Raw genomic sequence first — 144,179 nt, forward strand, 5'->3', positions numbered from 1 at the left:
TCTTTTTCCTTCTTTTTGTGTGTCTAAATTAATTTTTACATATTGAATTTACATATACAAAACAAATTACCAATATGACTAATTTGAAGGGAAGTTATAGAAAAACTTATTCTTTTAATTTTTTCAACGATTAAATTTAGTTCTTTGACTTGTTCAGTTCAGTTCACTTCAGTCACTCAGTCGTGTCAGACTCTTGGCAACCCCATGAATTGCAGCATGCCAGGGAGCACTGTCCATCACCATCTCCTGCATTCACTCAATCTCACATCCATAGAGTCAGAGATGCCATCCAGCCATCTCATCCTCTGTCGCCCCCTATTCTTCATGCCCCCAGTTCCCCCCAGCATCAGAGTCTTTTCCAACAAGTCAACACTTCGCATGAGGTGGCCAAAGTACTGGACTTTCAACTTTAGCATCATTCCTTCCAAAGAAAACCCAGGGCTGATCTCCTTTAGAATGGACTAGTTGGATCTCCTTGCAGTTCAAGAGACTCTCAAGAGTCTTCTCCAACACCACAGTTCAAAAGCATCAATTCTTCAGCGCTCAGCTTTCTTCACAGTCCAACTCTCGCATCCATACATGACCACTGGAAAAATCACAGCCTTGACGAAATGGACCTTTGTTGGCAAAGTAATATCTCTGCTTTTGAATATGCTATCTAGGTTGGTCATAACTTTCCTTCGAAGGAGTAAGCATCTTTTAATTTCATGGCTGCAGTCACCATCTGCGGTGATTTTGAGGCCCAAAAAGATAAAGTCTGGCACAGTTTCCATTGTTTCCCCATCTATTTCCCATGAAGAGATAAGACCAGATGCCACAATCTTCATTTCCTGAATGTTGAGCTTTAAGACAACTTTTTCACTCTCCTCTTTCACTTTCATCAAGAGGCTCCTTAGTTCCTCTTCACTTTCTGCCATAAGAGTGGTGTCATCCACATATCTGAGGTTATTGATATTTCTCCCAGCAATCCTGATTCTAGCTTGTGCTTCTTCCAGTCTAGTGTTTCTCGTGATGTACTCTGCATATAAGTTAAATAATCAGGGTGACAATATACAGTCTTGACATACTCCTTTTCCTATTTGGAACCAGTCTGTTGTTCCATGTCCAGTTCTAACTGTTGCTTCCTGACCTGCATATAGGTTTCTCAAGAGGCAGGTTCATGTATTGCTGAAGCCTAGCTTGGAGAATTTTGAGTATTACTTTACTAGCATGTGAGATGAGTGCAATTGTGCGGTAGTTTGAGCATTCTTTGGCATTTCCTTCCTTTGAGATTGGAATGAAAACGGACGTTTTCCAGTCCTGTGACCACTGCTGAGTTTTCCAAATTTGCTGGCATATTGAGTGCAGCACTTTCACAGCATCATCTTTCAGGATTTGAAACAGCTCCACTGGAATTCCATCACCTCCACTAGCTTTGTTCGTAGTGATGCTTTCTAAGGTCCACTTGACTTCACATTCCAGGATGTCTGGCTCTAGGTGAGGGATCACACCATCATGATTATCTGGGTCGTGAAGATCTTTTCTGTACAGTTCTTCTGTGTATTCTTGCCATCTCTTAATATCTTCTGCTTCTGTTAGGTCCATACCATTTCTGTCCTTTATCAAGCCCATCTTTGCATGAAATGTTCCCTTGACATCTCTAATTTTCTTGAAGAGATCTCTAGTCTTTCCCATTCTGTTCTTTTCCTCTATTTCTTTGCATTGATCACTGAGGAAGACTTTCTTATCTCTTCTTGCTATTCTTTGGAACTCTGCATTCAGATGCTTATATCTTTCCTTTTCTCCTTGGCTTTTCGCCTCTCTTCTTTTCACAGCTATTTGTAAGGCCTCCCCAGACAACCATTTTGGTTTTTTGCATTTCTTTTCCATGAGGATGGTCTTGATCCCTGTCTCCTGTACAATGTCATGAACCTTATTCCATAGTTCATCAAGCACTGTATCTATCAGATCTGGTCCCTTAAATCTATTTCTCACTTCCACTGTATAACCATAAGGGATTTGATTTAGGTCATACCTGAATGGTCTAGTGGTTTTCCATACTTTCTTCAATTTAAGTCTGAATTAGGCAATAAGAAGCTCATGATCTGAGCCATAGTCAGCTCCTGGCCTTGTTTTTGTTGACTGTATAGAGCTTCTCCATCTTTGGCTGCAGAGAATATAATCAATCTGATTTCGATGTTGACCATCTGGTGATGTCCATGTGTAGAATCTTCTCTTGTGTTGTGCTATGACCAGCGTGTTTTCTTGGAAAAATTCTTTTAGCCCTTGCCTTGCTTCATTCCGTATTCCACGGCCAAATTTGCCTGTTACTCCAGGTGTTTCTTGACTTCCTACTTTTGCATTCAAGTCCCCTATAATGAAAAGGCATCTTTTTGGGGGTGTTAGTTCTAAATGGTCTTGTAGGTCTTCATAAAACCGTTTAACTTCAGCTTCTTCAGCGTTATTGGTTGGGGCACAGACTTGGATTACTGTGATATTGAGTGTTTTGCCTTGGAAACAGAGATCATTCTGTCATTTTTGAGATTACATCCAAGTACTGCATTTCGGACTCTTTTGTTGACCATGATGGCTATTCCATTTCTTCTGAGGGATTCCTGCCTGCAGTAGTAGATATAATGGTCATCTGAGTTAAATTCACCCATTCCAGTCCATTTTAGTTTGCTGAGTCCTAAAATATCGATGTTCACTCTTGCCATCTCCTGTTTGATCACTTCCAATTTGCCTTGATTCATGGACCTGACATTCCAGGTTCCTATGCAATATTGCTCTTTACAGCATTGGATCTTGCTTCTGTCACCAGTCACATTCACAGGTGGGTATTGTTTTTGCTTTGGCTCCATCCCTTCATTATTTTTGAAGTTATTTCTCCACTGATCTCCAATAGCATATTGGGCACCTACTGACCTGGGGAGTTCCTCTTTCAGTATCCTATCATTTTGCCTTTTGATACTGTTCATGGGGTTTTCAAAGCAAGAATATTGAAGTGGTTTGTCATTCCCTTCTCCAGTGGACCACATTCTGTCAGCACTCTCCACCATGACCTGCCTGTCTTGGGTGGCCCCACAGGGCATGGCTTAGTTTCATTGAGTTAGACAAGGCTGTGGTCCAAGTGTGATTAGATTGACTAGTTTTCTGTGAGTATGGTTTCAGTGTGTCTGCCCTCTGATGCCCTTTTGCAACACCTACCGTCTTACTTGGGTTTCTCTGACCTTGGACGTGGGGTATCTCTTCACGGTTGCTCCAGCAAAGTGCAGCCGCTGCTCCTTAGCTTGAAGGTGGAATAGCTTTTGACTTGTTAATCATACCCAATCTGAATGTAATTAAATTAACCTACTAACCCTTGGACTGCAACGAGACCCAACCAGTCTATTCTAAAGGAGATCAACCCTGGGTGTTCTTTGGAAGGAATAATGCTAAAGCTGAAACTCCAGTACTTTGGCCACCTCATGTGAAGAGTTGACTCATTGAGAAAGACTCTGATGCTGGGAGGGATTGGAGGCAGGCAGAAAAGAGGATGACAGAGCATGAGATGGCTGGATGGCATCACCGACTCGATGGACGTGAGTTTGAGTGAACTCTGGGAGATGGTAATGGACAGGGCTGCCTGGCGTGCTGCAATTCATGGGGTCGCAAAGGGTCAGACACAACTTAGTGACTGAACTGAACTCTGACAATTAATATAAGTTTTATTCTTAGCTTTGAATTGTTTAAAAACAGCTGCATAATAAATTCTGAACTTTTTTAGACATATAATTAACCTCATTATTCGAAATATCATTGTTTGCCTACATATGTATTTACAAATACTCTTTCTCCAATTCAGAAATAAGAGTGTCCCTTGAACAATCCCTGGTGGCTCATTTGGTAAAGCATCTGACAACAATGCGGGAGACCAGGGTTCAATTCCTGGGTTGGGAAGGTCTCCTGGAGAAGAAAATGGCAACTCACTCCAGTATTCTTGCCTGGAGAATCCCATGGACAGAGGAACCTGGTAGTCTACAATCCATGGGGTCGCAAAGAGTCAGACACGACTGAGTAACTTCACTTTCTTTCACTTGAACAATCTACTTAAAGTGTTATAGGAAATAAAATCCTTGCACTTTTAACTTTTGTCTAATCCTCTTGAGAAGGTAAAATAAGTCCTGCCAGAATTGTTCAAGAAAACTCATTTAATGACTATTAGGATCAAAGGATTTTGTCTTCTTTCAAGGAAGTAGCCTTATGATTAATGGATGAAAACTAACTTGAGGAAGCTTCTGGCTCTGTGTGCAAGGAGGAAGAACAACAATCAAAAGACAGCTCCATTTCAAAACAGGTGAGGGACTTGAATAGACATGTCTCCAAAGATGATCAATAAACACATAAAGAGATGCTCACTTCATTAGGCATTAGTGGAATGCAAATCAAAACCACTCTGAGGTACCACTTTATACCTACTACAATGGCTATATACATTTTTAATAAAAAATGACAAGTGTTGGTAGAAAAATAACAGTTGTTGATGAAAATACTGAAATCCCAGTACATTGCTGGGGGGGGGGGGTGTATTTTAAATGGTCCAATTGCTGTGGGAAACAATTTGATCATTTCTTAAAAAGTTAAGCATCATGGCAATTTTTTTTGACTTGTCTCCTGGAGTAATATAAATAAAAACAAAAAATGATCAAATGTGACCTAATTAAACATAAAAGCTTTTGCACAGCAAAAGACACCATAAACTGAGTGACAGCTTATAGAATGGAAAAAAAAAAAATCTGCAAATAATGTAACAGATAAGGGATTCATTTTCAAAATATGCAAATAGTCCTTGTAACTAAATAAATAAATTAATTAAAAATGGGTAGAAGATATAAACAGACATTTCACCAAAGAAGATACAGATGGCCAACAGACACATGAAAAATATTCAACATTGATAATTCTTAGAGTAATGCAAAACAAAACTGCAATGAGATATCACTTCACATTAGTCATAATGGCCATCAACAAAATGTCTTTAAATAATAAATGCTGGAGAGGATGTGGATAAAAAGGAATCCTTCTACGCTGTTGGTGGGAAAGGAAATTGGTGCAGTCATTATATAGAACAGCAAGAAGTTTTCCTAAAAAGACATTAAAAATGCAGCTACTCTCTGATCCTCCCATCCTACTTCTGGTCATATATCACAAAAAAATTATAATTTGAAAAGATACATGCACCCCAATGTTAATGTAGTACTATTTACAATAGCCAAGACCTGGAGGCAACCTAAATGTTCATCAACAGATGAAAGGATGAAGAAGATGTGATGATATATGCATACAAGGAAATATTACTCAGCCATAAAAAAAGAATGAAATAATGCCATTTGCAACAACATGGATGGACCTAGAGATTGCCATATGTGAAGTATGTCAAAAAAAAAGATAAATATCATATGATATTGCTAGTAAATTAAATCTTAAAAAAGATACAGATGAACTTATTTACAAAACAGAAATAAACCCACAGACATAGAAAACAAACTTATGGTTACCAAAGGGGAAAGAGGTGGGGGAGGGGTAAATTAGGGGGAGTTTGGGATTAATATATACAGATGACTATATATATAAGTAGATGACCAACAAGGATACACTGTATAGCACGGGGGACTATAGTCAATAATTTATAATAACCTTTAAGGGAAAAATATTTAGATGTAGATAGATATCATAAGATGTGGATTCAATCCCTGGCTTGGGAAGATTCCCTGGAGGAGGGCACAGCAACCTGCCCCAGTATTCTTGCCTGGAGAAACCCATGAACAGAGAAACCTGGCAGGCTACAGTCCATAGAGTCGCAGAGTCCTACATTTAGCATGCTCACACAGATACATATAGATAGATACAGGGCTTCTCTGGTAACTCAGATGGGAAAGAATGCAATGCAAGAGACCTGGGAACAGTTCCTGGTTTAGGAAGATCTTCTGAAAGATGAAATGGCAACCCACTTTAGTATTTTTGCCTGGAGAATTCCACAGATAGAGGAAACCCATGAACAGAGAAACCTTGCAGGCTACAGTCCACAGGATCACAAAGAATCAGAGAGAACTGAGCAACTCACACACACACACACACACACACACACACACATACACACATGCACCTTAAGTGAACAATGCAAAGAAATAGAGGGAAACAATAGAATGGGAAAGACTAGGGATCTCTTCAGGAAAATTAGAGATACCAAGGTAATATTTAATGCATAGATGAGCATAATAAAGGACAGAAATGGTATGGACATAACAAAAGCAGAAGAGGTGGCAAGAATACACAGAAGAACTATACAAAAAAGGTTTTAATGACTTGAATAAGCACAATGATGTGATCACTCACCTAGAGCCAGACATCCTGCAGTGTGAAATCAAGTGGGCCTTAGGAAGCATTGCTAGTGAAGGTGATGGAATTCCAGCTGAGCTATTTAAAAATACTAAAAATAATGTTGTTAGTATACTGTACTGGTGTTTTTCTTTCTGGCTTACTTCACTATGTACAATTGGCTCCAGTTTCATCCACCTCATTAGAACTGATTCAAATGTATTCTTTCTAATGGTTGAGTAATATTCCATTGTGTATATATACCACAGCTTTCTTATCTATTCATCTACTGATGGACATCTAGGTTGCTTCCATATCCTGGCTATTATAAACAGTGCTGGAACCAATACAATATTGTAAAGTAAAAATAATAATAATAAAAATAATAAATAAACAAATGATGAATGGTTTAAAAATAAAATAAAAATGATGTTGTTAAAGCATTGCACTCAATATGTCAACAAATTTGGAAAACTCAGCAGTGGCCACAGGACTAGAAAAGGGCAGTTTTCATTCCAATCTCAAAGAGGGACAATGCCAAAGAATGTTCAAACTACCAGAAAATTGCTCTCATTTCACGTGCTAGTCTGATAATGGACAAAATCCTCCAAGCTAGGCTTCAACAGTATGCAACCAAAAACTTCCAGATGTACAAGTTGAATTTAGAAAAGCAGAAGAACCAGAGATTAAACAGCCAACAACCATTGGATCATAGAAAAAGCAAGGAAATTCCATGAAAACATCTATTTCTACTTCATTGACTATACTAAAGACTTTGACTAAGTAGATCAAAACAAAACGTGGAAAATTCTTCAAGAGATGGGAATATCAGACTATCTTACCTGCCTCCTGAAAAACCTGTATGCAGGTCAAGAAGCAACAGTTAGAACTGGACATGGGAAAATGGATTGGTTCAAAATTGGGAAAGGAGTATGTCAAGGTCTTGTCACCCTGCTTATCGAACTTCTATGCAGACTACATCATGCAAAATGCCAGGCTGGAGAAGCACAAGCTCTAATCAAGATTGCTGGGAGAAATATCAGTAAACTTAGATATGCAGATGACACCACCCAAATGGCAGAACTTGAAAAGGAACTCTTTAGAGTCTCTTGATGAAGGTGAAAGAGGAAAGTGAAAAAGCTGATTTAAACTCAACATTGAAAAAACTAAGGTTATGGCATCACATCCAGTTCCATCTCTTCATGGCAAATAGATGAGGGAAAACATGGAAACAGTGACAGACTTTATTTTCTTGGGCTCCAAAATCACTGTGGACAGGAACTGCAGTCATGAAATTAAAAGACACTTACTCCTTGGAAGGAAAGCTATGACAACCCTAGACAGCATATTAAGAAGCAAAGACATTACTTTGCAGACAAAGGTCTGTATAGTCAAAGCTATGGTTTTTCCAGTAATCATGTATGGATGGATGTGAGAGTTGGATGGTAAAGAAGGCTGAGCACTGAAGAAGTGATACTTTCAAACTGTGGTGTTGGAGAAGATTCTTGAAAGTCCCCTTGGACAGCAAGGACATCAAACAAGTCAATCCTAAAGGAAGTCACTCCTGAATATTCATTGGAAAGACTGATGCTGAAGCTGAAGCTCTGATACTTTGGCCACCTGATACAAAGAGCCAATTCATTGAAAAAGATCCTGATGCTGGGAAAGACCAAGGGCAGGAGAAGGGGGTGACAGAGGATGAGCTGGGTGGGTGGCATTAGCAATTCAATGGACCTGAGTTTGAGCAAACTCTGGGAGATAGTGAAAGACAGGGAAGCCTTGGCTTGGTGCAATCCATGGAGTCACAAAGAGGCAGAGACAATTGAGCAACAGAACAACAACAAAAGCATGTAAAACTGAAGCACTCTGATATTACTTTAAAGCAGAGTTTTCCAAGATGGGGAGTGTTGATAATTTGGGGCTGAATCCTTTGTTGCCACGTTTACTGTAAGCATTTTTGCAGCATTGTTGAGCTCTCCCCACTAAATTTCAGTAGCATCCTCCTACTCATGCAGTAATAAAGGTGTGTCCAGACATTGCTAAGGGGATAGATGAGGTGGTGGAGCAAAAACCTCCACCTGAGAACCACTGCCTTGAGATAATGATGTTCAACAGTACATCATGCTTGTTGAACAGTATGATGTTCAACAAGTACCTGGCTCAATAAAATCTTCAAAGAAAAAAAAGGAATGGATTTTGTACAAATGGTAGCAGAGCTGTCAAACAATTTTAAAAAGGCCTTATGACATAATGAGCTCTCCTTCAATGGAGTATTTATAACTCGAGGTTCATTCTTCACAAAACCTTTAAAAAGGGTCTTCCTTTGAGCGGAAGAATGGACTATGCATCACAAGTCCTTCCCACTACTAAGATTTCTTATTTCTAAATATGGTTTATGCTGTTCCATGTTGGAATATACAAGTATAGCACTGTTAACTGGTTGTGAGAAATTCATCTTTGTAAAGTTTATCAAATTATTCTATTCTGCGGGTAAAAAGTGCGTGGAACTGCATTGTATTTGGATGTTTTGCAAAAAGATCATGAAAAGAGAAGGAGGAATAGATACATATCTTGTCCTAAGTGCTAGAAAGAAAAATAAATTGATCCTTATAATTCTACATTAAAGTATTCATTTGGAATTAAACCTTTAACATTTGTGTATTTTAATATTCCCCCCTTTTTATTTTACCATGCCTCACAGCTCGTAGGGTCTTAATCCCCATCCAGGGATTGAACTTGTGCCCCAGTAGTGAAAGTGCCAGGTTCTAACCACTAAATCACCAGGGAATTCCCTAATATTCCTATTATATCTAGTGCTTTTTTCTTTGAAAACCATCACTTCAAGAGACTCTAGGCTCTGGCTCTTATACAGACAAGATGAAAAACATTTCTCAATTCAGAAAAAGCTTTTGGGTAGAAAGAACACTTAAGGATTCTTTAGCAAGAATGGGAAGGCTTTCTCATTGTGGACACTTTGTTCTTCCCTTTACATTTCACAGTGTAGTGTAGCTGTGCTTCCATGCTCACATAATGCTTGGGATCCTAGGCAATCTTTGAAGATAAGAATGGGTTTTCTCCATTTTTCTAAAACACCACTATCGAGATCTTTCTTTATCATAAAGAACATATGATTTTAAAATTTGTAGTATTATTCCTAAGATTTGCACATGACTCACGATTAAAGAAAGCCACCCTGGCTTGGTTTGATGAACAAAATGTCTGCCATTTATAAAAACCTTTCAATATCAATGTTTATTTTGTCATAGATAGTAATTATAATCTCTCTCCCTAAGAGGTAATATAAAATTTAAAGGTGATGTTTCTATACTTCAAAATTTCAAAAGAAAAACAGGAATGAAAATTGCTCAATAATTTTCTGGCATCTTTTCTAATCACTACTATAACTATATTCACCCCTTGAAGCCATTATTGTTAGTTAAATAATGAGTATAATCACCTTTGCACTTTACAGAAGTCTGTTAGAATGTTTTTATTACTCTTTTTGAATTACAATAAATGTAGATACTAGAGTTATATGTTTCCAACAGACTTATGTTATCAATGCTGCTGCTGCTGCTAAGTCACTTCAGTCATGTCCAACTCTGTGCAACCCCATAGATGGCAGCCCACCAGACTCCTCTGTCCATGGGATTCTCTAGGCAAGAATATTGGAGTGGGTTGCCATTTCCTTCTCCAGATCATATCAATGTTTCTTGTCAAATTAGACTGTACTATGAAAATGTTAAGAAGGATATACACTATTGCTCTCTGCTCTATCTCTTTCATAGCCACTTCACAGAGCTGAGATATTTGCTAAATCAAGCCACTTAAATTATTTGTATATCTTAATAAAGTTTTCACTGATAATGCAACATATTTACATTCTAATCTCATTCATATCTGAATTTCATTTTAACATGAACACTGATAATATTCCAATCCTTGCCTCTTGCTTTTAATATTGTTTCATTAAAATAAAAAGCTTTCTGCTCTATATTTGCTTATTGTGGCTGCTGTGACCAAAACTTGAGGGTTTGAGACAACAGGAATGCATCCTTTCACAGTTCTAGAGGCCAGAAATACTAAATCAAGGTGACACATGTACCCCAGTGTTCATTGCAGCACTGTTTACAATAGCCAGGACATGGAAGCAACCTAAATGTCTATTGGCAGACAAATTCATAAGAAAGCTGTGGTACATATATACAATGGAATATTACTCAGCTATTAAAAAGAATGCATTGAATCAGTTCTAATGAGGTGGATGAAACTGGAGCCTATTATACAGAGTGAAGTAAACACCAATGCAGTATATACAGAAAGAAAAATACCAATACAATTTATTAACACATATATATGGAATTTAGGAAGATGGTAACAATGACCCTATATGTGAGACAGCAAAAGAGACACAGATGTAAAGAACAGACTTTTTGACTCTATGAGAAAAGGAGAGGGTGGGATGATTTGAGAGAATAGCATTGAAACATGTATATTACCATATGTGAAATAGATTGTCAGTCCAGGTTCAATGCATGTGACAGGGTGCTCAGGGCTGGTGCACTGGGATGACTCTGAGGGATGGGGGATGAGAGGTGGGAAGGGCTTCAGGACAGGGGAACACATGTACATCCATGGCTGATTCATATGAATATATGGCAAAACCCACCACAATATTGTAAAGTAATTAGCCTCCAATTAAATAAATTAATTTAAAAAATAAAAATAAAAAAGAAGGTAAATAAATAAATAAAGTTGTCAGGAAAATGACCCTCCCTCCAGAGGCTTGAGGAAAATGTGTTTTTCACCTCTAATAGATTTTGGTCTCTGCCAGGTGGTGTTTCTTGATACCACTCTAATCTCTGCTTCCATCTTCAAAATCCAACTCTGTCACTTAGGGACAATTTGAACTTGAATAAATTACATAACCCTTCAGTTTTCTTCATCTCTAAATGGGAAATGTATCCCTACTTAACTCATGGGGTGAATGTTGCTTAATATTTTAAAGTAGTTAGAATAATACTGGGTCCATAATAAATGCAACATAGAATTTTATTACAACAAATTAATTCCATTATATTTCATTATAAAAAGTCATTGCTTATAACAATGCATACTCTATGAAGATTTCTATCTTTTGAAATGATGCATTCCAGTCTGTACTGATTAGGTAAGTGTTCTTGCAATAGTTAGGAGACAGGACAAAGCAACAGAAAGGCACCAGATGTTGGATTAAGGATCAAAAAGATGAGCAAAAATGCTAAAGATGAGAATAATGATATTTCACCTTTTTGTTTGTTTCTATAAGCAAAAAAGCTAGTCATTTTTTGAATTTCTGACTTTCATTTTGCCTCATGAGTCTGGTAATAAAGAGGTCCCAGCTTGTGTTCTGTGAGTGAGATCTTCCTGCCATTACTTGCTAACTCAGTTTGAATGACTCCTGAAGACGTAACACAAATCTGTCAGCCCCATTAGCACTAACCTACACTCCTGATCTTGTGCCTTGGCTCTGATCCCTCTGGTTTCAATGAAAATTGTCCTCTCGGAGAAGGGCAATATTTCTGCTCCCTACCCTCTGTGACAACATTCAGAGGACAACTGCTTTATTGTTCTCTATCTTCCCACCACCTTACAGTTTCTTATGTAATAAGCATCTATTCATTTGTCTATTGAAATGAACATATCCATTTGAAGCTGTATTTAAGATAATCTGGCTAAATACTAATGTCTTTTATGCTTTATTTTCCTAGACAATTTTTCTCTTCTCTTCTTCAATATTATTACCTGATTTTAACCTCCAATTAAAATAAATAAATTTATATTTAAAAAATAAATAAATAAAATTTAAAAATAAAATAAAATAAAAGCTGCCTTAATCACTTTTGGATTAAGATTATGTAATAAAATTAATAGAGTATAGGCTTAAAACTTATAAAATTTCATTGTCATCTTGGACCTCTTAGACTTGCAATAATTTTGTTTTCTCTTTGAATTAAGTAATACAAAACTTTGAAATCAACTCTAACTATCAGTGATTTTTCTCTCCAAGTTGGATGAGGTGGACTTTGGTTCTATTTGGAGTATTTCATATATCAGCTTCTGGAAATTTTCCAAATGGTTTAGTGTAATTGTTTTCTTTTTTTTATTTTTTATTTTTACTTTATTTTACTTTACAATACTGTATTAGTTTTGCCATACATTGACATGAATCCACCATGGGTGTACATGCGATCCCAAACATGAACCCCCTCCCACCTCCCTCCCCACAACATCCCTCTGGGTCATCCCCGTGCACCATCCCCAAGCATGCTGTATCCGGCATCGAACATAGACTGGTGATTTGATTCTTACATGATAGTATACATGTTTCAATGCCATTCTCCCAAATCATCCCACCCTCTCCCTCTCCCTCTGAGTCCAAAAGTCCGTTATACACATCTGTGTCTTTTTTCCTGTCTTGCATACAGGGTCATCATTGCCATCTTTCTAAATTCCATATATATGTGTTAGTATACTGTATTGGTGTTTTTCTTTCTGGCTTACTTCACTCCGTATAATTGGCTCCAGTTTCACCCATCTCATCAGAAATGATTCAAATGTATTCTTTTTAATGGCTGAGTAATACTCCATTGTGTATATGTACCACAGCTTTCTTATCCATTCATCTGCTGATGGACATCTAGGTTGTTTCCATGTCCTGGCTATTATAAACAGTGCTGCAATGAAGATTGGGGTACATGTGTCTCTTTAAATTCTGGTTTCCTCGGTGTGTGAAGCAACTCCAAAACTCTTCTGTCTCTCTTGTAAGGGTGGGAAAAGAACATTTTTCATCATCCTGATCACTTATCTTAGTAAATCTCCTCAATCTTTAGATTAGAAGTGCTCTCATTGAAGCTATTAATAAGAAATAGATTCAACATAAAGGAAGGAATACTCATTCTTTTAACTACTGAGCCTAGAATACAGACATTCATTAGTTCCATTTATTTTCATATTGATTGAATTTCTAAAATTTTACTTGTCTGATTGTCTCCAAATTGAAAGTTTGCTTGGGATAAGAATTCATTTGACTTTTCCTCTTTTCCTGTCAGAAATTTTAAAGATGGGAAGCCATATGTGGCATAGGTGTATAATAAGGACAATAATAGAGGAAAGTGGCATACATAAGATCTTAGAAGTCATAAAGAAAACCCTATAAATAAGAATGAGAAATGGGTATAATTTCCCAGAAAAAAAAATGAAATGAGCTAAGAAAAGGGACATATATGGGATGCTAGCTGGTAAAGAAATATGAAATGAAAGTTACTGATCTGAGACTCAGCTCACTGGAAGCATAGTACAGCATTTTTACAATTAGAGTGATGAGAATATTACAACTTTGGCTAAGAGAGCACATCTGAAATTTAAACCACTTGCATCTCTATTAATAATACTTTCACTTCATAATTTTCAATAAAAGGCAAATTTTTTCATGAATTAACTGGATTAAACATAAAGAGTAAAATATTTTAACATTAAAATATGTTTTTCAAACCTCAGTTAAACTATGCTTCTGAGAAAGTCACATGTTACAAATAATACTAACCATATGGAAACTGCAGTATTTAAAATATAGAAAAACTACAAACTTATTAACATAGCAAAGAATCACCATCACTCTAACACTTCTAAAAACATGGGGACACACGTGGTATTTTCCTGAGGAAATGTGTCTTTAGCTTCATTCATAACCACACACACATATCATCAGAATTGCCATTTTTTCAAAATTGATAATCTATTTTTCAACAAATTGAGTTTGTTCTTATGTTATTTCAACTTGAGAAATTTTGAGTTCAGTCGCACAGTTGTGTCCAACTTTTTGTAACCCCATGGACTGTAGCACGCCAGGCTTCCCTGTCCATCACCAACTCCTGGAGTTTCTTCAGACTCACGTACATTATGACGGTGATGCTATCCAACCATCTCATCCTCTGTCGTCCTCTTCTCCTCCTGCCTTCAATATTTCCCAGCAGCCGGGTATTTTCCAAGGAGTCAGTTCTTTGCATCAGGTGGCCAAACTATTGGAGTTTCAGATTTAGCATCAGTCCTTCCAATGAATACTCAGAACTGATTTCCTTTAGGATTGACTGGTTGGATCTCTTTGCAGTCCAAGGGACTTTCAAGAGTGTTCTCCAACACCACAGTTCAAAAGCATCAATTCCAGAACTATTCAACATAGTTCTGGAAGTTTTGGCCACAGCAATCAGAGCAGAAAAAGAAATAAAAGGAATCCAAATTGGAAAAGAAGAAGTAAAACTCTCACTGTTTGCAGATGACATGATCCTCTACATGGAAAACCCTAAAGACTCCACCAGAAAATTACTAGAGCTAATCAATTAATATAGTAAAGTTGCAGGATATAAAATCAACACACAGAAATCCCTTGCATTCCTATACACGAATAATGAGAAAGTAGAAAAAGAAATTAAGGAAACAATTCCATTCACCATTGCAACGAAAAGAATAAAATACTTAGGAATATATCTACCTAAAGAAACTAAAGACCTATATATAGAAAACTATAAAACACTGATGAAAGAAATCAAAGAGGACACTAATAGATGGAGAAATATACCATGTTCATGGATTGGAAGAATCAATATAGTGAAAATGAGTATACTACCCAAAGCAATTTACAAATTCAATGCAATCCCTATCAAGCTACCAGCCACATTTTTCACAGAGCTAGAACAAATAATTTCAAGATTTGTATGGAAATACAAAAAACCTCGAATAGCCAAAGCAATCTTGAGAAAGAAGAATGGAACTGGAGGAATCAACTTGCCTGACTTCAGGCTCTACTACAAAGCCACAGTCATCAAGACAGTATGGTACTGGCACAAAGACAGACATATAGATCAATGGAACAAAATAGAAAGCCCAGAGATAAATCCACACACCTATGGACACCTTATCTTTGACAAAGGAGGCAAGAATATACAATGGAGTAAAGACAATCTCTTTAACAAGTGGTGCTGGGAAAACTGGTCAACCACTTGTAAAAGAATGAAACTAGATCACTTTCTAACACTGCACACAAAAATAAACTCAAAATGGATTAAAGATCTAAATGTAAGATCAGAAACTATAAAACTCCTAGAGGAGAACATAGGCAAAACACTCTCAGACATAAGTCACAGCAGGATCCTCTATGATCCACCTCCCAGAATGCTGGAAATAAAAGCAAAAATAAACAAATGGGATCTAATTAAAATTAAAAGCTTCTGCACAACAAAGGAAAATATAAGCAAGGTGAAAAGACAGCCTTCTGAATGGGAGAAAATAATAGCAAATGAAGCAACTGACAAACAACTAATCTCAAAAATATACAAGCAACTTATGCAGCTCAATTCCAGAAAAATAAACGACCCAATCAAAAAATGGGCCAAAGAACTAAATAGACATTTCTCCAAAGAAGACATACGGATGGCTAACAAACACATGAAAAGATGCTCAACTTCACTCATTATTAGAGAAATGCAAATCAAAACCACAATGAGGTACCACTTCACACCAGTCAGAATGTCTGCGATCCAAAAATCTGCAAGCAATAAATGCTGGAGAGGGTGTGGAGAAAAGGGAACCCTCCTACACTGTTGGTGGGAATGCAAACTAGTACAGCCACTCTGGAGAACAGTGTGGAGACTCCTTAAAAAATTGCAAATAGAACTACCTTATGACCCAGCAATCCCACTTCTGGGCATACACACTGAGGAAACCAGAATTGAAAGAGACACATGTACCCCAATGTTCATTGCAGCACTGTTTATAATAGCCAGGACATGGAAACAACCTAGATGTCCATCAGCAGATGAATGGATAAGAAAGCTGTGGTACATATACACAATGGAGTATTACTCAGCCGTTAAAAAGAATTCATTTGAATCAGTTCTGATGAGATGGATGAAACTGGAGCCGATTATACAGAGTGAAGTAAGCCAGAAAGAAAAACACCAATACAGTATACTAACACATATATATGGAATTTAGGAAGATGGCAATGACGACCCTGTATGCAAGACAGGGAAAGAGACACAGATGTGTATAACGGACTTTTGGACTCAGAGGGAGAGGGAGAGGGTGGGATGATTTGGGAGAATGACATTCTAACATGTATACTATCATGTGAATTGAATCGCCAGTCTATGTCTGACGCAGGATGCAGCATGCTTGGGGCTGGTGCATGGGGATGACCCAGAAAGATGTTCTGGGGAGGGAGGTGGGAGGGGGGTTCATGTTTGGGAATGCATGTAAGAATTAAAGATTTTAAAATTTAAAAAAAAAAAAACTAAAAAAAAATAATAATAATAGTAAATATGAAAAATGAGGGTAAAAGCAAATAATACCCAGTATTTGTATAATGAATATTGCAGGTTTTAGGTATAATATTTTTAGAACTCACATTCATCATCAGTGTAAGTTGATCCAACCTAGTCAATTCAGTTTAGTTCAGATGCTCAGTCATGTCCGACTCTTTGCGACCCTATGGCCTGCAGCATGCCAGGCTTCCCTGTCCATCACCAACTCCAGGAATTTACACAAACTTATCTCTGTTGAGTCGGTGATGCAATCCAACCATCTCATCCTATGTTGTCCCCTTCTCCTCCCATCTTCAATCTTTCCCAGCATCAGGATCTTTTCAAATGGGTCAGTTCTTCACACCAGGTGGCAAAAGTATAGGAGTTTCAGCTTCAACATCAGGCCTTCCAACAAATATTCACAACTGATTTCCTTAGGATGGACTGGTTGGATTTCCTTGCAGTCCAAGGGACTCTCAAGAGTCTTCTCCAACACCACAGTTCAAAAGCATCAATTCTTCAGAGCTCAGCTTTCTTTAGTCCAACTCTCATATCCATACATGATTACTGGAAAAACCTTATGAAAAACCATAGCTTTGACTAGATGGACCTTTGTTGACAAAGTAATGTCTCTGCTTTTTAATATGCTGTCTAGGTTGGTCATAACTTTTCTCCCAAGGAGCAAGTGTCTTTTAATTTCATGGCTGCAGTCACCACCTGCAGATATTTTGGAGCCCCCCAAAAAAATAAAGTCTTCCATTGTTTCCATTATTTTCCCTTCTATTTGCCATGAAGGGATGGGACCGAATACCATGATCTTAGTTTTCTAAATGTTGAGTTTTAAGCCAACTTTTTCACTCTCCTTTTCCACTTTCATCAAGAGGCTGTTTAGTACTTTGCTTCCTTCCTTAAGGGTGGTGTCATCTACATATCTGAGGTTATTGATATTTCTCTCAGCAATCTTGATTCTAGCTTGTGCTTCATCCAGCCCAGCATTTTTCATGAAGTACTGCGCATATAACTTAAATAAGCAGGGTGACAATATACAGCCTTGAGGTACTCCTTTCTCAAATTGGAACCAGTCTGCTGTTCCATGTCCAGTTCTAACTATTGCTTCCTGACCTCTGACCTGCATACAAATTTCTCAAGAGGCAGGTCAGATTGTCAGGTATAGCCATCTCTTTCAGAATTTTCCACAGTTTGTTGTGATCCACACAGTTAAAGGGTTTGGCATAGTCAATAAAGCATAAGTAGATGTTTTTCTGGAATTTTCTTGCTTTTTTGATAATCCAATGGATGTTGGCAATTTGATTTCCTCTGCCTTTTCTAAATTCAGCTTGAACATGTGGAAGTTAACTGTTCACGTACTGTTGAAGCCTGGCTTGGAGAATTTTGAGCTATACTTTGCTAGCATGTGAGATGAGTGCAATTGGGTATCATTGGAAGGACTCATGCTAAAGCTGAAACTCCAATACTTTGTCCACCTCGTGCGAAGAGTTGACTCATTGGAAAAGACTCTGATGCTGGGAGGGATTAGGGGCAGGCGGAAAAGGGGATGACAGAGGATGAGACAGCTGGATGGCATCATCGATTCGATGGACATGAGTTTGAGTGAACTCCAGGAGTTGGTGATGGACAGGGAGCCTGGTGTGCTGTGATTCGTGGGGTCGCAGAGTCAGACAGGACTGAGCGACTGAACAGAACTGAACTTGAGCATTCTTTGGCATTCTTTCCAACCTAGAGCTATAAGCTAATAGATTATGAATAAAACAGATTTTCTACAGAAATTTCAAATGAAATATCAACAGTGAAGCTTAGGCTTACAACTTTCAAGTTGTCCTTGTTCTGAATATATGCTTACCCCACTAAGAAATATTCAAGAAAGTCAGCATTGTGCTGCTGCTGTTAAGTCACTTCAGTCGTGTCCAACTCTTTGCGACCCCATAGATGGCAGCCCATCAGGCTTCCCCATCCCTGGGATTCTCCAGGCAAGAAAACTGGAGTGGGTTGCCATTTCCTTCTCCATTGCATGAAAGTGAAAAGTGAAAGTCAAGTCACTCAGTCATGTCTGACTGTTCACGACCCCATGGACTGCAGCCTACCAGGCTCCTCCATCCATGGGATTTTCCAGGCAAGAGTACTGGAGTGGGGTGCCATTGCCTTCTCCATCATTGTGCTGCTGCTGCTAAGTCACTTCAGTCGTGTCCGACTCTGTGTGACCCCATAGATGGCAGCCCACCAGGCTCCCCCGTCCCTGGGATTCTCCAGGCAAGAACACTGGAGTAGGTTGCCATTTCCTTCTCCAATGCATGAAAGTGAAAAGTGAAAATGAAGTCGCTCAGTCATGTCCGACTGTTCACGACCCCATGGACTGCAGCCTACCAGGCTCCCCCGTCCATGGGATTTTCCAGGCAAGAGTACTGAAGTGGGATGCCATTGCCTTCTCCATCCGTCATTGTGCTAGTAAGTTTTTAAGAATATGCTCTCCGAAGAAAAATGATAAGATAGGCGGTTGATTTGATTTGTAGCATCTGTCAATTTCCCAGGCATAATAAATATTCTCACCATAGCCAATTTCAAGCTACCAGCATGAACTCACTGATGTGGAGTTGAGAAACTGCACAAATGCAGCACTCATTAACCACTGCAAGCCGCTCCAGTAAACCACTGAAGCTTCTTATTATGTTCAGATAGGTTAAAGACAGATGTTGGGTTAAAAAATATTGCAACATTTCTGGATGCAAATTTTAATTTGTATAGTTGTAATGGTCATTGTATGAATGCTTTTACTAAGTAAAGAAAGTAAGGGGATTCTGGCCATTTTCCCTTTTGAGGAATTACATGGAAAGCATAAAATCTGTAGAATACACAGTGAGTTCCATTGCACATGACTTTGATAATGTGGTCAGAAGTACAACCACAATCCTTATGGTATCCCTGATATTTCATGACAGCTGGCTGCACAGGTCTTTGATGACTTCTCTGGTTAATCAAGGGTGTTAATGAAGCTCCAGCTTCAGTGGTACTCAGGCATCCTCACAGATCTTTTCTTTAGTATCAGTGCTTCACAGACTAATGGCTTGGTTTTCCTTGCAATTTACTAGTAAATGTATGTGCACTCTCTCAATCAAAGAAAAGGCTAAGAAAAACAGCTAAAACCAATGAATATGGCAATCATCCAGAGACAGAAAGTCCTCATGACAGTCGTGCAGTGTCCCTTTACAACTTGCTTGTGTGGCCAAGCTGGCCAACTCCCATCTAAAGAAAAAAGGATGCTTTGGGATACTTTGGTGTGTTTACACTGCTTTTATTTGGCTTTTATTTACACTATGACTTTTGTGCCTGATCTTTCTTTACAGTTTTAACATATAGGTTTGCTGTGTCTCACTGACAATCTCAAGATGTATGGGTGTGTTGATAGGGCTCTATGAAACCATAGTGCTCTTCAGCAAAATTTTCTTAAATTTGCTCACATAGCCATGACAATAGCATTAGATACAGGAACCAGTAAGGAAAGCTGTATGTTTCTGGACACTTTCATCCATATTACCTGATGTGCAATATTTTAAATATATTTTTCCATGTTTTCCTGTTGCAAGCAAGGAGTTAAAGCAATCACGCTATCAATTAGATACTATCATTTGGGGACAAAAATGCCTTTCAGTGCCTCCATCTCTGGTGTATACCTTTACTGCCATCTGCTGATATGAGTTTTTCAATTCAGCTATTCTTCAGAGCTAAATGCCACAATTCATCTAAGATTTTTGATTGAACACAGACGTCAGAGCTGCTAGCAATCAAAGTTAACCTCTCCTAGTTCTGAGTCTCACCTAAGTTTTCTTAATGAAAATTCCAAGTTGAGGCTCAGTGTGTATTCTATCCATTCTCTTTAGAGCAATAATGCAGTTGGTAAACATTAAGACTGGCATTACATAGGCATGCTTTGCAATGAATTAGAGCAGCAATAATTTTTGTAAATGAGCAACAGTTTATTACATCACTTCTTTTCCTCTTCTTTTTGTATGAAGTAGTATCAACAAATGACATGAAATACAAAAGTCGACATAAATGTTTCAGAATAAGAGCCTAAGGGCCCAGATTTGTGATTCTTGGGATGCATCACTTGTGAATGTGATTCTAAAACCTTCCATTTAGCATTGCCAAATTTGCAAGCTTCATAGGGATGGACATGTTTATATTGAATGCCCTTCTATATGTGCTATCATAAATGTGAAATTATTGACCTTAGTTTCATCTTTGAAAATGTTAATTGAAGATTCTGTTAACTTGTATTTTGTAAATTATAATATTGTATTACTACAAGAGCTTTTTTTTAGCACAGTGCCAAGATCTCTCAAATGAATATGCCTTTTTCTCTAATTCCATTTTGGTTTAAAGCACATTTAAAATGTAGTTTTCACATTAATAAAAGTTGTCCATTTGAAAAATTGTCAAAATATAATCAAAATATTTTTAAAAGTCAAATGTTACTAATTTTTAGATTCATTTAACTGCTATCTATACTGCAAATTATCCATATAGAGAATCTGATTTAACATTAATTTTCAAGTCTAGGTCAGGTAAATAAAGAGATGAACTTGCTGGCAAACTTAATTCATGTCCAAAATTTAAAATCCACAAGTTAACAGCATTGTTGGTTAATAGCCAAACCCAGCAATAAGAGAAAGGAAGGTTTATATTTTATACCTATAAAAGCACTCAGTATTATAATCAATTTTGCAATATTCCTTAGAAAGGGTTAGTCCTGTTCAGTTCAGTTTTTTGCTATTATAATATCATGGCTTTAAAACTCTGTAGCTATGGCAATTATGCATGCATAATATTCTATGAGCATGTAATACAGTACTACAGCAGCCATTTAAAGAATTTAATTCCATTGTTATTAATGCCAGTGATTCATACCTTTCAGATTTGGGAAATCAAACATGCTTACCTTAAAGGAAAAATTAATCATACATTCTACTTGTCTCTAGAGGGAAAAAAACTATTTTACCTATGTGCTTATGAAATATGCCACTGAAAATAATTATGAGATAGATGTACTGAAATATCTTTAGCAGAAAACAGCCAAGAGATGGAAAAAGCCAAAGAAATATATATAAAGTTAATTCTAAATGGCTTGCTTAATTTTTCTTAACTCTTCCTCTCACAAATTAAAAATAATTTTGTATTTACATGGTGCTCCTAAGACAAGGACTTAGTTTGATCTTTGCTGTTGTGTGTGTGTGTGTGTGTGTGTGTTTCTTTTTATTTAAAAAAATGATCTCCTTAGTCACATGGACTCTAACTTCATGTTTTGATGCACCTCCTTACTGTGATATACACATCATCAGTGAAAAAAATATTTAAAAATAGGCTACTGAAAATACAAAAGCAAGTTCATAAATAGGATAAATATCTTCCCAAATGAGAAATGGACAAACATACAGATTTGAATGCTTCAGGCCTACCAAGATATAGAGCCAGAAAGAGGGCATCTCAGTTTCTCTATGACAAAGGGAAATAAGAGACTCACTCAAGAAAACATGTGACGCCACCACACAGCACAGCCAGTCAATCAGAAATGGTCCAACACCCAAACCAGCATGCCTACAGTAGTCAGCACACCACAACAGAAGGACCAATGCATCGCTTATAGGGTTACCTCTATAACTGTTGTGACCAGAGAGGAGTGTGGTGCTGGAGCCCATAGGATATCTCCTACATAGAACCAGTTCTCCCAAATTGGCAAATGTAACCATTCTACCTAACACATAGAAATAAACACAGAGAATTAGGCAAAATGAGGAAAGAGAGAAATATCCTCCAAAGACAAAACTTCAGAAAAAGAACTAAAACAGTGGAGATAGGAAATCTACCTGATAAATGAAATAATCATAAAGACACTCACCAAACTCCAGAGAGGATTGGATAAACACAATGAGAATTTCAACAGACAGAAAATACAAAAAACAACCAAGCAGAGCTAAAGAATATAATAACTGATATAATTACAGTAAAAGGGATCAACAGTAGATTAGATTATACAAAGGAACAACTAAGCAACCTGGAAGACAGAATAGTCAAAATCACATAAGCTGAACAGAAAAAAAAAAAAAAGGGATATTTAAAAATAAAAATGGTTAAGCATACTAACATTAAGATAACATTAAGCATACAAACATTTGAATTAACTGGTACAGAAGGAGAAGACAGGAAGAACCGAGGTGACATTAAGCATACTAACATTTGCATTAAGTGGTACCAGAAGAGAGGAAGAAACAGACAAAGAAATATTTGAAGAAATGATAGTTGAAATTTTCCCTAATCTGGGAAAAGAAATAGACCATCCAAATCTGGAGAACACAGAGTCTCAAAGAAGATGAACTCATAGATATCCACATTAAGACACAATATAATTAAAATGGCAAAACATTAAATATAAAAGGAATTTTAAAAAATAGAGAAAAATAACCAGTTATGTATAAAGAAGCACCAATATCCAATTATCTCATTCTCTATCAGCTGACTTTTCAGCAAAACTTTGCAGACCAGAAGACAGTGGCATCATATATTCAAAGAGATGAAAAAAAAGAAGAAAAAAAAAGTAAACATAGAACCAAGAATACTCTGTCAAGGTTTTAGTCACTAAATTCAAATTTGGAAGAGAGATAAGTTTTCTAGGCAAGCAAAAGTTAAAACAGTTAAGCATCACTAAGACACTCAATGTATGCAAGACAGGGAAAGAGACACAGATGTGTATAACGGACTTTTGGACTCAGAGGGAGAGGGAGAGGGTGGGATGATTTGGGAGAATGACATTCTAACATGTATACTATCATGTGAATTGAATCGCCAGTCTATGTCTGACGCAGGATGCAGCATGCTTGGGGCTGGTGCATGGGGATGACCCATAAAGATGTTATGGGGAGGGCGGTGGGAGGGGGGTTCATGTTTGGGAATGCATGTAAGAATTAAAGATTTTAAAATTTTAAAAAAAAAAAAATAGCCAAGATATAAAAGCAACCTAAGTGCCCATCTATAGATGAATGGGTAAAGGAGATGTGCTGTACCACATCTAATATTTATATATATGGCTGAATAATATTCATAATAAACATATATATAAATAAAAAAATAAATAAAAAATAAAAATAATAAAAATAAAAAAAAGAACTATTAAAGGGAAGTTATCTAAGTAAAAAGAAAAAATAATGACTAGAAATATCAAAATAAAGAAAAAATATATTTGATAAAGCAAACATACAGTAAAGATAGTGGCTCCCCCACATATAAAACCAGAGGGAGGTTGAAAGACAAATTAGTAAAATAATCTATGTCCAAAATAAATAATAAGAAATACACAAAATAAAAAGATGTAAAATACAAAGTGAAAAATATTACATGTTCTGGGGGAGTAAAAATTAAGAATGGTTAGAATGCATTCAAACTTAAAAATTATCAAGTTTTAAAAAATCACATATATATAAACTGTTATATATGAAATTCATGGTAACCACAAACCCAAGACCTATATAGATAAAACACCAAAATAAATAAATAACAGAGAAGAGAATCCGAAGTCCAAAGATAGTCATCTAATCACAAGGAAAGAGAGTAAAAGAAATAAGGACCAGAAAAATACTACAAAAACAACCCCAAAATAATGAACAAAATGGCTATTAGTAAATATCTGTCGAAAATTACTTTTGATGTATATGTAATAAAGTTTCAATAAAAGACATACAGTGGTATGATAATCAAGAAATCAATTACATAATTGATCTCATAATAATAAAGGAATCTTTCAACAGGATTATATAACAAATATGCACCAATAAATGTTGTCTTTGTTGTGACTAAGTCATGTCCCACTCGGTGACCCCATGGACTATAGCACACCAGGCTTCCTTGTCCTTCAGTATCTCTCAGAGTTTGCTCAAACTCATGTCCATTGAGTCAGTGATGCTATCCAATCATCTCATCCTCTGCCAATCCTTTTTCATCCTGCCCTGAACCTTTCTCAGCATCAAGGTCTTTTCCAGTGAGTCATCTTGTCACATCAGGTGGCCAAAGTACTGGAGCTTTAGCTTCAGAACCAGTCCTTCTAATGCATAGTCAGGGTTGTTTTCCATTAGGATTGATTGGTTTGATCTCCTCGCAGTGCAAGGGACTCTCCAGCACCATAATTCAAATGCATGAATTCTTTGGCATTCAACCTTCTTTATGATCCAACTCTCACATCTATATGTGACTATTGGAAAACCTATACCTTTGACTATATGGACCTTTGTCAGCAAAGTGATGTCTCTGCTTTTTAATACTCTGTCTGGGTTTATCATAGCTTTCCTTTCAATGAGCAAGCATCTATTAGTTTCATGGCTACAGTCACTGTCCACAGTGATTTTGGAGCCCAACGTAATAAAATTTGTCACTATTTCTACTTTTTCCCCATCTATTTGCATGAAGTGATAGGACCAGATGCCATGATCTTAGTTTTTTGAGTGTAGAGTTTTAAACCAGCTTTTAAACTCTCCCCATTCCCCTCCTTAAGAGTCTCTTTAATGTCTTCCATTAAAGTGGCATATCTGAGGTTGTTGATATTTCACCCAGAAATCTAGATTCCAACGTGTGATTCACCCAGGCTGGTATTTTGCATAATGTAACTACATAGAATTTAAATAAGCAAGGTGACAATATACAGTCTTGGTGTATTCCTTTTCCAATTTTGAGCCAGTCTATTATTCCATGTCCAGTTTTAACTGATGCTTCTTGACCTGCATACAGGTTTGGTCTGGTTTTCTCATCTCTGTAAAAATTTTCCACAGATTTTTGGGATCCACACAGTCAAAGGCTTTCTCATAGTCAATGAAACAGAAGTAGATGTTTTTCTGGAATTCTGTTGCTTTCTTTATGATCCAACATATGTTGGCAATTTGATTTCTGTCTCTTCTGTCTGTTCTCGATCTAGCTTGTACATCTGGAAGTTTTCGATACAACTTTTACATCTCAGAAACTCTGCTGAAGCCAACTTGAAAGACTTTGATCATATTCTTGCTAGCATGTGCAACTGTATGATATTCTGAACATTCTTTGGTATTACCCTTCTTTGATACTGGAATGAAAACTGAACTTTTCCAGTCTTGTGGCCACTGATGAGTTTTCCAAATTTGCTGACATATTGATACTGCAGCACCTTGATAGCATCCTTTTAGAATTTTAAATAACTCAGCTGGAATTCCATCACCTATACTAGCTTTGTTTGTGTTGATGTTTCCTAAAGCCCACTTAACTTCACCTTCCAGGATGAAAGTGAGTGTTCACTTTAGGTAAGAAACAACATCATCATGGTTATCTGGGCCATTAAGACTTTTTTTGTATAATTCTAATGTGTATTCTTGCCACCTGTTCTCAGTCTCTTCTGCTTGTTATGTCTTTTATCATTTCTATCCTTTATCATGTGCATCCTTGTATGAAATGTTTCCTTGATATCTCCAATTTTTCTTGAAAAGATATGTAGTCTTTCCCATTCTATTGTTTTATTCTATTTCATTTCATTGTTTACTTAATAAGGCTTTCTAATCTCTCCTTGCTATTCTTTGGAACTCTGCATTCAGTTGGGTGTAACTTTCCCTTTCTCACTTTCTATTTCTCTTCTTATCTCAGCTATTTTTAAAGCCTCTTCAGACAACCACTTTGCCTTCTTACATTTTTCCCCTTCTTTGGGATGGTTTTGGTCACCGTTTCCTGTACTGTGTTAAAAATCTCCATCCATAGTTCTTCAAGCACTCTATCTACCAGATCTAATTCCTTGAATCTATTTTCACCTCCACTGTATAATCATAAAAGATTTGATTTAGGCCATATCTGAATGGCCTAGTGGTTTCCCCTACTGTCTTCAATTTAAGCCTGAATTTTGCAATAAGAAGCTCATGATCTGAGTCACAGTCAGATCCAGGTTTTGTATTTGTTGACTTTATAGAGCTTCTCCATCTTTGATTGCAAGTATAATCAATGCGATTTAGGTATTGACCATTTGGTGGTGTCCATGTGTAGAGCTGTCTCCTGTGTTGATGAAACAGTGTGTTTGCTATGACCAGTGTGTTTTGTTTTGTTTTGTTTTGTTTTTTTACAAAACTGTTAGCATTTTCCTGGCTTCATTTTGTACTCCAGGGTCAAATTTGCCTGTTACTCCAAGTATCTCTTGATATCCTACTTTTACATTCCAATTTCCTATAATGAAAAGGACATCTTTGGAGGGGGGTGATTAGTTCTAGAAGGTTTTGTAGGTTTTCACAGAACCATTCAACTTCAGTTTCTTCGCTATTAGTGGTTGGAGTATAGACTTGGATTACTGCGATGTTGAATGATTGTCTTTGGAAATAAACCAAGATCATTGTTGTTTTTGAGACTGTACCCAAGTACTGCATGTTGGACTCTTTTGTAGACTATGAGAGCTACTCCCTTTCTTCTAAGGGACTATTGCCTACAGTAGTAGATACAATGGTCATCTGAATTAAATTCACTCATTTCCATCCATTTTTAGATCACTGATTCCTAAGATATTGATGTTCATTCTTGCCTTCTCTTGCTTGATCATGTCCAGTTTTCCTTGACTCATGGACCTAACATTCCAGGTTTTATGCAATATTGTTTATAGCATTGGACTTTACTTTCACTACCAGACACATCCACAACTGGGCATCATTTCTGCTTTGGCCACCTTCTTCAGTCCTTCTGGTACTATTCTCCACTTTTCCCGAGTAGTTATATTGGACAGCTTCAACCAGGGGAGCTCATCTTCTAGTGTCATACCTTTTTGCCTTATCATACTGTTCATGGGGTTCTTTACTGTAGTATCTTGCCAGTCCCTCCTCCTGTGTACTACATTTTGTCATAACCCAGCCATCTTAGTTGGCCCTGCACAGCATGCTTCATAGCTTCAGTGAGTTATGAAAGCCGCTTCACCATGACAAGGCTGTAATCCATGAAGGAGATGCACCAACACAGGATGACATAAATACCTAAAACGATATTAACTAACATGAAGAGGGAATTTAATAATAATACAATAAGGGTAGGGAAATTTAACACCCACTTACATCAATGAACAACTTATCAGACAAAACATCAATAAGGAAATGCTAGCCATAAATGACTCATTTAATCAGATTATATTCACAGGTAAAAATAAAACATACAGTCCAAAATCAGAAAAACTCATTTTTTTCCAGTGCATATGAAACATTCTCCAAAATAGATCATATGCTAGGCAAAAAAAACAAGTCTCAGCAAATTTTAAAAATTCAAATCATAGCAAATGTCTTTCCCAAACACAATTTATTGAGGCTAGAAAATAGCTCTTAAAAAAACAAAAGCACAAACATTTAGAGGCTAAACAATATGTTAGCAATAACCAATAAGAAGAAGATATAAAAAATATCTAAGAAAGTTAAAAAGAAAACATGGTAATAAAAAATCTATGAATTTTCTAAATGGAATGTATAAACATAAAGCAACAAAATCTACCACAGAAAATAAGGAAAATTTCAAATAAACAACCTAACCTTAAAACTAGTAGAAAAGAGAAAAGGAAACGCAATCCCAAGTTAGTAGAAGAAAGATCAGAGCAAAAAATTTTTAAGGGATCAATATAAGCAACACCTGGCTCCTTGAAAAGATAAACAAAACTGATAAATGTTTAGCCAGATTCATAGAAAAATAAAGAGAAGGCTCAAATAAACAAAATCATAAATGTAAAAGAAGTTACAAATGATACAACAGAAATGTAAAGAATCATTAAGAGATTACCATCAACAATTATATGCCAATAATGTGGATTTTTTAATGGGTATTAAAAGATGCAATGCCAAGCTGGATGAAGCACAAGCAGGAATTAAGATTGCTGGGAGAAATATCAACAGGTCAGGAAGCAACAGTTAGAACTGGACATGGAACCAAATTGGTTCCAAATTGGGAAAGGACTACATCAAGGCTGTATATTGCCACCCTGCTTATTTAAGTTATATGCAGAGTACATCTTGAGAAATGCTGGGCTGGATGAAGTACAAGCTAGAATCAAGATTGCTGAGAGAAATATCAATAACCTCAGATATGCAGATGACACCACCCTTATGGAAGAAAGCAAAGAAGAACTAAAAAGCCTCTTGATGAAAGTGAAAGAGGAGAGTGAAAAAGTTGGCTTAAAGCTCAACATTCAGAAAACTAAGATCATGGTATCCAGTCCTATCAGTTCATGGCAAATAGACAGGAAAACAATGGAAACAGTGAGAGACTTTTTTTTTGGGGGGGTGGGGGTTTCCAAAGTCACTGCAGGTGGTGACTGCAGCCATGTAATTAAAAGACACTTGCTCCTTGAAAGAAAAGCTATGACCAACCTAGACAACATATTAAAAAACAGAGACATTACTTTATCAACAAAGGTCCATCTACTCAAAGCCATGGTTTTCCAGTAGTTATGTATGGATGTGAGTTATGCATGGATGTATGGATGGACTATAAAGAAAGCTGAGGGTTGAAGAATTGATGCTTTTGAACTGTGGTGTTGGAGAAGACTCTTGAGAGTCCCTTGGACTGCAAGGAGAGTCAACTTGTCAATCTGAAAGGAAATCAGTCCTGAATATTCATTGGAACGACTGATGCTAAAGCTGAAACTCCAATACTTTTGCCATCTAATGTGAAGAACTGGCTCATTGGAAAAGACCCTGGTGCTGGGAAAGATTGAAGGTGGGAGGAGAAGGGGATGACAGAGGATTAGATGGTTGGATGGCATCACCAACTCAATGGACATGAGTTTAAGTAAACTCCGGGAGTTGGTGATGGACAGAGAAGCCCAGCATGCTGAAGTCCATGGGGTCACAAAGAGTTGAACAAGACTGAGCAACTGAACTGACTGACTGAAGAGATACAAACCTTCAATTACAGAATAATTCAGGAACAAAGAAGTAAACAACTTAAGAAATATGGTCAATAATATTGTAATAACTTTGTATGGGGAGAGATAGTCATCTCTTTTGTAAAAGATGTATTTAACAATAAGATAGGTAGGTTCACTAGAAGAAACACATAGAATCTAGAAAAATGGAAAAATGTCAATACAGCATCAAACTTTTGACTGTCTTATATAAAACTGAATTTATCTTTTAAGAGATGAAATTCTAAAATATTGTGTGTTCAATGTCCAAATTTTAGAAAACACAAATAAGCAAAAGGAACAAATTCTTATTCCATTCTAATATCATTCTTATTCCCAGCATACAGAGGTAGCCATGACATCATCGACAGTAGTTCTTATATCTCCATGAATATCTTCAAAAAAAGTAATATATCATCCAAATCGTCTTTATCTCTTTTTTCTATTTTACATAAATATCTTTCTATGCCATCAATTATTATTCTACAACTTCTATTGAAAAGCTGAATAGTATTCTATTATATAAAAGTTTTGATTTGTAATTAAAATCCTCTCATCATTGTTTACATTTTTGGACTCCTTCCCTTGGTTTTGGATACCCTGATGTTCAAGTTTGAGGAGAAACTTCTAAAAATTTAAAAATAAGTTGTATTTTCCAAATCAGACTGTTTTTATCAAATTGTTTAGCAAGCATACATTAAGACAGTAAGTCTAAAGAATAAAAAAGCTAAAGATACTAAAAAAATAGTCTGTTGTATCAATTTTTAATTTTTAAAATAATGTAACCCAAGTGTTTGATTTTGAACTCCACTATAAGCAATATTAGTAAAATTAGATGAACATTTCAACTTTGTGTAATTTATTTTCATAAAAATCTCTTTAAAGATCCCTGTCTAGTCAGCAAATAATTGCTTTAACTTTGAATTTTAATATTCTCACTGAATGATTTATGTACATTAAATAATGTAATTCTCACCAAGCATTTATGAGCTAAGAATGATTATTTCCCTTCTGTATATTATCACACCTCAGATAAGAAAGGCTAAGTGATTTGCCTAAACTCACTCAGCCAGTCAATGGATTATCTCAAAATATTATCCTTGAGTCTTTAATTCATTAGACTCAAACGGCCTCAGCAACACTTGAGAGGTATAACAGATATGCACTTATATTTTTCCTCAAACGATATATGTAGCACAATGTCTAATTTGTTTACAGAGCACTTTCGTTTTGGTTCTTATGACACAGTCTATCTGTAAGCAAATATGAGACATTATAAAAATGAACCTGGTAAGAATCCACATGTGGGAAAATCTCTGGTTGACCTAGAGGATCAGTTTCCAAAACAGTACATAAAGGAAGCAGACAACAGAATCGGCCACTTGGTGGAAGGGTCAGGGGAAGAAAGGCAGAAGGTTACAGAAAGCATGCAGTGAAGAGTAGCTTTCTTCTGTAGAACTTCAATTCAGAGTGAGCTTTTAACATGCTCTACTTGAAGTAACAGGAGATCTTATTAGTTCTCACTAAGGATTTACGCATTCCCAAGAGCTGTTCTCCCATTTCTAATACAGGCCCACATTAGCTATGATGCTAAACGTGTGCCTTGTGTGCCTTGTGTGTCCCTACAATATAAAGTTCAAGCAAATGGAATTCTAGAGGGTATTCCTAGAACATAAGGATTTTGATGTGTGATTGATCTAATCCTGTTTTGCCAAGAACCTCCCTGGTTTTAGCTCTGAAAATTCCCATGAGCTGAAATACCTCTCATTTCTGAGCAATCTAGGGTAGTTGGTTAAAATTAATGTTAAAAACTAGATGTGTTCACTGTTCAAAATTTAGAAAATACAAATAAGCAAAAATGTACATTAAAATTTATTTTAATTTTAATTAAAATTTTCAGCCTACAGAGATAACCACTGTTAATATTTTGAATGTATTTTTACTACCTCTATGGAATAGACTTCATAACAGTGCAAGTTTCTGTTATTACATAGGGCAAATGACAGAGTACTATCACTTGTCTTTTAAAATTTTGCTTTAAAATTATGCCAAGTACTTCAGTATATATACTTTTTTCTCTGGATTGCATCATTCTATAAACTCTGATAAATTTTCAATTGGTTATTGAAATTTTCAGTTGTGTAAATTTTCGAATGTGCCCTCAGTACTTCAAAGTGTTTAAGTTACTAAATATTAATAATATTTCTTTAGAAAACAGATTCATTATAAAAGCTCTCAACAGAACATCAGAATGTTCGGCTCTGATACTTTACAGCTGAATATAATTAAATATAAATATTTAATAATATAAATATAAATAAATAAATATATATAAATATAATTAAATATATTTGATACTACCTGTCACTATAAAAGTTTTATTAAATTGAGCAATTAGTTTTCCTCTAACACTTTTCATCTAATATGTTTTATTTTAAGAAACAGTCCAATAGTGGGGAAAGATTAACAAGATACAAAACAGTACATAAACATATTTTTATAGCCTATGATAGTGCTTGCATTATGCTGTCCTACAAGTTCCTTCTCTGATTTTCAGATTTACAGTGGCCAGGAATTTTTTCTTAGAAATGTTGAATGACACTAAATTGAAAGAAGAGAGACTGTCTTCCCCTCCAGAGACAAGACAACTTGCTGAATTCTTTTAATTTTAATGATGTGGTTGGGTACATGTTTCTTAGTGTGGCTTTATGCAATACATTTAAGATAAAGAATTTTTCTGGTTCATTTGATCATTATAGAGAGTTAACTTATATAATTAGAGCTCCAAAGTGCTAATTTTGGTTAGCACTAAAGCTGGCAATATGTAGTTCCCTAATGAATTGGACTGCTCTCCATCCAGGTGTCCTTCCGCAAAAAAACCTCTTGCTTTGTCAGCACATGTGTCTCCTCAGACAATTCATTTCCAAGTGTTAGGCAAGAGCCCAGTTTCGGGCCCTGGAAGGGGTCCGCTTTCCTGCAACAAATGGCGACTCTGGCGGGGACTCTTCTTCGCTGAGACTGACATCCTGACCACTCAGGATACTCAAGGGCCAGCTTGCCTGCCAATGGACCAGACCCAGCGGCCTCAACAGGGACCCTTTTGTCCCTGGTCTCCTCCTGACGTGGACAACTGGCCAGAGTGCCCTGACTGGTAAGACTTTATTGACCTCTCTCCCTTTCCCTCTCTCTTTCCTCTCCTTAACCCGTCCTATCCTTCCTTGTTTTTCTAGTCCCCCAGTCCTGGATGCAGGAATCTGGTCGAAGGGTCCTCAGCCTGAGCTGAAGATTGGAGACTGATCACCTCCTCTTGGCAGAGAACTCGAATTCTGGTTCTGGTCTGGTCTGATTTCTGGTAGGGCCAAGTTCCAGTCCTCTCTTCTCTCGAGGCCCAGGGAAAAGTCCCATAACGCCTGGGTATCTGTAGGTGGCAGGAGATGTCTGTAAGGCTACCCCTTTTGCCCCCTCTCCCCCTCCCCCTTCTTCTTTCAACCAGGCTTCCTTTCTTCCCTTGAAATCTTTGATGTTAGTACTTGGATCTGAAGTTCTGTGTCTGTATAGGAGGTTTTCTGAGAGACTGTATTCTTGTATTTAAGGGCTTCCCTGGTGGTGCAGAGGTTAAAGCTTCTGCCTGCAATGTGGGAGACCTGGGTTTGATCCCTGGGTCAGAAAGATCCCCTGGGGAAGGAAATGGTAACCCACTCCAGTACTCTTGCCTGGAAAATCCCATGGACAGAGGAGCTTGGTGGGCTACAGTCCACAGGTTGCAAAGAGTCAGACACGACTGAGCGACTTCACTTTCACTTAATGAATTGGAAATTTCCTTTTATTTCATTTTTCCTTCTCAGTCTCCTGTTGAGTGCTTACAGGCATCCAAAAAAAAAACCACATTGAAATACTGTAATGTGCTTATGCAAATGCATATTTGCATAAGCATATTGAAAGTGAAAGGGAGAGTTTTTCAGTCATGTCTGACTCTTTGCCACCCTATGGACTATAGAGTCCATGGAATTCTCCAGGCCAGAATACTGGAATGGATAGTCTTTCCCTTGTCCAGAGGATCTTCCCAACAAAGGGATCAAATCCAGGACTCCCCAATGCAGGCTGATTCTTTACCAGCTGAGCCACCAGAGAAACCCAAGAATACTGGAGTGTGTAGCCTATCCCTTCTCCAGAGGATCTTCCCCACCCAGAAAATGAACCCAGGTCTCCTGCATTGCAGGAGGATTCTTTACCAGCTGAGCTACCAGGGAATCCATATTATATTTTCCAAATTATGGTCATATATATATATGTTATATATAACATATATATATATTAGCTCATATATATATATAGGGTCATGTATATATTAGCTCATCTGTCTTCATAAGAACACTCCAAAGAATGATTATTTTTTTATGAAGGTAAGGAAACAATATCATATGTCCAAACTTTCACGGTCAAAAGGGAAGAGACTTGATCCCAAGTTTTCTGATTCCCAACTCTTGCCTTCCCTTATAACATACTTCACTGTTCCTCATTTTCTGCTGCAGCAGATTCAGAACTGTAGAGTGGATTGTCAAGATAGGTATAAAATTGGTTTTCGTGTTTTAAAAAGAGATGCTAGAGCCCAAGATAGCCAATTATTTAGAATTGTGACATGGAATAATCAAACAGTGGAAAATATATAAAACACACATCGTTTTGTGAAAAAGCCAATGTAAAGCAGCCAATGTGATTTTAATATTTATTAATTTCTTACAGCCATCCACTTTTTATGTTGGGAGTTCCATATTTTCTTACAAATGACATACAATATGCTATAGCATAAACATTAATGAATTGAACCTGGGTCTCCTGGATTACAGATTGTTTACTGTCTGAGCCACCGGGGAAGCAAACTTTAGTGAGTTACATCTTTAATTCATAGAATTCAACGTGTTCAATAAATGTCAATTGTTGTTGAAAATGATGAAAATATGTATGACAAATAAGTTTCCTCACACTTTAGGTTGACTGAATGCCCATCCCCACATAGGGGTTACAATTTATTATTTAAACCAAAAAGAACTTGAATAGTTTTAGGATATTAAATAGGCTCCCCTGGTGGCTCAATGGTAAAGAATTCTGCAATCAGGAGATGCAGCTTAGATCTCTGGGTCAGAAAGATCCCCTGGAGGAGGACATGACAACCCACTCTAATACTCTTGCCTGGAGAATCCTTTCATGGGTGGAGAAGTCTGGAGGGCTATGGTCCATAGGGTTTCAAAGAGTCAGACATGACTGAAGTGACTTCGCGTACAGGGTGGTAAAGAGAGATGCACTTAGGCTCTCTAAAGCTGTTTTCAACACTGCCTCTTCATGTTCATCCCAGTTCAAGAGTGTGAAGGGATCACTTCCTCCTTCCAAGGTAAGTTATATACAAACCTCATCACCTGTGGACTTCTCATAAACCAGAAACCAGTCCAGGCAACTCCCCCATTGTTGCTGTGAGTTACACATCTTGCTACTCCTTTTTCTCTGTGATTTTGGTAAGAGGATGGTGGAAATTTAGGGGGTAAGTAAGCTAAAGTCACTTAAATTTGAATCATATACTTTGGCAAAAATAATTAAAAACAGGTTCTATCCCCTCCCCTGCTTATCAGTAATCTAGTAGAGAATATTATGTATATATAACTTATTATGTACAAAATGGTACTTTTCAGAACAGAAACCTATAACAAAGCCAATCAAAACCAAGAGAATTAAATCTCAAAATTATGCTAAAGATGAGATTTTTTTTAAAATGCACGTTAACTTGAAGAGAACTTTGTTTCGTTTTTGGGGTTTTTTTTTTTTTTTTTTTGGTAATTTTGAAAGTAAAAAGTAAAACTGTCATTAATACTATTACCAATGATAGTTACCACATAGAGGACTATGTCCCAGGTACAGTTCTAAGAATCTTTTCTATTTTAATTCATTTAATCCATGCCAAACAAACAAACAAAAATTCTATGAAGTAAACTACTTTCTTCAAGTAAAGAGGAGGAAAGTTGAGGCAAAGAAAGGATTAGTTTCTTGTCCAAGGACACATAGCTATTCTATGATTCAGATCCAGACATTTACATTAAAGAATCCGTGCTTTTAATCAACACTTATCCTCCTCACAACCTTTTAAATGGTGTTTTTCTCTAAATTATTCGATTGCAACTGTTTAACTGTTTTACATAATGCATACTTATTGTGTGCTGTTATTTTCTTCTTCTGGTGATAAAAAAACACATAAGATCTATCTTCCTAAATTTTGAAGCATACTATAAAACTTTGTTATCTGTCAGCACATTGTTGTACCGAAGATTTTAAAGTTTTTGCATCTTGCACAATTGAAACTTGATACCCATTGAACAGCAATTCCCCATTTCCTTCTCCAAGCAGCACATGATAACCACCATTCTCCTTTCTTCTTCTAAGAATGTTATTACTCTAGATACCTCATACAAGTGGAATTATGCTGTGCTTGTCCTTCTGAGACTCAGCATAATGTCCTCAAGTTTCTTGTTTGTTGTAACATTTGATAAGATTTCCTTCATTGATAGGGCTAAATAATATACACTGCATGTACATATTGTGTTTTCTTTATCCATTTATCCATTGATCAGCATTAAGATTGTTTCCACCTCTTTGCTATTATAAATAATACACAACAAATATGAAAGTATACATATTTTCCAAGCTCTAGTTTTCAGTTCTTTTGGATAAATCTGAAAATGGAATTGCTGGATCATATGAAAGTTTAATTTTTGAGGAACATTGTCCATGGCAGCTGCATTATATTACAGTCCCACCAACAGTGTACAAAGATTGCAATTTCTTCACAGCCTTGTCAACACCTCTTACCTTCTGATTTCTTTTCTTTTTTTTTCTTTTTTTTTTTTTTTTTTTTTGGTAATGACCATCCTAAAAAATGTGAGGTGGCATTACGTTATTCCCTACTGGCATGGTGCAGTTCATGGGGTCACAGAGCCAAACACTACTGAAAGACCGACCTTAACTGATGATTAGTAATATTGAATATCTTTTCATGCACCTTTTCATTTCAGTTCTGTTCAGTCACTCAACGGCGTCTGACTCTATGTGACTCTATGGACTACAGCATGCCAGGCTTCCCAGTCTATCACCAACTCCCAGAGCTTGCTCAAATTCATGTCCATTGAGTCAGTGATGCCATCCAAAAATCTCATCCTCTGCCCTTCTCTTCTTGCCTTCAATCTTTCCCAGCATCAGAGGCTTTTCCAAAGAGTCGGTTCTTCGCATCAGATGGCCAAAGTATTGGAGCTTCAGCTTCAGCATCAGACCTTCTCATGAATATTCAAGATTGGTTTCCTTTAGAATTGACTGGTTGGATCTCCTTGAAGTCCAAGAAACTCTCAAGAATCTTCTCCAACACCACAGTTCAAAAGGATCAATTCTTCAGCACTCAGCTTTCTTTATAGTCCAAATATAACATCTATGCATGACTACTAGAAAAAACATATCTTTGACTAAACAGACCTTTTTTGGCAAAGTAATGTCTCTGCTTTTTAATATGTCGTCTAGTTTGGTCATACCTTTCCTTCCAAGGAGCAAGCATCTTTTAATTTCATGGCTGCAGTCACCATCTGCAGTGATTTTGGAGCCGAAAAAAAAATTAAGTCTGTCACTATTTCTATTGTTTCCCCAGCTATTTGCCATGAAGTGATGGGACTAAATACCAAGATGTTAGTTTTCTGAATGTTGAGTTTTAAGCCAAATTTTTCACTCTCCTTTTTCACTTTCATCAAAAGTCTCTTTAGTTCTTCTTCCATTTCTGCCGTAAGGGTGGTGTCATCTGCATATTTGAGGTTATTGATACTCCTCCCATCAATCTTGATTCCAGCTTGTGCTTCATCCAGCCTGGCATTTCTCATGATGTACTCTGCATATAAGTTAAATAAGCAAGTGACAATATAAGCCTTGATGTATTTATTTCACAATTTGGAACCAGTCTGTTGTTTCATATCCAATTCTACCTGTTGCATCTTGACCTGCATACAGATATTTCATATACCTTTTCAGTTCAGTTCAACTGCTCAGTCATGTCCAACTCCTCATGACCCCATGGACCACAGCACACCAGACCTCCCTGTCCATCACCAAATCCCAGAGTTTATTCAAACTCATCTCCACTGACTCTGTGATGCCATCCAACCATCTCATCCTCTGTCATCCCCTTCTCCTCCAGCCCTCAATCTTTCCCAGCATCAGAGTCTTTTCAAATGAGCCAGCTCTTAGCATCATGTGGCCAAAATATTGGAGTTTCAGGTTCAACATCAGTCCTTCCAATGAACACACAGGACTGATCTCCTTTAGGATGGACTGGTTAACACCACAGTTCAAAAGCTTCAATTCTTCAGCTCTCACATCCATACATGACCACTGGAAACACCATAGCCTTGACTAGATGGATCTTTGTTGGCAAAGTAATGTTTCTGCTTTTTAATACACTGTCTAAGTGGGTCATAACTTTTCTCCCAAGGAGTAAGCATCTTTTAATTTCATGGCTGCAATCACCATATGCAGTGATTTTGGAGCCCTCAGAAAATAGTCTGCCACTATTTCCACTGTTTCCCCACCTATTTGCCATGAAGTGATAGGATCAGATGCCATGATCTTCGTTTTCTGAATGTTGAGTTTTAAGCCAACTTTTTCACTCTCCTCTTTCATTTTCATCAAGAGGCTCTTTAGTTCTTATTTTCTTTCTGCCATAAGGGTGGTACCATCTGCATATCTGAGGTTATTGATATTTCTCCTGGCAATCTTGATTCCAGCTTGTGCTTCCTCCAGCCCAGCGTTTCTCATGATGTACTCTGCATATAAGTTAAATAAGCAGGGTGATGATATGCAGCCTTGATGTACTCCTTTTCCTATTTGGAACCAGTCTGTTGTTCCATGTCCAGTTCTAGCTGTTACTTCCTGACCTGCATATAAGTTTCTCAAGAGGTAGGTCAGGTGGTCTAGTATTCCCATCTCTTTCAGAATTTTCCACAGTTTATTGTGATCCACACAATCAAAGGCTCTGACATGGTCAATAAAGCAGAAATAAATGTTTTTTTCTGGAACTGTCCTGCTTTTTTGATGATCCAGTGGATGTTGGCAATTTGTTTTCTTGTTCCTCTGCCTTTTATAAAACCAGCTTGAACATCTTAAAGTTCACTGTTCACATACTGCTAAAGCCTGTCTTGGAGAATTTTGAGCATTACTTCACTAGAGTGTGAGATGAGTGCAACTTTGTGGTAGCTTAAACATTCTTTGGCATTGTCTTTCTTTGGTATTGGAATGAAAACTGACCTTTTCCAGTCCTCTGGCCACTGCTGAGTTTTCCAAATTTGCTGGCATATTGAGTGCAGCCCTTTCACAGCATCATCTTTCAGGATTTGAAATAGCTCAACTGGAATTCCATCACCTCCACTAGCTTTGTTCATAGTGATGCTTCCTAAGGCCCACTTGACTTCGTACACTTTTTACATATGCCATTTATACATCTTCTTTGGAGAAAAGTCTGTTCAAGTTCTTTTCCTGTTTTGTTGAGTCTTTTTATCATGAAATAAGGTTAAATTTTGTCAAGCGGTTTTTCTTCATTTGCTGAGATAATCACGTGATTTTTATCCCTGTTAGCGGTGTATCACATTGGTTGACTTTTGTATATTTAACTATTCTTTCATCACAGGGATAAATTTCACTTGGTCTTACATATGATTCTTTTAATGGGCTCTTGAAATTGATTTGCTCATGTTTTATTTAAGATTTGCATATATATACATCAAGCCTATGAGTTTGTAGTTTTATTTGTAGTGTCATTTTCTATCTTTGGTATTGATATAATGCTACCCTTATAGAATGAGTTAGAAAGTGTTCATTCCTCTTCAGTTTTTTGGAAAAAATTGAAAAATATCAATATTAATTCTCAATATTAATTCTTCTTTAAGTATTTTGTGGAATTCACCAGTGAAGCCATCTAGTATTGGGGTTCTTTGTTGGGATGTTGCATTTCTTAATTCTTTTTCATATTATTTTCCCATTTAACTTATTACAGAATATTGAGCAGAGTTCCCTGTGAGCCGGAAGCCAGCACGGGAGATCCCACCCATGACAAAGGTCATGAGGAAGAGGCCTGACAGGCAAAGGTGAGTCAGGTCTCAAGGGGTCCTCTGCCCAAGCATCTACCCCAAAACCAAAATCTGTCTGTTTACTGTCTGCTATACTACCCTCTTCTGACATTAACAGGGGCTATCCCCGACCACCTTTCTCTGGAAAAAGTTAACTTAGAGCTCCAGTTAATAGTCTCCTGCGTGTAAAAAGAGTGTCTCAGCTCAAACCTCTCTGATGACTCTCTAACTTGCCTGACAGTTTTCCCCAGACTTTTACAACTACACGTGTGATTGTTTACAGCCTCTCAACCAAGAGAGGCACAGGAAGCTTAAAACATCTTAAAGATATAGAACCTTTTAAAGAGCTAAGAATTATATTGGTGAAGGGCTTCATTGCTGAGTTAATGATTGCCACCAGGCCTCCATATCCTTTATCTTTTAGGCACCTGGGAGGCTATTAATCAATGTAATTGGGAGGTAGAAATAGGAATATAGTAGTTTTGATGTTAGAAATACTAGACTTTTGAGTTAATGAATTTTCTCTTTGTTATAAATCACTGTACTCCTCTTTCTTTGTTATAAATTGTTGTATCCTTGCTATGTAAGAATGTAACTTTATTTAGTGCATTCTGAGAGTGGCACCAGACTTTGGAAAGAACAACACTTTTAGGGCAAATAAGTTTTCTGGTTGACGAACCCTTATCAGAAAAGGGCCATAAAATGCTAAATAGGCCTCCTGGCCAGAAGATGATGTAAATCACCTAAGACCTGTGTATATAGATAAGTATGCAGAGAGAAAGCTTGGTCTCAATAAGGGTCAGGGCTGCTGATCCTGCATGACTTTGTATTTTCCATCATTCTCTATGTACAGCTTAAGGTATATAAGCTCCCTGGAAAAAATAAAGTTTTGGGCCTCACCTCATCATTGCTTGGCTTCCCCATGTCTTTCTTTGTTTCTTCCTCTATCTTCTTTTCAGGCTGATCCCCTGGAGTGCAGGGGCTCGCTGCGTTCACTTTTCTGCCCAGGCTTCTAAGACCCACGCAAGAGGGAACCCAAGGCGGGGCACCCTCCGCTATTCAAGTGGGTGCCTGTGGCCTACGTGAACAGTGTAAGTCCCTTGTCTTGGGACTTTATTGGCTTTCTGAGTAAACTAAGGAATATCGGCCTCTTTCTCTCCTCTATTTTCTTAACTGCAACATTCTTTCTTTATCTCTCTATATATTTTTAAATAAATCCTTATCTGCTTCTATACCTCTAAATAAATAAATCTCTCATTGCCAAGGCCATCCATGCTTTGGATACCCTGGATCCAACTGGGGCTGGTCCCCGGTACCTGTGCTATACTGTAGGCCCTTATTGGTTATCTAATTTATATATAGCAATGTGTACATGTCAATCCCAAACTCCCAGTCTCTTCCTCCCTTTTCCTCTTTCCCCTAGTAGCCATGAGTTCATTCTCTAAGTCTGTGAATCTGTTTCTAAGTCTGTTTTGCAGATAAATTCATTTGTATCTTCTTTTGGATTCCACATATAAGTGATACCATGTGATATTTATCTTTCTCTGTCTGACTTACATCACTTAATATGATCTCCAAGTCCATTCATGTTGCTTCAAGTGAAACTATTTTATTCTATTTAATGGCTGTTTAATATACCATTGTACATATGCACAACATGATATTTATCAGTTCCTCTGCTAACGGATATATAGGTTGCTTCCATGTTTTTGCTATTGTAAATAGTGCTGCAGTGAACATTGAGGTGCATATACAATTTTTCTCCTGATGTATGCTTAAAAATGGAATTTCTGGATCAAATGGTAGCTTTATTTTTAGTTTTTTTAAGGAATCTCCATACTGTTCTCAATAGTGGCTGTGTCAATTTATATTCCTGCCAAGAGTGTAGGAGGGTGCCCTTTTCCCTACACCTTTTCCAGCATTTATGTTTGCAGATTCTTTTTATAATGGCCATTCTGACTAGTGTGAAGAAATATTTATTGAAGTTTTGATTTATGTTTCTCTAATACTTAGCTGAGAAATAAGCATGCAGGCTGAGCCGGACCATGCAGAAGCACACTGGTTGAGATGGACCGCACAGAAGTGTGGCTGAGAGGAGCTACCCCTCGTCCAAGGTCAGGGGTGGTGACTGAGAGTGCCAGGCTGCATCTGAGCAAGGGAGGCTGAGAAGAGCTACCCCACGCCCAAGGTCAGGGGCAGAGGCAGAGAGGAGCTACCCCATGTCCAAGGTCAAGGTTGGTGGCTAGACGAGCTACCGCATGCCCGAAGTCAGGGCAGGTCCAGAAGGAGATACCACACACCCAAGGTCAGGGGAGGCAGCCAAGAGGAGCAACCCCACATCCAAGGACCGGTGGCTGTATGGGCAAAGGAGGACCAAAAGGAGCTACCCCACATTCAAGGTCAGGAGGGGCAGCAGTGAGGAGATACCCCCTCATCCAAGGTAAGGAGCAGCGGCTGTGCTTTGATGGAGCACCTGTGAAGAGACACCCCACATCTAAGATAAGAGAAACCCAAGACAGTAGGTGTTGCAAGGAGGCATCAGAGGGCAGACACGCTGAAACCATAATCACAGAAAACAAGCCAATCTGATCACAAGGACCACAGTCTTGTCTAACTCAATGAAACTAAGCCATTCCCTGTGGGGCCACCCAAGACAGGAGGGTCATGTTGGAGAGGTCTGACAGAATGTGGTTCACTGCAGAAAGGAATGGCAAACCACTTCAGTTTTCTTGCCTTGAGAATACCATGAACAGTATGAAAAGGCAAAATGAGAGGATACAGAAAGGGTAACTCCCCAGGTTGGTAGGTGCCCCATAGACTAATGGAGATCAGTGGAGAAATAACTCCAGGAAGAATGAAGGGATGGAGCCAAAGCGAAAACAATACCCACCTGTGGATGTGACTGCTGATAGGAGCAAGGGCCAATGCTGTAAAGAGAATATCGCATTGGAACCTGGGATGTTAGGTCCATGAAACAAGGCAAATTGGAAGTCGTCAAACAAGAGATGGCAAGAATGAATGTCAACATTCTAAGAATCAGTGAACTAAATTGGACTGGAATGGGTGAATTTAACTCAGATGTCCATTATCTCTACTACTGTGGGCAGCAATCCTTTAGAAGAAATGGAGTAGCCATCATGGTCAACAAGAGTCCGAAATAAAGTACTTGTGGGCAATCTCAAAAATGACAGAATGATCTCTGTTCATTTCCAAGGCAAACCATTCAATATCACAGTAATCCAAGTCTATGCCCCAACCAATAACACTGAAGAAGCTGAAGTTAAGACCTTTTAGAACTAACACCCAAAAAAGATGACCTTTTCATTGTAGGGGACTAGAATGCAAAAGTAGGAAGTCAAGAAACACCTGGAGTAACAGGCAAATTTGGCCTTGGAATGTGGAATGAAGCAGGCCAAAGACTAATAGAGTTTTGCCAAGAGAACACACTGGTCAAGCACACACCCTCTTCCAACAACACAAGAGAAGACTATACATAGACATCACCAGATGGTCAACAATGAAATCAGATTCATTATATTCTTTGCAGCCAAAGATGAAGAAGCTCTATACAGTCAACAAAAACAAGACCAGGAGCTGACTATGGCTCAGATCATGAACTCCTTATTGCCAAATTCAGACTTCAATTGAAGAAAGTAAGGAAAACCACTAGACCATTCAGGTATGACCTAAATCAAATCCCTTATGATTATACAGTGGAAGTGAGAACCAGATTTAAGGGACTAGATCAGTTAGACAGAGTGCCTGATGAAGTATGGAATGAGGTTCGTGACATTGTACAGGAGACAGGGATCAAGAACATCCCCATGGGAAAGAAAGGCAAAAAAGCAAAATGGCTGTCTGAGGAGGCCTTACAAATAGCTGTGAAAAGAAGAGAGGTGAAAAGCAAATGAGAAAAGGAGAGATATAAGCATTTGAAAGCAGAGTTCCAAAGAATAACAAGGAGAGATAAGAAAGACTTCCTCAGTGATCAATGCAAAGAAATAGAGGAAAAGAACAGAATGGGAAAGACTAGAGATCTCTTCAAGAAAATTAGAGATACCAAGGGAACATTTCATGCAAAGATGGGCTTAATAAAGGACAGAAATGGTATGGACCTAAGAGAAGCAGAAGATATTAAGAAGAGGTGGCAAGAATACACAGAAGAACCTGTACAAAAAAGAGCTTCATGACCCAGATAATCACGACAGTGTGATCACTCACCTAGCCAGACATCCTGGAATGTGAAGTCAAGTGGGCCTTAGCAAGCTCACTACGAACAAAGCTATTGGAGGCGATGGAATTACAGTGGAGCTATTTCAAATCCTGAAAGATGATGCTGTGAAAGTGCTGCACTCAATATGCCAGCAAATTTAGAAAACTCAGCAGTGGCCACAGGACTGGAAAAGGGCAGTTTTCATCCAATCCCAAAGAAAGGCAATGCCAAAGAATGCTCAAACTACCGCACAATTGCACTCATCTCACACGCTAGTAAAGTAATGATCAAAATTATGTAAGACAGGCTTCAGCAGTACATGAACTATAAACTTCCAGATATTCAACCTGGTTTTAGAAAAGGCAGAAAAACCAGAGATCAACTTACCAACATTCACTGGATCATGGAAAAGCAAGAGAGTTCGAGAAAAAAATATCTATTTCTGCTTTATTGACTATGCCAAAGCCTTTGACTGTGTAGACCACAATAAACTGTGGAAAATTCTTAAAGAGATGGAAATACCCAACCACCTGACCTGCCTCTTGAGAAACCTATATGCAGACCAGGAAGCAACAGTTAGAACTGGACATGGAACAACAGACTGGTTCCAAATAGGAAAAGGAGTATATCAAGGCTGTATATTGTCACCCTGCTTATTTAACTTCTATGCAGAGTACATCATAAGAAATGCTGGGCTGGAAGAAGCACAAGCTGGAATCAAGATTGCTGGAAGAAATATCAATAACCTCAGATATGCAGATGACATCACCCTTATGGCAGAAAGTGAAGAGGAACTAAAGAGCCTCTTGATGAAAGTGAAAGAGGAGAGTAAAATGTTGACTTAAAGCTCAACATTCAGAAAACTAAGATCACGGCATCTAGTCACATCACTTCATGGGAAATAAATGGGGAAACAGTGGAAACAGTGTCAGACTTTATTTTTCTGTGCTCCAAAGTCACTGCAGATGCTGATTGCAGCCATGAAATTAAAAGATGCTTACTTCTTGGGAGGAAAGTTATGACCAACCTAGACTAGCATATTGAAAAGCAGAGATATTTCTTTGCCAACAAAGGTCTGTCTAGTAAAGGCAATGGTTTTTCCAGTGGTCATATATAGGTGTGAGAGTAGTCTGTGAAGAAAGCTGAGCACCGAAGAATTGATGCTTTTGAACTGTGGTGTTGGAGGAGACTCTTGAGAGTCACTTGGACTGCAGGGAGATCCAACCAGTCCATTCTAAAGGAAATCAGTCCTGGGTGTTCATTAGAAGGCCTGATGCTGAAGCTGAAACTCCAATACTTTGGCCACCTCATACGAAGAGTTGACTTATTGGAAAAGACCCTGATGCTGGGAGGGATTGGGGTCAGGAGGAGAAGGGGACGACAGAGGTTGTGATGGCTGGATGGCATCACGGACTCGATGGACATGAGTTTGAGTGAACTCCGGGAGTTTGTAATTAACAGGGAGGCCTGGCGTGCTGTGATTCATGGGGTCTCAGAGAGTCAGACACGACTGCGCAACTGAACTGAACTGAACTGAATAATTAGCAATGTTGAATACCTTTTCCTTTGCCTCTTGGCCATCTAAGAGGAATGGAGGAATGTTTTTGGAGTAATGTCTTCTTTGGAGGAATGTCTGTTTATGTCTTCTGTCCAGTTTTTAATTGGATTGTTTGTTTTTTACATTGAGCTGTTTGTAAATTTTGGAAACTAAACATTTATGTGTCAAATAATTTACAAATATTTTCTCTCATTGTTTGGATTGTCATTTCATTTTGTGTATGGTTTCCAATACTGTGGAAAGCTTTTGAGTTAAATTAGTTCCCATTTGCTTATTTTTGTTTATGCTTAATTACTCTTGTTGTTGTTGTTCAGTCACTCAGTCATGTGAGACTCTTGTCAAACCCATGGTCTGCAGGACTCCAGGCATCTCTGTCCTTTATCATCTCCTGAAGCCTGCTCAAACTCATATACATTGAGTCAGTGATGCCACCCAATCATCTCATTCTATCGTCCCCTTCTCCTGCCTTCAATCTGTCCCAGCATCAGAGTCTTTTTTAGTGAATCAATCTACACATCAGGTGGCCAAAGTACTGGAGTTTCATCTTCAGCATCAGTCCTTCCAATGAATATTCAGTACTGATTTCCATTAGGAATGACTATTTGATCTCCTTGTAGTCCAAGGGGTCTCAAGAGTCTTCTCCAACACCACAGTTCAAAAATGTTAATTCTTCACTGCTAAGCCTTCTTTATGGTCCAAGCCTCACATCCATACATGACTACTAGGAAAACATGACTTTGACTATATGGCCCTTTGTTGGCAAAGTAATATCTCTTCATTTTAATACACTGTCTAGGTTTGTCATAGCTCTGCCTCAGAGGAGCAAGCGCCTTTTAATTTCATGGCTGCAGTCACCATCTGCAGTGATTTCTGGAGCCCAAGAAAATAAAGTCTGTCACTGTTTCCATTATTTTCCCATCTGTTTGCCATGAAGTGATGGGACTGGATGCCATGTTCTTTGTTTCTTGAATGCTGAGTTTAAAGCCAGCCAGCTTATTCACTCTGCTCTTTCACATTCATCAAGAGATACTCTAGTTCTTTGCTTTCTGCCATAAGGGTGGTGTCATCTACATACACATGGTTATTGATATTTCTCCCAGCAGTCTTTTCCAGACATGTGGCCACAGGACTGGAAAAGGTCAGTTTTCATTCCCTTCTCAAAGAAAGGCAATACCAAAAAATGTTCAAACTACAGCACAATTGCACTCATCTCACACTCTAGCAAAGTAATGCTCAAAATTCTCCCAGGCAGGCTTCAACAGTATGTGAACTGTGAACTTTCAGGTGTTCAAGCTGGTTTTAGAAAAGGTAGAGGAACCAGAGATGAAATTGCCAACATCTGGTGGAACATTGAAGAAGCAAGAGAGTTCCAGAAAAACATCTACTTCTGCTTTATTGACTACACCAAAGCCTTTGACTCTGTGGATCACCACAAATTGTGGAAAATTCTGAAAGAGATGGGAATACCGGACCATTTGACCTATCTGTAGGCAGGTCAAGAAGCAACAGTCAGAACCAGACATGGAACAATAGACTGGTTCCAAACTGGGAAAGGAGTATATCAAGGCTGTATATTGTCACCCTGCTTTTTTAGCTTAGATGCAGAATACATCACGAGAAATGCTGGGCTGTAGGAAGCACAAGCTGGAATCAAGATTGCCAAGAGAAATATCAATAACCTCAGATATGCAGATGGCACCACCCTTATGACAGAATGTGAAGAACTAAAGACCCTCTTGATGAAAGTGAAAGAGCAGAGTGAAAAAGTTGGCTTAAATCTCAACATTCAGAAAATGAAGATCATGGCATCCGATCCCATCACTTCCTGGCAAATAGATGGAGAAACAATGGAAACAGAGACAGACTTTATTTTCTTTGGCCCCAAAATCACTGCAGATGGTGACTGCAGCCATGAAATTAAAAGATGCTTGCTCCTTGGAAAGAAAGCTATGTCCAACCTGGACAGATTTTGCCAACAAAGGTCTATCTAGTCAAAGCTATGGTCCTTCCAATAGTCTAGTCATGTATGGATGTGATAATTGGACTATAAAGTGCTGAAGAATGATGCTTTTGAACTGTGGTGTTGGAGAAGACTCTTGAAAGTCCCTTGGATTTCAAGGAGATACAACCCATCTATCCTAAAGGAAATCAGTCCTGAATATTCACTGGAAGAACTGATGCTGAAGCTGAAACTTCAATACTTTGGCCACCTGATGTGAAGAACCAACTCACTGGAAAAGACCCTGATGCTGGGAAAGATTGAAGGCAAGAGGAGACTGGGATGCCACAGGATGAGATGGTTGGATAGCATCACTGACATGATGGATATGAGTTTGAGTAGGCTCTGAGAGTTGGTGATAGACAAGGAGACCTGGCATACTGCAGTCCATGGGGTCGCAAACAGTTGGACATGATTGAGTGGCTGAACTGAACTGAACCCAACACTCTTGATTCCAGCTTGCGCTTCATCCAGCCTAGCATTTTACATGATGTAAACTCCATATAAGTTAAATAAGCAACGTGACAATGTATAGCTTTGATGTACTTCTTTTCCAATTTGGGACCAGTCTGTTGTTTCATGTCTCATTCTAACTGTTGCTTCTTGATCTGCATACAAATTTCACAGGAGACAAGTTAGGTGGTATGGTATTCCCAGTTCTTTAGAATTTAAACAAATAAAATGGGGTATGAAACCCCCCAAAAAATGAAAAAAATAAAATGATTTTCTGTTAAAAAAAAAGAATTTTCCATGGTCTGCTCGGATCCACACAGTCAAAGGCTATGGCTTAGTCAGTGAAGCAGAAATAGATTTCTTTTTTGGTTCTGGAATTCTCTTGCTTTTTCTATGAACCAGTGGATGTTGGCAATTTGATCTCTGTTTCCTCTGCCTTTTCTAAATCCAGCTTGAACATCTGGAAGTTTTTGGTTCATATACTGTTGAAGCCTAGCTTGGAGGATTTTGAGCATTACTTTTCTAGCATGTGAAATGAGTGCAATTGTGCAGTATCTTAAACATTCTTTGGCATTGCCCTTCTTTGTTACTGAGAAAAACTGAGAGCTGTGGTGTGCTGAAATGCCTTTTTGAAGGAGGTCGCCATTCCCCCACCATTACTCTAGGAGTGGATCAAAAACTATCTTGCTGTGATTTATGACAAACAGTGTTCTGCCTACATTTCCTCTAAGAGTTTTACACTATCCAGTTTTAGATTTACATCTTTAATCTATTTTGAGTTTATTTTCGTGTGTGGTATTAAAGAATTTTCCAATTTCATTTTTTTACAGGTAGTCGCCAATTTTTCCCAGCACCATTTATTGAAGACTGTCTTTCCTCCATTGTATAATCTTGCCTCCTTTGTTGTAGATTAATTGGCCATATATGTATGGGTTCAGTTGTGGGCTTTATATCCTGTTCCATTGATCTGTTTTTCTGTTTTTGTGCCAGCATCATACTATTTTGATGACTGTAGCTTTGTAGTATAGTTTGAAGTTAATACACAGAAATCTGTTACATTTCTATGCACTGATAACAAAAAGATCAGAAAGAGAAGTTAAAGAAATAATCTCATTTACCATCATATCAAAAAGAAGAAAATGTTTAGGAATAAATCTACTTAAGGGCTTCCTGCAGGTGGCTGTGACCGGCACACTAAGCAAGGGCGGCTGTGACCAGCGCACTAAGCGCAGCCAAGAGGAATTACCCCACGTCCGAGGTCAAGGACAGCGGCCGAGAGGAGCTACCCCACATCTGAGGAGCGGTGGCTGCGGAGGCGCAGGAGGGCCTAGAGGAGCTATCCCACGTTGAAGGTCAGGAAGGGTGGTAGTGAGGAGATACCCTTCATCTAAGGTAAGGAACAGCAGCTGCGCTTTGCTGGAGCAGCCCTGAAGAGATATCCCACACCCAAGGTAAGAGAAGCCCAAGTAAGATGGTAGGCATTGCAAGAGGGCATCAGAGGGCAGACACACTGAAACCATACTCACAGAAGACTAGTCAGTCTAATCACACTAGGACCATAGCCTTGTCTAAATCAATGAAACTAAGCCATGCCCACAGGGCAACCCAGGATGGGTGGGTCATGGTGGAGAGATCTGACAGAATGTGGTCCATTGGAGAAGGGAATGGCAAACCACTTCAGTATTCTTGCCTTGAGAACCCCATGAAGAGTATAAAAAGGCAAAATAATAGGATACTGAAAGAGGAACTCCCCAGATCAGTAGGTGCCCAACACGCTACTGGAGATAAGTGGAGAAATAACTCCCCTTCACAGAATGAAGGGATAGAGACAAAGCAAAAACAATACCCACCTGTGGATGTGACTGGTGATAGAAGCAAGGTCCAATGCTGTAAAGAGCAATATTGCATAGGAACCTGGAATGTCAGGTCCATGAATCAAGGCAAATTGGAAGTGGTCAAACAGGAGATGGCAAGAGTGAACATTGACATTCTAGGAATCAGCAAACTAAAATGGACTGGAATGGGTGAATTTAACTCAGATGACCATTATATCTACTACTGTGGGCAGGAATCCCTCAGAAGAAATGGAGTAGCCATCATGGTAAAAAAAAGTGTCCAAAATGCAGTACTTGGAGGCATTTTCAAAAACTACAGAATGATCTCTGTTCATTTCCAAGGCAAACCATTCAATATCCAAGTCTATGCCCCAACCAGTAACGCTGAAGAAGCTGAAGTTGAATGGTTCTATGAAGACCTGCAAGACCTTTTAGAACTAACACCCCAAAAAGATGACCTTTTCATTATAAGGGATTTGAATGCAAAAGTAGGAAGTCAAGAAACACCTGGAGTAACAGGCAAATTTGGCCTTGGAATGTGGAATGAAGCAGGGCAAAGACTAATAGAGTTTTGCCAAGAAAATGCACTGGTAATAGCAAACACCCTCTTCCAACAACACAAGAGAAGACTCTACACATGGACATCACCAGATGGTTAACATCAAAATCAGTTAGATTATATTCTTTGCAGCCAAAGATGAAGAAGCTCTATACAGTCAACAGAAACAAGACCAGGAGCTGACTGTGGCTCAGATCATGAACTCCTTATTACCAAATTCAGACTTAAATTGAAGAAAGTAGGGGAAACCGTTAGACCATTCAGGTATGACTTAAATAAAATCCCTTATGATTATACAGTGGAGGTGAGATTTAAGGGCCTAGATCTGATGGATAGAGTGCCTGATGAAGTATGGAATGAGGTTTGTGACACTGTACAGGAGACAGGGATCAAGACCATCCCCATGGAAAAGAAAGGCAAAAAAGCAAAATGGCTGTCTGAGGAGGCCTTACAAATAGCTGTGAAAAGAAGAGAGGTGAAAAGCAAAGGAGAAAAGGAAAGATATAAGCATCTGAATGCAGAGTTCCAAAGAATAGCAAGAGATGAGAAAGCCTTCTTCAGCGATCAATGCAAAGAAATAGAGGAAGAAAACAGAATGGGAAAGACTAGAGATCTCTTCAAGAAAATTAGAGATACCAAGGGAACATTTCATGCAAAAATGGGCTCAACAAAGGACAGAAATACTATGGACCTAACAGAAGCAGAAGATATTAAGAAGAGGTGGCAAGAATACACAGAAGAACTGTACAAAAATATCTTCATGATCCAGATAATCATGATGGTGTGATCACTCACCTAGAGTCAGACATCCTGGAATGTAAAGTCAAGTGGGCCGTAGAAAGCATCACTATGAACAAAGCTAGTGGAGGTGATGGAATTCCAGTTGAGCTGTTTCAAATCCTGAAAGATGATGCTGTGAAAGTGCTGCACTCAATATGCGAGCAAATTTGGAAAACTCAGCAGTGGCCACAGGACTGGAAAAGGTCCGTTTTCATTCCAATCCCAAAGAAAGGTAATGCCAAAGAATGCTCAAACTACCGCACAATTGCGCTCATCTCACATGCTAGTAAAGTAATGCTCAAAATTCTCCAAGCTAGGCTTCAGCAATACATGAACCATGAACTTCCTGATGTTGAAACTGGTTTTTAAAAAAGCAGAGGAACAAGAGATCAAATTGAAAACATCTGCTGGATCATGGAAAAAGCAAGAGAGTTCCAGAAAAACATCTATTTCTGCTTTATTGACTCTGCCAAAGCCTTTGACTGTGTGGATCACAATAAACTGTGGAAAATTCTGAAACAGATGGGAATACCAGACCACCTGATCTGCCTCTTGAGAAATCTGTATGCAGGTCAGGAAGCAACAGTTAGAACTGGACATGGAACAACAGACTGGTTCCAAATAAGAAAAGGAGTACGTCAAGGCTGTATATTGTCACCCTGCTTATTTAACTTCTTGCAAATGACATCAGGAGAAACACTGGACTGGAAGAAACACAAGCTGGAATCAAGATTGCCGGGAGAAATATCAATAACCTCAGATATGCAGATGACACCAACCTTATGTCAGAAATTGAAGAGGAACTAAAAAGCCTCTTGATGAAAGTGGAAGAGGAGAGTAAAAAAGTTGGCTTAAAGCTCAACATTCAGAAAATGAAGATCTTGGCATCTAGTCCCTTCACTTCATGGGAAATAGATGGGGAAACAGTGGAAACAGTGTCAGACTTTGTTTTTCTGTGCTCCAAAGTCACTGCAGATGGTGATTGCAGCCATGAAATTAAAAGACACTTGCTCCTTGGAAGAAAAGTTATGACCAACCTAGATGGCATATTCAAAAGCAGAGACATTACTTTGCCTACTAAGGTCCATCTAGTCAAGGCTATGGTTTTTCCAGTAGTCATGTATGGATGTGAGAGTTGGACTGTGAAGAAGGCTGAGTGCCGAAGAATTGATGCTTTTGAACTGTGGTGTTGGAGAAAACTCTTGAGAGTCCCTTGGACTGCAAGGAGATCCAACCAGTCCATTCTGAAGGAGATCAGCCCTGGGATTTCTTTGGAAGGAATGATGCTGAAGCTGAAACTCGAGTACTTTAGCCACCTCATGCAAAGAGTTGACTCATTGGAAAAGACTGTGATGCTGGGAGGGATTGGGGGCAGGAGGAGAAGGGGACAACAGAGGATGAGATGGCTGGACAGCATCACTGACTCGATCGACGTGAGTCTGAGTGAACTCCTGGAGTTGGTGATGGACAGGGAGGCCTGGTGTGCTGCGATTCATGGGGTCTCAAAGAGTCGGACTCGACTGAGCGATTGAACTGAACTGAAGGGGTTCCCAGTTGGCACTAATGGTAAAAGAATCTGCCTGCTAACACAGAAGACACAAAAGACATGTCTTTGATCTCTAGGTTGGGAAGATGGCCTGGAATAGGAAATGGCAACCAACTGAAGTAGTCTTGCCTGGAAAATTCCATGAACAGAGGAGCCTTGCAGGTTGCAGTCCATGGGGTCACAGAGTCAGACACGACTGAACATGCACACACACACAAACTGACTTAAGGCAACAAAAGACCTGTACTCCAAAAACTACAAGGCAATGATGAAGAAAATCAAAGATACCACAAACAGATGGAAAGTATACCATGTTCATTGATTAGAAAAATCAATACTGTGAACATGACTATAATATTGAAGGCAATCTATAGATCCATGCAATCTCTATCCGATTATCATGGCATTTTTCAAAGATCTAGAACAAATAAGTCTTAAAATTTGCATTGAAACAAACAAACAAAAAGACCTAATGCTGGGAGGTTTTTATTACTGATTTATTCTTCTCTCCTGATCTATTCATATTTTTATATTCATGAGTCAGTCTTGGTAGGTTGTATGTTTCTAAGAATTTATCCACTTTTCTTTGGTTATCCAATTTGTTGGTTTATAATTGGTCATAACAATTATAATAGTTCAGTTCAGTCACTCTGTTATGTCTGACTCTTTCCGACCCCTTGACTGCAGCATATCAGGCTTCCCTGTCCATCAACAACTCCTGGAGCTTGCGCAAACTCATGTCCATCAAGTTGGTGATGCCATTCAACCATTTTATCCTCTGTTGTACCCTTTTCCTCCTGCCTTCACTCTTTCCCAACATCATGGTCTTTTGCAATGAGTCAGTTCTTCACATCAGGTGGCCATATAATTGGTCACAGTCATCACTATATATATATATATATATATATATATATGTATATATATATATATATATTTAATTTCTGTGGCACCAGTTGTAGTGTCTCTTTTACTTCTGATTTTATTTGAGTATTCTCTCTTTTTTTTAATTTGTGTAGCTGAAGGTTTGTTACTTTTGTTGAGCTTCTCAGAAAACTTGCTCAGTTTTGTTGGTTTTTTCTATTCCTTTTTCTATTCATTTGTTTATTTCTGCTCTAATCTGTATAATTTACTTCTGTTTTCTAATTTTGAACTTAGTTTGTTCTTCTTTTAGTTCTATGTAATGTAAAGTTTTGTTGATTTTAGATCTTTCTTCCTTTTTAATGAAAGGGTTTGTTGCTATAAATTTCCTTCACTATCGCTTTTCCTCCATCCCATAAGTTTTAATATGTTGTGTTTTCATTTATCCCAAGATATTTTCCGAATTCTCCTTTGATTTCTTCTTTGATCCATTGTTTAATAACACTTTATTTAATTTGCACATATTTATGGATATTCCATTTTTTCTTCTCTTTGTTGATGTTTAGTTTTATGCCACTGTGAGTAGAAAAGATACCTGATATGATTTCACTCTTCTTAAACTTTTTAAGATTTGTTTTGTGACCTAACATGTAATCTATTCTGGTTAACATTTCATGTTCACTTAAGGAAGTTGTGTTTTGGCCTGCTGTCAGATGGAATATTTTTTATGTCTATTAGGTATACTTGTCCTAAGAGTATTGTTTATGCCCTTTATTTTCTTATCATTTTCCATTTGTATGTTCTATTATTTATTAAACGCAGGCTATTAAAATCTCACAAGTGAAAAATACTATTAATTTATTTCTCCCTTAGTTGTGAATGTTTGTTTCATATATTTAAGAGTTCTGATGTTGGGTGCTCAGTTTTTATAGTTGTTGTATCTTCCTAGTCAGTTGATTCAGTTCAGTGCAGTCGTTTAGTGGTGCCCAACTCTTTGCCACCCCTTGAACTGCAGCACTCCAGGTTTCCCTGTCCATTACCAACTCCCAGAGCTTACTCAACCTCATATCCATCAAGTCAGTGATGTCATCCAACCATCTCATCCTCTGGCATCCCCTTCTCCCCTCGCCTTCAATTTTTCCCAGCATCAGGGTCTTTTCCAGTGAGTCAGTTCTTTTCATCAGGTGGCCAAAGTATTGGAGTTTCAGCTTCAACATCAGTCCTTCCAATGGATATTCAGGAACTGATTATACTATTTTTATATAATATCATGCTTTGTCTCTTGTGACATAGTAGACTGAAGTCTATTTTGTCCGATATAAGTGTAGCCACTTCTGCAATCTTTTGGTTACCATTTTGAAATATCTTTTTCCATCCTTTCAGGTTATGAAAGTGAAAGTGAAAGTTGCTCAGTCGTGTCTGACTCTTTGTGACCCCATGGACTATACAGTTCATGGAATTCTCCAGACCAGAATACTGGAGTGAGTAGCCTTTCTCTTCTCCAGGGGTTCTTCCCGACCTAGAAATCGAACCCAGGTCTCCCACATTGCAGGCGAATGGAAAGTGAATCTCTTAACAGAATATATTAGTAGCTGGATCTTTTATTTTTTTTATTATTTCTTTTAATCCATTCAGTCACTTTATGGTTTTTGATGGGGAAGTTACTCCATTTGCATTTAAAGTAATTACTGATAAATACTTGCTAATTCCACTTTAGTCATTGTTTTCTGCCTGTCTTGGAGCTTCTCCCCACCCCACCCCCCACCTCCTTTCCTCTCTTGCTCTCTTTGTATGTGTTTTATTAATGTTTCTTCTTAGTGACATACTTTGATTTCTTTCTTATTTTCTTTCTTTCATCTTCTATAGGCATTTTCTTGTGCTTATCATAAGTTATCATTAGAACAGCTTTTATTTATAACAATTCTCAATTGATTTTTAAACTGATAGTAACTTAACATCAATTACTACAAAAACTCTAATATTTTACTTCTCCCTTCTCTACACTTGATGTAACTTATGATATATAGATACAGGTAATATGTAGGTAATTAACATATTTTACATATTTTAATCATTTGTCCTTTAATTTCAGTCCCAGAACTAAAAGTGATTATGCACCACTATGATAGTATTACACTATTGTATGTGTCTATATAGGCTTCCCAGTTGGCACTAGTGGTAAAGAACCCTTCTGCCAATGCAGGTAGACCTGAGACACAGGTTTAGTCCCTATGTTGGGAAGATTCCCTGGAGTGGGGCATGGCAACTCACCCCAGTATTCTTGCCTGGAGAATCCCACGGACAGAGGTCCCTCAAAGGCTGAAGTCCATAAGGTCACACAAAGTCGGACACAATTGAAGTGAGTTAGCAGGCACACACACACATATGTCCGTATAGCCCCCTTTGTTGTTGGTGGTGGTGGTGGTTAATGGCTAAGTGTCCATCTCTTTTGCAACCCCATGGACTCTAACCCTCAAGGTTCCTCTGTCTATGAGATTCCCCAGGCAAGAATACTGGAATAGGTTGCCATTTCCTTCTCCAGAAGATCCTCCTGACCCAGGGATCAAACCCACCTCTCCTGCATTGCAGATAGATTCTTTACTGCTGAGCCACTAGGAAAGCCCTTAGCTCCCTTTACCAGTGAGCTTTATATTTTCATATGCTTTCATGTTGCTGTCTGGTGTTCTCTCATTTCAACTTGAAGGACTCTTTTCAGCATTTCTTATAATGTAGGTCTAGTAGTGATAAGCTTGATTGGCCTTTGTTTCTTTGAGAAAATCTTTGTCTCTTCATTTTAAAAGGACACTTTTCCCAGATACAGGTTTCATATTTGGCAGCTTTTTATTTTGAGCACTTTGAACATATAATCCCACTCCCTTCTGGCATGTACAGTTTTTGATAAGAAATCCACTAAGAGTCTTATAGGATTCCCTTGCATGTGACAACTCACTTTTTTCTTTCTCCTTTCAAAATTCTCTATTATTTTGACATTTGACAAGTTGATTACAGCGTGTCCTGTTATGGATTTCTTGGAGTTCTTCTTGATAGTCCTTTGGGCTTCTTGAATCCTGATGTCTGTTTTCTCCCCTAGATTTGGGAAGTTTTCAGCCATTACATCATTAAATAAGCATTCTGCCTTTCTCTCTCTCCTCTATCTGGGACTCCCATGATTAGTTTATTTGATGGATGGTGTTCCATAAGTCCCTTAGGGCTTCCCAGGTGGCTCTAGTTGTAAAGAACCCACCTGCCAATGCAGGTAGCATAAGAGAATCTGATTTGATCCCTGTCAGGAAGATACCTTGGAGGAGGACAAGGCAACCCACTCCAGTATTCTTGCTTGGAGAATCCACATGGACAGAGGAGTCTGGTGGGCTACAGTCCAAGGAGTCTCAAAGAGCAGACACAACTGAAGTGACTGAGCACATAAGTCTTTCAGACTTCCTTCACTGTTATGCGATCTTTTTTTTCTTTTTGCTCCTTTAACTGGATAATTTCAAATGACCTTTCTTTGATCTAACAATTACTTTTTCTGCTTGATCAAATCCCTAGTTAAACCCTTCTAGTGGATTTTCAGTTCAGTTTTGTATATTCATCTCCAAATTTTCTGCTTGATTCTTTATTATATTTTCTATCTCTTTATTGACCTTCTTGTTTTCTTTATTCTTCATTTTCCTGAGCTCATTGAGCATCTTTGACAGTATTTTTTTTTTTTTTGGTCAGTAATTTATATACCTCTGGGTTGATTTGTGAAGACTTTTTATTATTATTATTGAGTTATGTTTTTCTGTTTCTTCTTGTGTCTTGTGACTTTGTGATGGGATCCACACATTTGAAGAGACAGTTGTCTCTCCCAGCCATATGGACTTGCTTTGTATATGAAAGATCCTTCACTAATCAACCCAGCTACAGTCTGGGAATGTTTCAAAAGCTTTTCTGTGGATGTGTCTTCTCTTGTCCTGTATTTTAAATTCCCTATTATGGGAATTTGCCAGTTTCTTTTTTCAGGTGCTCTATCATACTTGCATATAACCTATGCATAATCCTCCCATATACGTTCAACCATCTCTAGGTTAGTTATAATGCTTAGTATAGTGCAAATTGTTCTGTAAATAGTTGTAAATACAGTGCAAATGCCATGTAAATAATCGGTGCTGCTGCTGCTGCTAAGTCGCTTCAGTCGTATCCAACTCTGTGCCAACCTGTAGACGGCAGCCTACCAGGCTCCTCTGTCCTTGGGATTCTCCAGGCAAGAACGCTGAATGCTGGAGTGGGTTGCCATTTACTTCTCTAATGCATGAAAGTGAAAAGTGAAAGTGAAGTCGCTCTGTCCTGTCTGGCAAGCAGCAAATTCTAGTTTTGTTTCGTTTTGTTTTCAACTTTCTGGAATATTTTTCTGAATACTTTTGAAATGTATTTGATTGAATCTGCAAATTCAGAGCCCAAGGACACAAAGGGCTGAAGAGGGCTGACTGTATTGTCAGTGACTTAAAACAAAGGAGACAGAAAACCCATTTCTCAGGCAGCCTCCTTTAAAAGCCATTATTTTGAATACACATTCCATTCATAGGGGAAAATCAGCATTTGAAAGGTTTACCCATTTTTTCCACTGAGCTGGGCTTGGGGAGGGGAGGGGTGCAATGTTTGTAGTGAGTGAATGTGTGCTAGTCCAAACCTTTGTTTTCAGTGACTTCCAACCTTAAGCCCATTCCTGTTAGCACTTAGATTCTGGCAAGACAGAAAGTAGTCTGCTGGGCAGCACCCTGAAGAGTCTGCAGATTAGATGTATATTTCAGTCTTCTATTTCCCTCCTCAGGGAGAAACTAGGAGCCAGAATTTTTCACCCTATTGTGTCTCGCTGAGTCTGGGGGAGAGCTATAGTGAGTGAGTGTCAAATTTTCCTACTAGCCTCAATGCAGCTGGTTTAACATTTCCATAGCAACCCACTCTAGTACTCTTGCCTGGAAAATCCCAGGACAGGGGAGCCTGGTAGGCTACAGTCCATGGGGCTGCAAAGAGTCAGACACAACTGAGCGACTTCACTTTCACATTCCCATGGAGTACAAGTGCCTCTTAACTGAGCCTCTGAAGTCCTCACAAAAGTACTTGGTCTGTGTATCATTGTCGAATAATTGCATCCATAGAGGGGAAGAGTTTCTGGAGCTTCTTATTCTGCCATCCTGTTGATCTGCATGGTATTATTTTCTGTTTAATTTCTTTATGCTTATTTCCCATGATTATATTTCATTCTCTTATAGACAAGAATCATCCTACATCTTGCTTTTGTATTTCCATTTCCTTATACCACTTGCTCACAGGGTAAAAACTCAGTTCATTGATTGCTTCACTAAAGTTCAGTTCTTCCTTCAACAAATTGAGAGGATATTTTGAGAACATTCTCTATCCTAGAAAGCTTAATAATCAAATATTTAACTATGAAGTATAGGGCCAATGAGGATTTCACTGATATTTGTTAAATTTTAAAAAAAAAAGAACTCTTCATGTGAGCTACTTCATATTCATTTTATAAGAAATTTAAGAACTTCATGTAAGTACTTAAAGAACTTCATGCAAGTTCTCTATGCCATATGTATTAAATAAAGAGAGCTATATTAGAATTCAAGCAATATTAATATTCCTTCTTGGTTGGTATCCAGTGAGACTTCACATATGCTGAATCTAGCAAAATTTCAAGTTTATAAGGTAATGTAAAGTAGGAGAGGAGGCTTAAAATGTGGGAGAATGGAGAAAGGCAGGATTAAGTTTCATGAATCAGATCATTTGTAACAAACTTGAATTAAACCTCCTATTTGCAAAGCACTGCTGTGAACTGTGAGAGAACCCCATGACAACAATGTCAGATGCCCTGTCCTAAAATGGGATATAGAAAAGACTCTATTCACAGATTATCAGGCTGGGGGGAGGGTGTCTTAACTGTAAAGGGAAGGAGAATTCAGATAATACTGATTCTATGTTTAATACCTTTTCATTTAATGTCTCTAAACAATTTTAAAGAATTTAAGACAAATCGTATGTGAAAGTTATTTAAATAAATCCTACTTCCAAAACATTACCCATTATTTCTTATCCATCTTTATTGATTTGTTTTTTCTGGTTTTGAATTTGCCTGCATACAATTCAGATAATATTAAAAACAAAAATTTGGTAACATCACAAATAAAACTCAGATCATCCCAATTACAAGTCATCATATTCTTAGATAAAGATAAGTACATGCCAACAGTTAAGTAAAAACTATGTTTGACATTACCTTCCCATTAACATGAGTCATATAACTTCAGAAAGATTTCAGGCTGTAAAACAAAACCATACAGTGAATCAAGGAATCACTACAGAAATGTATGTAGTACTCCAATATCTAAATTTAAATTAAAACAAAGCAAAAGGAAGATAAAGCAGTTCCTTATCTGCTTGCACCATTCCACAGCCTCCAGATTTTAGAAATGTGTTGTCTTTTGCTTATCTTCTTATTTTACCCCTACCTATCATAAGACAGAAACTATATTCTTCCTTTAAAGAGAAAGTATGAGAGAAAAGGGAATGTTCATTTCACTCCTGTCAGATGTGAAGCCTTTTCCTTACAGTCACCGTTCATATTTTTCATTATTCTGATAATCCCTCCTTGATTGTTCATGTCTGTTCTCTGTAGTTTTATCTTACAAGATCATATCTTGATGTCAGACTCTATTCTCCATAGTCTAATTCACAAGGAGTTATTAGAAAAGACTTATTTAAAGATTTGTCTACTTGGGAATGATTATACACACAAAAGACAGCTCTTGGATAATTGAGAGCCAGAGATGGAGGAAGTCAACCATTCTAATGGTTATCTATGTGCAGTCAATGAGAGCTGTTCTTTAGACATTTCAAGATTCTAACTACATGTAGGCTTCAAATCAGAAGAAATACGAGCCATCTACTTCCATTTCTTCGGTGTTTTTAATGATCTAATAAATCTCAGATTGCTCTGTAGATTCTGCCTCAGATCTGTCTGTAGCTGACAAAGGAGGAAGATATTTTCCCATTCCCTAGTAGCTTTGGGCTAAAACAGCACACTTGCCAAAATAGTGGTGTTTGCTGTTTGAGGTGTGTGATCAGTACACAAAAATGTCAAAGGTCATTAGTGAGAGGAAGGTCATGGTCTTGGATTCACTGAGTCTGTAAATTCACAATAGATCCCAGATACTAGCAGTAAATCACTTAGTTGATAAAAGAGCTCTGCTAATAAGTTGTTAGAGTAACTTAAATATGAGAAAGCATGGGAAAACAAATAGACATGTTCCTATCTTCATGAGGCCTTAATACACCATGAAACCTTCATGCCACTGTACCCAGATATAGCTATCCTCTGGATGACTGTATATGTGAATCTTATATGAAAATTCTCAGAGAAAAACTTAAGGACTGCCCTTAGGAGCAGAGCCTGAGTTATTAAAAAAAGAACAAGAGTTCCATTAATAGGCTAGTTTAGATCATGGATGTTTTGGTGTTCTTAGAATTGAACATGCTTCTATTCTATAAAAGCACATGTAGACACTTCCCTAAGGCCCACTTGACTTCACATTCCAGGATGTCTGGCTCTAGGTGAGTGATCACAACATACTGGTTATCTGGGTCATGAAGATTTTTTGTGTGTAATTCTTCCCTGTATTCTTGCCACATCTTCTTAATATCTTCTGCTTCTGTTAGGTCCATACCATTTCTGTCCTTTATTGTGCCCAGCTTCACATCAATTTTTTCCTTGGTATCTCAAATTTTCTTCAAGAGATATCTAGTCTTTCCCATTGTATTATTTTCCTCTATCTCTTTGAATTGATCACTGAGGAAGGCATTCTTATCTATCCTTGCTATTCTTTGTAGCTCTACGTTCAGATGGGTATACCTTTCCTTTTCTACATTGCCTTTACCTTCTCTTCTTTTCACAGCTATTTGTAAGGCCTTCACAGACAACCATTTTGTATATTTGCATTTCTTTTCCTTGAGGCTGGTCTTGATCACTGCCTCCTGAATTATGTCACAAACCTCTGTCCCTATTTTTTCAGGCACTCTATCAGATCTAATCCCTTGAATCTATTTGTCATTTCCACTGTAGAATTGTAAGGGAATTGGGTTAGGTCATATCTGATTGTTCTAGTGGTTTTCCCTACATTCTTCAATTTAAGTCTGAATTTTGCAATAAGGAGTTCATGATCTGAGCCACAGTCAGTTCCCAGTCTTGTTTGTGCTGACTATATAGAGCTTCTCCATCTTTGTCTGCAAATAATAATACTAATCTGATTTCGGTATTGACCATCTGATGATGTCCATGTGTAGAGTCATCTCTTGTGTTGTCAGATCTTTGCTATGATGAGTGTATTCTCTTGACAAAACTCTATCAGCCTTGCCCTGCTTCAGTTTGTACTCTAAGGTCAAACTTGCCTGTTACTCAAGGTATCTCTTGACTTTGTACTTTTACATTCCGATCCCCTATCATAAAAAGGACGTCTTTTTTTCTTTTTTGTTTGTTTGTTTTTAGTTCTAGAAGGTCTTGAGGGTCATCAGAGAACAGTTCAACTTCAGCTTCTTTGGCATTAGTGGTTGTGTCATAAACTTGGATTACTGTGATATTGAATGGTTTGCCTTGAAAACGAACAGAGATCACTTTTGAGATTGCAGCCAAGTACTGGATTTCAGACTCCTTTGTTGACTATGAGGGTTACTCCATTTCTTCTAAGGGATTCTTGCCCACAGTAGTAGATACAATGGTCTTCTGAATTAAATTCACCCTTTGCAGTCCTAAAATGTTGATGTTCACTCTTGCCACCTCCTGTTTCACCACTTACAATTAACCTAGATTCATGGACCTAATATTCCAGGTTCCTATGCAATACTGTTCTTTACAGCATTGGACGTTACTTCCATCACCAGTCACATCCACAACTGGGCGCTTTTTTCACTTTTACTCAGTCTTTTCATTCTTTCTGGAGTTATTTCTCCACTCTTCTCCAGTAGTATATTAGGAACCTTCCAACCTGGGCAGTTCATCTTTCAGTATTATATTTTTTAGCCTTATTATACTGTTTCATACTGTTCATGCTTAGGAAACATCACTACAAACAAAGCTATTAGAGGTGATGGAATTCCAGTTAAGCTATTTCAGATCTTAAAAGACGATGTTATTAAACAGCTGCACTCAGATGCCAGCAAATTTGGAAAGCTCAGCAGTGGACACAGGACTGGAGAAGGTCATTTTCATTCCAATCCCAAAGGAAGACAATGTCAAAGAATGTTCAAACTACCACACAATTTCATTCATTTCACATGCTAATAAAGTAATGCTCAAAATTCTCCAAGACAGGCTTCAACAGTATGTGAACCAAGAACTTTCAGATGTTCAAGTTGGATTTTAAAAAGACAGAGGAACCCAGAGCTCAAATTGCCAATATCCATTGGGTCATAGAAAAAGCAAGGCAGTTTCAGAAAAACATCTACTTCTGCTTCACTGACTAAGCAAAAACCTTTGACTGTGTGGATCACAATGAACTGTGGAAAATTCTTAAAAGAGATGGAATATCACTTTACCTGCCTCCGGAGAAACCTGTATATAGGTCAAGAAGCAACAGTTAGAACCAGACATGGAGCAGGACTGATTCAAAATTGGGAAAGGAATACATCAAGGCTGCATATTGTCACCCTGCTTATTTAACTTATATGCAGAATACATCATGTGAAATGCCCAGCTGGATGAATCACAAGCTGGAATCAAGATTGCCAGGAGAAATATCAATAACCTCAGATATGCAGGTGACAACACCTTTACGGCAGAAAATGAAGAGGAACTAGAGAGTCTCTTGATGAAAGTGAAAGAAGACAGTGAAAAAGTTGGATTAATACTCAACATTCAAAAAAAACAAAAATTATGGCATCTGGTCCCATCACTTCATGGCAAATAGATGGAGAATCAATGGAAACAGTGACAGACTTTGTTTTCTTTGGCTTCAAAATCACTGCAGATGGTGACTGCAGCCGTGAAATTAAAAAATGCTTGCCCCTTGGAAGAAAAGCTATGACCAACCTAGACAGCATATTAAAAAGCAGAGACATTGCTTTACCAGCAAAGGTCTGTCTAGTCAAAGCTATGGTTTTTCCAGTAGTCGTGTATGGATGTGAGAGTTGGACCATAAAGAATGCCAAGGGCTGAAGAATTGATGCTTCTGAACTGTTGTGCTGGAGAAGATTCTTAATTGAGAGTCCCTTGGGCTGCAAGGAGATCCAACCAGTCCATCCTAAAGAAATCAGTCCTGAATATTCACTGGAAGGACTGATGCTGAAGCTGAAGCTCCAATACTTTGGCCACCTGATGTGGAGAATTGAATCATTGGAAAACACCCTGATGTTAGGAAAGATTGAAGGCAGGAGGAGAAAGGGATGGCAGAGGATGAGATGGTTGGGTGGCATCACTGGCTCGGTGGACATGAGTTTGAGCCAGCTCTGAAAGTTGGTGATGGACAGGGAAGCCTGGAGTGCTGCAGTCCATGGGGTTGCAAAGAGTCGGACACAACTGAGCCACTGAACTGAACTAAGGGACTTCCCTGGTGATCCAGTGGTTAAGAACTCACCTGCAAATGCAGGTGACACCAGTTCAATCCCTGATTCAGGAGGAGCTCACAAGCCACAGAGCAAGTAAGCCCTTGCACTACAGGTACTGAACTCCTTTACCTCTTGAGCCCATGCACCACAGCTACTGCGCCTGCATGCTATAACAACTGAAGCCCATGCACCCTAGAGCCTGGGTTCTGCAACAACAGAAGCCACACAATGAGAAGACTGCACACAACAATGAATAGTAGCCCCCACTCTGCAGCTAGAGAGCCTGTTTATCAATGAAGACAAAGCACCACTAACTAATTAGTTAATTTTTTTTAAAAAAGCACTATACATCAAATTAGCACATACTAGTATAAATATTAAGTGATATTACTGGACATCTCCCATTCTCTCCTCCCCTTAGTTTTAATTTGGTTATTTGTCTCTAGCTTTTTAATTCTTGCAATCATGCTTTTCCACATTAATGAATCTGAATTATCCATTAAAATACATTTCATACATCATTCCAGATTGTATGAGTGTGTTTGGGTAATAAGTATGTCACAGGTGTAAATGCACAAGTCCTGCTACACCTCTGTCATATGCCCTGCAGTCCTGAAGGTTAGGGTTACCCTGACTCTAACTGCAGCTCATAAAGTCCTGTTGAGGGGAGGTGAATTTTATATACACCTATACCTGGAGGGAAAGGAGAAATCGAGTAGCAGTTTACATTGTGCAAATGATTTTTGTGTCAATGGGGTATAAGCTTTGTTTTCAAATAAAGTCCCATTCTGAATAAAGAAGATGTGGTACATATACACCATAGAATACTTCTTAGCCATTAAAAATAATGCCATTTACAGCAATATGGTGGACCTAGAGATTATTATACTAAGTAACATAAGTCAGAAAGGGAATGACAAATATCATATAAAATCATATATACAGAATCTAAAGTATGACACAGATGAACACATCTATGAAACAGAAACACAATTCACAGACATAGAGAACAGGCTTGTGGTTGCCAAGGGGGAAGTGAGTAGAGGAGGAATGGATTGGGAATTAGGAGATTAGTATATACAAACTATTATATATAGGATGGGTATATAGCAATGTCTTATTGTATAGCACAGGGAGCTATAGTCAATATCCTGTGATAAAGCATAATGGAAAGAATATGAAAAAGATAGTTATTTTGGTAGGTATTCAGTTCAGTTCATTCAGTCGCTCAGTCATGTCCAACTCTTTGTGACTCCATGAACCACAGCACATCAGGCCTCCCTGTCCATCACCAACTCCCAGAGTCCACCCAAACCTGTGTCCATTGAGTCAGTGATGCCATCCAACCATCTCATCCTCCCTTGTCCCCTTCTCCTCCTGCCCTCAATCTTTCCCAGCATCAGGGTCTTTTCAAATGAGTCAGCTCTTAGCATCAGGTGGCCAAAGTATTGGAGTTTCAGCCTCAACATCAGTCCTTCCAATGAATACCCAGGACTGATCTCCTCTAGGATGGACTGGTTGGATCTCCTTACAGTCCAAGGGACTCTCAAGAGTCTTCTCAAACACCTCAGTTCAAAAGCATCAATTCTTCGGCACTCAGCTTTCTTTATAATCCAACCCTCACATCCATACATGACTACTGGAAAAACCATAGCCTTGACTAGACGGACCTTTGTCGCCAAAGTAATGTCTCTGCTTTTTAATATGTTGTCTAGGTTGGTCATAACTTTCCATCCAAGGAGTAAGCGTCTTTTAATTTCATGGCTGCAGTCACCATCTGAAGTGATTTTGGAGCACAGGAAAATAAAGCCCGACACTGTTTCCACTGTTTCCCCATCTATTTGCCATGAAGCAATGGGACTGGATGCCATGATCATAGTTTTCTGAATGTTGAGCTTTGAGCCAACTTTTTCACTCTCCTCTTTCAGTTTCATCAAGAGGCTTTTTAGTTCTTCACTTTCAACGATAAGGGTGGTGTCATCTGCATATCTGAAGTTATTGATATTTCTGGCAGCAATCTTGGTTCCAGCTTGTGCTTCTTCTAGCCCAGCGTTTCTTATGATGTACTCTGCACATAAGTTAAATAAGCAGGGTGACAATATACAGCCTTGACGTACTCCTTTTCCTATTTGTTGTTCCATGTCCAGTTCTAACTGTTGCTTCCTCACCTGCATACAGATTTCTCAAGAGGCAGATCCTGTGGTCTGGTATTCCCATCTCTCTCAGAATTTTCCACAGTTTATTGTGATCCACACAGCCAAAGGCTTTGGCAAAGTCAAGAAAGCAGAAATAGATGTTTTTCTGGAACTCCCTCGCTTTTTTGATGATCCAGTGGATGTTGGCAATTTGATCTCTGGTTCCTCTGCCTTTTCTAAAACCAGCTTGAACATTAGGAAGTTCACCGTTCACGTATCGCTGAAGCCTGGCTTGCAGAATTTTCAGCATTACTTTACTAGCATGTGAGATGAGTGCGATTGTGCAGTAGTTTGCAAATTATAATAATTCAAGTCAAGGGAAAATTTATCCAATCTATCAGGAAGTATGTTAATTAATTCAGGTTTCTAAGGGGCAAGCTATCAAGTAGTTAATTACTCTATAAATGTAAACATCCATGTGCAGAGTGTGAGAAAGAGAAAAATTCTATCAAAAAAGAATAGGAAGTGGCAGGAAGAGGTGGGCTCTGAAACTGATCACTCAGACAGAAAAAGAAAATGATAGACGGAGAGAACAAAATGTCAAAGACAAGGACAAATGTTTCAGCTACAAACACACACACATACACAAACATACCCTTGAACATTCCGATGGGTATCTTCTTGGAATGCAAGTCCACTTATCCAAACATGTTAAGAATAATAGTGTTTATCTCTATTAATAGCCATAAAATGGTTACTAATAACCATTAATTACTGTAATACTGGTAATTAATGACCATAATTGTTGGGACCAGCGTTAGGCATTACTGAAAAAAATGGAGGCATTGTCCCCAGCCCCCTCTCCTCATTCCGCAGGCACAGACCCAGGATTAAGGCATTAGGCGTTGTAATTCTGACTTGTCTTTTCCTCTCCTCGGCTGAGTTGAGTGAAAAGGAATATTAAGCTGCTCATTGTTCTTGAGAGGAGCATGAGAACGCACAAAGCCTTCTGCAGCTGTGCTCAGAGAATAATTCATAAAGTTAATCATTGACATTAGTTTAAGGACTTTTACAAAAGAGTGTTCCAGAATGAGCACATAGGCTGAAGCTTGAGGCCATGGGTGGGATTGCAATCTGAAGCTTATTTGTGAGGAAAATGTTTATGGCAAAGGAGTTTACTGAATTTAGGGCTTAGAAATAATTAAAATAGTTAGAAGTTAGAGATTTAAGGAATGTTGTAAAGTTAGCATATTTTACTATAGCTTATCAGTTCAGTTCATTCACTCAGTCATGTCCGACTCTTTGCGACCCCATGAATCGCAGCACGCCAGGCCTCCCTGTCCATCACCAACTCCTGGAATTGACTCAGACTCACGTCCATCGAGTCAGTGATGCCATCCAGCCATCTCATCCTCTGTCGTCCCCTTCTCCTCCTGCCCCCAATCTCTCCCAGCATCAGAGTCTTTTCCAGTGACTCAACTCTTTGCATGAGGTGGCCAAAGCACTGGAGTTTCAGCTTTAGCATCATTCCTTCCAAAGAAATCCCAGGGCTGATCTCCTTCAGAATGGAATGGTTGGATCTCCTTGCAGTCCAAGGGACTCTCAAGAGTCTTCTCCAACACCACAATTCAAAAGCATCAATTCTTCGGCCCTCAGCCTTCTTCACAGTCCAACTCTCACATCCATACATGACTACTGGAAAAACCATAACCTTGACTAGATGGACCTTAGTCAGCAAAGTAATGTCTCTGCTTTTGAATATACTATCTAGGTTGGTCATAACTTTTCTTCCAAGGAGTAAGTGTCTTTTAATTTCATGGCTGCAGTCACCATCTGAAGTGATTTTGGAGCCCAAAAAAATAAAGTCTGACACTGTTTCCACTGTTTCCCCATCTATTTCCCATGAAGTGATGGGACCGGATGCCAAGATCTTCATTTTCTGAATGTTGAGCTTTAAGCCAACATTTTTACTCTCCTCTTTCACTTTCATCAAGAAGCTCTTTAGTTCCTCTTCACTTTCTGCCATAAGGGTGGTGTCATCTGCATATCTGAGGTTATTGATATTTCTCCTGGCAATCTTGATTCCAGCTTGTGTTTCTTCCAGTCAAGCGTTTCTCATGATGTACTCTGCATAGAAGTTAAATAAGCAGGGTGACATTATACAGCCTTGACATACTCCTTTTCCTATTTGGAACCAGTCTGTTGTTCCATGTCCAGTTCTAACTGTTGCTTCCTGATCTGCATACAGATTTCTCAAGAGGCAGGTCAGGTGGTCTGGTATTCCCATCTCTCTCAGGATTTTCCACAGTTTATTGTGATCCACACAGCCAAAGGCTTTGGCATAGTCAATAAAGCAGAAATAGATGTTTTTCTGGAACTCTCTTGCTTTTTCCATGATCCAGTGGATGTTGGCAATTTGATCTCTGGCTCCTCTGCCTTTTCTAAAACCAGCTTGAACATCTGAAAGTTCACGGTTCGCATATTGCTGAAGCCTGGCTTGGAGAATTTTGAGCATTACTTTACTAGCATGTCAGATGAGTGCAATTGTGCGGTAGTTTGAGCATTCTTTGGCATTACCTTTCTTTGGGATTGGAATGAAAACGGACCTTTTCCAGTCCTGTGGCCACTGCTGAGTTTTCCAAATTTGCTCGCATATTGAGTGCAGCACTTTCACAGCATCATCTTTCAGGATTTGAAAGAGCTCAACTGAATGCAATCACCTCCACTAGCTTTGTTCATAGTGATGCTTTCTAAGGCCCACTTGACTTTACATTCCAGGATGTCTGACTCTAGGTGAGTGATCACACCATCATGATTATCCGGGTCATGAAGATCTTTTTTGTACAGTTCTTCCATGTATTCTTGCCACCTCTTCCTAATATCTTCTGCTTCTGTTAGGTCCATACCATTTCTGTCCTTTGTTGAGCCCATCTTTGCATGAAATATTCCCTTGGTATCTCTAATTTTCTTGAAGAGATCTCTAGTCTTTCCCATTCTGTTCTTTTCCTCTATTTCTTTGCATTGATCACTGAAGAAGGCTTTCTCATCTCTTCTTGCTATTCTTTGGAACTCTGCATTCAGATGCTTATATCTTTCCTTTTCTCCTTGGCTTTTCACCTCTCTTCTTTTCACAGCTATTTGTAAGGCTCCCCAGACAGCCATTTTGCTTTTTTGCATTTCTTTTCCATGGGGATGGTCTTGATCCCTGTCTCCTGTACAATGTCATGAACCTCATTCCATACTTCATCAGGCACTCTATCTATCAGATCTAGTCCCTTCAATCTATTTCTCACTTCCACTGTATAATCATAAGGGGTTTGATTTAGGTCATACCTGAATGGTCTAGTGGTTTTCCCTACTTTCTTCAATTTAAGTCTGAATTTGGTAATAAGGAGTTCATGATCTGAGCCACAGTCAGCTCCTGGTCTTGTTTTTGTTGACTGTATAGAGCTTCTCCATCTTTGGCTGCAAAGAATATAATCAATCTGATTTTGGTGCTGACCATCTGGTGATGTCCATGTGTAAAGCCTTCTCTCTCTAGCAGCCAAGGATTCAACCTGAAAAGATGGATGGTGTTGGCGATGAGAAATGAGACAACCTCCCAGTTTTCCTTAGTGCCTGTTTACTTTAAGATTCTCTTTTATACTTTTACAAAAACATTAGGCCAGAGGTTTGACATTTTCAGTTCCCCCTCTCCCAGATTTATTATCTGCACAAATCATTGTTGCTCTTCAGAGTTCCTGCTTCAGGGTTTCTCTTGGAATCAGCCTTACCACCTATTATCTACCTCCTCTAATGTGTCCTATAGGTAACTTGTGATTACATTGTAACTCATGCTGCATTCCTCAGTTTACTATTTATCTTCCTAAATCCTGTTTGCCCCTAACATCCTGATCCTAATGTTTTTGTTAAAGTGCAGAAGAGAATCTTAAAATAAACAGGCAGTCCAAAGAAAACTGAGAGGCTGTCTCATTTCTCGTCACCAACACCATTCATCTTTTTAGGTTTAATCCCTGGCTGCTAGAGTTGGACTGTGGCACATAATAATGATTATCTCTTTAAGAAGAGATAACCCTAAAAGAAGTGTGCTCTAGACTAGAGTAGAATGATAATGGAGCAGAGCTCCAGTGTCAGAGCTATACTTTAAAGTTCACACACACACAAAAAACAGTTATATAGCTACTTATAAACACAATCTCCATTATATTTTTAGCAGCTTGGTTAATATAATTTGCTGATAATAAGTGCTGCTTCTCCTTTGCCTATGAAAGTAATCTCCTTAGAAGAGAGATTTCAACAAATTTCATGTTGAAAATTTTAAGGGGAATAACTCTTCAGCAGCTTTACTAAGCAAATGTCATTCTGCCTTGAGTACCATCACATGTTTCTGGACAGTATCCAATCTTTTTTAATTTTGTTAAAAATCCATGCTAGAATTTTCAAACCTCTGTGGTTGCTCATTTCAGAGAAATCTGAATTGTATGTAGCAAAATTCAGTTTAGAAAAATGATACAGAAGGATTATTCTGAGTACTCTAATCTCTATGGACTTTGAACAAGCTGCTTCCAAAGGGCATGGGAAGATTAGCAAATTAAACAGATAGCATTTAAATCACTTTCTCCTTTCTTTGCCAGTTTACCAGATGTTTTAAAATAGGCTGGCTGGTGCTAATGGTAAAGAATCCAGAATCCGCCTGCCCATGCAGGAGACACAAGAGACTCAGGTTCGATCCTTGAGTCGGAAAGATTCCCTGAAGAAGGAAATGGCAACCCACTCGATTATTGTTGCCTGGAAAATCCCACGATCAGAGGAGCCTGGCTGGCTGCAGTCCATAGGGTTGCAAAGAGTCAGAAGTGACTGAGCAAGCAAGCAATAATTATAAGGGAGCATTAGGTTTGGGAATATACCCTATGCAACAGCACAAGAATGTATGTCACTGATATAATACTGAGCAATTATTGAGACATGAATTTTAGACTCAGTCTTAATTTTACCAGGAGCTGAGCAATGAGAAATGGATTTGACCATGCATAGAAAGTCAGTAATCCCTGGATGCAAATGAATGTGCTTCCTGTACATCTTCTTGCTCTCTTAGTTTTAACTCACCACAGAACAGTGCAGTCCTTCATGTGCTAAGGCAGGGGTCAGCAAGCCATTTGCATAAAGGGACAGGTAGCAAGTATTTTAGACTTTAGACTCACAACTATTCAACCCTACTACTGTAACATAGAAACAGTCACTGACAATATATAAATGAATGTACATGGCAGTATTCAAACAAACTTTTATTTATTTAAAAAAAAAAAAAAAGATATCTGGCAAAATTTGTGCCAAAGACCATAGTTTGCAAATCACTGCACTATGCCAACAGTTTTAGTCAATTGATTGACCAGGAAAGTCCAACTCAATTTCATTTTTCTATTTTAAGTAATGTATGTATACATTATATATGTATAAAGTATTGGCTCATTGAATTGTGTGGACTAATTCTCACTATGTGCCACCTGCAAGTTGGTTGTATGGATTCCAATTTGAGTCTTAAGGCCTGAAACCCCTGACACTGATGACAGAAGGTCACAACCATAGCTAACAGTCAGGCAGAGACTACACTCAGCCTTAACCTCTTTTGTTGTGCTCAGACCCTCAGGGGATTGAGTGAGGCCCAATCCACTGCAAAAGAGCCACCTGCTTTACTCAGTCTACCAATTCAAATACTAACATTGACTGTAAACAGCCCCAGAGACACACTCAGAAATAATGTTTAGTCAGGCATCTTGTAACCAGTCAAGTCCATACATAAAACTACAAGAACCTCAGAAAATGTATGTTTCTTAATATTAGGGTTAGTTCCCTAATTCACACTGTGTCCAGTGTGAATAGAAATGAAAGCTGACTTCTTTCATTCTTTTCTTTCATCCATTGTTTTCTATATTATTTCATAGATATCTTTTTTGACATTGTAAGGTGAAGAGAAGTTATTTTTCATAATTTCTGAGATATTTAGTTTTCAGATCATTTAGCACTTCAAAATGAGGTAGGAGACATAAATTGAACTTGAAATGACAATAGTGACAGTTACTACAGAACACAAAGTATTTAGGTATTGTGATCTAACTTTTCCATTTGTTGGATACTGAATGGTAACACCCCCACACAAGTACACTCGTCTTCGCCATTATGTCACAGGGCCAACACTAGCCAACACTAGCCAACACTACTGAAATATTTTAATTAATCCAGCCCAGTAATCACCCAAGTCCTCTAAATACCAAAAGGGAAATGTGCCTGTTTCATATCAATTTCTGACCACATATCTAGACTAATAATATCTATAAATTTTAACCTTTCTTCTTATTTGCTACTTTGTCTGCTTTCACCATCTTTGAAATTGTCCTCAGGATTTAAATGTCTCTTGTACTAGAGGAATTTTTGTATTAAGTTACATTATTCCTATCTATAAAAGTTTGCTGAGCCTCCAAACATCTCAGTTATAGGGGGTCCCTACTGTTTAAACAATGGGAAAAGGGAAATCATGCCACCAAGTTTCAGATAAAAACTTACAAATGTATGTAATGTCTCCATTTCTTTCATTTCCTCATTCTTTGTGCATTTAAGGCATTTATGGGCTTCACAGGTGGCAGAGTGCTAAAGAATGTGTCTTCCAGTGCAGGAGATGCAAGAAACATGGGTTTGATCCCTGGGTTGGAAAGATCCCTTGGAGTAGGAAATGGCAGCCTATTCCAATATTTTTGCCTGACAAGTCCCATGGACAGAGGAACTAGGCAGGTTACAGTCAATGGGGTCGAAATTTATCTATCTACTCCGTTCATTAAAAGCAGTTTAACCTTTGCTGTTCAGTCACTAAGTCATGTTTGACTCCTGGCAACCCCATGGGCTGCAGTAAGCCAGGATTCCGTGTCTTTCACTATATCCAAGAGTTTGCTCAAACTCATGTCCATTGAGTCAGTGATGCATCCAAACATCTCATCCTCTGTCACCCCCTTTGCCTCTTGCCCTCATTCTTTCCCAGCATAAGGGTCTCTTCCAATGAGTCATCTCTTTACATCAGGTAGCCAAAGTATTGGACCTTCATCATCAGTATTAGTCCTTCCAATTGATATTCAGGGTTGATTTCCTTTCAGTCAGTTCAGTTCAGTTCAGTCACTCAGTCATGTCCGACTCTCTGCAACCCCATGGACTGCAGCATGCCGGGTGTCCCTATTCATCACCAATTCCCAGAGTTTACTCAAACTCATGTCCACTGACTCAGTGATGCCATCCAGCCATCTCATCCTCTGTCGTCCCCTTCTCCTCCTGCCTTCAATCTTTCCCAGCATCCGGGTCTTTTCAAATGAGTCAGTTCATCACATCAGGTGGCCAAAGTATTGGAGTTTCAGCTTCAGTATCAGTCATTCCAATGAATATTCAGGGCTGATTTCCTTTAGGATGGACTGGTTGAATCTCCTTGCAGTCCAAGGGACTCTCAAGAGTCTTCTCCAACACCACAGTTCAAAGGTATCAATTCTTTGGCTCTCAGCTTTCTTTATAGTCCAAATCTCACATCCATACAACTGACTGATTTGATATCTATGCTGTCCAAGGGAATCTCAAGAATCTTCTCCAGTACCATAATTTAAAAGAATTCTTCAGTGCTCAGCGTTCTTTATGCTCCAACTCTCAAATACATGACTACTGGAAAAGTCATACTTTTGACTATATGGACCTTTGTAGGCAAAGTGATGTCTCTTCTTTTTAATAAGCTGTCTAGATTTGCACAGCTTTTCTTCGAAGGAGCAAGTGCCTTTTAATTTCATGGCTGAAGTGACAGTCCATAGTGATTTTGGAGCCCAAGAAAATAAAACGTGCCACTTTTTCCAATTTTTCCCCATCTATTTGTCATGACATGATCTTAGTTTTTTTTAAATGTTAGTTTTAAGCCAGGGTTTTTTTTTTTTTTCTCCTCTTTCACCCTCATCAAGAGACTCTTTAGTTCCTCTTCATTTTCTGCAATTAAAGTGGTATTATATACATATCTGAAGTTGTTGCTATTTCTCTGGCAATCTTGATTCCAGCTAGTGAGTCATCCAGTTTGGCATTTCGCACAATGTACTCTGCATATATGTTGAATAAGCAGGGTGACAACATACAGCCTTGAAGTATTATTTTCCCAATTCTGAACTAGTCTAGTGTTCCATTTCTAGTTCCAACTAATGCTTCTTGACCAGCATACAGGTTTCTCAGGAGATATGTAAGATGATTTGATATTCCCACTCTCTTTAAGAATTTTCCATGGTTTGTTGTGGTCCAGACAGTCAAAAGTTTTAGCATACTCAATGAAACAATAGATATTTTTTTGGAATTCCTTAGCTAGTGTCTGGTGGCTCAGATGGTAAACTGTCTGTCTACAATGCGGGCGACCTGGGTTTGATCCCTGGGTCGGGAAGATCCCCTGGAGAAGGAAATGGCAATCCACTCTAGTACTATTGCCTGGGAAATCACATCGACAGAAGAGCCTGGTAGGCTACAGTCTATGGGGTCGCAAAGAGTTGGACATGACTGAGCGACTTCACTTTCACTTTTATTTGTCTATGGTCCAACAGATGCTGGCAATTTGATCTCTGGTTCCCCTGACTTTCCTAAATCCACCTTGTACACCTGGAAGTTCTTGGTTCATGTACTGTTGAAGCCTAGCTTGAAGGATTTTGAGCATTAATTTGCTAGTGTGTGAAATGAGTGCAGCTGTATAGTAGTTTGACCATTTTTTGGCATTGTTCTTCTTTGGGATTGGAATGAAAACTGACCTTTTCCAATCCTGTGGCCATGCTGGATTTTGTAAATCTACTGGCATACTGAGTGCAGCGCATTAACAGCATCATCTTTTAAGATTGTAAATAGCTCAGCTATAATTGCACCACCTCCACTAGCTTTGCTGGTTACAATCTTCCTAAGGCCCACTGACTTCCCTCTCCAGGATGTCTGGGTCTAGGTGAGTGACCACACAATCATGGTTATCTGGGTCATTAAGACCATTTTTTGTATAGTTCTTCTAGATCAGTTGGTAAAGAATCCACTTGCAATGCAGAAGACCTGGGTTCGATCCTAGGTCAGGAAGATCTGCTGGAGAAGGGATAGGCTACCCACTCCAGTATTCTTGGGCTTCCCTTGTGTCTCAGCTGGTAAAGAATCCTCCTGCAATGTGGGAAACCTGGGTTCAATCCCTGGGGGGCTGGGAAGATCCCCTGGAGAAGTGAAAAGGCTACCCACTATATCACTTATACATGTGAAGTACAATCTTAGGTTAAAACGGCCCACATTTCACATCCAGTTGTTTATCTTTTGATCTCATTTCTCTCCCCCATTCTACAAGTACCAGGTATGGTGAAAATGGATTGCTGTGGGGTCATTTATTATTGCATGAAGAGTGTGACTGAAGTTGCAGAGTTTTTACTTGCTTATAAAAGTGGATTCCATCTTTGGAAAGCTTAACCCTCACCAGTGTACCACAATCAGCATCACAGTTTTTTTGGTAAAGTACAAATGCAGTTTAAATTAATTTTCTAACTTTTATTACTGCCAGTCTTGAGTGTGGCAACAAGGGTTGGGCATTTCTTTTTATAAGGAAGGAAGCATTTTAGTCATCTGAGGAGTTTCATTAAAGTCGTGATTGCAAATTCAGTTGTATTTAAATGAAAACAAATAGATTAAACATGAAAGAAATTATATAATTTACACCAAATTTGAAAAGTCTCAAAGAGTTAAATGTTTCAAGATTTGACTAATGGGAAAAGACCACTATCGAATTCCACACAGAGTTTTTACATTGTATTTATGCAGCAAGGTCAAACAGGCAGGGGGGAAAATTCCATCTTCAATTTTCTCTACCCTTAGGTAGAGAAAATTTATTTACCCTGATTGATCTTCCTGGGCATAAGAGACCTCCCTCTCTTAAATCCCATCTGAAAACTATCTTCACCTTGTCTTATAGAATGCTAACATTTTTTTACTTTACTTCAAGGAACAAGCAAGTCAAAATATGAGCTGCTAAGATACAATCCTTTACTGTTCTGCTTAAAAATCTATTTGCTAATGGGTTTTTAGCATGGAATATGTGTTTAAAAACTTTGTTTTTTAACTAGATGTATTTTTCTTGTTTTAAATCTATATGGTTTACTTAAAGATTGAATTTGTGCATGCACTCACACATATACACAAAGATTTAGTAAACTGTGTTAATCACTATGATTTTTACATATAATTAAAAAAACACTGTTAAAATTGTGTGAAAAGCTTGACAAATAAAATCAGAGCAAAGGTAAAGCTCAAATCAAATGTGAGAGCTCTAGACTCCTTTGGCTTAGGTTTGCAAAATGCTATAAATAATTAATTTAGGAAGGAAACAAGCCAATCCTTTTGGTTCAGCAGTAGACAAAGTTCTCACACCTTACATTTTGTTCCTGGCCCATTTGCTAGCATATTAAGTACCTTATGAAAATTGCTCAACCTTTAGTCTAAAAAAAAATTAAGTAAAAATTAGTTTTCCTCACCTGCCTCCTAATCAAATGATTCCGAGCCAAAAGTTAAAATTGCTTAAGTCTTGAGAATATAAAGACTAGATAGAAGAGCACTGGGGAATAAATTTGATTATTGTCTATTGACATTAAAATGCAATTGTGGTTTCAAGCAAGTACTGTCCACCTATTAACACTGCTAATTGCTATTAATCTAACAATCACCAAGTGTTTTTCTTTTGAAAAATTAAATAATGACATTGTTCTGATGTGATTTTATTTTAAAATGATATTAATACTTAAAGTATCTTTGGCAGACAGGTTTATATTTCTGTTTCACAAATGGAAAACTGGGGTGTGAGTTCAGAGATTTGTTCAAGTCAACACTGATAACAGACAGGATAAATCACAGCCTTCCAGACTTTAAGTTAATGTTTTCTGTCCCAAGCTTTGCAGTATAAATCATCTACCTGCTCCATCACACAAAGAACTTAGTTGTCCAAATTAAGTGATTCGGTAACCATTTTCAGGAGTTCTCTGATTTGAGGATTACAATTATGCTCTGGGCTGTCTACAAAAATCATAGCTTTCTCCTTGCAGACCAGTCTAATGGGTAAGAGACTGTGTCTTGCCCCTGCTCTCAAGTACACCACTTATCGTTTCTAGGTTCATTTTTGTGAAGAGAGGATTAAGTTAGATGGGAATTTCTAAAACTATTTTTCAAGATATATTAATGAGCATTGCCTCAAGAAAAGAGGTGGGAGACAGCATTTTTTTTTCCTTTAAGATACAGTCATATCTTCTATTCCCCTCTCAGAGCTCCACAACATATTTAAACATGTTAAAGAAGTCCTACAGAGGATAGCCTGTTTAACCCTAATTCGTAGAAGTTTCTAGTTTTGCCCCTAAATTTCTTTTCCAGAAATACCTTTTCCCATCACACAGTACACTCTCTCTCAGAAGCAATGTGAGTACATGATGAGACAAAAAGAATTTTTTCTACTTTTAAAAGACTTCTCACATTGTACAACTGAGAATACACATGGGTTGTATGCTACAGTATCAAGAATCCTTTATTCTTGACTACATTACCTTGCCATAGGCTTCAAGATATTCAGTTTTCTCTTTTCAGTACTGTATAACAGGTCTTATGACTAATACAGTTTAAGTTCAATAAGAACTGACAGAAAATCATGTCTAAATGACTCTAGTGTTGAGATAGGAAGTTATCTGGATGTTAGAACTCTCTGGTAAGGTCACACCTAAACATTCACCTTACTCATTGCCTTCCCCTCTGCTCTCTAACAAATGCTTTGGGCTTTCTATTTCCTTTCCCTACACAAGAGTCAGACATGACTTAGTGACTAAAGAGAGAGAGAGAGAGAATCTACCTATCCACACAGAAACAAAAACTAAAGCCTCAAAATTGCTTTAGTCCTAAATGTCAGCCATAAACATTTATACCCATGAATACAAAGTGATGTTTTCTGCTCCCAAGATGGAGGGAGGATGTGGCTGGGAAGGGTGGTTTGGAGGAAAGGGTCAGAAGAGCATAGAGTGGATGCAACTCAGTGTCTCACTGGCTTTGGTGGTGGACCACCCACTATCACAACCAGGAGTCCTGAAAGTTTGCTATTTTCCACTTGTACACCTAGACAGGGATGCAGACGTGAATGGACACTAGATGTCAGCTGAGGCAGGACTGCTCAGAGCCACTGAGGAGGCCCTGAGAGCCAGGAAAAAGATAAACACATGGGTGCGATTTCCTGTCTCCTCCCAAGTGTCTTTTCTCATCTGACTGAGATCACCCAGACTTTTGTCTCAAAATCTAAAGGCTCTTCCAAAGATGTTGTTTATAGTCTAGAAGAATATCAACTAATTTACATATTGAAGGTGATCTAAATATCTGTTGATTTAAATACATTGAGAAATATTTTCTAATTTTATACTTTTCCATGTGTGTGTTAAACATCTGTTTCTGAGGAAATCTTTTAATATTATGGTTAGATGAAGTTAAAATTCAGATAAGCCTCAGTTGATTTTGACAGATAAATCATTCTCAAAGTGGAACGGTAGAAAAGATTATATGTATTTTCTGGGAGTTCAGTTTCCAGTGCTGGCATTGCCTTTCTATTGTTTGGTCTATTTTACAACTTTGTAGGGGCAGAGGTGAACTTGGAGAGTTTTGTCAGATGGAGATGAAAATAATTTTTCCAAGGAAAAGTACTCTAAATTTTGCAGTTTATTGTCCTGTTGGATGTTAACCAGCTCTACACCTAATCAAGCAATTTTACCTTAATATTACTTCTCAAATATTCTTGATATTAGTTTTGATACCTTACTGATTCCCTCATTAATTACTGAGTTAAAGAAAACCTTGACGTGTATTCACATTATATTTGCATGAAAGTATGAAGTATTAACTTCACTTATAGAAACTATACTTTATCAGAATACTTATAATTTATTATACTTTCTTCTTATTCATCATATTTATATAAAATAAAGTAGATTAAATTGTAGACCAAGGGAAGAAATAATTGCTAAAGATAAGGAGAAAGACAATGTCAGCCCTCTCCCCTCAGGACTCGGGAGAGAGGCATCACTACTTCCCAATAGTCAATTGTGCTCCTTATCCCACACATCTTCCCTCTTAGAGCCCATTCAGCCAGTGACAAGGGTGTGAGGCCACCACATTTGCATGGTGAGCTTCATGTTGGAAAGGGTCTGCACCAAAGTCTTATGCTCTAATGCTGTTGTCTTGAAACTCTCCATATATTGTCTTTGATTTTGTTTTTGTAAGTGAAGTAAGAATAAACAGGGGCACATGCTAAGGTCTTGGAATCCTGAATTCCCACACTCCCCAGGTCTCCAGGAGGAGTTCTCCAGCACCTTCCTCCCCGCCCCCACTCAGCAGCTCTGGCCACCTCTATTCTTAACAGGGGCCTGGGTGTGGGCACATGAAACATAAGAGTTGGGTACACAAGAGCATTAGACAAACACAAATAAAGGTCATGGTAACAGGTAGGGATAGAGACCACCAGAGAAAGTTCAAAGCTTTTTTCTTCATTTTGAACTCTGCATTTTTATCTTGAACTGGACCCTATGATTATCTGGTTGCCCTATTGGGGTGCAGTGAAGAGTTCTCAAAGACACACTGGTTGATGTTCAAACCCCACATACTCGGAATGACCCCTGCAAATATACTGAGCTGAGAACAGTGCAAAAGACAGAGTTTTCCATTTAACATTGTTCCTCCAACCTTTGTTTAGATTCAGATCACCCATTATATCCTAGTCATTTTGCAAGGTATCAAAAAAAATAGCACAACACAATAAATAAATCAAAAATCTTACATTCAATAAGTTTAAGGGGGTGGAGCATGTTCCATCTTGCAGCTGTGGGCTGGGAGACAAGGACAGACCATGCCAGGTGCCAGCCAGGATGCCAAGGCTGGAACAGGAGGTTCTACCTGAGATAGCACTATCAAAATTTCAGGGCTCCTGCAAAAGCCAATTGCAGAGCCTCCAAGAATGAATCTCTGGTACATCAAAACAGGAACAAAGTTGAGAATGCTGTGTTGAGAAAGTAGAAACGGGGGGAAAAGAAGTTTAAGGGGGATGAAGATGTCACAATATAAGTGCTGGTATCAAGATACACTGTGAAAGTGAAACTGTTAGTTATTCAGTCATGTTGGACTCTTTGTAATCCTATGAACTGTAGCCCACCAGGCTCCTCTGTCCATGAGATTCTCCAGGCCAGAATACTGGAGTGGGTTACCATGCCCTTCTCCAAGGATCTTCCCAACCCGGGGGTTGAATCCACATTGCAGGCAGATTCTTTACCCTCTGAGCCACCAGGGAAGCCCATTAATATACTGTACTCCTTCACAACAAGGTCAATTTTGATACATTGCACTTTTAGGTAAATATTTACATGTAACTTGTAAACAATCCAAAGCACATATCATGTAATATAGGCCTAGTTTTCACGTATTCCTACCAAGTTCCTTTCTTTTTCAATTTGCATTACTAAACCATCTAAAACTGCCACATAAGGAAAAACTCCAGTGAAATTTCTCAACTGCCTGGCATGGCTGACTGGAGACTTAATAATGGTGAACATCATCCCTTCTGAACCCACCTGGGGGAACTTTTTACTGAAAGGAAGACTGCAATTTATCAAGGGTCATCTGGCAGGAAAGATGTATTAGAGTTTCGAGAAACCTCTGAAATAGTCTGTCTTCACCTTTCTACCCTTATAGAACAGGGGACTGCAGATCACACAGCTAATATTCAAAGTGAAATTGGACCACATAGATATGAGAACTCTATGAGAACTTGACATCAAAGGTTATCCATTCTTCCACATTTGCTTTTCCTGCTTTTCTATCTCAATTTCATTGGTGCTTCCATTTTTTTCCTTCACTTTTTAGAATAAGATAAAAAAAAAAAACCTGCCTTCATATATAACTCTACATTTTCCCCTATTGGAGCATCTGCAAACCAAGCTGTAATTTTTTTGTTGTTTCTCAGATGTAGGCAAATAAGCCATAAGCAAGTCTACAAAAATAAAGGATTTTATTTGTCCTTGAAATTTTTATGGTGTGAGCTATTGCATCTTTATTTTAAACTAAAGTTCTCTTCTAATCTCTGCATCCATATTTTTCTGATATCTCTTTTTTCAGAGAATATTCTTAGGAAAAAATAGAGAAATGTTCAACTGAGATAACCTCAGTAGCAGGTATAAATATAGAGGATATGTATAGAGGCACACATGTATACTTATTAGAAAGGTTTCCTTTTTATAATTAGTGAAAGTAGAATTTTTTTTTTAATGTGGCAGTAACTCCAATAGAACTTGTGGCAGTATAGTCTTGCTACTGCTGCTGCTAAGTCACTTCAGTCGTGTCCGACTCCGTCCGACCCCATAGATGGCAGCCCACCAGGCTCCCCCATCCCTGGGATTCTCCAGGCAAGAGTGGAGTAGGTTGCCATTTCCCTCTCCAATGCATGAAAGTGAAAAGTGAAAGTGAAGTCACTCAGTTGTATCAGACTCTCAGTGACCCCATCGACTGCAGCCTTCCAGGCTCCTTCGTCCATGGGATTTTCCAGGCAAGAGTACTGGAGTGGGATGCCATTGCCTTCTCCGAGTATAATCTTATATAACCTAAAATTAAGCTGCAAAATCATTGTTATCAAATGCAGCTGAGTTTTTAAATTTATTCTGCAGCTTAAAAGCTATGTAATCTGGTGCAAATCATTTCACCTCCCAAATCCTCAGTTTCTTGCCCATAAGATGAAGAGGATCTCAGTGCTGGCTGGGCCAGTTTCCCAGAGCAGTAAAAGGCTGAAGCAAAACTGCACATATGGAAATGCTTTAAACTGCAAAGCACTATCCAGATGCAGGGACATTTTATTATACAGGTGCAGGATGTTGAAAAAGACAGAATGTGAAGGTTCTTTTTGATTTGAATAAGCAGCTTCTGTACTGCCCATGGGGATTAATTATAAGACTTCCCACTTTTTCAAATATTTACAGATTTATTTAAGTAGTGAGATTCAGAACCTACTGAAACATGATGAGTTGATCAGAAGTATAAAGAAATTCTTCAACTTTTTTTAATACCCACTGTGCTGATTTCAAATCCATGCTTTTGATGCAAATATTCAGAGGGAAATGTCCTGTGATTCATGTAAATCACCAGTGCCACTGAGTCATTGCCTCTCTTCCCCACAGAGAAAGTCCAGTATGTGGCTACACGTGAGTTGTAAAGACACATTCTTTGTCTTTTCCAACCACACGGGTTACCTCTATTCTATTTCCAAATGACCTTGGCGATGAGAGGGAGGGAATAACAACAACAACAACAACAAAATGTTGCTGCTCTTGTTGTTCAGTCACTAAGTCACATTGTCTTTTTGTGACCCCATGGACTGCAGCACACCAGGCTTCCTTGTCCTTCAATATTTTCCAGAGTTTGCTCAAATTTATGTCCAATAAGTCAGTGGTGCTATCTAACCATCTCATCTTCTACCACCCCCTTCTCCTTTTGCATTCAATCATTTCTAGCATCTGAGTCTTTTCCCAAATGAGTCAGTTCTTCCCATCAGTTGGCCAAAGTATTGGAGCTTTAGCTTCAGCATCAGTCCTTCCAATAAATATTCAGGGTTGATTTCGTTTAGGATTGACTGGTTTGATCTCCTTGCAGTCCAAGGGACTCTCAAGAGTCTTCTCTAGCACCACAATTTGGAAGCTTCAACTCTTCAGCACTCAGCCTTCTTTATGGTCCAACTCTCACATCTGTATACATGACCCCTGGAAAAACCACAGGTTTGACTGTACTAACTTTTACCAGCAAAGTGATGTCTCTGCTTTTTAAAGCAGAGCAGATGTCTCTGCTTTTAAGCTTTAATACTGTCTAGGTTTGTCATAGCTTTCCTGTCAAGGAGCAAGTGTCTTTTAATTTTGTGGCTACAGTCACAATCCACAGAGATTTTGTAGCCCAAGAAAATAAAATCTGTAACTGCTTCCACTTTTTCCCATTCTATTTGCCATGAAATGATGGAATCAGGTGTCAATATCTTAGTGTTTTTAATGTTGAATTTGAAGCCAGTTTTATCACTCTCCTCTTTCACTTCCATCAAGAAGCTCTTTAATTCCCTTTTACTTTCTGCTATTAAAGTGGTATCATCTGCATATCTGAGGTTGTTGATATTTCTCCTGTCAATCTTGATTCATCTTGTGATCCATTCTTGATTCCAGCTATATTTTTTCCAGTAGTCATGTATGCATGTCAGAGTTGGACCATAAAGAAGGCTGAGGACCAAGGAATTGATGCTTCTGAGCTGTGGTGTTGGAGAAGACTCTTGAGAGTCCATTGGACTGCAAGGAGATCAAACCAGTCAATTCTAAAGGAAGTCAGTCCTGAATATTCATTGGCAGGCTGATGCTGAAGTTGAAGCTCCAATACTTTGGCTACCTGGTGCAAAGAACTGACTCCTTAGAAAAGACCTTCATGCTGGAAAAGATGGAAGGCAGGAGGAGAAGGGGATAACAGAGGATGAGATGGTTGGATGGCATCACTGACTCGATGGACATGAGTCTGAGCAAGCTCTGGGAGTTGGTAATGGACAGGGAAGTCTGGCATGCTGCATGCAGTCTGTGGGTTGCAGAGTCAGACTGTGCTACTGAACTGAAATGAACTGAACTGAACTGTGATTCATCCAGCTTGGTATTTTGCATGACGTACTCTGTAGATAAGTTAAGTAAGCAGGGTGACAATTTAGAGCTTTGCCATACTCCTTTCCCAATTTTTAATCAGTCAGTCATTCCATGTCTGGTTCTAATTGCTCCTTCTTAACTCACAAGCAGGTTTCTCAGAGAATAGGTAAGGTGGTCTGGTACTTCCATCTTTTTAAGAACTTTCCACAGTTTGTTGTGATCCACATTGTCAAAGGCTTTAGTGTAGTCAATGAAGCAGAAGTAGATGTTTTTCTGGAACTCTCTTGCTTTCTTGGTGATGCAACAAATGTTGGCAATATGATCTCTGGTTTTCCTGTCATTTCTAAATCCAGCTTGTACATCTGGAAGTTCTCGGTTCATGCACTGTTGAAGCTTAAGTTGAAGAATTTTGAACATAACCTTACTAGCATGTGAGCTCAACTGTACAGTACATTGAACATTCTTTGGAATTGCCCTTCTTTGGGAATGGAACGAAAACTGACCTTTTCCAGTCCTGTAGTCACTGCTGAGTTTTCCAAATTTGCTAACATATTGAGTTCAGTACTTTAACAGCATCATCTTTTGGGATTTTAAATAGCTCAGCTGGAATTTTATCACCTCCATTAGCTTTGTTCATAATAATGCTTCCTAAGGCCCACTTGATCTCATGTTCCAGGATGTCTGGCTCTGGGTGAGTGACCACACTGACCACCATGGTTATTTGAGTCATTAAGACCTTCCTTGTATAGTTCTTCTGTTCTTCTGTGTATTCTTGACACCTCCTCTTAATCTCTTCTGCCTCTGTTCAGTCCTTACCCATTCTGTCCTTTATTGTAACCATTCTTGAATGAAATGCTCCCTTGATATCTCCAATTTTCCTAAAGAGATCTCTAGCCTTTCCCATTCTATTATTTCCCTCTATTTCATTCCATTGTTCACCTAAGAAAGCCTTCTTATCTCTGCTTGCTAGTCTCTGTAACTGTGCATTCAGTTGGGTGTACCTTTCCCTTTCTCCCTTGCCTTTTCCATCTCTACTTTCCTCAGCTATTTGTAAAGCCTCCTCAGACAACTACTTTGCCTTCTTTTATTTCTTTTCCTTTGGGATGGTTTTGGTCACTGCCTCCTATACAATGTTATGAACCTCCCTCCAAAGTCATTGGGCTCTCTATCTACTGAATCTAATCCCATGAATCTATTTGTCACCTCCGCTGTATAATCATAAGAGATTTGATTTAGGTCAAACCTAAATGGCCTAGTGGTCTTCCCTACTTCCTTCAATTTAAGCCTGAACTTTGCAATAAGAAGCTCATGATCTGAGCCACAGTCAGCTACAGGTCTTATTTTTGCTAACTGTAAAGAACTTCTCCATCTTTGCCTACAAAGAACATAATCAGCCTGATTTCAGTATTGACCTTCTGGTGATGTCCATGTGTAGAGTCATTTCTTGTGTTGGAAAAGGGTGTTTTCTATGACCAATGTGTTCTCTTGACAAAAATCTATCAGCCTTTGCCCTGCTCCATTTTGTACTCCAAGTCCAAACTTGCCTGTTTTTCTGGAATCTCAACTCCCTGCTTTTGTATTCCAATCTCCTAAGATGAAAAGGACATCTTTTTTTAGTGTTAGTTCTAAAAGGTCTTGTAGGTCTTCATATAACCAGTCAACTTCCGCTTCTTCAGCATTATTAGTTGGGGCATAGACTTGGATTACTGCGATATTGAATAATTTGCCTTGGAAACAAACCAAGATCATTCTGTCGTTTTGGGGATTGCACCCAAGTACTCCATTTCAGATTTTTGTTGACTATGAAGGCTCCTCCATTTCTTCTAAGGGATTGTAGCCCACAGCAGTAGGTATAATAGCCGTCTGAATTAAATTCACCTATTCCCTTCCATTTCAAGTTCACTGATTCCTAACATGTTGATGTTCAATCTCCTTTTTGACAAGATTCAACTTACCTTGACTCATGGACCTAACATTCCAGATTTCTATGCAATATTGCTCTTTACAATATCAGACTTTATTTTCACCACCAATAATGTTAATTAAAGTAAAAACAACTGACGTTATTGTTTGCACTATCTTAATTATTCTATATGCATTATCTCAATTAACATTAACAACAATGCAATAGTTTTCCTGCTATGGTTATCTCCACAGTATAAATGGCAAAAGCTAAGACAGAGGGAGAATAAGTGATCAATAACTCACACCAGTGGTGGTGGTGGGTTCACACGTCAGATAGGCTGCTTAGCCTCTGCTCCACACCAGCCCCTCCATGCATCCTATGGGTGGACAGGTCTTCTGAAATGACTCCCTGCTGTTGCTGTTGTTTGGACACCTACCACTTATGAAGTGCTTTGCTATGTTTTTGTGAATGGTATTGAGTACTCTGTCTGATTAATCATACATTTTTAGAGTAGACATTGCAGATCTTATTTTACAAACTAAGGTACCTGAAGCTCATAGAGGTTAAATAGCTTGCTAAAGTTTGTAGAGTAAGTATTATAACTGACTTATCTGGGATTTTAGACCAAATCTGTTTGAATCCTAGGCCACTTGTCATTTCAATAATATTTTCTTAGGTTTTCTCATGATCCTTTTCACATGGTACACATGATATCTTCTGTATAAGCTCCATGCTCTGGATCTAACTTACTCCTTCTTCCTAGCTCCCTGAAACAAGAAGATTCTAGCTAATTCCTCAGATCATAGAAACACCATGGCAGAATCAAAAGCTACACTATGGAGTTATTAATGTTTTTATTGAGGTCAGGTCAGTCAGTCCAACTCACAAAGCCACCATGTTCTTCTCCACAGGAAAACAATTTAGGCAGTAGTCGGAACTGGATGACTAGAGAGCCCGCTTGTGAACAGGTGGTTACACACTGTTCTGCAGGCCCATACTAGTCTACTCAAAAAGAAGGACCACTTGGTACTTGAGTGCTTGGTAAAAGGTTAAACCTTCTCTGCTCATCAAAAATAAAATGCACTTTGAATGTTTGAACCATTCTGTTAAAATATGAAACAAACTGCTCAAAAATAAGAATTAAAACAAAGCATAAATGTTACCTATTAGATTGGGAAAGCTAGGGCAGCAAAACCTACAATTTAACGCATAGATATCATTCTGTCTTGTCTTCTACCAGCTTCTGCAGTAAAGACTAGAAAATAATAGAATCCCTGTCTTGTGGACTCTCGTGCAGGAACAAAGCTTATGATAGTTGATACCCTGTACAAAATAAGAATCCCATGCTTACATAGCAAATACATGAATAGAAAAGTTATTTCAGGCCAAAAGCATTCTTGCAGCACAGGCAAAGTAATGTTAAGCATTTATCCCCAAGCCATTAAAAGGAATAAAATTACTTAATTTGTATGGCCCCAGGTAAATGTTTTTAAAGGAATCCAAAAACAGATAATAAAAGCAGAAAAAGCTGGCTTATGCCAGTAGGAAGTGTCCATGAGGCTAGGCTAAGCGGAAATGCAATGTATTTTCATGGTGCTGGGAAGATTGTTTTCTTTTAGAAACCTGGCAGCCTCTGTTAGCATAACATTACAGCAATTGCTTTACTGATTAGCTGTGTATTCTTTTTTCTATGGTTTTGTCTGCTGTAGCCTGAAATTGTCACTTTACTTGGCTAACTGCTAAATCACAAGCTTTAAAGGAGCTGATTGTGGTTTTAATTGTATTAACAAGAGGAGAAGTATGAGGGGAAACTCACGTTTCACTCTATTTCCCTTATACTTGTGGATCTTGTGTTTCTGATTTATAGTGTAACTTATGCTGTTTCAAGGCTCAAGGCTAAATTACAAAGTCAATTTCAGCTTCAACAAATACTCTACAGGTCCTGCTGTGTGTGTCTCCCTGAATGGCAGGACTCATGGATTCCATCTGTGAGGAAGCAAGCTTTGCATATGAAAAACCACAGGGCAGGGGACAAAGCAAGGAAGAACAGCAATTCAACAATTCCTTTCTTTTGTTGTGTGTGGTGTCTCTTTTAAACACTTATGATAAAAATCAATGAGTGCTTTAGAAACAAATAATTTTTATTGTAGAATTGGAAGAGCAATTATTTGATGTTCTATATGCATATGCTTGAAAGCAAAATGTCTTTGCTTAATGTAACAGCAAACTTTAAGAGCTGATATAATCTTGCTTTCACGTATCATCTTAAGAAATGGTGGGTTTCTTGAGCTGCTGAGCTTTACTCTCTTGTTCTAGGTTTGTTTAACCTGATGTGAACGTAAGTTCATCCTAGAGAAAAAGTCAACTGACAATACATAAATGCTTCAATTTTACTTCAAATTAAAATGGGAGAGGGAAACAAACCTCCATTGAAAAAACCTGAGTTATTGTTTTTTTATATTGGCCAAAAGGTAAAACAATATTATCTTTATATTCTGTTTCTCTAAACTGCATTTAATCCTCCACTGGGCAGAGTAGCAAAACCGGTAATAACTTACTGCCACCTACAGATGAGATATAAGTCTGCTGGTAGCAAAACAGGTGGGGCCAGGATTCACACTGAAGCTCCCCCACCCCTGCCCTCCCCTTCGCCCAGCTCACAGAAGATCCTATAAGTTTGAGGTGCAGAAAATGAATACTTCTCCACCATGAGTAATTGGATTGTGCTTGTAGTTTTGAGATATAAATGAAATTAGAGCTCACAAAGCAGGCTCTCCAACAGTGTATTCAAGTCATTTTCTTCTCCTAAAGATTTTTTTCCTAATGGCAATGAGCTGTCAGTTACTGTAGGAGAAGAAATATTTATTACATTTTTCCAAGTCTAAATGTTAATTTGGGAAAAGATAAACAGAATATATAGGGAAATACTTTTGAAGAAATGTTGGAGATCATCTAAAAAGTAATGACTAAGAACAGATTATACCTATTTTGGACTACATTAATTGACTTACTGGTTACACTTTTCTCTCTCGTGAAATAGGAATGATAATGTTGCAGGAAGGCAGACCCCTTCCAGGGCCTGAAACTGGGCTCTTGTCTAACACTCAGAAATGAACTGTCCGAGGAGCCACATGTGCTGACAAAGCAAGAGAATTTATTGGGAAAAGGCACCCGGGTGGAGAGCAGGAGGGTAAGGGAACCCAGGAGAATTGCTCTGCTGCGTGGCTCACAGTCTCGGGTTTTATGGTGGTGGGATTAGTTTCTGGGTGTTTTTTGGCCAATCATTCTAATTCAGTCTTTCCTGGTGGTGCACGCATCGCTCAGCCAAGATGGATGCTAGCAAGAGGGATTCTGGGAAGTGGACGGACACACAGTGTCTCTTTTCGACCTTTCCCAAACTCTTCCAGTTGGTGGTGGCTTATTAGTTCTGTATTCCTTATCAGGATCGCCTGTCATAAAACAACTCATGCAAATGGTTACTATGGTGCCAGGCCAGGGTGGGCGGTTTCAATCAGTGTGCTTCCCCTAACAATAACACTACACGCCTCACAGAGCTGCTACCTGGACTAAAGGCATTACTGTATTTAAACTCAAATCCAAGCTATAACCTTTATTAGCTTATCATATTTTGTGTAGCAAATCCAAAAGGGCTTCCCTGGTAGCTCAGTTGGTAAAACTCTTGCAATACACGAGATCCCAGTTCAATCCTGGGTTGGAAAGATCCGTTGGAGAAGGGAGAGGCTACCCAGTCCAGTATTTTGGACTTCCCTGATGGCTGAGATGGTAAGGAATCCACCTGTAATGGGAGAAACCTGGGTTCCATCCATGGATTGGGAAGTTCCCCTGGAGGAGGTCATGGCAGCTCACTCCAGTATTCTTACCTAGAAAATCCCCATGGACCTAGGATCCTGGTGGGCTACATTCCATGGGATGGCAAAGAGTCAGACATGACTGAATGACTAAGCACAGCACAGCACATAACTAATTCAAACTGACAAAGCTGATGCCTATATGAAATTCTTTGCTTTAAAATTCCATTCTATCCTCACAATATTAATTTCCAGAAGTTTGATAAATATCATCTTAGCAAAAAAGTTTTCATTAAAAAATTTAAAATTTGTTTATTTATTGTCACTGTAACACCATTATTGTGCACCTGCAATTTAAAATTAGGGAATGTTCAAGAGGCACATGGAAAGAAGCTCAACATCACTAATCATCAGACAAAAGCAAATAAAAACCACAGTGAGATATCACCTCACACCTGTCAAATAGTTGTCATCAAAAAGACAACAGATAACAAGTGCCAGAAAGGATATGAAGAAAATCCTCTTGCACTTTTTGGTGCATGCTAAGTTGCTTCAGTCATGTCCTACTATTTGCAACCCCATGGACTGTATCCCGTGAGGCTCCTCTGTCCATGGGATTCTCCAGGCTAGAATGTTGAAGTGGGTTGCCATTTCCTCCTCCAGGGGACTGTCCCGATCTAGGAATTGAAACCTTATCTCTTCTGTCTCCTGCATTGGAAGGTGGGTTCTTTACCGCTAGTGCCACCTAGGAAGCCCTGCTCTGTTTGATAGGAATATGAATTGGTGCAGACATTGTGGAAACAGAATACAGGTTCCTAAAAAATTAAAAATATGACTACTATATTATCTTACTAAGAAGGAATTCCACTTTTGGATATTCATCTGAAGAAAATGAAAACACTAATTAGAATAAATATGTGAACCCTTTTATTCATTGAAGCATTATTTGTGATAGTGAAGATATGGAAGTAAACTAAGTGCCTGTGGCTAGATAAATGGATAAAGAAAATGTGGTACAAGGGAATACTACTCAGCCATCTAAAAAAATGAAATCTTGCTAACTATTTCAGATTCTCTTCCAATTATGCCTTACTTCATCTCCAAAGACAATTCCATCCATTCCTACAAGTGCGAGAGTCACCTGTCTGCTCACAGTACCCATTTTGATCATCCTTGTGGTATAAACCAATTGCCAACTCAACTAGGATGTCTCAAAGGCAAACATGCCATCTTCCCTCTTTAGTGGATAGCAGCACCATCTTCCCAGTTCACCAAAGAGAACCCTCTATCCCCTCTCCTCTCATATCCCACTGAAATCCAGCAATAAGTCCCATTTGTAATGTATCAACATTTATAAAATGGTGAAAGTCCACACACTCTTTTCCATGTGCGCTGCCATGAACTGAGTCAAGACCACCATCTTCTATTTTGTATACAGTAGGTATATCTACTAATCCCAAACTCCTAATTTATCCCTCCCCTACCCTTTTGTTAACCTTCAGTTTGTTTTCTGTTTGTGAGTCTGTTTCTGTTTTGTAAACAAGCTTACTCAACAGAATCCTACTGATAGCACAGGGAACTATGTTAAATATCCTGTAATAATCCATAATGGAAAAATATGAAAGTGAATATATATAAATGCATGCTAAGTTGCTTCAGTCATGTCTGACTCTGCAACCTTATGGACTATAGGCCACCAGGCTCCACTGTCCATGGGATTCTCCAGGCAAGAATACTGGAGTTAGTTGATATTCCTTCTCCAGGGGATATTCCTGGCCCAGGAATTGAACGCTTGTCTCCTGCAGCTCCTGCATTGCAGGCAGATTCTTTACCACTAAGCCACCAAGGAACCCATTATAGACAGATAGATAGAGAAGTCGCTCAGTCGTGTCCAACTCTTTGCAACCCCATGAACAGTAGCCAACCGGGCTTCTCCATCCATGGGATTTTCCGGGCAACTGGAGTGAGCTGCCATTTCCTTCTCCAGGGGATCTTCTCGTTCCAGGGATTGAACCCAGGTCTCCCACATTGTAGGCAGACGCTTTACTGTCTGAGCCACCAGGGAATCACTTTGCTATACATCAGAAACTAACACAGTGTTCTAAATCAACTATGGTGGTGGTTTAGTCACTAAGCCGAGTCCAGCTTTTGCCATCCCATGAACTGTAGTTAGCCGGGCTCTTCTGCCCATGGGATTCTCCAGGCAAGAATACTGGAGTGGGTTGCCATTTCCTTCTCCAAAAACTATACTTCAATTAAAAAAAAAAAAAAAAAAAAAAACCATCTTCTCTAACACAGGAAAAGATGCTCAACTTTGCTAATTATTAGAAAAATGCACATCAAAACTTCAATGAGATATCACCTAACACCTGTCAGTCTACAAATAAATATTGATAAAGGCATGGAGAAAAGGGAACTCTTGTTGATGGGAATGTAAACTGATGCAGCCACTACAGATAGCAATATGGAGGTTCCTCAAAAACTAAAAATAGAACTACCAAATGACCCAACAATCTCACTACTGGGTACATACTCCAAAAAAACAAAAACACTAATTAGAAAAGATACAAGCACCCCAATGTTCATAGCAGCATTATTTACAATAGCCAAAGTATGGAATTAGCTTAAGCGTCCATCAACAGACAAATGGCTAAAGAATACATATACAATGAAATGTTCTTCAAGCATTAAAAAGAATGAAATTCTGCCATTTCAGGCAATGTGGATGGACCTAGAGAGTATTATCCTTAGCGAAATATGAGAGACAGACAAATACTACATGTTGTCACATATATGTAGAATTTTAAAAATAAATGAATGTACATAACAGAACAGTTACAGATACAGAGAGACAAACCAGTGGTTACCAATGGAAAGAGAAGAAGGTAGAGGGTAGGGTGTCAAGATAGCAGTGTGGGATCAAGAGACATAAACTATGTATGAGATAAATATGCAACAAGGATGTATTGAACAGAACAGAGAAATATAGCCATTATCTTGTAAATATTTCATATGGAGTATAATACATAAAAAATATTGAATCACTATGCTTTAAAACTGAAATGAATAAATTTTATAAATCAACTATACTACAATTTTTAATTTATTTAGTTTTTGTTGAAGGATAATTGCTTTCCAGAATTTTGCTGCTTTCTGTGAAACCTAAACATGAATCAGCCATAGGTTGTTTATATATCTTGTTTATAGCCCTGTTGTTTATATACCCCCTCCTTCTTGAGACTCCCTCCCATCTATCTCCCCACCCCACCCCTCTAGAGCATCTGTTTGAGCTTCCTGTGCCATACAGAAAATTCCCTTGGCTATCTATTTTACATATGGTAATTCAAGTTTCCATGTTACTCTTTCCATACATCTCACCCTCTCCTCCCCTCTTCCCATGTCTATAAGTCTATTCTCTATGTCTGTTTCTCCATTAATGTCTTGTAAATAAATTCTTCAATATCATTTTTCTAGATTCTGTATATATGCATCAGAATATGATATTTATCTTTCTCTTAGACTTCCCTGGTGGCTCAGATGGTAAAAGCATCTGCTTACAATGTGGGAGACCTGGGTTCAATCCCTGGGTTGGGAAGATACACTGGAGAAGGAAATGGCAACCCATTCCAGTATTCTTGCCTGGAAAATCCCATGGACAGAAGAGCCTGGCAGGCTACAGTCCACGGGGTCGCAAAGAATCAGACACGACTAAGCGACTTCAATTCACTTCACTTCGCTTCTGACTTACTTCACTCTGAATCATAGGTTCTAGGTTCATCCACCTCCTTAGAATTGACTCAAATGCATTCCTTTTATGGCTGAATAATATTCCATTCTGTATACTTACCACTATTTCTTTATCCATTCATCTGTCAATGGACATCTAGGTTGCTTCCATGTTCTAGATATTGTAAATAGTGCTACAATGGACAATGGGATACATATGTATCTTTCAATTATGGTTTCCTCAAGGTATATGCCTAAGAGTGGGATTGCTGGGTCATTTGGTGGTTTTATTCTTAGTGTTTTTAAAGGAATCTCCATACTATCTTCCATAGTCGCTGTATCAATTTACATTCCCACCAACAGTGCAAGAATGTTTCCTTTTCTCCACAACTTCTCCAGTATTTATTGTTTGTAGACTTTTTGATGAGGGCCATTCCAACTCGTGTGAGGTGATATTTCATTGTAGTTTTGATTTGCATTTCTCTAATAGTGAGCAATGTTAGAGCATCTTTTCATGTGTTTGTTAGCCATCTAGATGTCTTCTTTGGAGAAATGTCTGTTTAGGTCTTTCCCTCACTTTTTGATTGGGTTGTTTGTTTTTCTGATATTGAGTTGTATAAGCTGCTGGTATATTTTGGAAATTAATCCTTTGTCAGTTGTTTCATTTGCTGTTATTTTCTCCCATTCTGAAGGTTGTCTTTTCATCTTGCTTGTAGTTTCCTTTGATGTACAAAAGCTTTCAAGTTTAATCAGGTCCCACTTGGTTACTTTTGTTTTTATTTCTATTACTCTAGGAGGTGAGTCATAGAGGATCCTGCTTTGATTTATGTCATCGAATGTTCTACCTATGTTTTTCTCTAGGAGTTTTATAATTTCTGGTCTTACATTTAGGTCTTTAATCCATTTTGAGTTTATATTTGTGTATGGTGTTAGGAAGTGTTCTGATTTCATTCTTTTACATGTAGCTGTCCAGTTTTCCCAGCACCATTTATTGAAAAGGCTCTCTTTGTCCCATTGTATATTCTTTCCTCCTTTGTTAAGAATAAGGTACCCATAGGTGCATGGGTTTATCTCTGGGCTTTCTCTCTTGTTCCATTGGTCTATATTTCTGTTTTTGTGCCAGTACCATACTGTCTTGATGACTATAGCTTTGTAGTATAATCTGAAGTCAGGAAGGTTGATTCCTCCAGCTCCTTTCTTCTTTCTCAAGACTGCTTTGGCTATTTGGGATCTTTTGTGTTTCCATATGAACTGTGAAATTTTTTGTCCTAGTTCTGTGAAAAATGCCATTGATAATTTGATAGGGATGACATTGAATCTGTAGATTGTGCTTCGTAACAATAACTTTCACAATATTGAATCTTCTTGATGAGGAACATAAAATATCTCTGCATCCATTTATGTCATCTTTGACCTCTTTCATTAGTGTTTTTTTTTTTAGCTATACATTTATTTAACCCAACATATGAAAAATATTATAATTTCAACCTATGGTCAATACAAAAATTGTTAATGAGATATTTTACATTTTTTCAAGGAAAAAATCTCATCTATAATTTGTAGTTACAGTATACAGTAGATTTGCCAAGTTGTTCCATACATAATTTTAAGTATCATTAAAAAATTTAGCAGCTTTTTTAAGATGTAATTGGGTTATGTGTACAGTTCGTCTCCTTAGCTAAGTTTGTTCCTAGATATTTAATTCTTTTTGTTGCAATGGTGAATGGGATTGATTCCTTAATTTCTCTTTCTGATTTTTCATTGTTAGTATGTAGAAATGCAAATTATTTCTGTGTATTGATTTTGTATCCTGACATTTAAAATTGTTAATATGGTGTATCACACTGATTGATTTGCATATACTGAAGAATCCTTGCATACCTAGAATAAATCCAACTTGATCATTTTTTATGAGCTTTTTGATGTGCTGCTGAATTCTGTTTGCTAAAATTTTGTTGAGGATTTTTGCATCTATGTTCATTACTGATATTGGCCTGTACTTTTCTTTTTTTGTGTTGTCTTTGTCTGGCTTTGGTATCAGGGTGATGGTGGCCTCATAGAATGAGTTAGGAAGTGTTCCTCTGCAATTTTTTGAAAGAGTTTTAGAAGGATAGGCATTAGTTCTTCTCTAAAAGTTTGATAGAATTCTCCTGTGAAGCCATCTGGCCCTTGGCTTTTGTTTTTTGTAAGATTTTTGATCACAGCTTCAATTTTAGTGCTTATAATTGGGTTGTTCATAATTTTTATTTCTTGCTGGTTCAGTCTGGGAAGATTGAACTTTTCTAAGAATCTGTCCATTTCTTCCAGATTATCTATTTTATTGCCATATAGTTGTTCATTGTAGTGTCTTATAATCCTTTGTATTTCTGCATGGTCTGTGTTAACCTCTTTTTTTAATATAAATTTATTTATTTTAATTGGAGGTTAATTACTTTACAATATTGTATTGGTTTTGCCATACATCAACATGAATCCACAACAGGTATACACTTGTTCCCCATCCTGAACTCCCCTCCCTCCTCCCTCCCCTTACCATCCCTCTGGGTCATCTCAGTGTGCCAGCCCCAAGCATCCAGTATCATGCATCGAACCTGGACTGGCTATTCATTTCTGGCATTGAAACACGTATAATATCATATATGAAACGAGTTGCCAGTACAGGTTCGATGCAACATCTCCTTTTTTCATTTCTAATTTTGTTGATTTGATTCTTCTCTCTTTTTTTCTTGATGAGTCTGTTCAAAGGTTTGTCAGTTCTGTTTAACTTCTCAAAGAACCAGCTTTTAATTTTATTAATCTTTATTATTGCTTCTTTCATTTTTTTTTCATTTATTTCTTCTTGGATCTTTATGATTTCTTTCCTTTTACTAATTTTGGGGTTTTGGGGTTCTTATTTTTGCAGCTATTTTAAGTGTAAAGTTAGGTTGTCTATTCAATGTTTTTCTTGTTTCTTGAGGTAAGGTAGTATTGCTATAAACTTTCCTCTTAGAACTGCTTTTGCTGCATCCCATAGGTTTTGGGTTGTGTTTTCATAGTCATTTGTTTCTAGAAATTTTTTATTTCCCTTTTTATTTCTTCAGTACCCTGTTTTTTATTTAGAAATGTGTTGTTTAATCTCCATGTGTTTGTGTCTCCTATAATTTTTTTCTTGTAATTGATATCTAGTCTCATCATTGTTGTCAGAAAAAATGCTTGACATGATTTCAACTTTCTTAAATTTACTGAGGTTTGATTTGTGACCCAAGATGTGGTCTATCCTAGAGAATATTCCATGTGTACTTGAGAAGAAGGTGTATTCTTCTGCATTTGGATGGAATGTCTTGAGGATATCAATGAGATCCCTCTCATCTAAAGTATCATTTAAGACTAGTGATTCCTTACTAATTTTCCATTTTGATGATCTGTCCATTGGTATGAACAAGGTGTTAAAGTTAATAAATTGTTAATTTATCTCCTAGTATTATTGTGTTACTGTCAATTTCTCATTTGATGTCTGTTAGTGTTTGTCTTATGCATTGAGGTGCTCTTATGTTGGGTGCCTAGATATTTACTATTGTTATGTCTTCCTCTTGGATTGATCCCTTGATCATTATGTAGTGTCCTTCCTTATATTTAGTAATATTCTTTATTTTAAGGTCTATTTTGTCTGATTTGAGGATTGTTACTCTTGCTTTCTTTTGCTTCCCATTTGCATGGAACATATTTTTCCATCCTCTCACTTTCAGTCTATATGTGTCTTGAAGTCTGAAGTGGGTTTCTTGTAGACAGCATACATATGGGTCTTGTTTTTGTATCCATTCTGCCAGTTTGTGCCTTTTGGTTGGAACATTTAATCCATCTATTTTTAAAGTAATTGTTTATATATATGTTCCTATTGCCATTTTCTTAATTTTGGGGGGTTGATTTTGTAAATCTTTTTTCTTCTCTTGTATTTCTTGACTATGTAAGTCCCTTTAACACTTGTTGTAAAGCTGATTTGGTGGTGCTGATTTCTCTTAACTTTTCCTTGTCTGGAAAGCTTTGATTTCTCCATCAATTTTGAATGAGATCCTTTCTAGTTACAGTAATCTTGGTTGTAGATTTTTCCCTTTCAGTACTTTAAATGTATCCTGCCACTCCCTTCTTTCAGTTTCTGCTGAAAGACCAGCTGTTAAGCATATGGGGTTTCCCTTGTATCTTACTTGTTCTCCCTTGCTGCTTTTAATATTCTTTCTTTGTGTTTAGTCTTTGTTAGTTTGATTAGTGTCTTGGCATGTTGGAGAAGACTCTTGAGAGTCCCTTGGACTGCAAGGAGACCCAGCCAGTCCATCCTAAAGGATATCAGTCCTGGGTGTTCATTGGAAGGACTGATGCTGAAGCTGAAACTCCAATACTTTGGCCACCTCATGAGACTAATTGACTCATTGGAAAAGTCCCTGATGCTGAGAGGGATTGGGGGCAGGAGGAAAAGGGGACGACAGATGAGATGGCTGGATGGCATCACCAACTCTATGGACATGAGTTTCGGTGGACTCCAGGAGTTGGTGATGGACAGGGAAGCCTGGCGTGCTGAGATTCATGGACTTGCAGGGAGTCAGACATGACTGAGAGACTGAACTGAACTGAATTGGCATGTTTCTCCTGGGTTTATCCTGTATGGGACTCTTTGTGCCTCTTGGACTTGATTGACTATCTCCTTTTCCATGTTGGGGAAATTTTCAAATATAATCTCTTCAAAAAATTTCTCGTACCCTTTCTTTTTCTCTTCTTCTTCTGGGACCCCTATAATTTGAATGTTAGTGTATTTGATATTGTCCCAGAGGTCTGTGAGGCTGTCCTCAGTTCTCCTCATTCTTTTTACTTTATTCTACTCTTCAAAAGTTATTTCTACCATTTTATCTTCCAACTCACTGATTCGTTCTTCTGCTTCAGATAATCTGTTACTGATTACATTTAGAGTATATTTCATTTCAATAATTGTGTTGTTTGTCTCTGTATGTTTATTGTTTAATTCATCTAGGTCTTTGTTCTTTGATTCTTGAATTTTCTCCATTTTGTTTTCAAGGTTTTTGATCATCAGTTTTCTGAATTCTTTTTCAGGTAGTTTGCCTATTTCCTCTTCATTTATTTGGATTTCTGTGTTTTCAGTTTGTTCCTTCATTTGTATGATATTTCTCTGCCTTCTCATTATTTTGTTTTAACTTATTGTGTTTGAGGTCTCCTTTTCCCAGGAGAAGGCTTCAAAAAAGTTGAATTCTTTCCCAAAAAGTTGAATTCTTTCTTCCTTTTGGTTTCTATCCTCCTAAGGCTGGTCCAGTGGTTTGTGTAAGCTTCATGTAGGGTGAGATTTGTGCTGGGCTTTTGTTTGTTTGTTTTTCCTCTGATGGGCAAGGCTGAGTGAGGTGGTAATCCTGTCTGTTGATGATTGGGTTTGTTGTTTAGCTGTTTTGTTTGTTGTTTAGATGAGGGATCCTGCACAGGGTGCTACTGGTGGTTGGGTGATGCTGGGTCTTGATTCAAGTGGTTTTGCTTCTGTGTGTTCTCACTGTTTGATACTCCCTAGGGTTAGTTCTCTGGTAGTCTAGGGGCTTGGAGTCAGTGCTCCTACTCTAAAGGCTCCCGGCTAGATCTCTGGTCAGGAATGAAGATTCCACAAGTGGTTTGCTGTGGCATTAAATGAGATTAAAACAAATATCCAAAAATAAGAAACCAGAGATGAACCCCAGACAAATGGCAGTTACAAAATCAGGCAAATAATAATTAAAGTAATGGAATATACACATATACCTATACACCAATGAGCAAAGTCAACACAGTCCAACAAAAATAAAGTACAATAGATTGATGTGGCAAACAAAGGAAATAAAAAATTATATTTGCCAATTAGAACAAAACTAACTAAAGCGCAAACTGGAAAACAAAACTAAAGCAAGGTGACAATTGGGAAATAAAGGAATGAAATTAAAACTAACACATATGTTGAGAGGAAAAGAGAGAAGAAAGAAAGAAAGAATAGATATGCAAAGTTAAAGTAGAGGTAGCTGAAGATTTATATATAACTGCCAGGGGAAAAAAACAGTAGGAAAGTCAAGCAAAGGAATAAATGTAGAAAAAATAAAATCAGCTTTAAAAAATTAAAATTATAAAAAAGAGAAAAGAAAAAGGAATCATATAGAAAAAGGGGGAGTGGGGAGGAAAACTGCACAGAGCTACAAAAGCCCAACATAGAGGCAGAGGTTTAGAACAACGATAAAAAAATGAGACTGAGGGGGGAGGGAAGAAAATGCTTAAAAGCTTAACTGGATTTCTTAGTGCCAATAAAATCGACAACTACGACGGTGAAAGTGAAAGTGACTCACTTGTGTCTGACTCTTTGTGACCCCATGGACTGTATAGCCTGTGGAATTCTCCAGACCAGAATCCTGGAGTGAGTAGCCTTTCCCTTCTGCAGGGGATCTTCCCAATCCAGGGATTGAACCCATGTCTCTTGAATCGCTGGTAGATTCTTTACTAGCTGAGCCACAAGGGAAGCCCAAGAATACTGGACTGGGTAGCCTACCCCTTCTCCAGCAGATCTCCCCCTGACCCAGGAATTGAACCCGGGTCTCTTTCATTGCAGGCGGGTTCTTTACCAACTGAGCTATGAGGGAAGCCCAACTACAACAGAGGGGGGAAGAAAGGAAAAGAAAAGGAAAAAATGCAAAAGAATCTACAGAACCAATCAAAAATTAAGAACAATAAATGTTTTTCTTGAGTCACTGCTGTCAGAGTCCTTTCCCTCGCTGGGAGTCAGTCCACCTCACCTCCCTAGGATGCCTCCAACTCTGTGCTGATCTCTGGACCTGCTGTGAGGGCAGCTCAGATTCTAATCTGGCCCTACTCCTATGTGTTCTTGCCTCCAATGTCCACAGCTATCAGGACTAGTGCACTTTCTTTTGTGGGAGCTCTCAAAGGCCTTATATATATTCCATAGACACAGAGTCTGCCTAGTTAATATGTGGATTTTTTCTGAAGTTTGTACAGCTGGTGGGAAGGTTTTGGATCTTCTTCCTTAGCCACACTGCCCCTGGGTTTCAATTGTGGTTTTATTTCCACCAGGTGGGTTGTCCAATGGGGTTTGCTCCTGAGGCTGCCCTGGAACACTTGGGTTTGCTCCTTTGAGGGCCAGGTGTGGAGGTTGTGCAGCTGCTTAGGTCGCAGGGGTTCTGGCAGCACCAGGTACTCAGGGGGGTTGGCAGTTAGGGCAGCAGGAAATATAGTGCTTTAGAAGGGTATAGCAACCAGTATTGGCCAATACACTCCAGCTCCAGTATTCTTCCTAACAGAGAATTCTGGCAGGCCACAGCCTACTGGGTCTCAAAGAGTTGGACATGACCAAAGCTACCATGTGTACATAGACACAAGACTTTTTTTGCCTGTGGCAGCTCTGCCCCAGTAAGAGTTGATGATGAATGTGGTACAGCTTCTTGGCTTGCATGGGCCCTGGTGGGACCAAGTGTCCAGGGACACTGACTTCCTCCACCGCAGGAGTTATGGCCCTATCAGAATCTTTTTTCAAGCCTCTTGTAGCTAGTTATCAGAAGGCCTCTTTGGCCAGTCTTTCTCCATAGTTCCACCCATTCAGGCACTCAGAGTGCCCTCTTGCCTGGGGTCTTTTCTGTTGTTTGGCGCATCAGGCACATAGAGGAGCTCCCCTGGATGGGGTCCTACTCTGTGGTTCAGTGTGTCAGGCGTTTGATGGGCCAGCCTCTCTATTATTCAGCTGCCAATGCTGGCATGTGGGGAGAGAGAGGCTATGGTGATGGCTCCACCCACTATGCATAACTCAGCAGTATCGCCTTGCTTCCATAGATGCCTGGCTTTCCTCCATCAGCATTTCCCACCACGAGCTCCTCCCTCACATCCCCTCAGTCCATCTCTCCACAGTCAACAGCAGCCCTCACCCTGAGATTGCTTCACAATCCCTTAACTCCAGCTCCCAGCCACTGGGCCTTCCAGGGGACCTGTGTCCCTCTCTGAGGTATGTATGACTATGGCAAGGACTGTCTGATTCTCATTCCATTTAGGCTCCCACAGATTAGCTGTTTTACTCTCAGCCTTAAATGTTTCTCTTCTGACTCAGACAATTTCCCTGATGTGGGGATCAGACCCCTGCTTCAGTTCCCCCACCCACTGAGGGCAAGTCCATTCCTACTAACACTCCTGCTTTCCCCCCTAGTTCCTTTGTCCTACTGAGTTTTGCATGGTTCTGTATATTCTTTTCCACTAGTCAGGTACTCCTGTGCGCTCTCGGCTGGTATTATGCATGCACTTCTGTGTCCAAAGGTGTATTCCTGATGTATCTGTGGAGAGAGATGCTCTGCACATCCACCTACTCCTCCACCGTCTTGTTCTCCCTACAATTTTTTTAAAAAACTGTTTTGGAGACAATCAGGAAAAAATCACCATGTTCTTCTACTTCAGCTACTGCAAAAGCTCCTAACTGTTACCCCAGTCTCAACTTGCACCCTACCACAAATTGTCCAGCCGGCAACACAGTATTTTTAAAATACAGTTCACATAATGATCCCTCTCCTTTTTAACACTCTTCAAAAGCTTCCAAGTATACTTAGAATCAAATTCAAACTTCTTACCCTGTTCTGCAAATCCTTGTGTTGTCTATCAATGGACAAATCTCCAGTAGCACTTTGTGTCAACTCCCCTTGCTCACGATGGCTACTTGACCATTGCTAAACCAAGGCAAGTTCACAGCAACCTCAGAACCTTCCCAATCACTATTCCCTGGGCCTGAAATAGTTTCCCACAGCTTTTAGTATAGGAGGATTTTTTTCTTTGTTAAACACCCATTCAAAAATCCCCTTCTTAACAAAGATCTTAGTGAAATCCATCTAATTTCTGCCCCTATATCACTGAACAGTTATGTTCTCCTTTCACTAGACTTACTTTCTCTATGGTACCCTTTACAATTGTACTTACATTATTATTTTTATTTTTGCTTGGTAAGTGTATATCTCTGGTAGACTCTGTAGGGATGAACCATACCTATGAAATTGTGGAATTACTCACAATTTATTCCTGGCACTTAATGCAAGTCTATAATGTGTTCAGGGCTTCCCTGGTGGCCCAGTGGTAAAGAATCTGCCTGCAATGCAGGAGACCCAGTACTATCCCTGGATCGGGAAGAGTCCCTGGAGGAGAAATGGTAACCCACTCCATTATTCTTGCCTGGGGTATCCCACAGACAGAGGAGCCTGGAGGGCTACAGTCCATAGGGCCACAAAGAGTCAGACACAACTGAAATGACTGAACAAAAGAGAATGTGTTCAATTAATATTTGTCAGAACTCCATGAATATTTGTTGACTAAATAAATTATTTCCAAGTGACCTCACATCTAGAATGGCAGGGTTCACTCTGGTGACATCTTCTGTATGAGATGTTCCTTTCCCTTTTTCCCTTTTGCTTAAGCAAAGGAAGCTTCCAGAGGAGAGTCTGAGCCCCTGATCTTCCATAACTGCTCAGTTATAAGAAAATGAGGGCTTCCCTGGTGGTTCAGCCAGATCTGCCTGCAATACAGGAGACCTGGATTCAATCCCTGGGTTGGAAAGATCCCCTGGAGAAGGGAACAGCTATCCATTCCAGAATTCTGGCCTGGAGAATTCCATGGACTGTATAGTCCATGGGGTTTCAAAGAAACAGACACAACTGAGTGACTTTCAAATAAATTATATCAGTTGCTGATGACAACAGATTTGAGTTCGCACATTGGCACATTAGCAGTCATGTTTCTAGACCACATCACTAGATCTACAAACATTTGAAATGCTTTGTTCTTAACACAAAGAGAACCAAGTAAGAGGGCAAGTGTGCATCCATTCACAGTCTCTGCTCATTGAAAGTAACCTAAAGTGTATGTGTGTCAGAAGATTACACTGAATTATGTGTAAAGGTTCATACTATCGTTCATGAAGAACTACTTCTCTATATGTACTAATTTTATTTTTACTGTAAATGTTCCTGTGGCACAGTGGTAAAGAATCCTCCTGCCAGTGGAGGAGATGCAAGAGAGGTGGGTTTGATCCCTAGGTTGGGAGGATTCTGCTGGAGTAGGAAGTGGCAACCCACTCCAGTACTCTTGCCTAGAAAATTCCATGGACAGAGGAGCCTGGTAGGCTACAGTCCATGCAGTCGCAAAGAGTTAGACATGACTGAGCAACTGAGCACAAACACACACACATGATGGAAATGGTGATCTTCAAATGTCCTTGTTTCTTCATTAAAAACAAGACCTTTTGGTAGTTTTTGCCATAGACAGCTGATGTTGCTAGTTTGCTTTTCTCTTAGAGTAGATCACCACTTATAGACATATCCTATAGCTTTACACACACACAAAAAAAATCCTTTACTATCATATTGAATAAAGACTGGTTAGGCTGTTCTTTGAAGAAAGCATTTCAGAAATGCATGAGAGAGCTGAAATAGCTCAGTTGGGAGAGCATTCAGTTTAGTTCAGTTCAGTTCAGGCACTCAGTCATGTCCAACTCTTTGCAATCCCATGGACTGAAGCACACCAGGCTTTCCTGTCCATCACCAACTCCCCGAGCTTTCTCAAACTCATGTCCATTGAGTCAGTGAAGTCATCCAACCATCTCATCCTCTGGTATCCCCTTCTCCTACCCTCTTCCATCTTTCCCAGCATCAGGATCTTTTCAAATGAGTCACTTCTTTGAATCAGGTGGTCAAAGTATTAGAGTTTCAGCTTCAGCATCAGTCCTTCCAATGAATATTCAGGACTGATTTCCTTTAGGATGGATTGGTTGGCTCTCCTTGCAGTCCAAGGGACTCTCAAGAGTCTTCTCCAACACCACAGTTCAAAAGCATCAATTCTTTGGCACTCACCTTACCTTATAGTCCAACTCTCACATCCATATATGACTACTGGAAAAACCATAGATTTGACTAGATGGACCTTTGTCATCAAAGTAATGTCTCTGCTTTTTAACATGCTGTCTAGGTTGGTCATAACTTTTCTTCCAAGGAGCAAGTGTCTTAATTTCATGGCTACAGTCATCATCTGCAGTGATTTTGGAGCCCCCCAAAATAAAGTCTGTCCTATTTCCACTGTTTTCCCATCTATTTGCCATGAAGTGATGAGACCAGATGCCATGATAAGCATTAGACTGAAGAAATGTGAGAGCATTGTTATATAAATACAGTACACACACAAGACTCTTCTTTAAATTTTAGGCTGCTTGGCTTAAAAAATTGTCAAATCAATAGTATCTAATAAGTAGTTTCAATTCATTGAACTTTGAGAATAGCTTTACACATAGTACGCTCTCTTCATCCTATCAGTAAACATTTATTGAGCTCCCATTATTTAGCACAAGAAAAATAGCATTGATCCTCATTATTCATGAATTCCATGTTTGGAAATTCATCTATTCCATAAAATTCATTTTTAATCCCAATATAAATTCTGGTAGCATTATCATAGGCATCCACCAACATGTGCAGAGTGGTGAAAAGTGTGAGCCACCTGATGTGTGTGTACACTTCACCTGAAGGCTGACAAGGTTACCCTCTGCCTTCTTGTTTCAGCTCTTGTGGTATAAAAAGAGGTGTATTGGGGGGATCTATTTAGTGCCACAACTTTTGCATTTTTGACTTTTAGTTTGTGATTTCACTGTTTAAATTGGTCCACAAACATAGTGTGAACATGCTGCCAAATGTCCCTAAGTGCAAGCAGGTCATGTGTTGGATATGCTTTGTTTAGATGTGAGTTAGAGTGTTGATGGTCATGGGTTAATTGTTAATGGATCAACACATCCAGAAAAAAGACTGGGGAAATTCACTGATTTGTACATAAGGCCACTCCAGAAAGTGCTAAAGTAACAGCCATATCTTGTGAGAAGGTCTGGAAAAGATAGAAAATTAGCTAAAGTTGTCGATTCATAGGATAGTGACCACTAAAAAAGTGCAATGAACAGCATTGTTATAAGGCTTAAAGCCAAAAAATTAGTCATTTTATCCAGGGTCAGAAAATGTTAAGCCCTTTCCTATTCATGCTGGCTGACTTGTACATGTGACCTTTGGTGCATGTATTACCTTTGAAACATATGGAAAATATTAAACTAGTTTCAAGATCAGTTTTACAGATCAGGAGGCTATGGAACAATTCTTTAAATAACCACTAAGTGTTAGACAGAAAAAGTTTTTTAGGGAAGAGCAAATTTTTGATACTGATAAGATTGGATTGATTGTTTTACCAGGACATTAACAAATGAATCTATATAATGGTATTTCGGTTGAGGGAAATATGACCAGAGCCTTGTAGGACCCTAACCTTGTGATTTCCCTAGGGGCAATATGCCAGCATTTGCTATTTTAGTGTTCACAATAACTTTACAGAATATGAGAACTAGAAAGAACAAGAATCAACTGCATGTCTCTTAACCTTTGAGAAGTCACAGTCTAGTGGATGAGAGACATGTCAGCAGGTGATTATATACATGGCATCTATGAAGTATAGAGTATATATGTGTTGAATGAATGAGTGAGTCAATAAAAAGGCAATGAAAGAAATATGTGAAAGATATGAGCAGTAGAAGGCATCTAAGCTAGCCTGAGAACTAAACAGATAATATCCTCCTAAAGAGTTTTGTTGGGTTTTTTTTTTTTTTTGGGGGGGGGTCTCCAAAATCATTGCAAATGGTGACTGCAGCCATGAAACTAAAAGACACTCCTTGGAAGAAAAGTTATGACCAACGTAGACAGCATATTAAAATGCAGAGAAATTACTTTGCCAACAAAGGTCTGTCTAGTCAAAGCTATGGTTTTTCCAGTAGTCATGTATGAGTGTGAGAGTTGGACTATAAAGAAAGCTGAGTGCCGAAGAATTGATGCTTTTAAACTGCAGTGTTGCAGAAAACTCTTGAGAGTCCCTTGGACTGCAAGGAGATCCAACCAGTCCATCCTAAAGGAAATCAGTCCTGAGTATTCATTGGAAGGACTGATGCTGAAGCTGAAACTCCAATACTTTGGCCACCTGATGTGAAGAATTGACTCTTTTAAAAAGACCCTGATGCTGGGCAAGATTGAAGGCAGGAGGAGAAGGGGACGGCAGAGGATGAGATGGTTGGATGGCATCACTGACTAGATGGACATGAGTTTGATTGAGTAAACTCTAGGAATTGGTGATGGACAGGGAGGCCTGGTGTGCTGCAGTCCATGGGGTCGCAAAGATTCAGACACAACTGAATGACTGAACTGAACTGAAAGAGTTACAGACAAAAAAAAAAAAAAAAACTTGCCTAAGAAAAAGAGTTGCATGTACAAACATGGAAATAACATAACTAGAGAGTTTGAGGAATTCCAAAGAAGCCAGTATAGCTAGAATATAGGATACCTATAGGAGAACAATAAAGGTGGAGGTAAATGAGGAGCCAGGGGCCATGCAAAGCAATTTAAATTGTATGCTGAAGACAATTGGGGAAGTGGAATGTGTAAAACACACAGTTTCCTCTCTTTTTTAGTAGAACTGCATCTACTTCTGTCTGGTTTTAAAAGAATCCATTGATGAGCCCTTAAATTTTCATTTTTTTTTAATATAAATATATTTATTTTCATTGGAGGTTAATTACTTTACAATATTGTGTTGGTTTTGCCATACATCAACATGAATCCACCACAGGTATATGTATGGAAACTTCACTAGGAGTATAATTTAAAATACTTCAATTCAGTATATTTTTTTAAAATCTCAAATTGTTGTTGGCAACATATTGTTCTCTTTGGATAATTCAGAAAATATAGAACCAATAAGAAGACAGGAATGATAGACATACCATAAAAAGTAGAAGAGAAAAATGTGTAAATAAGTGTGTATGTATGTCAGGAATTACAGAACACTACTCAAATGCCCAGATGCAGAAATCTCTTTAAGCAGTTAAGAGCTTAACTCTGGTCCCTTGAACACTGCAATTTTGTCGCTGTTTGAAACTAAGTTAATAGAATGGTCTTAATTGAAAACTTGGTTCAGGAGACAAGGTAAAGAGAGGGGAAAGAGAAGGGAAGGAAGGTGGAAATTTGAGGGAGAGACAGTGTGTGTGCAGGGGTGCAGCACCTTGTTGGGACTTTTTTGTCTGTGGTGTCACTAGCTTGCTCCTCGAGGCAGGTGTCAATGTGGCTGAGATTGCAATGAGAAACTTTACAATGTGAGACAAAGAGAAAAGGCACTTGTCTCACATTTCTGAGAGACAAAGAAATGCAGAAGCATGTTCTCCTCCAGCGCACAAATGGCAGAGATGTGTGCACAAGCTATAAGGAAGTGATTGAGATGGAGAATTTGTCTTTTGGGAGAAGAGGGAAGAAAAGGGCATATCCATCTTCATAGGATGGCAGTTCCTACAAGGAAATGACAGAGCGCAAGCGTTCTATGCAGCCAAGTATGATTAATAATGAAAGGAGAAGCCTGGAAGCTCTGAACCAATGTAAAAGCAAGACCTTTTGCATTTTCTCTTAGTCTTTGGGTTGTGCATACTTATTCAATGTTGTTTTAATCAAATGTCTAATGCATTTCTTGCATCATTTAGTTCAAAGCATTTTTACTCCTGAGGCGTTAGTATAGTATTTAATACTCCATTTTAGTGAAACCACAGGAGGATGCAAAGTGAGCAAGGAAAGCACTTTTCAATGAGCATTCTATATAAGGCTCATTACTGAAAACCTTTCCATATTGTCCTAAATAAATAATGTATGTCACAACCCTCACTTTGAAACATATCTGTTTTTCTCCAGCAATTCTATAGAAAAGAACCATTTAATGAATTCTACAAAACAGAAGAGCTTAATAAAAAATATACTCAAAGTGTGCTTTCTGTCAGGGGCCCTTTTTTCCTGATTAATTGCTTATAATGCTGTTATAACAATATTCCTGAATGTTTTACAACTTTGGGGGCCTCCCTTGTGGCTCAGCTGGTAAAGAACCCACCTGTCAATGAAGGAGATGCAAGAGATGCAGGTTTGATCCCTGGGTCAGGAAGATCCCCTGGAGAAAGAAATAGCAACCAGTATTCTCGTCTGGAAAATTCGTGGACAGAAGAACCTGGCAGGCCACAGCCCATTGGGTCGCAAAGAGTCTGACACTACTGAGCACACACACGCACACAAATGCACACACTACCATACTACCTTTTAACATCTTTGCTGGTATCCAGGAAAGAGTTGATTATAAGAATAGAAAATGTCAAGAGATTAGAGCTTTGAATCACATCGAGCAAATCTCAAGAAGCATTAAGACAGGATTCACAGACCAGTCACACAAGTACATGTACAGCCCTGATAAATCTCAGTCCTTTTTCTTCAAGAAAAATCATTTGTTCTATAAAGAGCATCACTTCTCTTTCAAACAAATCAGTAGAAACACAACCAAATGAAGCTTGCAGCAATTATTTATCAGTTTTAAAGAGTAATATCAAGTAATTTTCTTCATAAAAGAGCAAACATTTATTGTGCATTTTTAGCCCTTTTCACACATTAGATTAATTTTCCCAACAATTCTTTGAGATAAGAACTGTTTATTACCTTCTTCTTTTTTTTTTTAAGATGAGAAACCTGAAACACAAAGAGGTTAAATGTTTGCCAAGATCAAATAATATAGAAAATTTGGGCACTGATATTTAAACACATTTAGTTCCATCAGCAAGCTCTAAGCTGCTAAAATACATTATTTTTTAATAATTTTTGAGTGATTTTATTTTCTTATTTAAATTTATTTTTTTTAATTGGAGGCTAATTACTTTACAATATTGTATTGGTTCTGCCACACATCAACATGAATCCACCACGGGCGTACACGTGTTCTCCATTCTGGTCAGACTCAATACATTTTCCTCAAAAATTATGTTGCACAGTACTGTCATCCTCATCTTTAAAAAATAAAGATTTTTAAGGTAATTATTGATAAGTATGATCCCATTGCCATTTACTTTATTGTTTTGGGTTCGGGTTTATACACCCTTTCTGTGTTTCCTGTCTAGAAAATATCCTTTAGCATCTGTTGGAGAGCTGGTTTGGTGGTGCTGAATTCTCTCAGCTTTTGCTTGTCTGTAAAGGTTTTGATTTCTCCTTCATATTTGAATGAGATCGGCAAAATCAATACAGTATTGTAAAGTAAAATAACGTAAAATAAAATTTTTTAAAAGGAGAGGGGATATATGTATACCTATGGCTGATTCATGTTGAGGTTTGCCAGAAAACAACAAAATCCTGTAAAGCAATTATCCTTCAATAAAAAATAAATTTAAAACTAAATTTTAAAAAAAGATTTTAAAAAACTACAAACTTTCAATTCTGGTTTCCTCGGTGTGTATGCCCAGAAGTGGGATTGCTGGGTCATAAGGTAGTTCTATTTGCAATTTTTTAAGGAATCTCCACACTGTTCTCCATAGTGGCTGTACTAGTTTGCATTCCCACCAACAGTGTAGGAGGGTTCCCTTTTCTCCACACCCTCTCCAGCATTTATTGCTTGCAGATTTTTGGATCGCAGCCATTCTGACTGGTGTGAAGTGGTACCTCATTGTGGTTTTGATTTGCATTTCTCTAATAATGAGTGATGTTGAGCATCTTTTCATGTGTTTGTTAGCCATCCGTATGTCTTCTTTGGAGAAATGTCTATTTAGTTCTTTGGCCCATTTTTTGATTGGGTCGTTTATTTTTCTGGAATTGAGCTGCATAAGTTGCTTGTATATTTTTCCAATGTTCATCGCAGCACTGTTTATAATAGCCAGGACATGGAAACAACCTAGATGTCCATCAGCAGATGAATGGATAAGAAAGCTGTGGTACATATACACAATGGAGTATTACTCAGCCGTTAAAAAGAATTCATTTGAATCAGTTCTGATGAGATGGATGAAACTGGAGCCGATTATACAGAGTGAAGTAAGCCAGAAAGAAAAACACCAATACAGTATACTAACACATATATATGGAATTTAGGAAGATGGCAATGACGACCCTGTATGCAAGACAGGGAAAGAGACACAGATGTGTATAACGGACTTTTGGACTCAGAGGGAGAGGGAGAGGGTGGGATGATTTGGGAGAATGACATTCTAACATGTATACTATCATGTGAATTGAATCGCCAGTCTATGTCTGACGCAGGATGCAGCATGCTTGGGGCTGGTGCATGGGGATGACCCAGAAAGATGTGATGGGGAGGGAGGTGGGAGGGGGGTTCATGTTTGGGAATGCATGTAAGAATTAAAGATTTTAAAATTTAAAAAATAAAAAACTAAAATTAAAAATAAAAAATAAATAAAAAACTACAAACTTGTATTTCATAATTTTAATACTTGGTAATATGTTACAAACATTTTTGTTCAGAATTCTTGAAAGTCTCTTGCTTTATAGTGTTTATGAAGGTATTTTATTGTGGAAAATAGAAGATTTTCTTCTAGCTCTCTCATGTAGCCAACAGAGTAGTGACACATAAACTAGGCTATATTCAGGATTTTACACAAAATTCTTTATTCTGTTTAACATATTTCCCTATGTCTACTATCTTACTTGTGTTAATTCAAAAACACACAAGCAAACACACAAAATTAGCCTAATACCTTCTAGATGAAAAGAACTTAATGAAAATTAAATGAGATTACCAGGAAGAATGATTAATATGATTTCATGCTAAAGAAAGAATCTAAAATTGTTAGTATATTTTATAGTACTTAATGGAAATTAAACTCAACAAAGAATCATTATTCTTCAATAATATGAATTTTTAAATTATTTAGTATAACAATCTATTGTGATTTATGATACTATGTTGAAACATAAAATTAAACATAAAATCAAATCAATACAATGAAAAATGCCAGGCTGTTTGCAGAGTATTTAAAAAATGGCTTTCCAATGGAAGGCCTCTAAGATCTGTGTCCAGGCCTGATTCTGCCACTTGAGTCCTTGGACAGGCACATCAGAGCTCTGAACATGAGATTTCAATTAACTGGTAAGTGATGTAGATGTTTTATGGTCCCTACCAGCTGTGAAATTCTACATTTCTTGGATTTATTTATGGGTAAAGTTTGAATTATAAAGAGAACACTGAATAGTTACTGAACAGTTAGAGCAGCAGACCCAAAGAGAGCTTCAGGATCTGTTCCCAGATTCAGTCTACAGAACAGCTGCTGCAAACACTTACAAAGTCATTAGAGGAGGATCTAACAGATATGGTATTATGAGTACTGAGGTGGAATTTACTTGTACAAGCCAGTTCACCTCACCTGATTTCTCCATTCAAAAGATTAGTTCAGACAAATGCCCTGATGGAATTGAGCTAGAATTCTTCAATTCAGTTAGAAGAGTCAAATCCGTCCAGTACAGAGACACAGCCTGAGATCCAAGGATTTCTTACAACAGATGTACAGTTGCATCCAAATACATTCATACAATTTAGTTTTCTTGGTTTATTGACTATAAACTTGTACTTAATTCAATAATTATATTATTTGTAATGTGCAGTAACTAAGTGTATTTGCAGGCATCTTCTGTAGATAGTGAGGAGGTGGGGATAGTTTAGGGTTAAATAAATTACTCTGAACATTTTGCCCTTAATTTCCCTCAACTTCTGAACTTTACCTACCACTGCCCATCAATGTGGCCAGATGATACTGTGTCATTAAATAATTTAGTCAAATAAGCAAAAATAATAGTCATTAACAATATAGTTTTTGCTAAAGTGGTCATACCTTTGATCCTTAAATATACATCTTTCATCACCTTTATAAATTTACTAGCAGACTAAAGCATGTGACCTACCAATACATTTTGTAAAATATACTAACAGTCTCTGAGTTCAAGATACATTACAATGAAAATTTCTTATTTTTCCCTCTGTGTATACATAAGGACACATAGAAAGCCAATTTTTGCTATCCGTGGGTAAGCACAAAAGCACTGTCTTAGAATTTGCTGTAAATTATTTCCCTTCTAGCTTTTTCTATTGCTTATCTGTTGGATTAACCAGATTATTTTGGGTGCAAGGGACAGAAACCCAATACAAACTAGATTATTTTAAAAAAGGGGGGGGGGAGTTATTGTTTGTCTCTTATTAGAAAGTCCAAGGCTTCCAGGCAAGGATGAGTCCTGTCTCTGCACCTCTTTCCATCTTTGTTTTTCTCTCTGGTCTCATTCTACTGCTTCTTACCAGGTAGCTAGAAAAGAAGCTGTTGGCATTCCAGCTAGAGCATCTTCACAGCATGTAGTTCAGGACAAAGATATACTTTTTCCTCCATCCTTTCATCATATGCTAGGAAAAACTCTCTTTGAAATATTATTATGGCCAGGTAGGTTGGATTGGCTGGCCTGGGTTGGTGCTCATGAAGGAAGAGAACCAGGCAGGCAAAGCAGCACATACTGTCCACCACGGACAGAACACAAAGTACTGCAGAGAAATAAAAACAATGGTCCCTGAGAATTAGTAGAACGACTCATCTTCCAAAATAGGAACAGTACAAGCTTGAACCACTTTAAATCTAGCTCTTCAAAGCAAAATAACATTCTGGTCTACTTCATACTGCTAAGTTGCTTCAGTCGTGTCCGACTCTGTGCGACCCCATAGAGGGCAGCCCACCAGGCTCCACCATCCCTGGGATTCTCCAGGCAAGAACACTGGAGTGGGTTGTCATTTCCTTCTCCACATTTATAACGTTCTGGTTCACAGATACATGTGAATACATGTCTTCACAGGTCCATGCAGAATCAAGTGGGACTAATTCTCTGATTTTAACTCATTGGTGTAAGCTACCTTCCTTGGCATTTTTGCCTGTGATGAAAATCAAACCAACCAAACCTACGATTAGGATGATTGTCTCACTGGAATGTGTGGATAAGCTGGGTGGTTATCTAAGTAAATTAACACTGAATGTGATTTCATTTCCCCAGAAAGTAGTTTTATTTGGAGATAATTTTTTACATTCACTATGATTAATTATGGAAAACTGTAATGTTATTCCAAAAACAAAACTCATTAAAAATATTTCTCATAAAAACTCCTCTTTAAAACTTTTAAATCAAGAAAAAATTAAAGCAAGTTTTGAAACACTTTCCCAATCCTGATAATATTATCATGCTTTCCAAACAGTATATTTTCATTTTGCCTAAAACACTAAAGAAATTAATGAGGGGGAAGGTTTGTGTGTGTCTTCATGATACAGATGAACATTTCACAAGCTTGATTCTCCTCTTAATCTCACTATTCTGTGGCCCCTCAATGTGTAACTTTGAAGAAGTAATTTTAGACATGTTGAGCATGAAAGGGCTTTTGAAATATTTCATTTCTGAGCTGAGTCAAAAATAGGCATGTTTGTTAAAAAAAGAGAGAGAGAGAGAGAGCTCACAAAGAAGCTTGTCTGGGAAAAGTATTCTTCAAAACTGCAGACATTTCTTTCAGAAAGCCTCTGTTCCAATTCATGGAGCTTATTGTTCTGATCTCAGAGCTCAGTCCCTGCAGCTTGAATTTCTTTTCAAAATCGTTTAATGACTTTTAAGAATGTGTTTCTTGCTAACTGTTGTGAGCTTCCAGTGTCAATGTTTGTTTTTTAATTTGTTATTTAGTTCACATTTGTGCTCCTGACCTTTGATAAAACAAGAGCCAGAACTATCTGGGTCTTTGTAAAATATGTGCCTATACTACACAGGACTCCTTGGTGCACGTGTGTGCCTTAGACATTAGGTTTTTCCTTACTGAAGCTACTTGTTTGTCAAGGCTTATATATCCAAGACATTCTGCTATGGTATTTGGATGAAATCGATGTGTTAACTCATAAAGGTTATAAATTAAACCAATAAATTATATCTGACACACTGGAGAGAAATTAAGGGAAACAAAGTCAGTAATTTATGTTGCAGTCACTTACAGACCACTTACATTTCCACTTTTAACCAAGAGAATTAAATCACATTTCAGTATTTCTATCAATTAAAACTATTTTAGAAAACATATTGAAGAAAATAACTTTAGCCAGTGGGTCTGCCTGAACAGTTGATGATGTTGACCAATGTCATCTTTAACAGTTACAACATTTGGTCCCATCTAGAAGTTTGTGATAACTTTACAGGAGCCTGCTTTTTTTTTTTTAAGTGGGATATTTAATGATCTTAGCACATGAATGACATGCCTGTTTTAGCACAGGACAGGACAAGTTATTTTAACAATATTTCAAAGACAGTGGATGATGCCATTCCCAGCCTTGTGACCAGATTGCAGTTGGGACATCATGGCCACTAATGGAAAGCAATTCTGAATACATAAACTCCAACAGAGGGGGTGATAGATAAGCTGGAGTCTCATGCTTGCCTTCTACTTGCCTTATCTTCAGAGTAGAGTTCACTAAACTAATTTTATTGGTTTTCTCTGAAATGACTGATTTAGAAATCTAAATACGGGTGATTGATTCATCAATGAGATTTCCACCTCATTATTTGTAGTGAGAAATGTAATTCCACTTATATAGTAATAATTTTGTAATAAGGAATTCAAGATCTGAGCCACAGTCAGCTCCTGGTCTTGTTTTTGCTGACTGTATAGAGCTTCTCCATCTTCAGCTGCAAAGAATATAATCAATCATACTTCAGTATTGACCATCTGGTGAAGTCCATGTGTAGAATCATCTCCTGTGTTGTTGGATGAGGGTGTTTGCTATGACAAGTGTGTTCATTTGGCAAAACTCAGTTAGCCTTTGCCCTGCTTCATTTTGTACTCCAAGGCCAAACTTGCCTGTTATTCCAGCTATCTCTTGACTTCCTACTTTTGCATTCCACTCCCCTACAATGAAAAGGACATCTTTCCTGGTGTTAGTTCTAGAAGGTCTTGTAGGTCACCATAGACCTGTTCAACTTCAGCTTCTTTGCCATTAGTGGATGGAGCATAGACTTAGATTACTGTGATACTGAATGTTTTGCCTTGGAAATGAACAGAGATCATTCTGTCATCTTTGAGATTGCACACAAGTACTGCATTTCAGACTCTTTAGTTGACTATGAGGGCTACTCCATTTTTTCTAAGGGATTTTTCCCCAAAGATATAGATATAATGATCATCTAAATTAAATTCACCCATTCCAGTCCGTTTTAGTTCACTGATCCTAAAATGTCAATGTTCATTCATCATCTTCTGTTTGACCACTTCCAATTTACCTTGATTCACAGACTAACATTCCAGGTCCCTATGCAATATTTTTCTTTACAGCATCAGACTTTACTTCCATCACCAGTCACATCCATACCTGGGTACTGTTTTCACTTTGGCTCCATCTTTTCTTTCTTTCTGGAGTTATTTCTCCCCTCTTCACCAGTAGCATATTGGGAACCTATTGACCTGGGGAGTTCATCTTTCAGTGTCATATCTTTTTTGCCTTTTCATACTGTTCATGGGGTTCCCAAATCAAGAATACTGAAGTGGCTTGCCATTCTCTTCTCCAGTGGACTACATTTTGTCAGAACTCTCTAGAACTTTCTCCTAGTTTGTTAGAAATAGGGAAAACCACTAGACCATTCAGGTATGACTTAAATCCCTCACAATTATATAATGGAAGTAACAAATAGATTCAAGAGATCAGATCAATAGACAGAGTGCCTGAAGAACTATGGATGGAAGTTCATGACATTGCACAGGTCGCAGTGATCAAAACCATCCCCAAGAAAAAGAAATGCAAAAAGGCAAAATGTTTGTCTGAGGAGGCCTTACAAATAGCTGAGAAAAGAATAGAAGCTAAAGGCAAAGGAGAAAAGGAAAGATAGACCCATCCGAATGCAGAGTTCCAAAGAACAGCAAGGAGAGAAAAGAAAGCCTTCCTCAGTGATCAGTGGAAAGAAATAGAGGAAACCAATAGAATGAAGAAGACTAAAGATCTCTTCAAGAAAATTAGAGATACCAAGGGAATATTTCATGCAAAGATGGGTAGAATAAAGGACAGAAACAGTATGGACCTAAACAGTAGCAGAAGATATTAAGAAAAGGTGGCAAGAATACACAGACGAACTATGCAAAAAGGATCTTAATGACCCAGATAACAACAATGGTATGATCCCTCACCTAGAACAGACATACTGGAGTGCAAAGTCAAGTGGGACTTAGGAAGCATCATTATGAACAAAACTAATGGAGGTGACGGAATTCCAGTTGAGCTATTTTAAGTTTTATGTCCTAAAAGATGATGCTATGAAAGTGCTGCACTCAATATGCCAGCAAGTTTGGAAAACTCATCAGCAGCCACAGGACTGGAAAAGATCAGTTTTCTTTCCAGTCTTAAAGAAAGGCAATGCCAAAGAATGTTCAAATTACTGCACCATTACACTCATCTTACACACTAGCAAAGTAATGCTCAAAATTCTCCAAGCAAGGCTTCAATAGTACATGGAATGAGAAGTTCGAGATGTTCAAGCTGGATTTAGAAAAGTCAGAGGAACAAGAGATCAAATTGCCAACATCCATTAGATCATAGAAAAAGCAGGAAATTTCCAGAAAAACATCTACTTAAGCTTTATTGACTATGCCAAAGCCTTTGACTGTGTGAATCACGAAAAAAAAAAAAAAAAACTGTGGAAAACTTTTAAAGAGATTAGAATACCAGACCACCTTACCTGCCTCCTGAGAAATCTGTATGCAGGTCAAGAAGCAACACTTAGAACCGGACATGGAAGAGTGTACTAGTTCTAAATTCGGAAAGGAGTACGTCAAGGCTGTATATTGTCACCCTGATTATTTAACTTATATGCAGAGTACATCATGAGAAATTCTGGGCTGGATGAAGCACAAGCTGGAATCAAGATTGCTGGGAGAAATATCAACAACCTCAGATATGCAGATGATACCACCCTTATGGCAGAAAGTAAAGAGGAGCTAAAGTGCCTCTTGATGAAAATGAAAGAGGAGAGTGGAGAAACTGGCTTAAAACTCAACATTCAAAAAACAAAGATCATGGCACCTAGTCCCATCTCTTCATGCCAAATAAATGGGCAAAGAATGGAAACAGTGACAGACTTCAGTTTCTTGGGCTCCAAAATCACTGTAGATGGTGACTGCAACCATGAAATTAAAATATATGTGCTCCTTGAAAAAAAAAAAAAAACCTATGACCAACTTAGATAGCATATTAAAAAGCAGAGACATTGCTTTGCTGACAAAGGTCCATCTAGTCAAAGCTATGGTTTTTCTGGTAGTCATGCATGGATGTAAGAGTTGGACCATAAAGAAAGCTGAGCACCAAAGAATTGATGCTTTTGAACTGTGGTGTTGGAGAAGACTCTTAAGAGTCCTTTGGACTGCAAGAGATCAAACAAGTACTAAAGGAAAGAAGTCCTCAATATTCTTTGGAAGGATTGATGCTGAAGCTGAAGCTCCAATGCTTTGGCCACCTGATGCAAAGAACTGATTCACTGGAAAAGACCCTGATATTGGGGAAAATCAAAGTTAGGAGGAGAAGCGGAATGAGATTGTTGGATGGCATCACCAAGTGGATGGACATGAATTTGAGCAATCTCTGGGAGTTATGATGGAGAGGGAAGCCTGTCATGCTGCAGTCCATGAGGTTGCAAAGAGTTGAACACAACTGAACCAAACTGAAAATATTATGCACACTATGTGTCAGGCTCTTTACTCAAGGTAGGAAATACAGCAGAGCACAGGCAGCTAAGTCCCCACTTCAGCACCTTCCATTCCAGGTAAGGAGTTTGGAGGGAAAAGCTAGATAAACTACTGAAAAAATTATTTCTTTTGTACATGTGTGTGTGTATGCTCAGTCATATCCAACTTTTTGTGGCCCCATGGAAGAGCCTGCCAGGTTCCTCTGCCCATGAAATTTTCCAGACAAGAACACTGGAGTAGGTTGCCATTTCCTTCTCCAGGAGATCTTCCAGGCCCAGGGATTGAACCTTTGTCTCTCGCATCTCCTATAGTGGCAGGTGGATTCTTTACCACTAGTGCCACCTGGGATAAACACTGATCTAGGAGTTTGGTTTTGTTAAACAGATGATAAAGGAAATACATATGTTTGACTAAGGAAAGATACAGACCTATGCTTCCAAAGAGGTCAGTGAAAGAGCAGGTATGTGGTTAATGAAATGGTTAAGGTGAGACAGCTCATTACATCACAGCATAATGATGTGTGTTTCTCTTAAGACTGCATACATGGCACTGTACGCTTTATCCTAAATTTTTTTCCTAGAATCAGAACTAAGAAAGTAAAGCATCAGTTGGCAGAGAGAATGGAAGAAAGAACATCAAACATGTGCCAGACAGAATAGTACTAAAAAATTTACTGATAAATAGGGAACAAGAGAAGATGTAAAGGATGATTATGGAGTTTTGAACCAGGTCATCAGAAGTCCAGAATTACTGCAGGAGGAGGAGGGAAGAAGATGAGTTCTGTTTGGGTCATTGTGTCCTCAGGAGTCAAAACACATCCAAATGTGGATGTCCAGAAACAGCTGCAAATGTTGACAATGATTAGAGCTAATTCACAGATTTGGGGTCAGTTGTGTAGAGCTTAAGTTTGAACCACATAATCACTGAAAGGAAGAAAAACAGAGAAGCACGTAGAACAAGCGGGCATTTTATAGAAAAATTAAATCAGCTGCTGTGGGAAGAGGGCAGAGGGAGGGAGCCGTGGAGTGATCTAAAAGGAGCAGAAGAGGATGAGGCCTCCTGAGGTGGGTGTGTGAACTGAACGTGCTCCCCAAGCCCTCAGCCCAGTGTGACGGTGGGATGGGGGCACTGCTTTGGGGGATATTCAGGTCATGAGAGTGGGGTTGTCAAGAGTGGTATTTCATAGTGCGATATAGTGAGAGATGACCTTGCTTGCCAGCACCGGAAGACATGGCAAGGCAGCCCCTCTACAAACCAGGACACTGACTCTGCTGGCACCTTCACCGTGGGCTTGCCAGTCTCCAAAACCGTGAGAAATAAATCTCTGCTGTTTTTGTCGCCTGGTGTGTGGTGTTCTGGGCTAGCAGCCTGAGGTATCATCAAGAGTGAAGCACCAGAAACAAAGGGCAGGAAGATGGGGAAGAAGCTTCAGAACAGTGAGTGGGAACCAGAGACAGACAGGGCTATTACCCCTGGGTCTCAAGGACCTGTTTTGAGAGATTTGTTGGGGAGACCACAGAAAGCAAATGGATGAGGCGGAACCGAGACAGGAGGTCAGAAAGCAGCTGGTAAAGCAGATTCCTTCAAAGAAGGAGCAGGTGGAGCACCAGCGTCACAGGGGCAGTGAGGGCTCCTCAAGGAGCCTGCTCCTGAGCGACCCACTTATACCTAGTCCTTGCGGTGAATGACCTAACAAGACACCTTCTCATTCCTCAAATATAACGAGTTAGCAGAATATATTTGGTAATGCCTGGCACAGTGAAAGATGAGCACTCATTTTCTAAGACAGCAAGAAAGGGGAAGAAATTTGATGACAACACAGGAAATGTTGATATGAAAAACAGTGCTTAGGGACTTAGTCAAACACTGTTTATCTTTCCAATAGCATATGGAATTGGACAAAGGGGCAGTTGTAGACTTTGGGAAAGTAGCCTCTGTGAGGTACACTTATAGCAACAGAGAACACCCCCCAGAAAACACCCCAAGGACCCCACTTCCTTGCCGAGTTCGGAAGCTAGATTGGATTGACCAGTGTGATTCATCCATCTGACATTTCAGTGGAGAAAAAAAAAATTGACTTATTTAACTTCTATGCAGAGTACATCATGAGAAACGCTGGACTGGAAGAAACACAAGCTGGAATCAAGATTTCTGGGAGAAATATCAATAACCTCAGATATGCAGATGACACCACCCTTATGGTAGAAAGTGAAGAGGAGCTAAAAAGCCTCTTGATGAAAGTGAAAGAGGAGAGTGAAAAAGTTGGCTTAAAGCTCAACATGCAGAAAACAAAGATCATGGCATCTGGTTCCATCAATTCATGGGAAATAGATGAGGAAACAGTGAAACAGTGTCAGACTTTATTTTGGGGGCTCCAAAATCACTGCAGATGGTGACTGCAGCCATGAAATTAAAAGATTTTACTCCTTGGAAGAAAAGTTATGACCAACCTAGACAGTATATTCAAAAGCAGAGACATTACTTTGCCAACAAAGGTCCGTCTAGTGAAGGCTATGGTTTTTCCTGTGGTCACGTATGGATGTGAGATTTGGACTGTGAAGAAGGCTGAGCACCAAAGAATTGATGCTTTTGAATTGTGGTGTTGGAGAAGACTCTTGAGGGTCCCTTGGACTGCAAGGAGATCCAACCAGTCCATTCTGAAGGAGATCAACCCTGGGATTTCTTTGGAAGGAATGATGCTAAAGCTGAAGCTCCAGTACTTTGGATACCTTGTGCTAAGTGTTGACTCATTGGAAAAGACTCTGATGCTGGGAGGGATTGGGAGCAGGAGGAGTAGGGGACGACAGAGGATGAGATGGCTGGATGGCATCACGGACTCGATGGACATGAGTCTGAGTGAACTCAGGGAGATGGTGATGGACAGGGGAGCCTGGCGTGCTGTGATTCATGGGGTCACAAAGAGTCGGACACGACTGAGCGACTGAACTGAACCCATGTTAAGATTTTTATATACCTTTATGGAATGGAATTTTTTAAATTTTTCTTTACACATTTTTTACATAAATTTACAAAATTTTTACTTTTACATTTTTGTCTAAATGAGCATTACTTTGATAATAAGATAAAAAACAGTTGTTTAGAAAGGGACCTCTCTGTGGCTTTGGGTCCCGAAGACCCCTTTGATATGTTAGCATGAAAGAAATTGTGAGACATTGATCTCAGTTTATATCTCTAATCCCAGCATGCTACTAATCTGTACAGGGAACACTTATATTTTTTTTATTTATTTATTTAGTTAGTTAGTTTTTTATTTTTTAAATTTTAAAATCTTTAATTCTTACATGCGTTCCCAAACATGAACCCCCCTCCCACCTCCCTCCGCATAACATCTCTCTGGGTCATCCCCATACACCAGCCCCAAGCATGCTGCATCCTGCGTCAGATATAGACTGGCGATTCAATTCTTACATGATAATACACATGTTAGAATGTCATTCTCCCAAATCATCCCACCCTCTCCCTCTCCAGGGAACACTTTTAAATAATAGTGATGTAATGTGGGCCTCTTGGTATCCAATTTTTAGAATTTGCACTCAGGAAACTGTATAAAACTGAGACATGTTTACAAAACAGAATGTAATAGGATCAACCTTCACACTCTTAAAGTTCAGGTGGAACTAACTAGAGACAGGAGCTGGCCATGAGGACCGAGGAATGCAATTGGGGCAGGGCGCTAGTATTTCAATCCAACAGAGCAGAAAGGCAAGGAATACTGAGTACATCTGATATAGAAAGAAACAGAGATGTGGGTGTATAATATAATGGCACAACGGTAACATAGGATAAGTCAATCACAAGTCATAGATAGTGGAAGAAAGTAGTTTTCAGTTCAGTTCAGTCGCTCAGTCATGTCCGACTCTTTGCGACCCCATGAATTGCAGCACGCCAGGCCTCCCTGTCCATCACCATCTCCCTGAGTTCAGTCAGACTCACGTCCATCGAGTCCATGATGCCATCCAGCCATCTCATCCTGGGTCGTCCCCCTCTCCTCCTGCCCCCAATCTCTCCCAGCATCAGAGTCTTTTCCAATGAGTCAACTCTTCACATGACGTGGCCAAAGTACTGGAGCTTCAGCTTTAGCATCATCCCTTCCAAAGAAATCCCAGGGTTGATCTCCTTCAGAATGGACTGGTTGGATCTCCTTGCAGTCCAAGGGACCCTCAAGAGTCTTCTCCAACACCACAGTTCAAAAGCATCAATTCTTCGGCACTCAGCCTTCTTCACAGTCCAACTCCCACATCCATACATGACCACAGGAAAAACCATAGCCCTTACTTTGACCTTAGTCGGCAAAGTAATGTCTCTGCTCTTGAATATACTATCTAGGTTGGTCATAATTAACTAAACCCCAATTCTCTGCAGAAAATTAACAGGGCATGTTAATATGACTTGCAATGAAAATGCATTGCAATCATCCAATGGGAGTAAAAGACTAGAACTGTAAACAGCAAATCAAGCTGATTTCTGTGAGACATGGGCCAAAGGGTGGAGAAGGATGGGTGAGGGATTGCTATCTTTTATTATAAGTCCCTCTAATCTACTTAAATGTTTATCCTATGCCCATACTACTTTGATAAAATATTAAACAGAAAAAAATTAATAGCATTAGCAGAATGACAGAGCTCTCTTCCTCTCCAAGAGGTTCAGAAAACTGAGAAAGTCACATCGACGCAGTCTGTGATTTTAGGATTCCAAGTCATGCATGCTAAAATCACCCTGAATTTATTTATACAAAATGTAGGGTTCCATAACCCAAAGAAGTAGGTGATTCTAAGAGATTAGATGGATGTACATCCCTTTCAATGACAAGTGCAGTACTGAGATCTACTTCCTGATTTAAGGGGAGAAAAAGCTCCAAATGACTTGTTTTCTCTCTGGCGGACAGATATGCTGAGTGTTGCAGCTATAAAAACCGAGGGCTCTAGCACAATTAGCAGCTGACACAGACCTGCAGACTGCAATTCCCCACAGTCTCCAGTCACCACCTATTTACTTTTTGTTAGATTCCCTGGGCTTTAGTTTATTAGAGCAGGGGTTAGCTTGATGCAGTGAAATTAGATTAGAAGCAGTTCACTGCATTTGACTTTATTTTCATTAAAATTCCTTAAATAACAAATCAGTAAACATCATTGATGACCAAGCTCCTGGATCACATTTGACCTGCCCTGCTTGCTAGTAAATCCAGGTAGCATCTTTCCAGGACTCAATGAAATTGGACACTCAATGTTTCAGCCAGACTCCAGCATCTGCTGAAGTACTTGTGGATTTAGCTCCAATGTAAGAAACTTTTTATTTAAAGACTGATTTTATTGTTAACAGTCCCTGTTGAATATTATTAGTGAATTCTTGAGTGCACTGGCTTCCTCTGTTGTGTTTGCGTGATGCTGTTTTCTCTGTAAGACTCTCAGGACTTGGTGAAGTTTCATTAAGCTGAGGGCACTAACAGATTGATCCAAGAGCAATCAGAACCAGTGGGATTTGAATTGTGACTTGAGTTGGACTGTCAGCAGGAAATGTATCCTTCAGTAGATACTATTTGACCCCAAACTGAGAATTAGGAGATTAATGTTTACTATCAAAGATGAGGTGGAATATACATTATATATATATATATATATATATATATATATATATATATATATATATATATATATATATATATATATAAAATACGATAGGAGTGTCCCTGGTAGCTCAGTGGTAAAGAATCCGCCTGCAAAGCAGGAAACACTAGAGATGTGGGTTCAATCCCTGAGTCAGGAAGTTCCCCTGGAGAAGGAAATGGCAACCCACTCCAGTATTTTTGCCAGAGAAACCCCAGGGACAGAGGATCCTACAGTCCACGGGGTCACAAAAGAGTCAGACACAACTTAGCGACTAAACAGCAACACATACACAATACTTACCACCAAGCTTTCCCCAGTTCCCTTCTATACACACACACTCAACTGAAAGGTGAGCAAAAGCAGATATCTGTGCCTGCCTGCTTTACATCAGTCAGTCATCGAACAAACAATTGCACTGGTTGTCTGCCTGATACTATCATAGGCACTTTGGAAACCTCTTTGTACTAATCATACATAAATGCCTGCTCTCATGGAGCTTGCTTTCTAATGTGCTGTTCTTAGACACTCAGTCATGTCCAACTCTGTGAACCTATGGACTGTAGCCTTCCAGGCTCCTCTGTCCATAGGGATTTTCCAGGCAAGAGTACTGGAGTGGGTTGCCATTCCCTCCTCCAGGGGATTTTCCTAACCCAGGGATTGAACCCAGGTCTCCCACATTGCAGAGGGATTCTTTACTCCCCGAGCCACAGGGAAACCCTACTTTCTAATGTCATGCTGAGCAATGTGGAAATCCGGGGGTATGATATGGGTGTGAAGCTCATGCTGTGGGCAACTGACACTGAGATACAGGGGCACAGGGGCCCATCAACCAAGCCATCAATGTGCTCCTTCACTTTCTGCTAGTAATGAAATTCATTTTACAAACCAGCATTTGTTGTCACTCTAAATTTTCAAAGCATTTCATACACAGCAATACAAATTAATCTTCTCAACCTCTGTATTCTTATTTTCCCACTATACAGTGAGAAAAAGACAAAAGAGGTAAGTGACCTTTACCATAAGTAATCAGCAACCTATGCTTTTTCTTTTATGCCATGCTGTTTTCATAAATTAGCAGCAAAAGCATGAGACTTCAATCCAGAATAGAGAAATGAATCTAAGCATCAAAAAAAAACAAAAGTCCAGGCAGTTTATTGTAACTGCTTCAATTCATGTTTTCATTTAAATTTATGAATGGAGGTGACTTTGAACAACCACAACTAGAAAAAATGATCTCTTCATTCCTACCTGCATATGACCTAACACAGACATCCTGCTCCTAGTCAGTGGTTCTCAGTGGCTCCCACATGGCATCTGTGCTGGAACCTAGCTTCTAGGTTTGCTTAATGATCTCTTGTGCCAGAGATTCTGTACCAGCTGGTTCCCATTTTAAGGCTTTGATAATATGTCAGAATTAAAGTTAAGCAGCTCCTGGGCATTTCCGGTCACAGGAGGCATATAGAATACTGAGTTGAAGTGGTATCAAAGAAATGTCATCTCAGAAAAGAGCTGACCACACTCAGCCTGCAAGGAAAAAAAAATTAAAAGGAAAATCCATCTCAATTCAAGTGACATTGTTTCCAGATCAGCAGAATCACTAATTGTTTTATGATCATGACTTTTTAAGCTTCCATAAGGCAAAGTAATAATAAAACTTCCAAGCCTTTCGGTCAGGTGCTTTGGACATGACTCACAATACAATGACTGGTAAATGGCTGTCTTAAGTCTGACTGACTGCAAGGAGCATATGACCCAAAGTCAGGAGCTCTGAGCTCTCATCTCATTTCTGTCTCTCAGCAGGTGCAGGACGTGGATCAGTAACATTGGCCCAGATGCACAGAGTATGTAAATTCATTTATTCCTAACAATAACTCTGTTTTTTTGTTACTACCCTACTTCTCTGTTAAGAAAACTGAGGCTCACAGAGTTCATTGTTTTTGTTTGTTTGTTTGGGTTTTGGGGGGGATTTTTTTATGTTTATTATTATTTTTTTTTACTTTACAATATTGTATTGGTTTTGCCACACATCAACATGAATCTGCCACGGGTGTACACATGTTCCCAATCCCGAACCCCACTCCCACCTCCCCCCACCACCAACACCATCCCTCCGGGTCATCCCAGTGCACCAGCCCCAAGCATCCTGCACCCTGCATGGAACCTAGACTGGTGATTCGTTTCTTATATGTTATTATACATGTTTCAATGTCATTCTCCCAAATCATCCCAGCCTCTCCCTCTCCCACAGAGTCCAAAAGACTGTTCTATACATCTGTGTTTCTTTTGCTGTCTTGCATACAGGGTTATCGTTACCCTCTTTCTAAATTCCATATATATGCGTTAGTATACTGTATTGGTGTTTTTCTTTCTGGCTACTTCACTCTGTATAATCGGCTCCAGTCACAGAGTTCAGATAAGCATCCCACAGCTAGTAAGAGCAAAACTGAGCTAAGAACCCAAATCACCTGACTCCACAATTCCTCATTGTTTTATTGGTCTTTATCTGTTTCACAACAAAATTGGCATAATGACACCCACCCAATTTTTCCCAGAGAGCTTCTATGAAATGAAGTGAGCTAATATTTATTTTAAAAGATGTTTTAACACAAAAATATTTAGTGAAATTTTACTTCTGTTTAGTACTAAGCTAATATTAATATAACAGTTGAATTATGAAGTATAAGGTACAGCCTCTATCCAATTGTAGGCTGTTATTGTCTGTCAGTTTTTACATATGATAATGTCATCATTCAGGAACTTCCTTATGTATTAATTATCCAAGGCTTCCAAAATCATCCTGCACCACTAGGAATTCATGACACCCGTGATATTACTAGAAAGTTATCACTGTCTTGGATATCAACCCTAACCCAGAAGGCTGTGATTCAGTTTCTGGACTGTCAAAATGCGATACACATTCTCATTCTGGTTCCTGTCATGTTAATTCTCTACAAACCTCTTCCACTGTCCATCCCTTCACCTTCTGTCTGCATATCATGGAGAAAGAGTAACCTGCTTTGAAGTGTGTGCGTGTGCTCAGAGATGCTGCAGCTTTCAGAGAGGAGGTGTAAAACATGCTGAGCCCAACAGAGGCCCTGAGAAAGCCCCAGGTGGTATCAATATTTAACTTTTATAATCAGTATGTCAACGTCACAGAAAATAAAACTGCAAAAGGCCTTTCCTGCAAGGCTATTACAGCCTAAAAAGAAGCCAATTATTCTTTTTTTTTTTTTACAATAAAAAGTTTATTTTTTTTTTTAATTTTAAAATCTTTCATTCTTACATGCGTACAGGTTGTCATAGCATGTGGTGAGGAGTCTTTCATTCTGTGGCATTTTTCTGGAGTTATTGAAAGCTAAAGATATGATTGACTAGATTAATTCTCAATTAACACAGAATTTAACTATATATCTTAAAAGGTGATAGTTAAGGGGAACTTTGATAGAATTATGTACCTGTTAACATGACCATTCCGATGGGATGATCCATGTAGATAAAGTACAATGACAAAGATACTAGAAATAAGTGAAAGTAATTTATACCAAATGAGAAGAATTACAACTCCTATTTTATCCAGGCCAGTAAAATTATTCTAATTTTTTCATGGAAGAATTCTCCAATTTATCTGCTGCCCACAGTGGGTAAAATGTGCTCACTTTCTTGTGTCTGACATTATATTTTCCTTCTTTTTCTGTTACTGTTCTTTTCTGTTTCTGTTACTGATGAACAGGATGGGTGACATTTTACACCTGGAGAAAATGAATACATTGCAGAGCTGCAATTTTTCTCTAGAAACATAGGTTTTCTTCAGAGGTATTTGATAACACTGGCCAAATATTCACCCTTTTACACCCAGGGCATGTAAGTGAACATTTGCATCTTTTGTTTAATCCTCCACACTGCTTTCTTAAGTTTTTGACACCTTTGTTATGCAGATGTGGGATGGTACATGTTTACACCCCCATCACCTGATGCTTCTGTCACCCCAAGTACACATATGGATCATTGTGGTCTATGCCCTTAAGTCCTGCATCAACATTGTGGAGAGTATGGATGACAAAAGAAAATCTCACTTCACTGTTATGCCATCAGTGACAGGATTAGCCAAAAGCATAGAGAGGGCCCAAACCTTTGCATATGTATCATTTATGTCCTTTGCATATATATCATTTATGTCCTATTCTTACTTGTCTGGGCCAAAGAGGAAAATAAACAAAGCTAAGAACAGAAATTCTAACGCAGGAGGTCTACTTCATTCCATTGGCCTTAGTGCAATGAGTCATTGACTTTTCTGAAGTGACAGCTGCAGCATTCAGACCATCTGAGCTTGCCTTCATAGTTTACATGTTAGAAGTCTGCTCCCCAGTGAAGGTTAATGATTGCCTCTAAGGTTATAAAGGTTATGCAGGGCTGATTTTATTGATGGCAACCCCAAAAGTGTTTTTTCAAAGTCAAGGTCAAAACTACAGCTGCACCACTGTTCCGTGCACCTTGAATTTACCATTAGGTATTTCTCAACCCCTGGTGCCATCTTTGATCTAACAGTGTATCTTATCTAAAACATTGTATAGAAATTATCATTGCGCAGAGTGTACCTCTCATGATTTACCACCTACACTAACTTCAAGATGTTTTTTGAGAATAAAAAGGCTTTTCCCTCTTGCAGAGCATTTTAAAAATCACTCTAAGTAATTCACTTAAAGTCAATGACAATAAACTGAGTTGTGACTTCCTACAAGCCTAGACATGGAAATCACATCATTTCACATTTGAGAACTGAATTATAATGCCAAATTAAAATTTTTATTGAAGTTTAGTTAATTTACAATGTTGCATTAATTTCAAGTACACAACAGGGATTGAGATATGTGTATAGTCTCTTTAAGATTCTTTTCCATTATAGGTTATTAAAAGATATTGAGAAGAGCTTCCTGTTCTATATAGTAGGTCCTTCTTGTTTATCTATTATATATAGTAGTATGTTTATGTTAATCCCTAATTATGTTAACTCCTAATTTATCTCCTCCAACTCTGCTTTTTCCTTTGGTATCCATAGTTTGTTTTCTGGGTCTGTGAAGGACCCAATTAATTTTTAAAAGGAAGGAAAGAAATAAAATTTTTTAAAGAAGTGAATTACATTATGTTGTAATATAAAATTATATACAATAATGTAAACTTCCCATCGCTGAGCTCAATAGTACCTCCTTTAAACATTTTTTCAATGTATTATATTTTATCACTGTAAGCTTAAAAAATGACTTACAAATAACATCATTTGCTTGATTATTGTATTATGCAAACATTGATCAGATCTCAGAAACTGAGAATAATAATTCAATATTTGATTTCTTATGATACCATCCAAAGTCTATAAGGAGAGTAAAGATTACAATTAAACTGTAGTCCACTTAAGTTTCATTTCAATGGCTTTAATAGGCAGTGGTCTTTTTCTTTTATTCTAATTAACATCTTTTAAAAAGGAATGTAACCTCTAATTTCAATGACCTTTACTATTCCAAAAGCCTGGTTCATTCACCACAGGAAATATCCTTGTCCAACTTTTAATCTTAGTTTATTCTTTGCTTCCACCTAGCGTACTTTCACTAGTATAACAAGTTTTAAAATGGCATATGTATTTACATAAAACATCTTGAAAGGGAAACTTGGTTTATACAGCACACAGATTTTGTTCATTTTGTTTTTCTTGTCACTTAAAAATGACAGTATTTTATTTTCTATATGGGAAAAATGAAAAGAATACACTGAAAAAGTTAAGAGTATAATGAGTATATTTGCCTATCATTAAGAGAATTAATAGCAATGTTTTAGCAGCATTCTCTTTTCAGACTAATAAATGAAAGTTTAGCAAACTTACAATGCATTGGCAAGCACATTTATAAATTATAAGATTTCAAAAGAATCACAGACATCATTCTAGCACTGTTCCCCCTTTTAAAAAATAGGTGAGAAATTGAAAAAGATGGCGGAGGAATAGGACAGGAAGACCACTTTCTCCCTCACAAATTCCTCAAAAGAACATTTCAACGCTGAGCAAACTCCACAAAACAACTTCTGTAGGCTGGCAGAGGACATCAGGCAACCAGAAAAGCAGACCATTGTCTTCAAAAACAGGTAGGAAAAAATATAAAAGATGAAAAAGGAGACAAAGGAGGTGGGGAGGGAGCTCCGTCCCAGGAAGGGAAGCCCGTCCCGGGAAGCGAAGCCCGTCCCGGGAAGGGAAGCCCGTCCCGGGAAGGGAATTTTAAGAAGAGAGGTTTCCAAACACCAGGAAACACTCTCCCTGCTGAGTGTGTGGTGAGCCTTGGGAACACAGAGGGCAACATAACAGGAAGGAAAAATAAATAAATAATTAAAACCAAGAGATTACAAGCCCAACAGTAACTCCCCCAGCAGAAAAGCAGCACAGACGCCTGCATCCACCATTGGGAAGTGGGGGCAGGGCAGGGACACGCGGGAGGCGCGGGCTGCAGTGCTTTGTAAGAATCGGGCAGGAACACCCCACGCACAACCAGAACGATCTAACTTGGGCTAGCAAACCAGACTGTGGGATAGCTACCGCACAAAAAGCTCAAACATAAGACACCGCCAGGACCGAGCACAGAACAAAGGACGGAACAGGAAAAGCCGGCTGCAGACCATCCCCCGCCGGGGACAGGCAGCCAGAGCCGTAAGGGCTGGAAAGGGGCAATTGCAGACCCAGAGAGACTTTACTTACCTAACTGCAAGCAGGCTTCTTTGCTAAGACTTCTGGGGGTGCTGGACAGTCACAATCTGCCTCTCGGGGGGCACCAGCGGTCCACCCAGAAAGCTGAGCAGCAGTGGCAGGAAAGGTGACAAGCTTCGGCAATCGCGCTCGCCAAACTCCTGAGCTACTCGGACCTGGGAAGGGCACAAAGCGCAGTCCCAGCCGAATCTGTGCCTCTGAGGGCTGCCTGAGCGCCAAACCTGAGCGGCTTGGACCGGGGAAGTGCATGCAGCCTAGGGCCGGCCCCAGACGGTTCCCTGCTGAGCATCGTAGAGCCGGAGCGGTTTGTGCGCCGCGAGAAGGGACAGGTCAAGCGGGGCTGAGACACTGTGTGCACAGGACAGTGCTATTTGTTTGCAGCATCCCCCCTCCCCACAGCGCAACTGAACTAGTGAGCCTAAAAAACCAGCAAACAGAAGAAGTTAAACAGAGGGAACCACCTTGGCAGTGATCCCACATGGCCCACAACATCAGAGAAGGGCTAGAAATATTTTTACTATTTTTAAAATCATTCCTTTTTTTTGTTTGTTTGTTTATTTGTTTCTTTTCTCTTTTTTTCTAACTTTTTTTAATTGTTAAGTCTTCTATTTCTCCTCTAATTTTTATTTCTGTAACCTACAATAAGGCAAACACCATATATAGTCTTTGGATGGTTGTTGGTGGTTTTTTGTTTGTTTGTTTGTTTTGTTGTTGTTGTTGTTGTTTGTTTGTTTTAATAATTCTTGGGTTTTTTTCTTTCTTTCTTCGTTTTTCCTTCTGCTTCTTTTCTTTAATACTGTATTTTTGAAAATTCAACCTCTACTCTAGATTTTTAATCTTTGCTCTTAGGTTTTTGTTGTCAATTTTGTACGTTTAAAAACCCAAACTTCACTACCCAAGTTTACCTGAGAGCGAGATTACTGGCTTGACCACTCTCTCCTCCTTTGGACTCTCCTTTTTCTCCACCAGGTGGCCTCTGTCTCTTTTCTCCCCCATCTCTTCTCTATCCAACTCTGTGAATCTCTGTGTGTTCCAGACGGTAGAGAACACCTAAGGACCTGGTTACTGGCAGGATTTGTCTCTCTCCTACTCATTCCTCTCTCTTATCCTCCTGGTCACCTCTGTCTACTTCCTCCCTCTCCTCTTCCCCATATAACTCCGTAAATACCTCTGAGCGGTCCAGACTATAGAGCGCACATAAGGAAGTGACTACTGGATAGCTTGCTCTCTCCTCTTTTGATCTCACCGCATCTCATTCCAGTTACCTCTAACTACCCCCTCCCTCTTTTCTTCTCCTTGTAACTCAGTGAACCACTCTGAGTGTCCCTCAATGTGGAGAAACTTTTCATCTTTAACCTAGAAGTTTTATCATTGGTGCTGTATAGATGGAGAAGTCTAGAGGCTACTGTAAAAATGAAACTGAAAACCAGAAGCAGGAGGCTTAAATCCAAAGCCTGAAAACATCAGAGAACTCTTGAATTCAGGGAACATTAAGCAATAGGAGCTCATCAAATGCCTTCATACCTACACTGAAACCAAGCTCCACCCAATGGCCAACAAGTTCCAAAACAAGACATACCACTCAAATTCTCCAGCAACACAGGAACACTCCCCTGAGCTTCAATATACAGGCAGCTCAAAATTATTCCAAAACCTTTGATGTCTCATAACCCATTACTGGTCACTCCACTGCACTCCAGAGAGAAGAAACCCAGCTCCACCCACCAAAACTCCAACACAAGCCTCCCTAACCAGGAAACCTTGACAAGCCACTGATAGAACCCCACCCAAAGTGAGGAAGCCCCATAATAAAGAGAACTCCACAAATTACCAGAATATAAAAAGGCCACCCCAAACACAGCAATATAACCAAGATGAAGAGACAGAGGAATACCCAGCAGGTAAAGGAACAGGAGAGTTGCCCACCAAACCAAACAAAAGAGGAAGAAGTAGGGAATCTACCGGAGAAGGAATTCCGAATATTGATAGTGAAAATGATCCAAAATCTTGAAATCAAAATGGAATCATAGATAAATAGCCTAGAGACAAGGATTGAGAAGATGCAAGAAAGGTTTAACAAGGACCTAGAAGAAATAAAAAAGAGTCAAAATATACTGAATAACGCAATAAATGAGATCAGAAACACTCTGGAGGCAACAAATAGTAGAATAACAGAGGCAGAAGATAGGATTAGTGAAATAGAAGATAGAATGGTAGAAATAAATGAATCAGAGAGGAAACAAGAAAAACGAATTAAAAGAAATGAGGACAATCTCAGAGACCTCCAGGACAATATGAAATGCTCCAACATTCGAATTATAGGAGTCCCAGAAGAAGAAGACAGAAAAAAAGATCATGAGAAAATCCTTGAGGAGATAATAGTTGAAAACTTCCCTAAAATGGGGAAGGAAATAATCACCCAAGTCCAAGAAACACAGAGAGTTCCAAATAGGATAAACCCAAGGCGAAACACCCCAAGACACATATTAATCAAATTAACAAAGATCAAACACAAAGAACAAATATTAAAAGCAGCAAGAGAAAAACAACAAATAACACACAAGGGGATTCCCATAAGGATAACAGCTGATCTTTCAATAGAAACTCTTCAGGCCAGGAGGGAATGGCAAGACATACTTAAAGTGATGAAAGACAATAACCTACAGCCCAGATTACTGTATCCAGCAAGGATCTCATTCAAATACGAAGGAGAAATCAAAAGCTTTACAGACAAGCAAAAGCTGAGAGAATTCAGCACCACCAAACCAGCTCTCCAACAAATTCTAAAGGATATTCTCTAGACAGGAAACACGAAAAGGGTGTATAAACCCGAACCCAAAACAATAAAGTAAATGGTAATGGGATCATACTTATCAATAATTACCTTAAACGTAAATGGGTTGAACGCCCCAACCAAAAGGCAAAGACTGGCTGAATGGATACAAAAACAAGACCCCTCTATATGCTGCTTACAAGAGACCCACCTCAAAACAAGGGACACATACAGACTGAAAGTGAAGAGCTGGAAAAAGATATACCACGCAAATAGAGACCAAAAGAAAGCAGGAGTGGCAATACTCATATCCGATAAAATAGACTTTAAAACAAAGGCTGTGAAAAGAGACAAAGAAGGCCACTACATAATGATCAAAGGATCAATCCAAGAAGAAGATATAATAATTATAAATATATATGCACCCAATATAGGAGCACCACAATATGTAAGACAAATGCTAACAAGTATGAAAGGGGAAATCAACAATAACACAATAATAGTGGGAAACTTTAATACCCCACTCACACCTATGGACAGATCAACTAAACAGAAAATTAACAAAGAAACGCAAACTTTAAATGATACATTAGATCAGTTAGACCTAATTGATATCTATAGGACATTTCACCCCAAAACAATGAATTTCACCTTTTTTTCAAGTGCTCACGGAACCTTCTCCAGGATAGATCACATCCTGGGCCATAAATCTAAACTTGATAAATTCAAAAAAATCAAAATCATTCCAAGCATCTTTTCTGACCATAATGCATTAAGATTAGACCTCAATTACAGAAGAAAAACTATTAAAAATTCCAACATATGGAGGTTGAACAACATGCTTCTGAATAACCAACAAATCACAGAAGAATCAAAAAAGAAATCAAAATATGCATAGAAATGAATGAAAATGAAAACACAACAACCCAAAACCTCTGGGACACTATAAAAGCAGTGCTAAGAGGAAAGTTCATAGCAATACAGACATACCTCAAGAAACAAGAAAAAAGTCAAATAAATAACCTAACTCTACACCTAAAGCAACTAGAAAAGGAAGAATTGGAGAACCCCAGAGTTAGTAGAAGGAAAGAAATCTTAAAAATCAGGGCAGAAATAAATGCAAAAGAAACAAAAGAGACCATAGCAAAAATCAACAAAGCCTAAAGCTGGTTGTTTGAAAGGATAAATAAAATTGACAAACCATTAGCCAGACTCATCAAGAAGCAAAGAGAGAAAAATCAAATCAATAAAATTAGAAATGAAAATGGAGAGATCACAACAGACAACACAGAAATACAAAGGATCATAAGAGACTACTATCAGCAGTTGTATGCCAATAAAATGGACAACTTGGAAGAAATGGACACATTCTTAGAAAAGTACAATTTTCCAAAACTGAACCAGGAAGAAATAGAAAATCTTAACAGACCCATCACAAGCACGGAAATTGAAACTGTAATCAGAAATCTTCCAGCAAACAAAAGCCCAGGTCCAGACGGCTTCACAGCTGAATTCTACCAAAAATTTCAAGAAGAGCTAACACCTATCCTCCTCAAACTCTTCCAGAAAATTGCAGAGGAAGGTAAACTTCCAAACTCATTCTACGAGGCCACCATCACCCTAATACCAAAACCTGACAAAGATGTCACACAAAAAAAGAAAACTACAGGCCAATATCACTGATGGACATAGATGCAAAAATCCTCAACAAGATTCTAGCAATCAGAATCCAACAACACATTAAAAAGATCATACACCATCACCAAGTGGGCTTTATCCCAGGGATGCAAGGATTCTTCAATATCTGCAAATCAATCAATGTAATTCACCACATTAACAAATTGAAAAATAAAAACCATATGATTATCTCAATAGATGCAGAGAAGGCCTTTGACAAATTCAACATCCATTTATGATAAAAACTCTCCAGAAAGCAGGAATAGAAGGAACATACCTCAACATAATAAAAGCTATATATGACAAACCCACAGCAAACATTATCCTCAATGGTGAAAAATTGAAAGCATTTCCCCTAAAGTCAGGAACAAGACAAGGGTGTCCACTTTCACCACTACTATTCAACATAGTTCTGGAAGTTTTGGCCACAACAATCAGAGCAGAAAAAGAAATAAAAGGAATCCAAATTGGAAAAGAAGAAGTAAAACTCTCACTGTTTGCAGATGACATGATCCTCTACATAGAAAACCCTGAAGACTCCACCAGAAAATTACTAGAGCTCATCAATGAATATAGTAAAGTTGCAGGATATAAAATCAACACACAGAAACCCCTTGCATTCCTATACACTAATAATGAGAAAGTAGAAAAAGAAATTAAGGAAACAATTCCATTCACCATTGCAACGAAAAGAATAAAATACTTAGGAATATATCTACCTAAAGAAACTAAAGACCTATATATAGAAAACTATAAAACACTGATGAAAGAAATCAAAGAGGACACTAATAGATGGAGAAATATACCATCTTCATGGATCGGAAGAATCAATATAGTGAAAATGAGTATACTACCCAAAGCAATTTACAAATTCAGTGCAATCCCTATCAAGCTACCAGCCATATTTTTCACAGAACTAGAACAAATAATTTCAAGATTTGTATGGAAATACAAAAAAACTTGAATTGCCAAAGAAATCTTGAGAAATAAGAATGGAACTGGAGAAATCAACTTGCCTGACTTCAGACTCTACTACAAAGCCACAGTCATCAAAACAGTATGGTACTGGCACAAAGACAGACATATAGATCAATGGAACAAAATAGAAAGCCCAGAGATAAATCCACACACATATGGACACCTTATCTTTGACAAAGGAGGCAAGAATATACAATGGAGTAAAGACAATCTCTTTAACAAGTGGTGCTGGGAAAACTGGTCAACCACTTGTAAAAGAATGAAACTAGATCACCTTCTAACACCACACACAAAAATAAACTCAAAATGGATTAAAGATCTAAATGTAAGACCAGAAACTATAAAACTCCTAGAGGAGAACATAGGCAAAACACTCTCCGACATAAATCACAGCAGGATCCTCTATGATCCACCCCCCAAAATACTGGAAATAAAAGCAAAAATAAACAAATGGGATCTAATTAAAATTAAAAGCTTCTGCACAACAAAGGAAAATATAAGCAAGGTGAAAAGACAGCCTTCAGAATGGGAGAAAATAATAGCAAATGAAGCAACTGACAAACAACTAATCTCAAAAATATACAAGCAACTTATGCAGCTCAATTCCAGAAAAATAAACGACCCAATCAAAAAATGGGCCAAAGAACTAAATAGACACTTCTCCAAAGAAGACATACGGATGGCTAACACACATGAAAAGATGCTCAACATCACTCATTATTAGAGAAATGCAAATCAAAACCACAATGAGGTACCACTTCACACCAGTCAGAATGGCTTCGATCCAAAAATCTGCAAGCAATAAATGCTGGAGAGGGTGTGGAGAAAAGGGAACCCTCCTACACTGTTGGTGGGAATGCAAACTAGTACAACCACTATGGAGAACAGTGTGGAGATTCCTTAAAAAAATGCAAATAGAACTACCTTATGACCCAGCAATCCCACTGCTGGGGATACACACCAAGGAAACCAGAATTGAAAGAGACACATGTACCCCAATGTTCATCGCAGCACTGTTTATAATAGCCAGGACATGGAAACAACCTAGATGTCCATCAGCAGATGAATGGATAAGAAAGCTGTGATACATATACACAATGGAGTATTACTCAGCCATTAAAAAGAATTCATTTGAATCACTTCTGATGAGATGGATGAAACTGGAGCCGATTATACAGAGTGAAGTAAGCCAGAAAGAAAAACACCAATACAGTATACTAACACATATATATGGAATTTAGAAAGATGGCAATGACGACCCTGTGTGCAAGACAGGAAAAAAGACACAGATGTGTATAATGGACTTTTGGACTCAGAGGGAGAGGGAGAGGGTGGGATGATTTGGGAGAATGACATTCTAACACGTATACTATCATGTAGAATTGAGTCTCCAGTCTATGTCTGACGCAGGATACAGCATGCTTGGGGCTGGTGCATGGGGATGACCCAGAGAGATGTTATGGGGAGGGAGGTGGCAGGGGGGTTCATGTTTGGGAACGCATGTAAGAATTAAAGATTTTAAAATTAAAAAAAAAAAACTAAAATTAAAAAAAATAATAAAAAATTAAAAAAAATAAAAACAGATGAGGACATTGAGAGGTAAAATGACTTTTTCAAAGTCACAAAGCCAGCTGCTTCTCAAGGCAGGACTAGAAATGGGGTCATCCAACTCCCTATAGAAAATTAGAGACACCAAAGGACTATTTCATGCAAAGATGGGCACAATAAAGAATATCAAACAGTCAATCCTAAAGGAAATCAACCCTGAATATTTATTGGAAAGACTGAAGCTTCAATACTTTGGCCACTTGATGTGAAGAGCCAAGTCATTGAAAAAGACCCTGAGGTGGGAAAGATTGAGGGCAGGAGGAGAAGAGGATGACAGAGGATGGGATGCTTGATGGCATCACTGATTCAATGGACATGAATTTGAGCAAACTCCAGGAGACCGTGAAGGAGACGGAAGACTAGTGTGCAGCAGTCCACGGAGTCATAAAGCGTTGGGAAGGACTGAGCAACTGAACAACAACAAGCTCCCATAGAGGGTGCCAAGGGTCTCACATCCTGCTTTCTGACTAGATGTCAGAGTTAGTGTTGTAAAATTACCCACATTAGATAAAAAGAATGATTATCTTTAGTTTACTTTATGGAGTTGTGTCCTCAGTCGCCCAGTAGTGTCCAACTCTTTGTGACCCTATAGACTGTAGCCACAAGGCTCCCCTGTCCATGGAATTTTCCAGGCAAGAATACTAGAGTGGGTTGCCATTTCCTCCTCCAGGGGATCTTCCCAATGACCCAGGGATTGAACACTCATCTCCTGCATTGGCAGGCAAACTTTTTTTACCACTGAGCCACCTAGGAAGCCCAGATGCCAGGTGGGCCGACCTTCTCTAGTAATCTGGACCACACAACCTGCCTGACGATTAGAGGGCATGACTCCAGGGCCACCATATCAGAATGAAGACACCACTTGTATCTGAGGAAGAAGTTACCGAGCCACCCACTCAATACACCTGTGAACCTGTCACAGACCTTAAGTTACCTTCTTTTTTAAAGAGTTACTATCTCAAAATTCTACCTGATCACAAAATTTAACAGATTTTTCCACAGTAAGCACAATCAATAATGCTTCTTATGAAGAACAATGTTAAGTGAAGTATGAATAGTTATATTTTCACTTAAACTCACTAAAGCACAACGCTTTATCTTTTCTGGCCATGCCCAATTATCTTCCCTTCTTAGACCTAAAGAATTTAAAGAGTTGTTGATAATCTGTGATACTAACATGGGTGAGTGGGTGCATGTGCTCAGTCGTATCCAACGCTGAGCACCCAGGGATTGTAGCCAGCCAGGCTCCTATGTCCCTGGAATTTTCTGGGCAAGATACTGGAGTGGGCTGCCATTGCCTTCTCCAGGGGATCTTCCTGATCCAGAGATCAAATCCATATCTCTTGCATCTCCTGCATTGCCAGGCAGATTCTTTACCACTGAGCTACCTAGGAAGCCCATGATACTAACAATTAAAGCTAATTCAAGTGTATGAGTCTGCTTGGACTACCAGTACAAAATACCATAGACAAGGTGGCTGAAACAATAGAAATTTATTTTCCCACAGTTCTGGAGGCTAGAGGTCCAAGATCATGGAGCCAGCAAAGGTCAGGTTCTGGTGACAGTGCTCTACATGACTCGTAGACAGCCACCTGCTTACTATTTTTCACATGGCTTTTCCTCAGTGTAATTGCATGGAAAGTGATTGCTTAGAAGGACACAGCCCTCCAGTGGGCTAGAACCCCATTCCAATGACTTCTTGCAGCCTTACCTACCTGTTAGGTGATCTCCATACACATTATCTCAGAGGTTAGGACTTATGTTTGGGGAGTACACAAATCAGTCCATTATATCAAGTATTTGATACATTAAAATGAAAAACTACTATTTAATTGATTCAAAACACTGCTATTCCATATATGATTTTGAGAGATTTATCCAAATTTAGTAACTTAGAAATCTTATGAACCCTACAAACTCACTTGAGAGGGATAATAATAACACAAAGATTTTTATTTATAGTTAGTAGTTGTTCCTCATCTTCTCCAAGTCCTACCTCCTCAAAGCATTGCCAGTATAAGATGAGTGTTAAAGCAAACTGTCTCCAATATGTAGACACAGATCTCCATTTATCATTTGGCTTTAACACCATGTATGGATTCTTAGAGACAAGAGTTTTGAAGTTTGAATTAACCTCTAAACTTCCAGTCCCACTCTAGTATTTCCTATTTTATAGAAGAGGAAACTGAACCTCACAAACGTTCATAATAATAACATTGTTCCTATTAATTTTAAAAGTGCTCCAATGTTTTTTCATTATGTCTTTACACTATCCCATTGAGGAAGACAGTGAATGTCACTTTATGATTTCATCCACAAGAAAATGAAACCTCCAGAGGCCATGCAGCTTCCTCCACACACCAAAGTCCCAGAGTCAAGACGTGAATATGTGAGCAGAAGCCTGAACCAACAGAAATGTTCACCAGATACATCCAAACTCGGCCATCCAACCACAGACACACTGCCAGGATGTTCATAGTTAATTTAAACAATAGGAACCTAAGCATCAATTAATGACAAATAAAAACACAAAATCACAAAGAGCAGCATGTAGAACGGGTTGGAAGAGAAAGAGGAATAACAGCGTGATGGGCCAGCAGCCTGAAGGCAAGATATTAGAGTCACACCTGGAAGCTTCACGGTTTTCAAGGGGGCTGCCACGCAGCAGTATCCCCCATGCCTCAGTCACCCGGGAAGCCCCCAGAGGTCATAAATGGACCTTCCCATGCCCTTTCCAGCACTCCTCACCCTCGGTCCATGGTCTGTCCAACCATCACCAGGTGGAAATCAGCACCCATGAAGTTAAAAGCATGATAAGTTATTCTCTTCTATAAGCTCACAAAGTATGTTTTTGGAAAACACTCTCCTTAATATTAGTCACAATCCAGGAAGGAGACAGAATCCAAATCAGCTGATTCAAGAGACTAACGGGTTTTATTTTCAGGGATGCTGAGACATTGAGGGAACCAAAAAGTGATGTGAAAGCACCTAGAGGCCATCACAAGGGAAGCTTCTGCTTCCTGGGAACTGGAGGGACAGGAATTGTCTTCAGAAGCCCAATGAGAACGGGGGCTGAAAAGAAGGCAGTGTTGGGAGGGTCAGCACCCTCCAGAAAGTGTGGCTGGAGCAGATGATGCCTGCCTCCTTTTTCCTCCACTCTCCAGTTTCCTGGCTGTACTTTCCATTAACTGAGACTAGACAGAAGCCACCCCGCAGTGGGTCCCAGAGGTGGAGCCAATGGGGTCAGTTTCCAGGACACAGAGCAGAAGGGAGAAGGAAAAGTGGGTGGTGGGAGACAGTGAACAAGCCCTCCCCTTATCTTTGGCACCTAAGAGTACTTTCTATACAAAATGTACTACTTTGGAAAATTATAAATCAAACCTTAAGTGGTTCTGTAATTTTGCTAAAAGTAGAAGTGATTTTCTATACACATACCCCAAATATAGATAAACACAGGGAGAAAGAAAGGTATGCATAAAGATCAGAATTTTCTTTAGGTGGTAACAGGTAAAGAATAAAACAGATGCAATTTGCCAAAGGATTCAGCAAACAACAAATTGATTCACCTAACTTATTTAGCAGCAACCATTCATATATTTAGAAACATGGCTGCACATTTCACTGGAATGTGGAGTCAAACAAACCACAGAGCCAGAGTCTTGCTAAGCAAAGAGGACAAGCCACTGCCCTATGCCACACACACCCACACACACACACATGGGAAACTATGGGACGTGAAAGGCCTGGGATGTGTGCAAGGCAGACAGTGCTGGTGGCCAGTGCCAGCAGCAAATGTGGTCCACATGCTCACTTCACCTCAGGGACTCATCCCAGGGCACAGGGTCTGACCAGACCAAGATGACCAAGATGAAGATGCTCAAACCTTCCACCAGTCCCTCCCAGGACAGAGATTAGATTAAGTCTGTGTCACAGTTTTGACTTCCCTTGTAGCTCATTTGGTAAAGACTCTGACTGTAGTACAGAAGACCCACATTCAATCCCTGTGTCAGGAAGATCCCCTGGAGAAGGAAATGGCAACCCACTGGTTCTCCCAGTATTCTTGCCTGGAGAATCCTATGAACAGAGGGGCTTGGCAGGCTACAGTCCATGGGATCCCAAGAGTCAGACAAGAATTAGCGACTTAACCTCCACCATGTCACAGTTTATAAAATATTTATTTTTCAAACTCTCTTGTTTGAAACTTGACATTAAGGAATGAGATCACTGCTCCCTCTCCCTTTCCTGCCCCCATCTCTCATGCCTACTTCTTACCACCACTTCTGATCACCACCCTGCTGTGGTCTCCCCCACCAACCTCACAGCCGCCTTCCACTGGGACCATGGTTGCTGACCCACTCTGCTCCTTTCTCCCACAAATTTACTTTTCCCTCTCCTAGTTGGCTTGGACTAGACAAGTGGTCCCAAAGCACAGCTGCAAAGAAAGTAGCCACTGAAAATGAGCCCTAGGAACCCAAAGCAAGACTCATAGGAAGTTTCTCTATAAATATTGTGAAATGGACTAGAACAGTCACTTCTGAGAGTTTCTATATGATTTAATAAAGAGAATAAGAAATATCTGCTTTTCTTCTTTCTTCTAAGAGTATCACTCAATTAAAAGTTACATGTAGCACTTATAATAGCTTAAGTGACTTCTCTGGCCTTGAAGGCCCCTCCTGCCTCCTGGTCAGTTCTCCTTAGGCCGTAAGGCTGGGCTCCACTTGGCCCCTCAAAGCCATTACTGATGCTTTACCCTGCTTTCCTGAGCAAAGCATCCCTCTCTGAACTCCCACACAGATTTGAAAATACTCCCAGGATATTACTCATTTCATGACTTAGCAATTAATACATCTATGTTCTCTGGCAGATATATGATTTTCAACTGTTGAACTGAACTAGCAGTCAAAAGCAAGAGGAATTACCATATTAAATAGGCACATCATACAGTATCCAAACTTAGAATCAATGAATTCATATATTAATAGGCCATCCTAGATTTTAGAATATAATTTTCCTTTTATATAGCAACCAACTATAAAATATTTCAGCAAACTGCTCATTCAAGTAAATCACAAACTCTCATGACATCCTATAGCACCAGGTTGCAAAGGATGCTATGAAGCCTAGAAATGATACCTGGTAATTCTCATTGTCAATATTATTCAGCCAACAATATTTAATGCTCATTTGCGGTTAGTTGTTAAAATCATCTGCATTACAGATTATTTTAAGGTAATTCTTTCTTTTTTTTTTTTCACATCAGAGAGTAAAGACACTCATAAACAGAGAATAACTGTTTATCTAGATCTCCTGAGTAAAGACTGGGCAGAATTGCAAATACTTTCTTAGCCAGGTATCTTTTATCTGAATAGTACACAAAACTAATGCATGCTATGTGCTTTGTGAAGGGCTTTGGAGCCAGGACACGAAAAGAGAGGTGGAGAATCCATCGTCCCCCATTTCCCACTGATAAGCCTCACTGAAGTCAATAGAGTGAGATGTGCACACCAAGGGGAGAATCCATCTGCAGAATCCATTTTCTTGCTACTCTAAAAATTCGACTCATCCTAAAAGCTATGTAACTCAGTTTTTCTGTGAAATCAACTTTGATTTTACTTATTCTCCTCTTTCATGTCTAATTTAATTTCACTCCCTGCCATTTGACATTTAGTACCAGCAATAATTTTAAGAAAGTTTTACCTACCACTTTGCTTAGTATTCATGATAAGCTACACATTTACCTAAACAGACTTTAATATACTAAAGGAAAGGTAAGAACTGGACTTCGTCAAGTGCAAAAGCCGAAGCTGAAAGTGTTGTTCTTTATCCTATTGCCATTTCTTTTTGGTGTAGACAAAGGAAATCTGCAAAGCCTTCAAGAAAATGCTGAATACAGTATATTTTTCTGAATCTAGAGGTTGTTTGTAGTTGGCTTTGGGATGAATATTAAGGACTTAACCACAGTGCAAGGTGATTAGGAAGCTTTCTCTTTATATGACCTTATCTACCATTCTATCAACTAGAAGCCTCTATTACCCAGCACTCCTACACTTTGCTGTTCTTTGCCGTCTAGTCCCTAAGTCTTGTTTGACTCTGCAACCCCATGGACTACAGTATGCCAGGCTTACTTGTCCTTCACTGTCTCCAAGAATTTGCTCAGACTCATGTCCATTGAATCAGGGCTGCCATACAACCATCTCTTACTCTGTTGCCCACTTCTTCCCATGCTCTCACTCTTTCCCAGCATCAGGGTCTTTTCCAACGATTCAGCTCTTTGCATCAGGTGCCCAAAGCACTGTTAGCTTCAACTTTAGCATCAGTTCTTCCAATGAATATTCAGGGCTGATTTCCTTTAGATTGACTGGTTTCATCTTCTTGCAGTCCAAGGGACTCTAAAGAGTCTTCTCCAGCACCACAGTTCAAAAGCATCAATTGTTCGGTACTCAGTTTTCATTATGGTCCAACTCTCACATCCATATGTGACTACTGGAAAAACCATAGCTTTGACTATATGGACCTTTATCAGCAAAGTGATGTCTCTGCTTTTTAATACCCTGTCTGGGTTTGTCACGCTTTCCTTTCAAGGAGCAAGCATCTTTTAATATCATGTCTGCAGTCATCATGCACAGTGATTTTTGAACCCAAGAAAATAAAATCTGTCACAATTTCCACTTTGTCCCCTGCTGTTTTCCATGA

The sequence above is a fragment of the Ovis canadensis genome, chromosome 9 (genome assembly GCF_042477335.2).
Source record: "Ovis canadensis isolate MfBH-ARS-UI-01 breed Bighorn chromosome 9, ARS-UI_OviCan_v2, whole genome shotgun sequence".
Lineage (NCBI taxonomy): Eukaryota > Metazoa > Chordata > Mammalia > Artiodactyla > Bovidae > Ovis > Ovis canadensis.